Source organism: Hibiscus syriacus, unplaced genomic scaffold, assembly GCF_006381635.1.
Source record: "Hibiscus syriacus cultivar Baekdansim isolate YM2019G1 unplaced genomic scaffold, ASM638163v2 tig00111741_pilon, whole genome shotgun sequence".
NCBI lineage: Eukaryota > Viridiplantae > Streptophyta > Magnoliopsida > Malvales > Malvaceae > Hibiscus > Hibiscus syriacus.
Genome location: NW_024063166.1, coordinates 832,373 through 976,551, shown reverse-complemented (window position 1 = coordinate 976,551; position 144,179 = coordinate 832,373). Strand labels below are relative to the sequence as shown.

The 144,179-nt window shown below is 33.1% G+C and overlaps 2 protein-coding genes, 2 long non-coding RNA genes and 1 pseudogene across 4 annotated transcripts; 2 read left to right on the top strand and 3 right to left on the bottom strand.

Annotated features, from left to right (window-relative positions):
- Positions 1-67,158: 67,158 nt before the first annotated feature.
- Positions 67,159-70,049, bottom strand: LOC120168934 (F-box protein At3g07870-like). Its single transcript, XM_039177184.1, has 3 exons — positions 68,885-70,049; positions 67,701-67,762; positions 67,159-67,467 (listed from the first exon to the last, which is right to left on the bottom strand). Exons 1-3 carry the CDS (start codon positions 70,047-70,049, stop codon positions 67,159-67,161), a joined length of 1,536 nt encoding a protein of 511 aa, XP_039033115.1.
- A 5,622-nt stretch (positions 70,050-75,671) lies between these two features.
- On the bottom strand, positions 75,672-76,624 carry LOC120168959. The gene is made up of 3 exons (XR_005520625.1): positions 76,565-76,624; positions 76,360-76,438; positions 75,672-75,682 (listed from the first exon to the last, which is right to left on the bottom strand). It is a non-coding gene; the product is annotated as an uncharacterized LOC120168959 (long non-coding RNA).
- A 513-nt stretch (positions 76,625-77,137) lies between these two features.
- LOC120168932 lies at positions 77,138-79,495 on the top strand (annotated as a pseudogene).
- Positions 79,496-97,042: 17,547 nt separating this feature from the next.
- LOC120168958 lies at positions 97,043-116,335 on the top strand. The gene is made up of 3 exons (XR_005520624.1): positions 97,043-97,054; positions 98,480-98,487; positions 116,215-116,335. It is a non-coding gene; the product is annotated as an uncharacterized LOC120168958 (long non-coding RNA).
- Positions 116,336-119,500: 3,165 nt separating this feature from the next.
- LOC120168957 (extracellular ribonuclease LE-like) lies at positions 119,501-120,039 on the bottom strand. Its single transcript, XM_039177198.1, has 2 exons — positions 119,846-120,039; positions 119,501-119,763 (listed from the first exon to the last, which is right to left on the bottom strand). The coding sequence occupies exons 1-2, from the start codon at positions 119,990-119,992 to the stop codon at positions 119,614-119,616; spliced, it is 297 nt and encodes a 98-aa protein (XP_039033129.1). The 5' UTR covers positions 119,993-120,039; the 3' UTR covers positions 119,501-119,613.
- Positions 120,040-144,179: the final 24,140 nt, after the last annotated feature.

The following is a 144,179-nucleotide window of genomic DNA, read 5'->3' as shown; positions in this document are numbered from 1 at the left end:
ATATTTAATAATACTAATTTATTAACCTTTTGAGTATTTAGATTTATAATTTCCTAATCTCATCGAGAAGAGCCTGTTATAGTCTATGTGTCCTAAACGGTAAAAAAAATCCCATATTCAGAGTTTAGTTCCCAAACAACTGACATATACAAAATTCATCCACTCCACCATTCCATTTGTAAAGATTAGGATCATCATTGGACATCCTCAATAAAAGTGTAGTATAGTCAGTTTTGCAATATCATACACAAGAGATGCCCCCATGTTGTCCGATTACCTGAATACCAAACCCATTGATTATTTCCTCACAAAATGAGAAGGTTGTATTGGTCTTTACAAGAGAGGGGTATAGTATTTGAGTGTGTCTTATGGGGTAAGGTTAAGGGTCCTTGTTCTATTTAGGTTTAGTCTTGTCACTTTGTCAGAGATCCATAACTTTAATCATTTAAAGTTTTTTTAATTTAGTTGATATTCAAATAACTGCAAGATTGCAAATTTGATTCAATGCTCACCACCTTTAAAGCATCAAGTTCATTTAAATATCCTTACAAAAAAGCTGAGAAAGGACAAAAACAAGTTCAAACAAGATATTGCAAATAAAATAAAGCTTCATGATGGATGAAATGATCTCTGCATAATTAGGATGCCCATTCGAGTTCGTCATCCATTCTTCAACCAACCCTTGAGTTAATGTTCTATTATTGATGAGTATCTCTATTTCTTTCATCAATGGACCGCAGCTCACTGTAGAATGCCCAGGTGCTTCCGTGTGAAAATCACAGACATTGTCTTTGTCAAAGCTATTACCATAAGGGCTTGGCATTACTTTCATTGGTCTTAAAGTGATATGTTGACCTTTAACAAGATGAGGGAATAATTCTGATATGGGTGTTTGGAACACCTCTAAAGCTTTTATAACTCTAGGAATCTTATTTGGTCGATCCGAACGACTAGCTATCCTCCCTCTTTTCTGACTGTAAGGGCTCTGGACGTGACATTCATTCACCTCATTATCTTTTGATTTTTGAACGGATGATCCTTTAAAAATACAGTCTTCAAATTCCCATGGTGATTACATATTCTATTTATTCCTCACTTGATATGATATTTTTAAAATCATTTGTTGAATATACAATTAGCAACTCGAAGAAGGGGTCCGGAAGGGTACAATAAAACATGCGTGACATTTCCTTTTATAGCATCAAAGGTTGAACTTGAGCTGCCATGCTTCTCCATCTCAAAGAGTATTTTCTAAAGCTTTCAGTAGCTTTCATCTTTAATTTCTGGAAATCTTGAAGATTTGGAGACAAGTCTTTGACATATTTGTATTGCTCTATGAAGGCATTGGCCAAATCAATCAATGACTTAATTTGCTCTTTGTTCAAGTGGTTATACCATACCATAGCTAGTCTAGTAAGACTGTCGTGGAAGCAATGAATCAATAAATCATCATCATTCAAGTACCCCTCCATCTTTCTGCAGATCATCTTCAAATGGATTAAAGGGTACCTAGTACCATTACACTTTTAAAACTCAGTTACCCCAAACTCATGGGGAATGACAAAGGTAGGGACTAAGCTTAGCTCTATGACGTCTAAGTTTTCATAGGATGCCTTACCAACCTTTATTTCCTCAATCGACCCTTCTAACTGCTTAATTTTTCCTTTGAAATGCTTGATGACTATGAGATTCCTCCCCCTTATTTAAATAGGATGCCCCAGGGTGGTCACCCAATCTTAATGTGTCAATTTATTAACTTTTTTAGCTGACGCTCTTTCTCGATTGACAAAAATTGTAGCCAATATTCCATTCAAATAACCTAACACTTCTTTTTGAGAAACTAGTGTTTGATTTCTCATACTCTATTATAGCGTGGCCATCTGATCTAGTATTTGATCTCTTTAATCTCCTTGAGACTGCTCTATTGCTTCTAACCTCTTATCCATCGATATTGGAGGAGTATGTGAATGGCTGATCTTGGTATTTCTGTCATGTAACCTTCCATAAATTATTTTGATTTTTTTTATAAGAAATGCATAAAAATTAAAATAAATGCAATGCAATGCAAAAAAGTGTCAATTTAAAGAAACAACCTTAAATGATTTTCATTGATCATAAAAGGTTTCAATACATCGAATAACCAAACTACATATAATGAATAGCTTTAGCTCCTAGCTTTTCTATCTCATTCAGGAACTAGGTTATACTCCAGGCATGGTTTGGTGATGAGTCATCAACCTGCTTCAAATATCTTACGAATACAGTTAATTCGACCAACGTGTGAGCCACGTTGCTTGCTTGAGTAACAACCTCATTCATCTTGTTATCTTTTTTCTCCACTCTATATTTCAATCTTTGAAGGTGTAAGTAATATTGATCATTCTCTCTCGTAACAGACTCGATACAGTCATGAAGTTCTCGTGCAAGATTTCTATAGTCATTGTATCAGCTCTGTCATTATTTTATTGTCGGCTCTATTAGCTTTTAGTTCAACATTTTTCTCATGATTATGGTTTTGAAACGAGGCTTTTCCATCGGTAAAGGTTGTTCTCAACATTTCATTCTTTGTTTTCCATAGCCATAATTCTGGTATGGTTGTTTTATGTACACTTTTTGTAGTCCGTAGATCTCGAGCACCTATTAGCTCGTCCTTCGTGCATTTTGCAATTCATTTTCCCTTTTTCAACGTCACTCTTCAATTTAAAGGCTTCTTTTTCCCAATCTTATGGTGTATTGCCTAAACCCACACTTTTGAAGACTTGAATGATTCTTTGAAAACTATCTTGCATGACTTTCAATTCTTTGTTCAGAATTTCCTTTTCGCTCCATAATTGATGTGTTTGAGCTTCATATTACAACAGACGTTCTTTGTTTTGGGTGATCGCAAAGATGCCTTTGTTTTTGGATTCTCTAGGCTTCACCTCGACCAAATATTTAGTTATAGAACCATGTTGACCCTCATTCTCGAATTCCAATACTCCATGCTCTAGCAAGCAATAAAATTCGATGATTGAAGGCAACACAAGTATCGATATAATGTCCTTGAGCTCTTGCGTGATATTCATAGTTGTCATTGTGTTGAGTTAATCGATTGACGGAATCGGCCAATAGGGGGTGAATTGGCAATTAAAATTTTGGTGGAAGCTTTTGCAGAAAATTGAAAGTAATTGCACAGTGATTTAGAGTGGTTCGACTTTATCAACCAAAGTCTACGTCCACTACCTTAGCTATCCACACTAAGGATTTTCCACAAATTCACTAATTTGTCTTTCTTTTGAGGACAAAGAGTAACCTTACAAACCCTCAAGAATTATACCTCAAATTCTTGAGAACACTCTCTCCCAAAGAGAATAATACAAATTTTGCAAACTTACAAGGAAATCCTCACAAGGTAGATTGTTTGCACAATTCTAGAATAAAGAAAAGAACACTCAAAAATGAATACAATTGAGCACAATAAGTGTTCTTGAAAGCAAAATGAATATTGAATGAAAAATAGGCTTGAAATGCTCAAACTTGAGGTTTGATGCTTTCTCTAATTCAAATATTTTGACCGTTGGACCCTTAGTGCATCGGTGCACTAAGAGTGCATCGATGCATCAAGTGCATTCGATGTTTCAAAATAGCCAGAGTGCATCGATGCATGGTTGGTGCATCGATGCATCAAATGCATTCGATGTTCTTATAAAATCCTTAGTGCATCGGTGCATGATGTGCATCGATGCATGGAATGCATTCGATGTTCAATTTAATTCATGGTGCATCGATGCATGGATTGGTGCATCGGTGCATCACTCTCAAAAATTTGATCTTGGGCTTATTTTTTGTTCAAAATACTTTGTGAAAAATTATTTCAAAAATAGTTTAAGTACAAATCACAATTTTACACATTTAGTAAGAATTAAAATTGATCTTGAAATGTTTGGAGTAATAATTTTCATATTCGATTAATTCAATCGAATATACTTAGAAAATCATTTGTAAAATCTTAAAATTCATTTAAACTTAATTTTTTATATCGAAATATCAAAATATTTTCAACAATCTCCCCCTTTTTGATATAACAAAACATTTGTGTTATTTTAAGATTTTTTAAAATTTGAAATCAATTTTGAAAAGATTACTCCCCCTTACTAAAACACTTTTCCCCTTTTAAAACATTTTAACACTTAACATTTCTCCCCCTTTTTGTTAAATAAAAAAGATTCAAAAATGTTTTAAACCAAGTTAGTGAAAAACATAGCCAATTGATATTATATTTATATTAGGCTGCTAAGATCACAATCAAAAGAGAGATTAGCTATTAGTTTCATAATCAATATTCATAATCATAAATGGATAATTGGTCATAATACTACTATGATGATGCAAAAAATTAATAACCATTAAGCTCAAAAAGAAAATTCAAACCAAACTAATATATATTAAGTAAAATTCATAAAACAACCAAATCAGATATCTAAACAAAGTCAAGCAAGTTAAACAATAATCCCCAAAATATTCAAAATGGTTTAACAATAAAACGTTCAAGACAATCCTAAAATAATATCTACTCATCCATAGAAAGATCGGGAGGAGGCGGAGGAAAACGGGCTTGCATCTCAAGCGAGAGATTATCCATGCGTGCAAGCATCTCCCGTTGAAACTCCATCTGTCGAGCTTCCAAAGTGTCTAAACGTTGATTTACTGCTTCGTGAGTAGCAGTCAAGTGTGATTCAATGGAAGCATATCGTAAATCAAATGTCTCCAAGAACGATCAAAAATATGGAGGCATTTGATCCTCTTGTGGAGCTGGTTCTGGTGCATGCTCGTCATCGGGTACGTGATCATCGATGTCTTGCATAAGCTGTTGGAATTTAGGATCATCGTCATCAGTCGGAGTCGAAGGAGGAGGAGGCGCACGAGAGGAGCTAGGAGCAGCTCGTGAGGAACTAGCTCCCGAAGTCAATGTTAACCATGGCTTGAAGCGAAGGAATACGTTCTTCACGAATTCTATAAGTTTGGAAAGAATTTATGTACCTAGAGTACAGTTTGTCTCTACGACGCTCAGGCATGTTAAAACAAGAACCTAATAGACTAGTGGGTGGTGGAGGAACGGGATTTGGCGGTTGGTTTGAACGAGAACGACTAGACGAAGTTCTAGGACGTTTGGGATTAGACATGATTAAATAAAACGGAATAAGGAATATCACCTGCAATTAGAAACACATGTATGCACAATCAATCCCAAAACTCAAATGAGTCCTCAATAATTCAAGGTTCTCTAAACTATATCCTAATGGCCATGTTTTGAAAACTATTAAAATATTTTATAATCATAATAATATAGTTTTCATGAAAACAAAAACAATTAAATAAAAAAGAAATCTTACTAATTTTCATTTTTTTTAAGTTTCGAAATTCAAATAAATTTTTAAAAAAATTGTTTGTTTTTGACGAAATTGGTAGTAAAATCTAGTTTAGAACTAACAAACAATCAATGCCCGATATAATGCACTTTCTAGAACTAATTAAAACTAGTTCTAAAATCATAAATTTGTAAAATAGAGGTTTTTAGAAAAATACCTTGAAAATTCGAATTGAGAGGGACGAGGAGTTGTTTTGCATGATTTAAAGATTGAAGCAGGTTTAAGAGTTGAAAAGCTTGAAGATTCTGACGAAAAATCATTGATTTTGAGCAAGAATGGAGATTTGAGAGACAGAGGGACGAACGGCTTGTAGAAAGAAGTTTTTAGGTTTTGAGAAAATGAAGAAAATGAGGCATTTTAACCCAAAACCCGACGGATGCATCGATGCATGACCCCGTGCATCGATGCACATTCAAGGCGTACATCGGTGCATCAACATGATGAATCGATGCACATTCAAAGGGATGCATCGATGCATTGTTAAGTGCATCGGTGCATAAAGCACAGAAATGTCCAAAAATCTGTTTTAAAGACTCAAAATGCTAAAATAATTAGCTCTAGTGGTCTTGGCAACTCATATATTGAAAATTAATCATGTTCAATCAATCAAGTTAATCTTGTAAATAATATTTGAACATTAATTTTCACCAAATAACATAAACTCCCCCTAATAGCAAAGAATGCAATAAAAAATTATCATTTATAAGCATTTTTCATTTATTCTTAAAAGTGCTAAAATTATTTTTTTTAAACACTAAGTAAAGATAGCTTGGTCAAACCTAATTCTCTCCTAAGTGTCCAAAATCTCTCCTTGTCTAAAGGTTTTGTAAAGATATCCACTAATTGGTGCAAAGTAGCAACAAATTCTAGAACTACATCTTCCTTAGCGACATGGTCTCTAATGAAGTGATGTCTTATTTCAATGTGCTTAGCTCTGGAGTGTTGGATGGGATTTTTAGTGAGACAAATAGCACTAGTATTGTCACACTTGATAGGAATAGTACCTACTTCAATTCCATAATCAAAAGGTTTTTGTTTCATCCATAAAACTTGTGCACAACAACTACCGGTTGAAATGTATTCCGCTTCAGTGGTAGATAATGCAACACAATTTTGTTTCTTTGAAAACCAAGAAATCAGCATATTTCCAAGGAATTGGCAAGTACCAGAGGTGTTTTTCCTATCTAATTTGCATCCTCCATAATCCGCATCATAAAAGGCATGCAAGCTAAAGCTAGAGTCTCTAGGATACCAAAGTCCTAAACTAGGAGTGTCTTTAAGGTATCTAAAGATTCTCTTAACAACTAGTAAATGTGATTCCTTAGGACATGATTGAAATCTAGCACATAAGCAAACACTAAACATAATGTCCGGTCTACTTGCAGTTAGATAAAGCAAACAACCAACCATTGACCTATATAATTTAACATCTACACATTTACCTCCTTCATCTAAGTCAAGCTTTGTTGAAGAGCTCATTGAAGTGTCATGAGGTTTTCCATTTTCCAGTCCAAACTTCTTGAGCATATCTTTGACGTATTTAGCTTGATTGATGAAGATGCCATCTTTTCTTTGCTTGATTTGGAGTCCCAAGAAAAATGAGAGTTCCCCCATCATGCTCATCTCAAACTCACTTTGCATTAGCTTAGAAAATTCTTGGCAAAGAACATCATTAGTAGAACCAAATATTATATCATCAACATAAATTTGAACTACTAATAAATCTTTACCTTTATGCTTTAAAAACAATGTAGTGTCAACCTTCCCTTTTGAAAAACCTTTTTCAATTAAAAAATTTGACAATCTTTCACACCAAGCTTTAGGAGCTTGTTTTAAACCATAAAGAGTTTTTGTCAATTTAAGAACATGATCCGGAAATTTTGAATCTTCAAAACCTGGAGGTTGTTCCACATACACTTCTTCCTTTATAAAACCATTTAAAAATGCACTTTTAACATCCATTTGATATAATTTAAATTCATGAAAACATGTAAACGCTAATAACATTCTAATTGCTTCCATCCTAGCTACGGGAGCGTATGTTTCATCATAGTCTATGCCTTCTTCTTGAGTATACCCTTGAGCAACAAGTCTAGCCTTGTTTATCACTATATCACTACTCTCATCAAGCTTATTCCTAAATACCCATCTAGTACCTACAGTAGATTTATTACTAGGCCTTTCAACTAATGTCCATACTTTACTTCTCTCAAATTGATTTAATTCTTCTTGCATAACCATAATCCAATGGTCATCATTTAATTCTTCTTTAATATTCTTAGGCTCTATGCATGAAATAAATGCAACATAATTACAAATATTTCTAAGAAAAGATCGAGTTGTTACCCCTTTGGATGGATCACCTATAATCTCACCATCCTTGACATAGTTGTACTCTCTTATATAAGATACTTCCCTTTCTTCAATGGTTGGATTCTCAAGAGGATCATGATTTTCCTCATTTTTTGTTTATTCCTTTAATGATGGTTCTCCAACGTCATGTCTAACGTCATTTGTATTTATAACACCTACATCATCATTCACACAAGAATCCTTCCTCGTAAGGGGATTATCATCGAAAATAACATGTATAGACTCTTATACAACTAAAGTTCTTTTATTAAATACTCATTAAGCTTTGGAATTTAAGGAATAACCCAGAAAAATTCCTTCATCACTTTTAGCATCAAATCTGCCAAGATTTTCTTTACCGTTGTTTAAAACAAAACATTTACATCCAAAAGGATGAAAATAGCTAATGTTAGGCTTTTTATTTTTGAAAATTTTATATGGAGTTTTCTTTAAAATTGGCCTAATCATTACTCGATTAACAACATAACAAGCGGTATTTGTGGCTTCCGTCCAAAAATATTTTGGCAAATTATTTTAACAAAGCATGGTTCTAGCCATTTCTTCTAAAGTTTGATTTTTCCTCTCAACAACTCCATTTTGTTGAGGAGTTCTAGGTGCTGAAAATTATGGCTAATACCATTAGAATTACAAAACTCAATAAATCCAAGATTTTCAAATTCAGTGCCATGATCACTCCTAACACTAGTTATAGAGTAACCTTTTTCATTTTGGATTATTTTTGAAAATGTGATGAAATGTTCTAATGCTTCATCTTTAGTACTTAAAAATAGAACCCAAGTATATCTAGAATAGTCATCTACCAAGACAAATGCATATTGTTTTCCACCCAAGCTAGTAGTCCTAGTTGGCCCAAAAAGATCTATATGGATCAATTGTAATACTCTACTAGTTGATACGTCATTAATGGATTTAAAAGAAACTCGCTTTTGTTTTCCTTTAGCACAAGCATCACAAATTTTATCATTATCAAATTTAAGCTTAGGCAACCCTCAAACTAAATCACCTTGAATTAGCCGTTGCAAAACACTTATACTAGCATGTCCTAGTCTTCTATGCCATAACCAACTATCATGTTCATCCTTAGCAACTAGGCACAAATTAGTCATATCAATAGAATCTAAATGCACCATGTATATGTTTCCTATTCTATGACCAACAAGCATAATCTGATTAGATGCAATGTCAATGACTTTTCAACCATTAATATCAAACATGACATTGAATCCCTTATCATAAAATTGACTAATACTTAATAGATTATGCTTTAATCCATTCATATATAAAACATTTTTAATTTGTATGGAAGAGGTATTACCAATAGTACCAATACCTTCAATGTGACCTTTTGAATCATCACCAAAAGTCACTTCTCCTCCATTTTTGGCGTTTAGCTTAATGAATCAGCTTTTGTTTCCGGTCATGTGTCTTGAGCATCCACTATCAAGGTACCATGAGTTTGAATTTGTTTCTCGTGCCTTGTAGCAATGCTCATTTTCCTATAAACATAGATTAATTTCTAATTTTTGGTACCTAAATTCTTTTAGGTCCATATTCATTAGTTTCCAAAATTCTAGTCCCTTTAGGTATCCATTTGTGTAGGATATCCTTTTCTTTAGTAGTAGTGAGCTCTTTAGGAACCCATATACTTCTAACGATTTTCCATTAGAGGCTCTTTGGGGACCTCTATGATTGTAGTTTTTAAAACTTTTTCTAACAAAGTTGTATTTCAAATTTTCTCCACTTTCAAAACGTTTTGTTCCAACTTTATCACAAGAAGCTTTAAGATCATCAATTTTCTTTTGATGATCATCATTGACCTTTGAAAGTAAATTTTGCAAATCTAAATTTTTCTTTTCAAACTCTTCTAGTTTGATTTGCAAATATTTGATTTTACTTTCAAGGTCGTTGTTGGTTTTGGATATGAGTTTATTTTCATTTTTCAATTTTGAAACATCATTTTTATATTTTAAAAACAATTTCTCATAATCCGAAGCCAACCCATTATATTCCTCTAATAGTTCATCATAAGATAAATCATCAAAATCAGATGAGTTAGAGGTTACCTTAGAATCTTCCCCGAATTCCATCAAGAACAAGTTTGCTACTTCTTGTTCCTCTTCATCAGAACCTTCTTCATCGCTCCATGTAGCCACATGAGCCTTGTGCTTATTCTTTGATTGACCCTTCCTCTTCAATTGTGGACAATCATATTTGACATGCCCTGGCTTTTTACATTCATAGCAAATGATCGGGTCTTTCTCTTTTGGTTCATTTTTGAGGCCTTCATTTCGTTTGAATTTTCTTCCTCGGTAAGGTCTCATCATTTTTCTGAACCGTTTGGCAAACAATGTCATTTCCTCGTCATCTTCATCCGAATCACTCTCATCTTTTATGGATTTGAGAGAAACTCCAATATTTTTTCTCCTTCTCCTTCTCCTTTGGTGTCTCTTCAATTTTATCAAGCTCCACCTCATCATCAAGCATCATTTCATGAGTGAGGAGTGAACCGATTAGCTCTTCAAGAGTTAAGGACGTTAGGTCCTTAGACTCGATGATTGCCGTCTTCTTTGATTGCCACGATTTTGGGAGGGAGTAGACTAACTTCCTCACAAGTTTTTCATTTGAAATGATCTCTCCATATGATTTGAGACCATTGACAATCGTTGAAAATCTATCTGTCATAGATTTGATATCTTTATTTGGTTTTATCCTGAAATTTTCATAGCTATGCGTTAGAATACTAATTTTAGATTTCTTTACCTCATCGGTACCTTCATGAGTGACTTGAAGTTTGTCCCATATTTCTTTGGTGGTTGTACAAGATGAAACTCTTCCGTATTCATCTGGTCCAAGAGCACAAAATATGATATGGATGGCTTTGGAGTTGAGCTGGAATATTTTTGTCTCTCCTTCACTCCACAATCTTGGATGAGTAAGAGGCTTGATGTATCCTTCTACTACGACATTCCATGCTCCTATGTCACTTGCTTGAATGAAGTACATCATTCTATTCTTCCAATAGGCATAGTTAGCCCCATTGAAGAAAGGAGGCTTGTTGGCGGGCATCGAATCGAAGTTTAAAGCGGAGGCCATTGATGACTTTGATTATCGATATAACTCTTCCCGAATCAACTCAATAGGTGATTAAACCTTCAAATGAGTTAGGCTCTGATACCAATTGTTGAGTTAATCGATTGACAGAATCGGCCAAGAGGGGGGTGAATTGGCAATTAAAATTTTGGTGAAAGCTTTTGCAGAAAATTGAAAGTAATTGCGCAGCGATTTAGAGTGGTTTGACTTTATCAACCAAAGTCTACGTCCACTACCTTAGCTATCCACACTAAGGATTTTCCACAAATTCACTAATTTATCTTTCTTTTGAGGACAAAGAGTAACCTTACAAACCCTCAAGAATTATACCCCAAATTCTTGAGAACAATCTCTCCCAAAGAGAATAATACAAATTTTGCAAACTTACAAGGAAATCCTCACAAGGTAGATTGTTTGCACAATTCTAGAAAAAAGAAAAGAACACTCAAAAATGAATACAATTGAGCACAATAAGTGTTCTTGAAAGCAAAATGAATATTGAATGAAAAATAGGCTTGAAATGTTCAAACTTGAGGTTTGATGCTTTCTTTTTTATTCTCTCTTGATTCTAGTTGCTTGATGTTTCTTATTATTGATCAATGGCTTCTAAGCTTGTTTAAATACACCTTGAATCACTTATGAACGTCGGAGAAGACTAGTGGAGTCAATAGAGCCGTTTAAATGTGAAAACAATTAATTAATACAGTTGGGAGCGTCAGTGCATCGATGCATACCCATGGTGCATCGGTACATCAGTGTAAAACTCAAATATTTTAACCGTTGGACCCTTAGTGCATCGGTGCACTAAGAGTGCATCGATGCATCAAGTGCATTTGATGTTTCAAAATAGCCAGAGTGCATCGATGCATGGCTGGTGCATCGATGCATGGCTGGTGCATCGATGCATCAAATGCATTCGATGTTCTTATAAAATCCTTAATGCATTGGTGCATGATGTGCATCGATGCATGGAATGCATTCTATGTTCAATTTAATTCATGGTGCATCGATGCATGGATTGGTGTATCGGTGCATCACTCTGAAAAAATTGACTTAGGCTTATTTTTGGTTCAAAATACTTTGTGAAAAATTGTTTCAAAAATAGTTTAAGTACAAATCACAATTTTACACATTTAGTAAGAATTAAAATTGATCTTGAAATGTTTGGAGTAATAATTTTGATATTCGATTAATTCAATCGAATATACTTAGAAAATCATTTGTAAAATCTTAAAACTCATATAAACTTAATTTGTTATATCAAAATATCAAAATGTTTTCAACACATTGGCATCATACCACTCGAGATATGGAGGTTGCAAAGGCTTCACATAATGTGGGGTCACTTCTCTTACTTCTAACAACTTATTGTATAAAACTCCATATGCGATATGAACAAGATTAAATTTAGGTTCACTACCTCCTAACTTTTGGTCATCCATGAGTTGTGTCTCTATTGAGCGAAACATTAACTTTCAAACCTGGCGTCAAACACCGAGCCGTTGTAGTTGAATTCATGTTATCCTTTATTTTCATATTCTTAGGTATCTTTGTGGCATATGGATCTTTAGAGAACACGAATTTACCCCATTTGAAATGATCATGTGGCTTTTCTTCATCCATCTTTACGTGACATTTATCGTTATCACTGTTCTTTTTTACTTCCTGACAACTTTTTGATACGGACAATGATTGAGCGTGATTCCTCAAGTTTTACTGGATCACCTTGTTCAAAAGTAGACTCTTGTGTTACGGAATTATTTTTGTCAAGTTCTCTTCCCCTTTGCGTAGAAGCCTCTTTTCGTTTGTCCAACATAGTTATTTTATCCATCAACTTGGACATTTTCTCACCTATTTGTTGCAGTTCACTTTTTTCTTCATCAGACATGCAATCTTTGGACGTACGACTCTCTATTCTTCTCGAAACTTATTTCAAATGCCATTTCTTAGTTGTATCATAGTCTACATGATCATGAAACCCCTTTTCTATTACGAAAACCTTTTAATTGAAGACTACTCGGAATCGACACACTCTTATGTATGTCATGACTATATGATGCAAGAAATAAAAGGCAGAAAGAAAACAAGTTAGGACATATAACAACAGGTAAAATGTAAATGTAAATGCTAATGCAAAAAATAAATATGCAAATGCAACGAAATGATTGATCCCAAAATAATTGTTCCTTGAACAATTCTTGAAAAACTGACAATATCTCGGTACAATAAGGAAGAGAAAATCAAAGATTACAATTTGTGCGAGTAATTAGATAATAAGTCATTTTTTGTCAGACTCTGGCACTGTAAAATCTTTAGTTTCTTCTTCTTCTCCATCGTTTAGGTTCACAACATTTTGTTATTATCTTCAATGTTGATCCTTCTTGGGTCCTGCTTGTCTCTTTAGTAGATAGAATGTCTTTAAATCCTTGTAACTTCCGCTTCGCCCTCAGAAGAAATTTTGAAATTCTATCTAACCCATTGAAAAGATTGCTATGGGTGTTGCTTTTCAAGAACCTTCTAAATGAGCAGTAATTTCAGGGATCAATATCTTTGCACGATGTGTTATGCTCATGCAAAAATACAAAAAGGAAGTCAAGTTAATGAGAAAAAAATAATCAAGTTAATTAAAATAATTATCCATAGAAATATAAGCTTAGAAAAAATACGAATCAAATCTGAGTTTGAAAAATAAATTATACAAAAGAAATTAAGAGTCCTAACCACATGTGTTCTAGTTCTTCTAGGTTATCCACATGGCTTTAATGGGTAGGTTTACTAAATTCTCTACATGAGGTTGGGTCCTAGCAAAGGGTTCCCAAGCCATCTTTTCAACCTGTTAAGTTTCACTCTGATTATGACCCAAATACAGACTTGCGAAAAGGATTCTGCTTAAAGGATCACACCGCTAAAAGCATGCCTCAGAACGGATATCCGGACGGGCAACCTAGGATGCTTTCCAGAGATACTGTATTAGACCCACACAAGGAAGCCCAATGCTCCTCATGAGGTGTGACGTTTCTCCCTACTTGGATAAATCAGGATTGAGCTCGGGTTTAGAGCTATGATATGCAACATTCCTATATAATTTCATAGAAGTATAAGTATTAACCAGAGAGAAAATCTTCTTCTTTTATCTTTTGAAATAACATAATGAAACATAAAATTAAAATAAGATCGAACTCATAATTTTTCCAAAATCCTAAATATAGGGTAACCAACTCATGGCTCGACTCTCAAGTTGTTTTAAAAACAAAACCTCTCAAACATAATTTTTCAAAATTGAAATAACCACTTTTTCGCCCGGGCGGGAAAATGACTAGTACAAATTTTGGGGTTTTTCTTTGAAAAGAATTTTAAAATGTGAGGAGTCATCACCAATCTTTTAAAGTGCGATTGGGACACCATAAAAAACGTGTGATTTTAATATAAAATTTTATTTTTTTATCAAAATATCAAATTTTAGGGTCTGCGAAAATCCATAAATCAGGTTCGAGATTCAGTTACGAGAGGCGAAGGATTAGCACCCCACGTACGCCAAAAATTGGTACCTAGTCGATAACCCTATATTTAGAAATAAAAACTTTGAGTTCAAACTTTATTTAATTTTAAAATCATTACAGATTTCAAAGTTGAAAAGGATATTCGTTTATTAAGGCCGATAGCATTCGTCCCTAGAATAAATTCGGGAGATCAGATATTGCCTAATAAACGGATAATGCCTTAATTTTAGAAATCATGATGCGGTTTTGAAAAAGATATCGACCTATTTCGGGAATCACCAGTAGTCACCCCCTGAGCATACTTGCGGGAGATATATCATTAATTCCCTAATAAGTGAAACATTGTCTTAGTCTTGAAAATAAAATGCAATCAAACAAACTCTTATTCATCCTAATTAAGCTAAGGGTAAATTAAGGACTTTTCTAACTTAAAGTGTCGAAATATGAAAATTAAAGAACCTAAAGGAAAAAGCCTTCAAATGTGGGTTCTATTATTAACGTTATTTGATTTTAGCCAATTATTTAGTTGAATAATCGATATGGTCACTTAAGCATTTAGGCAAGGTCCAACTCAGATTACTCCCTAAATTAAAAAGACTAGTTTGAAATCTAATCTAAAATGAAGGCTCTAATATTAATTTAAACTAATTTTGTGACTCGAATAATTAAATTGGAACCTCGAGCAAAAGCGATAACCAAATTAAGAATTCTCTTAAATACAAAATTAGAGACTTGAACTAATAGAAAATTGAAGCAAATGGTTTTAATCTAAAATTGAGATATGTATTCCAAGACTAAATTAACAAGCATAAAATTATATATTACAATTGAATAAATAAATAAAATTCAAAATTCGAAGTTGCAAATCAAGATAGATAAATGAATCGATATAAACGCATATAATAAAAACTAATCAATTAAAAAAGTTATGAGAATAAAATAAATAAAACAAGGAAAGAAAATTAAAAGGCATGCATTAAGTTGATTTCAAACAAACATGAATAAAAAAGAAGAAAGATAAAATTAAAAGGGACAAATAAAAGAAAAATCAACGAAAATTATGGATAATAAAATATTAAATATATGAAACCAAATTCTAATGACATAGCTAATTTTACGTAATAAATTATAGGAAAGTATTACATTATATTTAATACAGGAATATCAATACAGAGATCAAAGCGAACATAATATATATATATATATATATATATATATATATATATATATATATATATATATAACATATGCACATTATAAAAATGGAATAAAAGACACTTGTTATATATATATATATATATATATATATATATATATATATATATATATATATATATATTACTTAAATATTGTAACATATATTTATAATAGAACGTATATGCACGTATATATACGTACATAAGGTATACCTATAAAAGTCCTCGATGTAACAAGTGCAAACATAGCCACTAAAATGTAAATTGCAACAAATAAAGGGACACAATGTGAAAAATTAAAGTACATTAAATTGAAGGACTAAAACAAAATAAAACAGTAAATAAGTTGCATATATAAAACATAAGGGAAATTAAATTTTAGAATTTTAAAGATTAAAAGACCAAAATAAAATAAAACAAAATTGATATGCGGAATTCAAAATAAAAATAGAAAATTAGTGAACAAACAAAAAATGAGCGGCAAAGATAGGGAGATCAAAGAGGAAATAACCTTTAATCAAAAATGGCAAAATTACAAACTCAGTCCACAAGAATTAAAATAAAATTTAAAAAATCTTTACACATGACTAAAGTGTAAAAACACGCTAAACTTAGAAGGACCAAAGAGTACAATTTACCAAAAAAATATACAACATGCAAAGAAAGGGGAAAATAACAATTTTGGTCACCTCATGTGACCAAAATGTAAAAACATGCTAAAATTAGAGGGACTAAAACACAAATAACTAAAAAATTACAAAACAACACGGAAAAGGGAAAATAGATGTTTTGGTCCCTATATGTGACCAAATTGAAAAAACACGCTAAACCTAGGGGGACCTAAGCGTGATTTTACCCTAAACTTTCTCTATAAATAATATTTTTTTCTTTCTTTTATTTGAAACCAAAAAAAACAGAGAGAGAGCTCTCCCCTCTCTCCTCGACCGGCCCACTGTCGGCCGCCCCGAACCCACTCCGACTGCCGCACACGATGGTCGAAAAACCCAAAACACCAAAAAATCATAGATCTACTAGTTTATGTTCTTTTTAGGGGCTAAAACAACTAAAAGCGCTTTAAAATCGCTCGAAACTCCCTTAAACCTTTCGGTTCCCCTAGATTTCGACAACCTCCGACGAAGCCTCCCTGACTCAGGTAACACCTGATTTATTATTCCTTTTATTTATTAGTGTTGTTACTACTGAAAATGGTTGGTTGTTAATATTTGAAGGTTATGCATAACATCACTTTATAATTTATAGTGAAAATAACCTCAGTGACCAAAAATGTCTTATAATATACGATTTTAACCAACTTTTTTTTGGATTTGCCAAAATGACCAACTAAATCGCAATGCGATCGATAATTCGCAACGCGATCTCCGGTATCGCAAATCAGTTTCCAGATTCGCAACGCGATTCTGACTATCGTATTGCGATTTCTTAAATTCGCGTTGCGATTTTCCTAAATCCCAACGCGATTACGTAAATCGCAACGAGATTCTGACTATCGCAATACTGAATTTCAAATTCGCAACTCGATTTCTGAATTCGCAACAGGTTTTAATTTCGCAACACAAATGTTTTGGGTATATAACTACGCAGCAGCAGCAACTCATAACCTAAATCCCTAAATCGCAACTCATTCCATCTCCATCTATCACTCTCTCCGGCGACATCCGTTCCTATATCCAATGACATCCTTCCCCATCCGGCAACAGGTTTTAGTTTCCCATCTCGTTTGTTTAGTAAATTAATTTACAATAATGAAATCATCTAATGTTGATCATGTTTGGATAGATTTGTGTTTTGGAGGGTCATGGGAGAATGTTCATGGTGTTTTACAATATATGCCTTTACCCATGAATCTTCAACTAAAACTGTCATTAAAAAAGTTAACTTATGAAACTCTAATGTTACGTGTTGCAAATAAATTGAATTTAGAGCCCCTAAGTGGATTTAGGCTATCTTATCAGAGAAATGGTAAAGTTTATTTGTTAACCGACAATGAAGATGTTGAACGATTCATTTCTTACATTAGTGTTTCAAGTGATGATGTTATATTGTATGTTGTTGAACCTAGAAGTAGAGAAGTTGGGTCAGTAGCGGGTAGTAATCAACTAAGTTTTTTCAACCCCAGTTTATGGTGCTCAAAATTTAATGGTTCCACCACAATTTCATCACCAAGCAAATATTGTTTCACCACATTTCCAATACCAAACACAATCTCAAAACCCACAACCTTTCCCTAATCCAAATCCCAATCAACTTTCAGCACCAAATTCTGGTTTTCGTATTGACCAGTTAGACGATGATGAGCCAACAGAAAAAATTATGAGTACTAGTCAGTATTCAAAATTTGATCTTGGTCAATACCCGAACTTTGATCTTGGTCAATACTCGGATTTTGATGATTTTTCAGAAGAAGAAACAGACCCTGCGTGTAATGATTTTGATATTGGTCAATACCCGAATTTTGATGATGAAACAGCCGTTGCCGAGGAAGATGTTGATGATAATGAGGAGGAAGTTACGACTGTAAATGAACATGTTGAACATCCATTCTGTAATTCATATAACACTGAAGAAGAAAAAGAAGAAGAAGAAATCCCCAAAGAAAAGTCCTCAAAGAAAATGCCACGGGAGTATAACTGGAATATGCCAGAATTACTTAAGATACCGGAAGAAGAGTTGGTAAAGATAGCAGTTGATTGTTACACAAAAATTATTCGTATCAAGAAAGATGATTGTTTTGATACAAAGGAAGACTTGAAGATAGCTTTGTATACGAAATGTGTGAAAGATGGCTATCAACTAAAAGTTAACAAATCAAGCAAAGATCGTTTCGAAACAAGGTGTATGATTGACAAAAATTGTATGTGGCGTATGATTGCAAAGAGGATAAAAGATTGTGAAATGTTTCAAGTTAGGACTTTTATTGATAAACATACATGTTCAAGAACCCAAGTTTTTCCTCACCATAAACAGGCAAACAAAAAGGTGTTGGGTGGTTTTCTGGCTGAGTTAATGTTTTTGAATGGTAGGGTATATCGGGGACATGAAATTATGGCTGACATGAATGCTCGGTTCAAGATTAGTATCTCATATTCTCAAGCTTGGAGAGCCAAATGTTATGCCTTGGAATTGTTAAGGGGGTCGCCAGAAGCATGGTTTGCCCAACTGTCGGCTTATTGTCACAATTTAAAGCTTAAAAATCCTGGGTCGGTAACTCATATCAAAACAGATAGAGATGGACGCTTTGAGTTGCTGTTTATCGCCATTGGTGCTGCAGTTAGTAAATCAATATAATTTTGTTGACTCATTTTTTTTAGTTACATGCATTTCACATTTAAATGATTATATTTCTTGTGTATATGATTTTGTAGATTCGTTCGTTTATTAATTGCATGCGCCCAGTTATTATAGTTGACGGAGCACATTTAAAAGGTCGATACCTTGGAGTAAACTTATTAGCAGTAGCCATAGATGCTAACAATGGGATACTGCCAATAGCTTACGGGGTTGGCAAATCTGAAACCTCTGATTCATGGACATGGTTTATGGGGCATCTTAGGGATTACATAGGTCCTATTAGCAATCTGACAATCATATCCGATAGGGCAAACTTAATTGACAACGCTGTTAAAAGGTGTTTCCCAGATGCTTTTCATGGACTTTGTGGTGTTCATTTTGTATAGAAATCTAAAATCAAGGTCTACTGGTATAAAAAATCACAAATGGACATATTGGAAGGCTGTAAAGCTTATCGGGAAGTGGATTTTAATAAGCATATAAACTGTTTAAGACGTGTTTTGCCTCAGTGTGCTCAAACACTAGAAGATGTCGGGTTTGAAAGATGGTCAAGAGTACATCAACTTGGAGCAAGATATGGTTTCATGACGTCTAATAGTGCAGAATCAATCAACGTTCTAAGTCGTCATTCCCAGAAATTACCCATTACTATGTTAATGGAGTTTTTTCGAGCCTCTATTCAACAGTGGTACTACAAGAAAAGAAACCATGCAGGTATTATTTCTTTAAATTCGTAACTTATCATATATTTTACTAAGTATTATTTATTTAAATTTACAGGAACATTGGAACATCGTGTTACACCATGGACAAAAAAAAAGATAACGAAAAGTGTTGTGAAGTCAACGTCATGGAGAGTTGAACCATGATCAAACACTTTGTTTGAAGTACTGGATAATAACTTAAATGGGCTTGTCGATCTAAATGCAAAGACGTGTAGTTGTATGAAATGGCAAACATCTGGTTATCCGTGTGGCCATGTTATAAAAGTTTCTCTTCATCTAAACCAAGATGATTCAAGCGCATACGCTATGGATTGCTACACTACAGAAGTATATCAACAGACTTATGGTGAGATTGTCTACCCTATTCCACATCCTTCTGAGTGGGACATACCATATGACTTACAAACAGTTTTGCCACCAGCCATGGACAGAAGGCTACCCTGGCAAACCAAAAAGTCACGATCGTATACTGTCTAAGGGTGAAGAGAAGAAGAGATCGACATGTAGTCGGTGCAAGGAAAGTGGTCATACAAGGTTGACATGTGGATCACCAGTGCCATCACAATCATCTTTTCCTCTACCAAAATATGGATCCTCATCAAAATCCAAAGCTCATATGGTGTCAAGCAAAAGGCAATCAAAATCGCAATCAAAATCGCAATCATCTTTAAAATCCCAATCACAACCGGCTTCACCTTTTGGAACTGTTAACTTAGGTGATTTTTAAATGCAAACGTTGTATTATGTGGATTTTATGTGTGAACTTTTAACATATTCAGTTAGGCATATATTAGTAACTTGAGTTTGAAAATTGCTATGATATGTTCAGTTGTTATCACTTATTAGGCATTCATTTGACTATCGCAACACAGAAATGACGTTCGCAATCATCTTAATGTCTATCGCAATGCGGAAATGACTATCGCAATGTGAAATAAAAATCGCAACGAGAGAATCGCAATGCGAAATGAAAATCGCAACGAGGGAATCGCAAAGCGAAATAAAAATCGCAACGCGAATTTAGTTTCGCGTTGCGATTTTTTCGTTGCAGTTTTCATTTCGCGTTGCGATTTTCATTTCGCATTGTGATAGTCATTTTTGCCTTCAACATAATGCAGATTGAAATCAACAAAATCAACCATTACATTTCAATCAATTAAACAAGCACAAATAAGAATTATGTTCACTTCAATTAAACAAATCAACTTTTACAAATCATCTTTTACAAATCAATTAAACAATCAAAAAATAAGTAATAATTCTTATTTCCTCATCTACTATTGAATCAACTTTTGCAGCCATACATCATTTTCACACAGCTCACTTCTGAGATTAACCTGCAGAAACCAAACATTTGCTCAAACAACACTTTCTACACATCTAAAACCTACAAACAGCAAATTATTGAATTCTAGGTACTTAACCAAACATTTTCAAACCAAAAGCCTATAAACTTACCAATTGTTTATGGACATTTTTATAACGTGGATGCAGGTAGGCAGCGTCTCGTATATATCGATCTAGCCATATAATGCCGAAACCACAAGCCTACTACAGCTCTATCTCTATCGGTGGGAGGTAGATACTTTATACTTCTTGTGATCAAATGCTCCAACGCCAAGCATACGAGACAACCACAATCCCCTCTGGGTCCTTTCGTTTGTTATGGTGCGGTCTCGTCTCTGCTAACTGTAATATAGAGCTTCTTTGGCTTCTTGTTTCCAGAACGAGTCCAATAATTTATCGCATCCAAGAATTTAGCCAAATGAGAGCTCCATCCCTTAATAATATCTCTTAAATCAGCCAATGATATGTAATTTATCATGCTGTCATATACTATTACCTTAAGGGATGGGAGCTGAAGCTTGACGAGAAGCCAATGTTTACGTTCCAAAACAGGGATAAACACCTGCAATCATAAGTAATAATTCATTCATTTGCGCACTTATTTATGAATACCTTTAAACTCAATCTAAAATAAATACTAACTTTATCAACCTCCCACCATGCAGGATAAAGTTTAACTTGTCCATTGCCCAACGCAAATGATTCATCTCGTTGATTCTTCAAGTGAACGCCGTTAAAAGACGTCGGCATAATTGTATATCGTGTATTTCTTTTATTTTCCTTAAGTTTCCTAATTATTAGAAGACGTGACACCCACGCATCGATATGCTATTTTACAAAAAAATACATATATTAGTGACTTACATAAATTTAAAAAAAATAATCAAATTGAAATATAAGACTTACCACTCCATCGAAATAGCCATTGTCTTCGACCCCTAATAATACGCCCCACCAAGACCGATCAAGCAACAAATAGATATCATCGTTGAGCTTGCATATGTCAGTGAAACACCCCTGGCTCCGCTCATGTAGATAAAAATCAACTGCGGTCTTAGCCCAAAGGGTGTTATCCAGAATTGTGTCTGGTAGTTGTCTCCTCTCCACTTCAGATAACGGAATGGTACTGGCCGGTAACTCATACGAGAGCCAACTCTCATCCATCATGTCCGACACGTCAGAGGGTTTCTCAAGAATCTTACATATGACGCCATGTGAATCGGGCTCTTGAATGGTGGGAGGGACCTCTTCAACGATGACAGTGGCCTCTTGAACGGTGGGAGGGGACTCTCGAGGAATGATAGGGGCCTCTTCAACAATAGGAGTGGACTCTTGAGGGATGAAAGGTGAGTCAGGCTTCTTCTTGCGGTGACTTCGCACTATTGGGGTGTACGGAGACTTAATAGCACGTGCACGCCGTCTGATGCGTGAACTCTGTTGTGCAAGAAAAACCCGACGTAAAGCATCCACCTTATCGGGCCGCTAAATAATTAAATACAAAATTCAGTAAATAAACAGACATGATATTTAAACAGTGAAAACAAAGACAAATATGTTTCAAACTTGCATTGAATTCACCCAAGTAATTATTCTATCATAGTTCACAAAATGCATCAAATAACAAAGACAAACATGTTTCAAACTTACAACACTGTCAACTTAGTATTTGTCTTTGTCTATTGGTTGAAGTAATGCAATTCATTCAAGTTTCAATTAGCAGAAGAAGAATAGTTTCTGGAACTTAAAATCGCAACGTGAAAAATGACTATCGCAACGCGAAATGAATCGTAACGAGAGAATCGCAACGCGAAATGAAAATCGCAACGAAAGAATCGCAACGCGAAATAAAAATCGCAACGAGAGAATCGCAATGCGAAATGAAAATCGCAACGCGATTATAGTTTCGCGTTGCGATTTTTGGTTTCGCGTTGCGATTTTCTCGTTGCAGTTTTCATTTCGCATTGCGATTCTCTCGTTGCAATTTTCATTTCGCGTTGCAATAGTCATTTTTCACGTTGCGATTTTAAGTTTCGTGTTGCGAAAGTAAACTATTTCTTCTTCTTCTGTAAATTGAAACTTGAATGGATTGCATTACTTCAACCAAAAGACAAAACAAAGACAAATACTAACTTCAGAGTATTAAAGAATACACAGTTTAGCAGAATTGGCAGCAACCGAACAAATTTACTTTCAACCAAAAGACAAAACAAAGACAAATACTAACTTCACAGTGTTAAAGAATACACAGTTTAGCAGAATTGGCAGCAACCGAATAAATTTACTTCAACCAAAAGACAAAACAAAAGACAAATACTAACTTCACAATGTTAAAGAATAAACAGTTTAGCAGTATTGGCAGCAACCGAATAAATTTACTAAGCAATCTAAGTGAAATGGTTAATCTAAGTGAAATTACGAGTAAATTTATCATCAAGTTAAATATGGAAAATCTTAAACTTACCTTGTTGCGTAGAGTATGAACCTCATTCTACAACGATACTACCATCTCACGTAGAGCGGCAACCTCACCATGTAATGTAGACACCTCCACACACCATGCACCATCGTTATCGCGTAGAGTATCGATCTCCTCACGCAAGGCATTGACCTCATCACGTAACTCCCTTGACTCATCCCGTGGAGGTGGAGGTGGAGAAAAGGGAGATAGAAGTCGTGGCATCTTTGTCGGTCGCCTATCATGAGGTGATGGTGGAGAAGAGGCTCGATGATGTGACGGGATAGGTGATGGCTCTCGTTGTAGAGGTGTATAGTCGGGTCGATCAGGTGATGGCTCTGGGTGAGGTGATGGCTCTCGAAGTAGAGGAAGTGGAGGCTGCTCATCATTTGTGCCATCAAGAAAACGCTGACTAGCTTGCCACCAATCAATGGCAAGCTCAGCCTCCGTGGGTGTCAGTCTCTGTAATGGAGTGTTGGCCTCCTAAAAATATAAAAACTCAAACAAAGTTAAACGTCTACTATTAATAACTTGTTTATATATGATAGTATTTGTGTTAACTTACATTATTTATTGTCGCATATGGTATTAAGTCTTCCCAATCCAACAGACGTTTCCTCTTCCAGGAAATAGCCCTAGGAATATCATTTGAAGTTTTTAATGCATATGTCCGCATGCTGGGGAAAGCCTCGAATATCCAAATCTACAAACAATATAATAACAAACATTAGTAATTGTTAAATAATTAATTATAATTTTGAAAACATTATATAGAAATTCTTACCTTAAAGGCCCAAACAAAGCCTGACAAAGTGTATTTCGAACCATCGCCACGCAAACTTTTGCGGTCATCAAAGGCAGACGACAACTTAGTCCAGGTAGCTTTCCATATATATGAACCCCACGGAAATAGATTCCATGCATTTAGGTCCTCTACCAATAATATTAGCTCCTGAGGAATAGGTTGTCTTGCCTCTCTACCTAAAAAACCGGCATACAAAAGTACTAGAAGGCATACTCGGACAACATCGACGTCATTCATCCGAGTAAAACCATCTTTCTTATTAAACAATTTCTTCAGGTTGTCGACATGTAAGTTCGGCTTCTCTATTGACTCATCAGGAAAAACCCTAGATAACCATGATGGGAGGGTGATATGACGAGTGTACCGGCCTACATCATCGTGTCCGAATCGTAGACCAGTGATTAAGCAGAACTCCTTCCGCCCAAAACAAGTATACGCCGGTGGAAAATGAAATAGTATCTCTTCCTCACCACGTTGTATACTGTCGGGTAGATCGCTAGTCATGGTCTGAAGCCACAAATGGGTCAAATTAGCATCTCCACCCGGATGTTGTACTCTCAGCCATGGCCCGAAGCAGGTTTCCTCAAACAATTTTCTTTGTGCAGGTGAAAGCTTCGAAGCAATTGTAGTGGCTAGGCTAACTTTATTCCTTAATGTCAATGAAGCCGAAAAAAATTTCTACAAAAATAATAAACATAACAAGTTAGATATACCAAAAACTACACTGTGAAGATATACCAAAAACAATAAACATAAAGAGTAGTAGTTTATTCTTGAAACTAAAATTTGCAACACTGTTTTGTCTTTTGGTTGAAATGAAAATCACAACGAGAGAATGAAAATCGCAACGCGGAAATGACTATCGCAACGAGAGAATCGCAACGCGAAATGAAAATCGCAACGAGAGAATCGCAACGCGAAATGAAAATCGCAACGAGAGAATCACAACGTGAAATGAAAATCGCAATGCGATTTTGGTTTCGCGTTGCGATTATCTCGTTGCGATTTTCATTTCGCGTTGCGATTCTCTCGTTGCGATTTTCATTTCTCTCGTTGCGATAGTCATTTTCGTGTTGCGATTTTCATTTTCATGTTGCGATTTTAAGTTTAGAAATTATTCTTCTTCTGCATTACTTCAACCAAAAGACAAAACAAAGACAAATACTAACTTCACAGGGTTAAAGACTAAACAGTTTAGCAGTATTGACAGTAATCGAATGAATTTAATAAGAAATCTAAGTGAAATGGTTAATCTATTATTGAAATTACCAGTAAACTTATCATCAATTTCAATATGAAAAACCTAAAATAATGCAAAATTTTCAAAATAAAAATAATTAAAAAAACTAACCCTCAGAGGTTGATATTCCATTTCTGAATGATTGTGAGGGATTTCTGACCGTGAATGGTTGTGAGGGATTTCGCCGGCGATGGGGACGGAAATCTTCGGAGATGGGGACGGATTTCGCCGTAGAGAGTGAGAGATGGAGTTGTGATTTTAGGTTTTAGGTTATGAGTTGCGATTACGGGATATACTATGGACGGTTTAGTTTCCGATATATTAATATATTCGTGTTTGGAATTTGAAAAAAAATGCGCGTTAATACGAATGGCGCTATGTAAATCGCATTGCGATAGTCAGATTTGCATTGCGATTTACGTATTCGCATTGCGATTTTCCTAATTCACGTTGCGATTTACGTAATCGCGTTGCGATTTAGGAAAATTGCAACGCGAATTTGGGAAATCGCAATGCGATAGTCAGAATCGAGTTGCGAATCTGGAAACTGATTTGCGTTACCGAAGATCGCGTTGCGAATTATCGATCGCATTGCGATTTAGTTGGTCATTTTGGCAAATCCAAAAAAAGTTGGTTAAAATCGTATATTATAAGGCATTTTTGGTCACTGAGGTTATTTTCTCTAATTTATATTCTATGATAGTTGGTTACATCACTAAATTAAATAATATTTTGTTATTGATAATTTATATTGTCAAAAATAATGCATTAAAATCGACTTATATACGACGAAATATATATTGTAACAAAACACAAATAATTTATATTCTATGACATTTTTAATGACAATATATATTAAAATAAAATTATTTATACAAATCTAAATAAAAAATAAAATAGTTCACTTATTGCAATATAATAAGATTTAAACAAATATTTCACTAAACACATAATAATTTCATTTCTGTAAATATAAAAATGTTTAAATGTTTACATAAAAAAATAATATGATAATAATATGACTTGTAAAATATTTCGTTGTAACAATCTCAATCCAAACCTTGAGTCGGTTGTGATTCTGTTGATATTGAGTTTGTGGTGTCATTTGAAGCTAAAAATTAAAATAATCAACATTAGTTACTACAAGTAATATTATATAATAATTTTTATTTGATTAACTATATTGTTTACCTGAAAATTAAAGTGATGGCACTTGAATTTTCAATTGTTGCATCTGGATCAATTTCTTAATGTGTTTGATTTGGAGCATCAATAACTTATTGAGGTTCATATTATGGGGTTCGATTTAGTTTACCAGAGACTTTTTGAGTTTCATTTTCTTGTGCTCCAATCCTTTTACGAGATACTTTACCTGGTGTCATCCTAAAACATATAGAAAAACTATTATAAATACTTTCACCAGCAAAATATTAAAAAATTAGTATGACAAAATATTAATGCGGGCAACACAAACAACTCACAATCTCAAAATGAAGACCCCAAAACAGTATATAGATCAAGCAAATGCTTTGAACTAAGCTACCAAATCCAGGAATGGCGATAGGTCCCCTAACAAATAATGTGATCCAAAATTTACAACTTAAAAATCAGTCTAAGCTCAAATTTTTCGACAAATAAAGTTGTCATAAAACCAATCTAAACAAAGAGAACAAAAATTGAGCGTCCAAAATAAGTAAAAACAAAGTACAACTAATAACAACGCCAATTCCAAATATTTCACAGATGAAAGTACCAAACAGATTATCCCGTAAAACAAAAAGAAGGATCCAAACTCTTACTCGATACAGTAAATCAAGAATAGTTAGAAAAATTATAATATCCTCATCTCTGAATCGGTAACGAATCCTTTCATAGGTAAAAATAACAAGATTATCCTATAAAGAAAAAATGCAAAAATTAAAATTACCTCATCTCTGAATCTCAGTTCTTGTAACCCCCAGACCTGGTCTGTAAGTTAGACCCAAACCTAAGTGGTCACATATCTCATTCAGAGATTTTTTTTAAACAACTTATAATACATTAGATATAATACATAACAAAATATAAATAATACAGATATATCCAAAACGATAGCAAATACATGTCACCAAACACAACTGAAAAACATATAGAGATATATGTTCGTACAAAATAAGTAGTTGATCTCCCCTGATGCCAAATCTGCTAGCTTACGGTCTGCTGTTATCCGAAAAAGGTAAAAACTATAGAATGAGCTAAAAAGCCCAGTGTGCTCCAAACAGTGTATAAAAACATACGAATAAAATATTCCAGTAAAATCAGTTATCAAACATGTTTTAAAATATGAACACTACCCCCATCCGTCAAGTCCAAAATGTGTAGGTTCCCCAGAACCATACACCCACCGTCAAGTCCAGTAAGGCCCTGAGCACACAACCGAGGAGCCAGTAAGTAAGGCCCTGAGCACACAGCAGAGGAGCCTCTAGGTATACTTCCTCCAACATTATCCCCTAAATAAATCATGTTCCGCTCATAACGGATATATATATATAAATTAAAACATAATTCAGGTCAAGTAGCAGATCAGAATCCATGTCAAGTATCATATAAAAATCCAGGTCAAGTATCGTATAAAAATCCAGGTCAAATATCATATAAAAATCTAGGTCAAGTATCATATCAAGATCCATGTCAAAAACCAGATAAAATATTCATATGATAGTTTTAAACAGTAAGATAACACCGTCAGGAAACACACCTGTAACAGTCTGAGAAATCAGATAGGGAAGCCTACTACTGGGTTTGTCAATCACGCTCTGCTGCAGCACTAGATCCTACGAATTGGAAAATCAATATTGGAATAAATAATCTTAATCTTTATTTAAATAATATACGGAAACCTACGGGTAATTCTTGTAGTACGCGGTTCGGGCTGATCTGACGAACGAACAACTTCGGACCTAACTGATCCTCGCTCAGGTAAAATACGAGTACCTTCATAAAATATTTTATTGAATCAATTTATTAACCAAATTTCAAATAAATAATCAAAAATGCTAAAATACTAAGCTTGTTGGGTTTACAAGCTCGATTCGGGAATTTCAGGTCAAAATTTTGTAAAACAAACTTCAGAATCGGATTCAGAAAGTCGAAAAACATAAAATATGACATTCCGAAAATTTGAATTCTTGGTCAAAATCAAAGCCAACGGGTTTGACTGACAATTTGGAGACTTTCGGGTTCGAATTTGGTGAAACGGATCCCAAAAACGGATTCGGGACGTCGAAAAATGTCAGTATAGGTATTCTCGGAAAAGATTCACGGCTGTTTAATGGCCAGTCAAAGTTCTGGTCAAAAGTGGTCAACAGATGCTAAACCATTTTACACAATTATCTTCATTTTTAAAATAATTTCCAAAATATCATTATTTTAAAAATAATTACCAAAATATCACCTTTTACAAAATAATTACCAAAATATCACCTTTTTAATAAAATTACAAAAATATCACTTTTTAAAAAAAATTACGAAAATAGTACCATTTTCAAAATAATTACCAGAATACCACCATTTTCAAAATAATTACCATAATACCACCATTTTCAAAATAATTACTAAAATATCACCCGGTCAACGGTCAACGGTCGGGTCGGGTCGGGTTGAAATCGGTCAAACCGGTTTTCAGACCTTCCCCACGTGCAGTGGCGGTGCGTGGAACCTCTTCTGGCAGCGTAAAATTCACAAAAAAAAATTCTAAAAATTATTTTGAACGATTTCGAGGTACTTACAAAGCTCGATTCAAATTTTTGAACGGCGGAGAGCTCGATTTCAACAAATCGGAAACTTTGACCGTCTCATCTCCTCAGTCGACAGAGAACAAGGATGACACCGGCGGACTCGAAACGGCACAAGGAACACGATGGTGCCGGAGGTGTCGAAAATGGAGCAACGATCGGCGATGAATTTAAGATTTTCTCGACGATGGTGCTAAAAAAACGTCGAGGCTTTGACTTGAAATTCACTGCGTTTGACAGTGTTTCACTTCAATTAATTTAAGGGATTTGTTCCTCGCTCGATGATGAACACGATGGTGTTTTCAAAACAACGATCGGAGGTCGGACAACGTCGGAATCGTTGTTGGAAGTTGGGGCTTTGAGGGAGGAATTTGATGAAATTCATTCTAAATTTGATGAAATTCATTCTGAATTTCAGAATGAATTTCACGCTTATAATGAGTGTCTGCCAACACTCTAAGGGTAAATTCAAGGCTTGGTCCCTGAATTTCCTTTAACTCTAAAACATGCTACAAATTTTAAAAACTTTCAACTTAGTCCCCAAATTTCACCAATTTACATAATTAAAACCTCAAATTCCAATTAAATATTTTTTTCAAATTTCCGGGTTATTACGATTCTCCCCCTCTACAAGAAATTTCGTCCTCGAAATTTACCTTATGAAAATAGATGAGGAAATTTAGCTTCCATTGACTCCAAAGTCCCCCAAGTAGCTTCTGAGGGACTACGATTACTCCACTGAACTTTGACCATTGGAATACGCCTATTCCGAAGAACTCGTTCATCCCTCTCTAAAACCTGAACAGACTCCTCCTCATATGACAAATTAGGTCTCAGCTCTACCTCGTCAACTTGAATGATGTGTTCCAGATCTGGACGGTATCGCCTCAACATAGACATATGAAAAACATCATGAATACGACTGAGCTAGGGAGCCAACTCAAGCTGATAATCAACAAGTCCAACTTTCTTCAAAATACGATACGGCCCAATAAATCGCGGACTCAGTTTACCCTTACGTCCAAATCTCAATACCTTCTTCCATTGAGATACCTTGAGAAAAACCTGATCTCCAACCTCAAATTTGATATCCTTACGTCGCTTATCTGAGTATGATTTCTGCCTATCAAATGCCTTTTTTAAGCGATCACAGATCAATCTGACAATATCTTCTGTATCTCGAATCAAGTCTGGACCAAAAGTTTTTCTATCATGCAACTCAGTCCAACATATAGGAGTACGGCATCTATGTCCATACAGAGCCTTGTACGGTGCCATGCGAATACTCGCCTGATAACTATTATTGTAAGCGAACTTAACTAATGCAAGAAATCTTCCCAACTACCATGAAAATCAATCACACAACCCCGAAACATATCCTCCAACATCTAAAAAACTCGCTCAGACTATCCATCAGTCTAAGGATGAAAAGCTATACTGAAATTCAAACGAGTACCAAGAGCCTCGTGTAAAGCTTTCCAGAACCTAGAAGTGAACCTTGGATCTCGATCAGATATGATAAACAACTGTACACCATGAAGTCTAACAATCTCAGAAATGTACAATTTAGCCAGTTTGTCTAGAGAATAATTAATCCGGATATGAATAATGTGTGCTGACTTGGTGAGTTGATCAACAATCACCCAAATAGAATCCTTTTTGAAAGGAGCCAGAGGAAGACCAGTAACAAAGTCCATCGTAATGCGCTCCCATTTCCACTCAGGAATCTTAATTGACTGTAACAATCCAGATGGATGCTGGTGTTCTGCCTTAACCTGCTGACAAGTCAGACACCTCGCCACAAAATCTGAAATATTCTTTTTCATACCAGTCCAAAAGTAACGCTCCTTGAGATTATTGTACATTTTATCCCCGTCAGGGTGCATAGCATAAGGACTACTATGAGCCTCCTGAAGAATAACTCATCTCAACTCATCATCTTTAGGGATACAGTAACGATCGTGAAAACACAAAATACCATCCTGATCTACAGTATACTCTGAACTCAATCCCTGCTTAACTTGTTCAATAATGGGGAGCAATGAGCTATCCAGAAGTTGTTTGGCCTTAATCTCTTTGGCCAAAGTGGGTTTAACCTGCAACTCTGCTAATAGACTGTTATCATCAAATAAACTCAAGTTGGCGAATAAGGCTTTGATATCTAATATCATCTTACGGCTCAAGGCGTCTGCCATTACATTAGCTTTCCCTGGATGATATTCTATCTCTAAATTATAGTCCTTTAGAAGCTCCAACCAGTGACGCTGTCTCAAATTCAATTCTTTCTGAGTAAGCAGGTACTTCAGACTCTTATGATCAATATAAATATAACACTTTTCTCCGTATAGGTAATGTCTTCAGATCTTTAAAGCAAAAACCTTAGCAGCTAACTCCAGATTGTGAATAGGATAGTTACGTTCATGCGGCTTTAACTGACGTGAAGCATAAGCGACAACCTTCCCATCTTGCATCAAAACACATCCTAATCCAGAGTGAGAAGCATCACTGTAGACAGAAAAATCTTTCCCAGATTCAGGATGAATCAGTACTGGGGCTTGAGTTAGAACAATCTTCAATTTCTCAATGCTAGCTTGTTGGTTCTCAGACCAGACAAATGAAACATCTTTCCTCAATAGTTTCGTCAGAGGAGCTGTAATAAGGGATAACCCCTCAAAGAAACGATGGTAGTAACAAGCTAAACCCAAGAAACTACGAATCTCAGAAACATTCCTGGGTTGCTTCCAGTTCAGAATAGCCTACAATTTGCTTGGATCCACCCGAATACCATCAGCAGAAACGATATGTCCAAGAAAAGTCACTTCGCTGAGCCAGAACTCACACTTTCTCAACTTAGCGTATAACTTATTTTCCCTTAGAGTCTGTAGAACAATCTTCAAATGCTCATCATTTTCTGCTTCAGTTCGAGAATACACCAATATGTCATCGATGAACACAACTACAAACTAGTCCAAATAAGGTCGAAACACTCTATGCACCAGATCCATAAAAGCAGCAGGGGCATTTGTTAACCCGAACGACATCACTAAAAACTCATAATGCCCATACCGAGTTCGAAAAGTAGTCTTCAGAATATCTGAATCTTTCACTTTGAGTTGATAATACCCAGACTTCAAGTCTATTTTTGAAAAGATAGAAGCCCCTCCAAATTGGTCAAATAGATCATCGATCCTGGGCAGAGGATATGTTTTTTAACCGTGAGCATGTTCAGTTTTCTATAATCGATACAAAGTCTCAATGTCCCATCTTTCTTCTTGACAAAGAGAACTGGGGCTCCCCACGGTGATACGCTGGGTCAGATAAATCCCCTATCCAACAATTCATGGAGTTGGATTTTTAGTTCCTTAAGCTACTTTGGGGTCATACGATAAGGAGCCATTGAAACCAGAGTGGAACCAGAATAGACTTCAATCTTAAACTCAATCTCTCTATCAGACGATAATCCAGGCAACTCCTCGGGAAAAACATCGGGAAATTCCTTGACATCCGGATGCCTTCAATATCAGATTGAGAACTCCTAGTATCCAATATATAAGCAAGAAACGCCTCGGAACCTTTCCTGATCATCTTAACAGCTACCAAAGCAGATACAACATTCGTTAGAAATCCACGGCGTTCCCCAATCATTACAATCTTTCGATTATCTGGGGTCTTCAGAACAACTCTCTTAGTCTCAAAATCAATATTTACTCGATGTTTGTCCAACCAATCTACGCCGAGAATCAAATCAAACTCTTCCAAAGGTAACTCTATAAGGTCGGCCAGAAAAATCTCCCCATTGATCTCTATATAACACTTTCTAAAAATACGATCCAACACAATTGACTTGCCTAAGGGACTTTGAACTATCACCGAATGCTCAGTATTCTCAACAGGAATATTTAGACCCTCGGAAATGGAATGCGATACATAGGAATTAGTGGAACCACTATCAAACAATGCAAAGTAGGGAACTGAATGAATAGTAACAGTACCTGCAGTCACATTAGGCCCATCACAATCTTGTCGAAGTCTGGCAGTGTAAACCAATGTAGGTTGTCTGGCCTCAGATCTGACTGAACCCCTACTCTGAGATGCTCAACCTCTACTAGCCGATCCAGGTGCTCTCTCCTGAGTACTACCCCGTGCTGGAGTCTGAACTGTACTATGAGAACTAGCGGGAGTACGAGTTGGCGTTTGAAATAAACGATCTCGCTCTGGACAATCCTTCAAAAAATGGACACCAGAACCACATTTATAACATGTACCCAATTTCATCCTGCATTCTCCAAGATGATGTTTTCCACAGTAATCACATGTCTTCAAAGGTTGCAGCCCAGAAGATCCACCAGGTCTAGAAGAATGTAAAGCTGAAGAACCGGATGCCACAGGCCTGAAACTCGTACCACCTCTCTGAAAGGATTCACCCCTGCCTCTCTTGCTGTGGTGTGCAGAAGAATCTATAGAACCAGAAGGCCTCCTGAATCGGGTTTGAGTTCGATCACTATATCTCTTGTGCTCCATACCCAAACGCTCTATTTTATCAGTAGTCTTGGCTATCTCAACCAATGCATCAAAATTCCTCTCTCGGTGGGTAGCAACTCGACTCCTGATCTCATACCTGAGTCCATTCTCGAAACTCAAGCATTGATCTGTCTCAGTGTCCACAAGTCCAGGAGCATAGCGGCTCAATCGGATGAACTCAACCTCGTAATCCATAACAGACATGCTACCCTGCTCCAGATTCTGAAACTCCTGACGTCGCTCCTGCAGGTATCTCTCTCCGATGTAGCGACTCCGGAAATGCGTCTTGAAAAGATCCCATGTTAACTGATTTCTCGAAATACTACTAGAAATTGATTGCCACCATCTGAAGCCCTTTTTCTTTAACATAGTTAGGGCCCCCTTCAACTTCTGTTCAGATCTGAGTTCCATATCATCCATAATCCTCTCTGTGTCCTCCAGTCAATACTCCGCGTCTGTCGGAGGTCCACCAGTAATACCCTCGAATGGAACTACACCAGCAGCAACCAGAGAATTTGAAATCTCAACCGCAATCATATTACTAGGGGCTCTGGCAGCTCTCTGAAATATGCGGAATATAGTTCTATTAATGGCATCTTTGTTCATGTCAGTATCCTCATCTCCAGTGATGGGAGGATCTCTCACAGGAGTAAACTGTTCATCATGAGAAAGGGTCGGATCTACTTGTGGAACAGGAAGATCACGTGGTGACATCAGATCGTCTATCGTAATAGAAAGTCGAGCAACTCGCCCTCGACCATGGTCACGTCCTGTCCTACGACCTCTATAAACACTCATCGTTGTATCTATAAGGCTCTACAGAAAGAATTTGAAACATATGTCAGATTATCATCAGAGATCTCGAGAAACATTTAAATCATAAAATAAGGTGACATTTTTTTCATTCAAAATTTCTTAAAAATCCAAAATTTAGGACTCATATACAGTTCGAGTGTTTTAAACCGCAAGCTCTGATACCACCAAATGTAACCCCTCGACCTGGTCTGTAAGTTAGACCCAAACCTAAGTGGTCATATATCACATTCAGAGATTTTTTTAAACAACTTATAATACATTAGATATAATACAGAACAAAATATAAATAATACAGATATATCCAAAATGATAGCAAATACATGTCACCAAACACAACTGAAAAATATATAGAGATATATGTTCGTACAAAATAAGCAGTTTATCTCCCCTGATGCCAAATCTGCTAGCTTACGGTCTGTTGTTATCTGAAAAAGGTAAAATCTATAGAATGAGCTATAAAGCCCAGTGTGCTCCAAACAGTGTATAAAAACATACGAATAAAATATTCTAGTAAAATCAGTTATCAAACATGTTTTAAAATATGAACACTACCCTCATCCGTTAAGTCCAAAATGTGTAGGTTCCCCAGAACCGTACACCCACCGTCAAGTCTAGTAAGGCCCTGAGCACACAACCGAGGAGCCGGTAAGTAAGGCCCTGAGCACACAACAGATGAGCCTCCAAGTATACTTCCTCCAACATTATCCCCCTTAATAAATCATGTTCCACTCATAACGGATATATATATATATATAAATTAAAACATAATTCAGGTCAAGCAGCAGATCAGAATCTATGTCAAGTATCATATAAATATTCAGGTCAAGTATCGTATAAAAATCTAGGTCAAGTATCATATAAAAATCCAAGTCAAGTATCATATCAAGATCCAAGTCAAAAACCATATAAACTATTCATATGATAGTTTTAAACAGTAAGATAACACCGTCAGGAAACACACCTGTAACAGTCTGAGAAACCAGATAGGGAAGCCTACTACTGGTTTGTCGATCAGGCTCTACTGTAGCACTAGATCCTACGAATTGGAAAAATCAATATTGGAATCCTAATATAAATAATCTTAATCTTTATTTAAATAATATACGAAAACATACGGGTAATTCTTGTAGTACGCGGTTCGAGCTGATCTGACGAACGGACAACTCTGGACCTAAATGATCCTCGCTCAGGTGAAATACGAGTACCTTCATAAAATATTTTATTGAATCAATTTCTTAACCAAATTTCAAATAAAAAATAAAAAATGCTAAAATACTAAGCTTGTTGGGTTTACAAGCTTAATTCGGTAATTTCGGGTCAGAATTTTGCAAAACGGACTTCGGAATCGGATTTAGAACGTCGAAAATCATAAAATATGACCTTCTGAAAATTTGAATTCTTGGTCAAAATCAAAGTCAACGGGTTTGACTGACGATTTGGAGACTTTCGGGTTCAAATTTGGTGAAACATATCCCAAAAACGGATTCAGAACGTCGAAAAATGTTAATATAAGTATTCTCGAAAAAGATTAACGGCTGTTTAATGGCCTGTCAAAGTTCTGGTCAAAAGTGGTCAATAGATGCTCAACCATTTTACACAATTATCACCATTTTCAAAATAATTTCTAAAATATCATCATTTTAAAAATAATTACCAAAATATCACCTTTTACAAAATAATTACCAAAATATCATCCTTTTAAAAAATTACAAAATACCACTTTTTTTAAAAACAATTACAAAAATAGCACCATTTTCAAAATAATTACCAGAATACCACCATTTTCAAAATAATTACTAAAATATCACCCGGACAACGGTCGGGTCGGGTCAACGGGTCGGGTCGGGTCAACGGGTCGGGTCGGGTTGGAACTGGTCAAACCGGTTTTCGGACCTTCCCCACGCCTAGTGGTGGCGCGTGGGGGTGCGTGGGACCTTCTTCTGGCAGCGTAAAATTCATAGAAAAATTTCTAAAAATTATTTTGAACGATTTCGAGGTACTTACAAAGCTCGGTTCAAATTTTTGAACGGCGGAGAGCTCGATTTCAACAAATCGAAAACTTTGATCATCTCACCTCCCTACGCGCCGCCGTCGACGGAGAACAAGGATGATATCGGCGGACTCGAAACGGCACAAGGAACACGATGGTGCGGGAGGTGTCAAAAACAGAGCAACGATCGGCGATGAATTTAAGATTTTCTCGACGGTGGTGCTAAAAAAAATATCGAGGCTTTGACTTGAAAATCACGGCGTTTGACAGCGTTTCACTTCAATTAATTTAAGTGATTTGTTCCTCGCTCGACGATGAACACGATGGTGTTTTCAAAACTACGATCGGAGGTCGGACGGCGTCGGAATTCGTTGTTGGAAGTTGGGGCTTTGAGGGAGGAATTTGATGAAATTCATTCTGAATTTCAGAATGAATTTCACGCTTATAATGCGTGTCTGTCGATACTTCAGGGGTAAATTCAGGGCTTGGTCCTTGAATTTTCTTTAATTCTAAAACATGCTATAAATTTTAAAAAAATTTCAATTTAATCCCCAAATTTCACCAATTTACACAATTAAAACTTCAAATTTCAATTAAATATTTTTTTCAAATTTCTGGATTGTTACAGTTCTTTCCACGAACAGAACTACGAAATTTTACCTGCAAAATAACGTCAGAAGTTATCGAAATGTTAGATCCACAAGTGAATGGCAGTCAAAATAAGCGAGGGTTTAGCGGAAAAGAGGAGTGAATAGCTATCGCCTCCCAGAGACTTTTGGGGATGTATATAGGAGTAATACAAAATAATAGCCAGTGGCAGTCTAGCCCAACTTTATTTGGGCTCTGTCTTGGTTTCCATGAGTTGAACCCGGCTTAGATTAGTAATAGCTTGTTTCAGCCCAAACATGTATTTTTATGACTGGTCTTTTACGATTAACATGCACGTTCCTTGGATTAAGAGCCTCATATTTACTTAGTACATTTGTTAAAGAGCCTTGCGTATACATATAGCCACAACCTAGGTATTTATTAATTGTTTTAAATATGTATAATACTTTCACGTGCATAACACGACCTATATCACATAAATTGATAAAGAATAATACCCTTTTAATTTAAAATTATTTTGAGTGACTTGTCTTAACTCATTAGAGAGCCGCTTTTGACGATTTTGAATTAAAAGTATATTCCATCAGTGACACCTAAAAAATTTGATTCGTCACTTTAAAATTTGGGAATAAAAGAAAAAAGAAATGTTTGGTTATTTTATTTTTTCGAGAAAAGATTGTTAGAACTTATCTTAGATCGGTCCTAAATATTTTTAAATAATCGAATATTCTTCATCTTTCTAACAAGGCTTGGTAATTTTAATTTAATCTATTTTGGTGCATTTGAATATTATAATGAAATTATAATATTTCTTTATTTCGATTGGAGTAAGAATTGATTGTCTAAGGGTATGAGATGTTTATTTCTTCTTGATAGGAAATAATTTAATATTATTATATTTCATTGTAAAATTCACATTTTTTTTTGTTTTAAAGGATCATAAATCAAATTAAAACTCGAATTTGTAAATCTCATTGCAAAGACATTGATTAATCGACTAAGTACCAATTTAAGGCGCTGTGGGGAGTGCTAATCATTCCCTACACATAACTGACTCCCGAACTCATTTTCTGGTAACGCATACCTCAATATTTTGTTTTAATTAAAATTAATTTTTATTTAAAATGACAATATTTTTGGGTGCCCAATCACACCCTAATCAAAGATTGGTGGCGACTCCTCGAACTGTATTTTTCTATTGTAAAGGAAATCCCAAATTTTCAGAACGAGAGGTTTTTTTCCTCACATTGTTTTTTAATACAAAAACTAATCAATTAAGGGAAATGCGTGGTTTTTAAAATTTCACTTTTTAAGGAAAAAATTATTTCGACATATAGAAAATAATTTTCTTATTTAACCTACTTGTTTATGATAGTATTCTTAACCCTAAAGGAAATCAAATACACATATCCTTTTATAAAACGAAAATCAATGAATAAGGAAAACAATAATGATTCATTATGAATGAGAAAAAATCCTGCTATGAATAGGAATATTTAATTTTATTAGAGGGAAGGTAAATTATATTTGGATGGAAGATAAAAAAATTACCTCCATAATATCTAAACATAATTATTAAAAATAAAAAAATTAGATAAATTAAAAATCCACACTGTAAAGTAGGGGGCAGAGACTAGTCAACACTGAAAATTAAAAGCGGTAGAAATTAGCGGGGGAATTTTCAGGATCACTTCACTATGCGTCTATACCGTACAAACTATTATCAACTCCTCAACAAACAAATATTTTATTTATTATTATTCATAAATCTTCCTTTTAGTGACATTTTTTAATATTAAGTGACATATTTTCATGACATCTTTTAAAATCGTCATATAAAAATAAGAATAAAAACAAGTGATAAATAATTGATTTCGTTGTGCTAAAACAATTTTTTCTGACAATATAAAATGTCACTTTTAGTGTCTTATAAAATATGACAAATTAAATTGTCACGAATAAAACTTATCAGTGACAAATGTGCAACGCCAATAATTCAAATTGAATCGTCATTATAATAAATCGTCATTAACACCTGCTTTTCATTGGAGATGATTTAACGTCATTATTTTATTTAAATTTCATTAAAAGGTTTCCCACCAAAAAATTTGGTGGGAAGATTTTGGCACCAAACATATAGTGACAAAAATCAATGACCATTTTAAAATTTTCATAAAAGATATACCATTAATCAAATAAATATGACGAAAATAAAAAAAAACGTCACATTACAGTATGTTTTGTGACGATATACGTAACGTCATATATAAATTTTGTTATAAATTGATAAATTTATTGTAGTGGTTAAATAAAAAAACCCCTTTTACAGAGATTCAGGAACAGAAGCAGCAAAAAAAAACTATTCGAATATTTAAAAAATGAAAATAAATAACCTTGAAGGGTTCGTTTTATTGCTTATAGAAAATGAAAATCACGAGAGAGATTTACATCACTTTTGTTTGGTTTTTATACCCATTTATAAGGAAATGAAAATAATTTTGTTTTATTGTCTTCTTTGTTGTTTTCTGCAGATAGCGTGGAGTATTAGAGTGACCAACCTTTGGTTGGTGCAGAGATTCGCGACAACTGATAGGGGATTGAGGGAGGCTACCCTAAGATTTAGGTTTAGGTTAGGGTTATGCTTGGTTTACACCCCGAGTCGGGTATCGATTTGGGTTCCGGGTCAAGTTCGGTTTGGGCTTCGTTTTTTTCAGGTCTGGGTATTATTTTTTAAAGGGGTTGATTTGGGTTGGGCTTGAGGCCCGTTTGTAAATGATTTATTGGTTTAATAATACTTATAATATAATATATTAATAATAATATAGGTAGAAAAATGGTGTTTACGTTCATGGTTCGGAAGAGGCCTATAATATCACCATTTTTCACTAACAATATGGATAGTTTTGAATCACCTGAACCTGATTCGGAGGCGTTGGTCTAGCATAACGTAAACAAATCTCCCACATTTACATTGATCCATTGCTGTTATTTATGTTGCAAGCAATCTCATGTAAAGCTTGGGCAAGGTTTTGAACTTTACTTATAACCTGTAGAACCGTATAACTATTTCCTGGAATATGTCTCATAATTGAATTAATCAATGAAAATTAAGGATTGTGTTAAAAAATGAATAATCAATTATATTATGACATGTATAACAATATTCAAACCCAACTATTAAAGGCTAATTATACCAAACAACTCAAAATTATATTTAAAATTTAAATTGAACCCTAAATCATAAAATATTTTAATCAATTCCTTAGATTATCAGTTTCATTTTGATCATGTCCTACTACCAGTCTAGTGATATGTTTGAATGTTAAATGTCTACTCATATTTAAAATACATGGGTTGTGTAATACCCTAATTTTGTCCTAAAATAAAATAAGGAATAAAATGCAGCGACCAACCATTTAATATTACCCATTTGTAATTTTAGGGCTTTAAAAGCCAATCAAAAACCAGAATCCCCCAGTTTTGTAAGCTGAACAAGAAAATAAAAAGGAACTTTTCTTCTTTTTCTTTCTACTTTCGTGTAACTTGGTGTATGGGGAAGGGTGAGTTCTTGCGAGTTGGTCGAGTGACCACCACCGATTTGTCATCATTGAGGCTAGGAGGTCGGAGAGGTCGAAGCTTAAGGCTAGAAGTTTTTGTAAGACCGTTTTGTGATTTAGCTTGGTTTTTTTAAGTAGAAGACGGTGGGTTTTACTCCCTTTAGGTTCGGTCTTGGATTGTCCAACCATTGTTGGTGGTAGTCGAGGCTCGTGTGGGATCTAGTGTACGAGATCCGATGCGAGAAACGCCATCGTTGAGCAGTGACCGGGCCTATTTTGGAGCTTTGGAGAGTTCTGTGTGATGCAAATGAGATGAACAAGTTTGATCTCATTTTTGGGTAAATCAACCTTAGGTCCTCAGTCTTTTAGTTTGTTTTTGTATTTCAGTCACGTATTTCATGGATTAATCATGCAGAAGCCCCCTCTTTCAGCATGTTTTATATTCTGGTCACTGTCCATGAAAAAATCACCCTCTAGTCCTCCAATTTAGCTTTGTTTTTACATTATGGTCACCATGCATTCTTTTGTTTTATTTATTCTGATTTTAGCAACTCTGTTTTGCTTTATTTTAATTTGGTCACTATTCTGTTATGTTATTTATTTCAAGTTAACTACCAACATTTATTTTATTTCACTTTAACCATTGTTATTTATTTATTCTAATATTTGATTCGAACTTGTAGTGATTAGATCCGAGGTATGATCCACATTATTATGGTTTGGACTCTGCTAACTACTGACTTTATTTATTTGCACTATAAACATTGTTTATGTATTTATTTATTTATTGTTTCTAATATTTGAATCGACCTTTTGGTGACTCGATCCAGGGTATAATCTACATTATTATGGTTCAGACTCTACTAACAATTAACTTTTTATATTTATTTATTTTATTTTATTTATATATATTTGTTTAAATTATTCGATTCGACCTTGTGGTGACCTGATAATGACCCGCACTATTATGGTTCGGACTATGCTAACCGCTAACTTTTCAACCGCTAACTTTTCTAACAACTAGCCTTTCTAACTGTTAATTACAATTGCTAACCTTTTATTTATTTGTTTGTTTTATTTTATGTTCAAACCATGTACGACCTTGCAACGATCTGCACCAAGGTATAACTCTCATTATTTATGGTACTTGATAAATAATAAAATTCGATATTAACTTTTTATTTTTATTGCATTTTATTTCATTATTTAACTTTATGTACTTTTAAATTTATGCCTTTTATTTTTTTATTTAATTTCAGTCTTTACGCTTTACTTGTTTTAATATTATAATCGTTTATTTCTATCTCTTTATTTTTTAGTACTTTAATTTTATTCGTTTAATTATTGTGTTTTATTATATGTTTATTTTACTTCTATAATTAATTTTTTTGCATAGTTAGATTTTGTTTCCTTACATTTTACCATGTATGGGTATTATATATTTGTTAGTATTATTTATGTATGTATATATTCTTTTCTTTTGGGAATTGGTTTCGAATGATTATATAAAATGTTTGTTTCATTCATTTTTAGCTTTTTTATTTTAATATTTTCGAGAGCACTTATTTTTAGAATGGGCGTGGAAAGCATTACTTTATTGAAGTAGTGCGATCTCATACGACATTCGAACTTGAAATAAATTGAATTTATATTTTAAAGTGATAATTAAGTCGTTTTTATTCAAATGATGTAATGCATGTTTTTTTAATTTATGTCATGCAATTATCGATAGTCGATTTATATTCAATTTGTGCTTTTTGATAACGTTGGGGATGTGACATTTTTCGTATAAAGGAGAAATAAATGGGATAGCCTTCCCATTGGAGGATGTGCAAATCCCGTGATTTCTTCTCAAATTAAGAAATGTTCCCTAATAAACAATTTGAAGCAAATTAATTAAACTTTAATAAATGGATCATATTTTAACTTTATATTCGATTTATAATTTTCTCCATTTGCGACAATATATAAGCGATTTGCGACAATATATAAGCGACTAAGTAGCAATTTGGGCGTTGTGGGGGTGTTAATCCTTCCCCACACGTAATCGATTCTCGGACGTATTAAATCATATTTTTTGTTATCGCAGACCAATTTTTGTCTTAAAAATGATTTTTTCTTAAAAAATATTTAAAAGACGTTTTTAGGTATTCGACCTACCTAGCTCAAAGGTCGATGGCGAATCTCATTAAATTTAATTCAAATTAATTAAATATCTCCAATTTTTCAAATAAAGTCATAATTGTTTTTTAAACATAATTGTTTTTTCAAAAAAATGGTTTTGATAGTTTGGCCGTTGTGGTAAAAATTATGGGTTTGAGTTTATAATTAACTTATGATCCATTTATTGAAGTTTTTAATTTCTTCATTTTTAATTGTGATACTAATATTTTAATATTTTGTTTTCAGCAATGTTTAAGTTTCTATCGAGAGTTTTCTTTTTTATTCAGAGTCAAAGGTTTATATGTTCCTCCTCGCACACCTCACGTATATTTGCATGACATAAGCTCTAGACCCAAGCTTCATTCCAAGTAAGTGGGAGTGAACGCTTTACTCTCATAAAAATTTATTCTTTGTATGAGTTTTAGTAAATAATATTTGGGTTACACATGCCTTATACCTTCATAGGGATTTATTCATCGTATGGTATAAGGAGGTGAACCCCCTCGAAATTAACTTGTTCCGTTCGAAACCTGTAATGGGTCAGGAATGAGGGTTTAACAGCCCAAGGGGGCACCGACATCAAGGACAATTCGAGTACATTTTCCTCATAGTGAATCGTAGAACCCTAGGTATAGCTATACTGAACCTCTGTTCGTCAGTAGGTGCCAGAAATAGGTGTACACGAAGGATGAACGATTCTAAACCTTTACATGTTGCTTTAAGTTAGTAGAATATATTTATTGTTTTCGAATAAAAGCAAGAGAACTAGATACCATGCGTTAAGATCAATTTCTTAAAAATAAATCATTTTGGGTAGAAAGCATGCCCAGGTAGGATTGCTATCTAATGAAAACATGATCGGGTAGATACCATGATTGGGTATGTGTGTTATATTTAAATAACATCTTTTAATTCTATTGACTATTTTACCAATACTAACTCATTTATTTTCTTTTTGTGTCATTTTTCATCTTGTTTTTGCATTGCATCGTCATGACATAATGCGAAAGTGTTGATCCGGCAAGGGGATATTCAAGTGAAAATTTTTATAATGAGATATAAAGTTTTCAATCAAGCAGTCGCGTACACAGACATTCGAAGGCTAAAATAAATTCATAGAGTATAAGAAGGAAACTTGCTCGAAGATCATGTAATATTCTAGAATAGAAGGATGATCCATTTATACGAGGAGTAATCCAGTAGAAGAGTTTTTGTCTATGATAATTTCATCGCAAGTCATCAAGGAGAGACGCACTAACTTCAACATCGCACTTGGCATTAATAGAGTTAGGTTACAGAGTGCTTGAGGGGCATCATTTTCAAGGATGAAGATCCAAGATTAAGCAGTGACCCACTTCAGACTCAACATCTAAGAGAAATCATGTCTGTAAAATGGACTATCTTGTAATGTGAATATTTTTATCTCTAGCAAAAATTGTTATGTGATATTCATCGTTGGGATCAACACTTTTTGCATTTGCATATTTACATTCTACATTGAATTTATTTAAACATTTTCATATGTATCATTCATGAAAATATGAGGGTTAATTTATGGAGAATACGATGGAAGTGGTCCTAATCACGTGACACCACATTGAGAATGGAAGTAAGATTCGAACAATTAAAGGAATAAGCTGAAATCAATACAGTGGGAGCCTACTTAGCCAGTCGTAGGACTAAGCCTTATTCAATTTGATCTAATTCCAGTGACCTTTGAGGAATTACTTCCAACGTAGGTTGAGAAGAATCTTGTAACTCCCATTCAGTCTAAGCCAAAAGAGTCTCCATATCCTGAGGGCTACGATGTTGATGCCATATTCAACTACCACATAAGAAACTCCATACATTCCACAGAGAATTGTGGGACATTGAAGTAAAGTCCAGAATCTAATTGATTCAGGGGCATGGACATTCTAAAAAAAACGGGGCATTTTAATGCTTATAAAAAATATTTGCATATACCATGAATCTTTCTTGCAATTGCATTAAGAGCATTGTTTTGTTTGAACTCTTTTTTATTATTTCTTTAGTATTTTCTTAAATATTTCTTAAATATTTTAAAGAATGAATTTATGATACTTTCTAAGGTTGAATAATTGACCCAGTTTTAATCTTGTAGTTCTTCGAATATTGAATGAATTACAAATTATTTTAGTTCTTCAAGAATTATAGATTTCTGACTTATGGTGAGATTAGACCTTTTTATCCCAACCAAAACCAAAAAAAAATAAACCCCCGATTCTTTACCCAAAATAATTCATGGTCACTACCATAGGACCAAAAAATAATTGACCCTTACCATTCGCCGAACCAATAAACTCACACAATCGTCTTCTTAGACACAGAACCAACATATTTCTACTAATAAAACCTAAAGGCATTGAGTACAAGATGTTCACTTGAACGTGAACCTTCCTACAAGAAGAAACAACGTGGAGCATCTCGAATCAATTTTCTAAAGATGGGCCTGAACAATTGAGATATGCAAGAAGCATGAAGTAGAAAAAAGGAAATTAATTCAAAATAATTCTATCATGCATTAATTATATTGATTTCAAGTGAATAAAATTAATCCTGAAAATCTATTCCCCTAGGAATACCTATTCTGCAAGGACTTCTGTGAATGAAATGATGAACGACTTTCTTTCATTATATCTTCATAAAAGGAGAAAATATATATCCCTTGTATCCTCATTTGAGCGGATCATCCTTTACATTGGGGGGCAAGTTGAAGAAAATATGCTTGCATGAGTTAAAACCATCAATCTAGATGAGATACCGAAAGGTGAATCAAATGCAAAGTGCAAAGATTAAATCAAAATAGAGAGAAGAGCAAAGAAAATAGAAAAGAGAAAAAACAAAGAAAAAAAAAGAAAAAAAGCAAAGAATTTTGAGCCTGAATTATATTTTCTTCTAATTCAACCCTAACCAAGGATCACCTTCTACACTGGGGGTAAGGTGAAGGAAATATGATTGCATGAGTGAAGACCATCAATCCAGATAAGATAACGAAAGGCGAATCAAATGCAAGGTGCAAATATTAAATCAAAGCAGAGATAAGAGCAAAGAAAAAATTAAAGAAAAAAAAAGCAAAGAGAAAAAGCAAAGAGAAGAAAAAGTAAAAAAGAAAAGAAGAAAGATAACATATTGAATATTTCAAGATGAATGGCTCATTAAGCCTCAAGCCATAAGGTTGATCAGGCATAATAATTTCGAAGATACAATTCACCAGAAGATCATGAAACATCAGGAAAATAAAAGACATACGAGCAGATTCAAATCGAACAAGACACGATTGAAGGCATCAGAATAAATTGATCCTTGGTTCAATTACCCTTAAACACTTGTTTGGGCCAATTTATTATTTTCTTTCGTAACCATGAACCATAGCCTATATTACGTACCTTAAAAGTCCTTTCTAATCATACATGGATTTCTAAACAGAAGAGACTATCTTCAGTTTTCATCCAGCCCATCAGGGTTAATCTTTTATCCACAAAAGGTTTTCTAAAATCTTAAATGTATGATAGAAAAAATGATAAAGGGGGGTTTAAGATGTAAAATTTTGAATAAAGTCTAGAAACCAAAGGAGGATTTGAGTTGAAAACCTGAAAAGGCAGCTCGAATATAAAGATTGTGTAGTTGTTGCACATGAGGCGATCTCACAAATCCTTTGATAAGGCATCGCACAACCCCGAATGTGTTCATGAGAGCTGAGAACCGGAGAACACTTCTAGTAGATGAGCATAGAAACTTCTCCATCAAATCAGTGAAAATTAAAGAAACAGGAATGCCAGAATTTGACAAAAGACAACATCCCGAGACACCTTATTCTTTCCTTACTTAACCCTACCTCAAGGATAGTATTAATCTTGACACTTTTCAAATAGCTATAATTTTTTGAATGATTAAAAATGAATTTAATTCTTTGATATCCAATGAGCTATTATTTTATGATTTGTTTCAATTGTGAAACCTAAAAATGGGCAATATAATTTTTGAATTTTTTGATTAAACATTTTTCAAAATTATTTAAATTGATATTTTTCAAAAATTTGAAAATAAAAAGAAGAAGAAAAACATTTTCAAACAAGATAATCTCTCTGGAGTAGATCTTGGTAGTTGACACGTGTCTCCCTAATACATAAGCTTATGCTTAGAATCAGTTCTTGAGCAAGAAATGATAAATGTTGGGACATTTTTGGAGGCTCATAACATCCAGGAGTACAACATCATTGAAACATTTACTTTCAATAAGACAGTGGATCCTACCATATATGTTTGTTTTGTCTATTATCACAACATACAGTTTGATTGTTATGGTGAATGCCCATGCATTAATGTTGGAAAGCCAAAGTGCCCCACTTACATTCCAACTGAGCTTTACTCTTTGGTGTCCTTGCAATGCTATACAAGAGCTTTGAACACCATGCAAAGAGCTTCCCTGGTGGAAAATCTAGATTGAAGCCATAGGAAATGATGAATAAGTTATCAAATGTTTGAGGACATTCAAACTTCATGGTGCTCCACAATTTATCCTTTGTGTTTTACCTGATAAGAAAATTCTAATATCTATGGGTCTTGTCGAGTTTGGCATAGTAACACATTGTATGGTTCCAACTAGGATCAATGATCAACACCTTACAAATTTGCTTCTAAGGATCAATGTAAAGCTTGGATGACTAAATTTGATGTTAGCAATTAAGCAAACACCTTCAATTCTAGTTGTTTCTAAGGGTCCAACTATTATCCATGGTATACATGTGTGTCATGGTTCTCTGGGGAAGTCTGATATTATATCAATTGCTATGGTGGCCAGCTCCATATAGTGGTCATTGATTTCATGTTATAGGACAACTATGGTACACAATCTCTGAAGCTTTAGATGAAAGATTCTCTTTTCAAAACCATCTAACAAGGATGATGATGGTATCATGAGGGAAGTTGTGATGGATTTCTATACAAGACCAGACAATGGAAACCAAATTCATCAAGGAAAAATTTTATGGGACAAGAAAAAATTATCACGAGTCCAGATTTTCCAGGATGCACGCTGGTGTAAAAAAAGAATGAAGATTGTCCATGCAATCATTCCACCATTGATCTAAAAAACATACATCAACACATACATACATGTTACATGAAATTTCCATCTTTGCATCAAACATTCATCATCATGTGCAATAACGACTTTGATTTTCCCTCTCATGAGGATACTTTTAAAAATTTCACTAGAAATCTTGTCTTTGTTAAAGAAAATTTTCTCCTCACAAGAGGAAAAATTCAAAAATTCATCAAATCAAACACATAAAATAAACTTCATCTTGGCATTCATCATAACATCCAAGATAATCATTCATAAAAGCATCATTTTTCAGGAAATCAATGTTTGGTGATGACTAAATGTCTTCAACCTGAAAGAACAATGTCATCCACAGATTTGACTTCATGAAGTGAACAATCAGATCTTCTAATGGAAACAATCTTCAACACGCAGAAGCAGACTGTATGTCGCCTTTGAGATTGTTTCTCTCGAAATAAAGTTTCGTCTCACTTGAGACAATTTTCTCTAAAAATTTTTTTGTCTCGCTTGAGACAATTTCTCTCAAAACAAATTTCTTCTTGCTTGAGACAATTTTACCTTGAGATGAAAATTTTGATTTTGTTTCACTTGAAAAAAGTTGGTCTTACCTGAGATTATTTTTCTCAAAACAAACTTTGTCTCATTTGTGATAATCTTCCTTAAGACATGAACGTTTGATATTGTTTTTCCTCAAAACAAATTTCATCTCACTTAAGATAATGCCATCGGAACACAAGTTTCAAAGATACTTTATTTGAAACAAAATTGATCTCACTTGAGATTGTTTTCTTAAAAACAAATTTTGTCTCGCTTGAGACAGTTCTCTTAAAACTAAATTTCGTCTCACTTGAGACAGTCTTCCTTAAGACAAAAACATTGAGATTGTCTCTCTTTAAACAAATTTTGTCTCACTTGAGACAGTTTCTCTTTAAACATAAAAACATTGAGATTGTTTCCCTTGAAACAAATTTTGTCTCGCTTGAGACAATTTCTCTTACTTGAGACAATTTCTCTTAAAACAAATTATCCCTAAAGATAGTTAGACGTTCTTATCACGTAGGAATAATGTCATCCACCAACCAGATCTCCTCATCACATAGGAGCAACTCATCCTTAAATAACCTGACTTCCTCATCACATAGGAACCGTGTTGTCTCCATTTATCCCTAAAGATGGCTAGACATCCTCATCATGTAGGAACAATGTCATCCACCGACCCGATCTCCTCATCACGTAGGATCAATGTTATCCTTAGATAACCAGACTTCCTCATCACGTAGGAATCGTTTCGTCTCCCAAATTATCCTTAAAGATGGCTAGATATCTTCATCACGTAGGAAAAATGTCATTCACCGAACCCGATCTCTAGGAGCAGTGTCATCCTTAGATAATCAAACTTCCCCCTCACGTAGGAACCGTGTTGTCTCCCAAATTATCCCTAAAGATGGCTAGACATCCTCATCATGTAGGAACAATGTCATCCACTGACCCGATCTCCTTATCACGTAGGAGCAACGTCATCCTTAGATAACCAGACTTCCTCATCATGTAGGAACCATGTTGTCTCCAAATTTACCTAAAAACGACCAGAAACTTTCATCACGGATAAGCAGTGTCGTCTTCAACACCAAATTATCTCTAAATCATCTCCAAATTGACCCGACTTCCTCAACGAGAAGGAATAGCCCATATAAAAGAGGCCAAAACTATTCAACATGGATGAACAATGTCGTCTTCAACACCAAATTATCTCTTGATTGACCCGATGTCCTCAACATAAAGGAACACTGTTATTTTTAAATCCTCTATTTTCATATTAAGAATTGGAGCTCCAGATGCAAAGCAAACATCGTAGCTAGACAAAATTAGGCCATTATTTGTCTTTGTTTTATCGTTGTTTACACAACAGACGAGAAAAGAGGAGTAGTTGTAATATCATAATTTTGTCCTAAAATAAAAGAAGGAACAAAATGCCGGGACCAAGCTTGTAATATTACCCATTTTTAATTTTGAGGCTTTAAAAGCCAATCAAAAAGCAAACTCCCCATTCTGATTTTGTAAGTTGAAAAAGCAAATAAAAAGAAACTTTTTTCCTTTTTCTTTCTACTTTTATGTAACTTGGTGTATAGGGAAGGGTGGGTTCTTGCTGGTCAGTCGACTGACCACCATCAGAGTTGTCTTCATTAAGGCTAGGAGGTCGGAGAGGTCAAAGCTTTAGCCTAGAAGTTTTTGTATAAGAGTTTGTGATTTAGATTGGTTTTTTAAGTAGAAGATGGTGGGTTTACTCCCTTTAGGATTGGTCTTGGGTTGTCCGACCACCGTTGGTGGCGGTCGAGGCTTGTGTGAGGTTAGTGTACGAGACTCGATGCTAGAAACACCACCGTTGGGCGGTGATCAGGCCTATTTTGGAGATTTAGAGAGTTCTTTGCGTGATGCAAAGGAGATGAACAACTTTTATCTCATTTTTGGGTAAATCAAGCTTAGGTCCTCTGTCTTTTAGCTTGATTTTGTATTTCAGTCACCTATTTCATGGATTAATCATGCAGAAGCCCTCTCTTTCAGCATGTTTTATATTATGGTCACTGTCCATGGGAAAATCACCATATAGTTTTCCAATTTTAGCCTTGTTTTTACATTATAGTCACCATGCATCCTTTTGTTTTATTTATTCTGATTTTAGCAACTCCGTTTTGCTTTATTTTAATTTAGTCACTATTTTGTTATGTTATTTATTTCAAGCCAACTACTAACTTTTATTTTATTGCACTTTAACCATTGTTATTTATTTATTTATTCTAATATTTGATTCGACCTTGTGGTGACCATATCCGGGGTATGATCCACATTATTATGGTTCGGACTCTGCTAACTATTGACTTTATTTTATTGCACTCTACCCATTATTTATTTATTTGTTAATTGTTTCTAATATTTGAATCGACCTTGTGGTGACCTGATCCGGGGTATGATCCACATTATTATGGTTCAGACTCTGCTAACCACTAACTTTTTTTATATTTATTTATTTATTTATTTTATAAATTTGTTTGAATTATTCGATTCGACGTTGTGGTGACCCGATCCGGGGTATGACTTGTGTTATTATGGTTCGAACTCTGCTAACCGCTAACTTTTCTAATAGCTAACCTTTCTAACCTTTAATTACTAATTGCTAACCTTTTATTTATTTGTTTGTTTTATTTTATGTTCGAACCATATACGACCTTGCAATGATCCGCTCCGGGGTATGGCTCGTATTATTTATGGTACGAGATAAATAATAAAATTTGATATTAACATTTTATTTTTATTGCATTTTATTTCTGTTATTTAACTTTATGCACTTTTAAATTTATACCTTTTTTTTATTTATTTAATTTCAGTCTTTACGCTCTATTTGCTTTAATATTCTAATTGTTTATTTTTGTCTCTTTATTTTTCAATACTTTAATTTTATTCATTTAATTACTGTGTTTTATTATCTGTTTATTTTACTTCTATAATTTAATTTTTGCATAGTTAGATTTTATTTCCTTACATTTTACCATGTATGGAGATTATATATTTTTTTCGTATTATTTATGTATGTGTATATTCTTTGCTTTTGGGAATTGGTTGCGAATGATTGTACAAAATGATTGTTTTATTCGTTTTTAGCATTTTTTATTCTAATATTTTCGAGAGCACTTATTTGTAGAATGGGCGTGGAAAGAATTGATTGGTTGAAGTAGTACGATCCGAGACGACATTCGATCGAAATGTGAACTCGAAATAAATCGAATTTATTTTCCTAAAGTGATAATTAATCCGTTTTTATTCAAATTATAGAATGCATGCTTTTTTTTAATTTATGTTATGCAATTATCGATAGTCAATTTATATTCAATTTGTGCTTTTTGATAATGTTGGGGAGGGGACATTTTTCGTATAAAGGAGAAATAAATGGGATAGCCTTCCCATTGGAGGATGTGCAAATCTCGTGATTTCTTCTCAAATTAAGGAATGTTCCCTAATAAATAATTCGAAGCAAATTAATTAAACTTTAATAAATGAATCATATTTTAACTTTATATTCTACTTATAATTTTCACCATTTGTGATAATATATAAGCGACTAAGTACCAATTTTGGGCGTTGTGGGGTGCTAATCCTTCCCTACACATAATTAACTCCAAGACTTATTAAATCAGATTTTTGGTTAACACAGAACAATTTTTGTCTTAAAAAAATGATTTTTCCTTAAAATTATTTTAAAATACATTTTTAGGTATTCGACCTAACTAGCTCAAATGTCGATGGCGAATCTCATTCAATTTAATTCAAAATCTCCAATTTTTCAAATAAAGTCATAATTGTTTTTCAAAAAATGGTTATGACAGGTGGAATCATAAATATGTATACACATGATTCATGGATATTGATCGAATTTAACCATATCAAAAGATAGAAAGTTTCATTAAAATTTGATAGGGTAATTTCTTTTACAATCTATACTTATTTTCAAATTCTAACATTTTATGCTATTGACTCAGTGACTGACGTAGAATTTTATACTAGAAGAGTGAATTTATAAAATTTCAGAGAAAAACAAACTTATAAAAATTCAGGAGGACAAAAAATATCAATAGAAAAATATACATAAAAATCTAAAATATAGGAGAATTTGAAAATTTCAGGAGAACGATTATCGCACCCGCCCTCCTCGTTTTATCCCTAACTATTGCATGCTTTCATATATATTTACATAAAACAGTTAAATTTATAAGGATATTGTTTACAATGTACCATATTATTAATGAATAAATTAATATGAACCTGCAAATCATAATATGCAGGTCAATAGAACTGCAGATAAGAGTTAACAACTAAGCAAAAAGAAAGATAAACAATTCAACATTATTTGAGAACATCATTATTGAATATGGTTGACATGAAGTGCATAGGAAATAATATGGTTGACATCGGTTCAAGATTAGAGCTCTCAAGAAACAATTCTTCATTTTTAAAAATCACCAAAGGACATCAGAATCTAGGAACAAATTCAACACTAAATTGTTTAATCCATGAACTATTCATAACCCATAAATCAAAAGAATTATCAGGTCCTTCCCTCAGGTAAAAAATAGGACCAAGCAATCCATTGACATTTGGAAATAATTTTGTTCTAAAGTTCCACCAAATTCAGGATGTGGTAAAGTTGAAAATTTTTCATTAGCCATATCAAAGGAAAGAACAAGGTGATCTAATCTGCATACTGCCTCCCAATAATAAAACCCATTGACATAAGTATTATTAAACAAAGGATCAAAATCATAAGCATGAACCCCAGGAAATGGAATTTCCTTCCATGAATTGCTTTTAAGGGAATATAATTCCACTTGTTGGTTCCTATATGCCATCAATCCTTCATCTAGTTTTTCTTTAAAGTCATTAGTAAAAAATCTTACAAATTTGTAGTCAACATTTTGAGAATCATACTTAAAACCAAGGCAAACAAAGTTAGTGGAATATACTGCAGGAAGGCGCTGGACTGTGGATTGAGAAAGGATTTTGAACTCTCTGGTTGATGGGTTCCAAAGGACAACCTTACCGACATCATGTAAACAAAAGATCCCATTATAAGGACCATTAACTAAAGGTGCATACCAACAATTCTAAAAAAAAGGGTAAGTGAAAATTGCGTTTTACTCTAAAGTTTTGGCCTTTCTCGCTCGAAAGTTGAGAGAAATAATTGATGATGGCATCAAGAATGTAGTGACAACATTTGAGGAGGAGATTAAGGTTGTTTTTCTGATGTTTGGAAATGAAATGAGGGGTTTGAAAAGATGAAGACCAAGCCTTACAAACGCACCTGAAACATGTCAAGGATTTAACGGAAAGATAAACGAGAACTTTGTCGACATTCATTTTCCTCGGAAAAAGTTATTATTATTATTATTATTTATATTTATATATTTTATTTTATTTTATTTCTTTTGCAATCCCAAAATTACAACAGGCCCAATCGGGTCCCAAAATACATCTCAAGGGCAAAAGGCCCAAAACCTATTACAACCGGCCTAACCGGCCTAAAACCCTAGCCTAAAAGAAATATTTAGGGTTTGAAATTCTAGCATTTTCATCAGCTCCAGCCCCCGTAGCCTGTCACTCCCGACGTTCACATTTCCCACTACCGAAAGCCACCCTACCGTCATCAGCTCTATTTGCATGCCACCAACAAATCTCCTGTCAATAAATCCAACCAAATATCAACAAAATAAAAAAAATCAAATAAAAAAGGGATGATCCCGAAAAGTCTGGGATCTCCACCAACCGAGTCGTGCCCTTCTACCTAGCCCCATAACCCTAATATGGTTTTCTCATCAAACAAGAAAGCAACAAGGATAAAAGAAACCGAAAAGAAAAAAGTGGGGAAAAGATTAAGTTTTTGGGAGGGGAGAAAGAAAAGATTAATGGGGAGTTTTGATTTGAACCAGATCTAAAAAATGGACGAGATCTAGGGGCAGATGGAAAAAAGATAAAGACACTCAAAGAGTTCGAAGAAAGAAGAAAAAACGAATAAGGGAGAGAAAAGTGACTTACTGGAGAAAGAAAGAGGCTCGATGGAGTGAAAAACCTAAGACTTCAACTCTAGATTTGCGCTGATCTATCCCTTTTCAAGGTAATCAGACTCTGGATTCATGTAGAGGGAGTTGGGATGAATTATTTTGGGTAACTTTCTCTCTCCACCACCGTCGTCAGGCAGGAACAGAAGTCGATTAGCAGTGGCCGACATGATGGAACCTTGCCTGGTTCTGGAAAATTAGGATGAGATGAGAGGATTTTTTTCATCACGTCTCTTCTTTTTTTGGATTGAAATAAAAAAATAGGGGCTTTGGTTTTCCCTGAAACCTATAATAGGGTATTTAAGTGCCACCTAAAATAGTGTCGTTTTAAGGTTTTCAGAAACTGAAACATGGATTATTTACGCGAGAAGGGTCTTGGGTCTTGTAATGTTTTATTTTAGTCACTAAATGCAACTTACACTATTTGATTTTGAGCTCCTTATTTTTCTTATGTTTCATTTTAGCCTTATTTCGTGATTTTTGAAGTTTATGAGTTTGTCTTCAAATTTTGCGCGTGTTGTATTTTCCTTCTTAGGCTTAGTTATTTCGAGTTTATGCTTGTTTGTACATTGGACATGTTACTTTCAGATTTTTCATTTTAATCCTTGCTTATTTCATATACTGTTATGAATGATATGGTTTTTTAGCATGCTGAGTCCTTAATTTTTTGTCATGTTGTGATTTAATCCTTGTTTCAAATGGTTGAAATGCATTTTAATCCTTATATTTTTCATATTTTTACTTTATTCTTTCATATATATATATATATATATATATATATATATATATATATATATATATGTTTCATTTATTGTTAACTTTAACTTCTACATATATACATACATATACATGTGTTTTCCATTTTATAGATATATGGAGATAGATATGAAAACGTATAATTTTTTATATGTGTTACTTTTTTTATAAATTTTTAAATTAATACATATATGTTATATTATTAATATTTGCTTACTAAGTGAAGTATACTTTAATAAATATATATTATATATATATATATATATATATATATATATATATATATATATATATTAATTTTGTATGCATGCTATGTATGTAAATGTATTATTTGGTGCATATTGGTCTAGGTTCTATTTTAATTATTTTGCATGGAAACCTCATAAGCATTACTTGACTCAAATCAAAATAATTTGATTAAGGGTAATATCTGTTTATTTTAAGATTGTTGTGAAGTGACTGTCTTAACGTATAAGAAAGTTACTTTCGATAATTTTAAAATAAAAGTTTATCCCATTAATGACACGAATAAAATTGATTACATTTAAAATTTGGGGCTGAGAAAAAGATTATGTTCTTGTAATTAAATTCTCTGAGAAAAGACTGTTAGATTGAATTTAAGGTCATGTCTCAATGTATTTAAATAATTGAACATCCTTATTCTCATTAAAGGTTGGTAAAATAATTAATTAATCGTATTCGTTTGATGTATGTATTTAACTTTCATTTTATTTTTTATATGTTTTAATATGATTTCAAAAAAAATAACACTCGAATTAATATTAAATTTTAGGATGAAATAGTAATATTTCTTTATTTCAATTGGAGTAAGAATAGACTGCTTTAAGGCATGAGAGGTCGATTCTTCTCGATAGGAAATAATTAAATATTATTTTGTTTTGTCCTAAAATTCAAAGAATATTATTTGTATGGGATCTTGAATTAAATTAAAATCGAATTTATAAATTTCATTGCAAAGACAACTAATTAATCGACTAGGTACCGATTTAGGGCATTGTGGGGGTGCTAATCCTTCCTCACGCGTAACCGACTCCCAAACTCAAATTTTTTGGTAATGCATGTCAAAAATATGTTGTTTGAATTAAAATTACTTTTTTTTATTAAAATGAAAAATATGTTTTTGGGTGCCCAATCACACCCTAATTAAAGATTGATGGCGACTCCTCAAACCATGTTTTATTATTAAAAAGAAACACCAAATTATTCAAGATGAGATCTTTTAAAAAATCACTTTTAAATATTAAATTTGGGTTTTTAAGAAAAATTATTTCAACAAACTTAAATGAAAGAAATCAAAGAAGACGACAAACAAAAACAATAACAGATAACATTACACATTTTTATTTAGGGTTCAACAAAACCATTAAACCAATGTAAGAATGAGCACCAATCTGTCCAGGCTACTCATAAACGTACGTATCCCATGGGATATATGTACGAGCATACGATCCTCTAAGGGCCCTCCAACTACATTAAAAAATTATCAGAATACCTATATTCAACATGTTTGACACTCGCATACGAGCTTGAACAACCTAAAACAAGACCTCTACGAGGATGCAATCCATTTACATCTAAAAAATAATTGAGGCCTTGAATAAAAATCATCTCACACAAAAAGGTCTAGAATTCCGGCTCTTAAATCAGAAAAGCAAATATGCAAAACCAAGTAAACTCTCTATATGCACACATAGAATCTCATGTGAATTATTATATATACAGAAAAAAGAGAACAATTTCCATAAATATTCCACAAAGGAAACAAAACCAAATCATTGATGCTATTTCATTGGATCTAAAGTATGATAATGACACATGATCATAACAATTCCAAAAATAATAGTTCCTAGATTCAATTTCAAATGACATTCAATAATTGGGGACATTGACTTTTATGAAGAAAAGGAAAGTAGAAAAAGCACTCTGAGTCTAGCATATATACGCACCTGCAAATCATAATATGCAAATCAATAAAACTGGAGATAAGAGTTAACAACTAAGCAAATATGTAGGGAGTAATTTTGTGCATCCACTGAAAAAAAAAAAAAAAAAAAAACAAACAGAAACCTAAACAGGTGAACATTATTATAGTTGAGAATAAGTGCATATAAAGAGACCAAATCCTATTAAATCTTTATGTTTTGTTGTAGCTCCCTATCCATCGTAATGCTCAATATCAATTTGATGCATCTCCGGCTGGCTGACATGTAATATGTTCCTCATGCTCTTGTCTTCCATTTATCGGAACCAAGTTCTCAACATAAGCAATAATCTGCATTGTTTCCCGATAACCATGTATAACGAGATTTTTAAGCTCTCATGTGGACGGGTCAAACAACACCAATTCATGATCAGAGTTCTCAAGAAATAATTCACCATTTTTCCAAAACCCCAAAGGCCTATGAACTCCTAGAACATATTCAACACCGAATTGTTTAGTCCATGATCTATTCATAACCCATAAATCAAAAGACTTATTAGTTCCTTCAATTGGATAAAAATAACACCAAGCAATCCATTGAAGTCCAAAAGTTGCAAATAGTATTGTGCTAAAGTCTCACGAAATTCAGGCAGTACTAAAGTTGAAAACTTTTCATTGACCAAACCAATCGAAAGAATAAGGTCATCACTCATCAGAATCCCCAACTGCCTCCCTATAACTCAACTTGAATCACTTTTAAGGGAATATAACTCAACTTGGTTGTTCCAATCTACCATAAACCCTTCAAATAGATTCTCTTCAAAGTAATTAGTAACAAATCTTACAACTTTGAAGTCACCAGTTTGAGAATCATACCCAAAACAAAGGAAGCCAAATCTAGTAGAATCTACTACAGGAGGTTCTACAACTGCTCTTTCAATCCATATATTTTGCTTTGAGATAATAGTTTTCCACTTTGTTTTATGTTTTCCCATTAAATATTCTTCAAGAAATATAAATAAACACACATGCAATGAGATTATAAGTAACATAAATATTGGATATGAATATTTTTAGAGAAATAAAAATCTAGGTAACATGCCAAACCTTCTTTTATTTTACAGTCATATGATGTATGATACAAGGCGTATCTCTTTTAGCAAAACTATCAAACCAATGAGCACCAATCTGTCCAAAATCTCAACAGGTATTCTGTAAGAGCAATTTGATTCAGCAGGTATCTCGTATCCTATGTTCGTACATTTTGGGATATAGGTACGAGAATATGATCCTCTAAGGACCCTCTAACGACATGAAAAAACTATCAAAATATTCATATTTGACACTCAAATCCAAGCACAAACAACCTAAAACAAGATCTCTTCAAGATTGCAATCCATTCACCTATAAAACAAATAACTAAGGTCAAGAATGAAAATCATCACATACAAAAAGGTCTGGAAAAACAAACTTGCAAAACCAAGCTAACTCTTTATAAGCACACACAGAAGCTAATATGAATTATCATATATATGCAGAAAAAAAACAACAATTTCCAGAAATATTCCACAAAGAAACGCTTTCAAGAAACTACTGTTAACCCATTTACCCCTGCAAATACCCTTAACAATGGCTTCACACAAAACAAGACCAAACCATTGAAATTGTTTCATTGGATCTAACGTACATATAATAATAACAATAGTTCATATGTTCAACTTCAAATTACATTCAACTATTAGGGACATTGAGCTCTCAGAAGCAAATTCAAGTATGAAAAGAACTCCGTGTGTGGCATATATATATGTACCTACAATCATGATATGCAGGTCAACAGAACTGCAGATCAGAGTTAACAAGTAAGAAAATCTGATGCATGGATGAGATCATCAAGAATTGGATTCAAATGGTCTCGTATTGCTCATGGTCTTGCAACTTGAAGATTAATTGTTGCATCAGGATCTACCATGTTGTTGCCTTGTAATTTTAGTTGGTTTATATACTCTATGGTTTGTTGGTTACGTCGCCTCTGTCTTAATGACTTGTCAATTTTAGGTTCCAATGGTTTATCTGCAGATCTCAGGGTCATGCAATAATAAAACCTACAAAAGAAAATAAAATACGTCAGACTGAGTAAATATAAGGTGACAAAAAAAGCTTTTTATGGCGAAAAATAAAAATTTCGTCAGTTGTCAATCCCCAGCAACAACGCCAAAACCTTTATCGCTTGTAAATGTATATGCCAAGATAAGCAATTATGTGCAAGTATACACAATCGAATCAAGTAATATAGGGCAAGTATATGCTAGAACAAGTTATCACGAGCTAATTCCTATTATCTTGTCAAACTAGAAAACTATTATTAATATAATAAGAAAATATTGTAAAGTATGATTACAGAAATGTTTGGTCGAGACAAAATAAATATGCAAACTATAGAAATAAACAAAACAAAGACAAGCGATGATGCAAATATATTCAAAATAACCTAATATTTCAGACTTATGACAGAGTACTCATGCTAATCTTTTGTATTGATAAACAATTATTCTAAGTCCATAATGAATTGTTATGGCTTGCTTAAATTGCCTGGCAGGATTACTAAGTATTCTTAAACGGATGCTATGGCAATACTCCTCAGCGTTAACTACAACCCTTGGTTTGTCAGACAATTATTGTAGCAATACCTCTCAGAATAAACTATAGTCGTTGTCTATCCTATTTTAGCGTCTATCCCTTTTAATCAATTGAAACCCGCTTCTTATCTCTAAGGTAGACAAGTTAGAACATCACCATCCCGGATCCATTCCATTGTTCACATAGATCTATCTTAATTCTCTGGAATATAAGAATCAATATCTAGACAAAAGATAATCTCTCGATGCTCTTACATTTTTAAGACATGTTTCACCAAGACCCTAGGCAATCTCTCGAAGCTCTTACAGTGTCAAGGTAAAATATTAAAACAATGAACAAAACAACCATGAGTAGAATCATAATTCATCATTCATAAAGCATAAAATAATTGTTTAGGCAAAACAAAGATTAACACCGAGTAATACAATTCATGGTGCTATCAAAAAGTCATCCAAGTATCATTGTTTTAATACAACCCCAATACGTAAAAATTAAGAGCAAATGAAGAACGACTCCCAAAACTGAGGGTTTTGTTGTGACAATTTTGATCAGCACCGTACCTGCCTTGGCGATCAGCTGTCTCGAGACTTGACCACCGCTCTGCTACAATCTGGCTATGCAGGACACCAAGAAAGGTTGGTGGGTAGTCAGTGGGGAAGCACTGTAGTTGCTTGCTCACACTTTTAGTAATGCTCTTCTAACTTCCTTGCCTCTTTTTTTCTTTGACAACTATGGTTGGATATTTATTGAGGGAAATCTCCTAGGGTTTTGCATAAGTGAAGATTCCCTAGATACCCGTTATGTCTTGTCTAGGCTAAAAAAAAGAAAGGCGGCTGGCGATTGTTAGAATCTTGAGGGCTTACTTGCACATGAAGGAAGTCATACAACTGGCATGTGACATAGGCGATTTCATCATATCCGCTTCAGACTTTTCTAGATAAACCTTTCCTTGGCGAAGTAAATCTTCTCCTCACGTTCTTTAACTTCTCTATTCCATTGGCCCTTACAAATTACGTTGTCACGACTGAAATGTTCTTTCTTAGTAAATTTCCTGCACATACACAATCCACACAAACTCTTTCTCCTCAGCAGCATCAGTCAAACCAAATAAATTTTACCGAAGCAAAACTTATCAACAACAAACAAATATAACCCAAATGCAACTAAACACAACTAAAATATTGTCCATACTTTGTTTAAACGAGCAATAACTTAAGTGAAAAGACTAGAAATTGAGTCTTTTTATGGAGTTATCAGTAATACCCCAAAAAATTGGTTAGTGACCAAAATTAATAAATTGAAAGTTTGTTGGCTGAAGTTTAAACTTTAGAAAGTTTAGAGACTAAAGTATGGTTTTAAAAAGTGGTATAGCATGGTCCCGTAAGTGAATAGTTTACCCCCAAAAAATTATGTTTTCATGATTTTTATATTTTTCGTACGGAGTTTGTGCTAAAAGCTATAAAGTGCGAAAGTTCAAGAAAAAATGGGATAATCAGATCTAATCGAAAATTCAGGAAATTTTGCTAGATGATAAAGAAAGGAAAAAATGTATTTTCCATGCTTTAAAATGATATGATTTAATGTGGACCATTGGATTTAAGTTGATTTCCATGTTAAATCTTAGCCATTAGATTAAAAATGGACAAGGTTGTAATTTTGGAACTTTACAAGGGCAAAGTTGTAAACTACTAACTTCATGGATTAATTTCAGCCCTTAGATGATAAATTTGATATGTGGCATGGTTAAGATCATTGGATTTTAAGGTTATAATAATCATTTTGAAAAAGCAAACATGCAAAACCATGTAAATTCTCTATATGCGCACACAGAAGCTCGTGTGCATTATTATATATCTGCAGAAAAAAGAGAACTATTTCCAAAAAAATTACACAAAGGAAACAAAACCAAATCATTGATGATATTTAACTGGATCTGAATTACAGACAATAACACATGATCATAACAATACCAACAATTATAGTTCCTATATTCAACTTCAAATGACATTCAACTATTGGGGACATTGACTTCTATGATGCAAAGTAAAGTAGGAAAAGCACTCCAACACTAGCATATACGCACATGTAAATCATAATATGTAGGATAATAGAACTGTAGATAGGAGTTAAGAGCTAAGCAAATCTGTAGGGAGTAATTTTGCGCATCCACTGAAACAACAAAAAGAAAACGAAAACCTAAACAATTCAACATTATTTGAGAACATGACAAGACAATATAGTTGAGGTAAAGTGCATATCAAGAGACTAATCCCATTAGATATTTCCTTTTTTCTTTATAGTTCCCTATCCATCTTTGTCTTCAATATAGATTTGGCGTGCCTCCGTACTGTAGAGGTCATCGTATTAAACGTTCCTCATGCTCTAATCTTCCATTCGATGGAACCAAGCTCTCAACATAAGAAATAATGTGCAATGTTTCCTTATAAGCCTAAATACCAAGAATTCTAAGCTCTAGTATGGAGGGATCAAATAACATCAGTTCATGATTAGAGCTCTCAAGAAACAATTTGCCATTTTTCCAAAACCTCAAAGGCTTCTCAACTCTAAGAACAAATTCAACACTAAATTGTTTAGTCCATGACCCTTTCATAATATAAATCAAAATACTTGTCAGTTTCTTCCCTTGGGTAAAAAAAATAGCACCAAGCAATTCATTGAAGTCCAAAAGTTGCAAATAGTATTGTGCTAAAGTCCAACCAAATTTAGCCAATGGTAAAGTTGAAAACTTTTCACTAACCATATCAAATGAAAGAATAAGTTTACTCCCAAAATCCCCTATGCCTGCCAATGATAAAACCCATTGACATAATTATTAAACAAAGTAAAACCATAAGCATGAACCCTAGGAAATGAAATTTCCTTCATGAATTAGTTTTAAGCGAATATAAATCAACTTGATTGATCGAATGACTATAAATGCTCCTGAATTCTTCATTTTCCCATGTAAAACAATTAGTAATGAATATTACAACTTTGAAGTCATCAGTTTGAGAATAATACCCAAAACCAATGTAATAAAAACTAGTGTAATATAGTCCAGGAGGGCGATAAACTGTGGATTAGGGAATAATTTTAAACTCTTTGGTAGATGGGTTCCAAAGGGCAACATTATGTCCAATATATGGCTCTGCTAAACACAATATTCCATTACAAGGACCATCAATTTTAGGTGCATATTTAAAATTCTCGATAAAGGGTAAGCGAATATTGTGTTTTACTCTAAAGTTTTGGCCTTTCTCATTTGAAAGTTGAGAGAAATAATGGATGTTATCATGGATGTCACCTTGACAACGTTTGAGGAGATTAAGGTTGTTGTTTTTGAGGTTGTTCTTATGATGTTTGGTAATGAAAAGAGGGGTTTCAAAAGATGAAGACCAGGGCTTACAAACACACCTGAAACGTGTCAAGGATTTAACAGAAAGCTTTAAGATAATCTCCAACACCAACATCTCTGTTAATTTGGTTCAATTTTTTATCAGCCCTTGCATCTTATTCTTCCCCTATTTGTCTTCTCTATTTCCTCTACTATCACTTTGACAAAACAATCGACTTATTTTTTTGAAACTGTCTGAACCTCATATAGGATATTCCATACTCCTTTTCCTTGATTAAGCTCACATATTTTTTACCCTTTAAATGAAACCAATTTCATCCGCCCAATGAGTGAACCACTTGAAAGGTGTATGTACTTTTTTCATAATTTCTTCCTTCAACACCACTGGTTTGTGATCAGACAGGCTTCTAGGCAACGTGGTCCTGAATATTTGGGGAAACTTATTTAAAACTTCTGTGGATACAAGAATTCTATCCAATCTTCTTGCATTAGCATCATCTCTTCCTCTAAACAATGTGAATTGGTTCAAATTAGTGGTAGATTAACTAGATTGTTGTTCAAAATAAACTCCCCAAAGCTTCTCATTACATTATTATGGAAGCTTACCCCGATTATTGTTTAATCTAATTTAACTGTGTTGAAATTCCCTCCGTCGATAACGTGGCCATTAACCTCAGCAATTAACTCAATAACGTTCAAAACGAAGAACACCCTCTCCCATGGATCGTTCGGCGCATATACAATAACCACTTCAACTTCTAAATTAACCTGAGGAAATAAATCCACTACGACCACCGTCCTGTTCAGCAAAATTTAGCAAAAAAAAAAAACAAAGTTTGTTTCCCATAATGAGATTAGCCACCCGAAGCCCCAATAGATAGTGTGTAGACTAACTCTCCAAAAAATCTTCCCATCAAACGTCTTCATGTCCAAGGATTAACGACTGACAATTTCGTTTATTGAAGTGAAGTCGATCAGACTAAAAAATCACTTTTTCAACTAGGCTCAACTTAAAAAAAAATTGACTCGAATTGATTTCGAGTTGTGGTTTCATAAACTCGACTAAAAAAAAATTTAAGTTTAAATCGAGTAGTAAAATACAATTCGAATAACTCAAAATTTTTAGTAATTAATAAATTAATTTTCAAGTTTGAGTCGAAGTTTGAGCCGACTCCATCGACTTTGTTTGGTATATGTAAATTACATATGAAAAAAAAACAAAAAAATATGAAAAAATATATATGTATTATATATAGTTAAAAAATAAAAAATAAATTGGAATAAAGTAATGGCATGATATTGTAAATATTTACAATTAAATTTAAATAAAAACATGAAAAGTTGACTATACTAGACTCGACTCGAAACAAATTTCAAGTCAATTCCGACTTATAAAAGAAGACTCTTCAACTCGAATAACTCGAAATATTTTGACTCGACTCGATAGAACGCTCACCCCTACTTGCAAAAACACAAATCGTGCTTTACACTGAAATTTCACGAGTTATAACCCTTACTTTTTTATTTTTACCCATCCCTCTTACATTCCATGATAAAAGTGAAAAAATCATATCAAATATTTAGAAAAAAACACACATACAAGGAATCAAAACTAACCACTATAATTACATTCTTTCAGCATCCTCAATTTCCTTGAATCTTTTGATCACCTCACTCCTAGGCGCTTTGAATTAAAGCCTTAGTTAGAAGCCTCATTAAAAACCTCCCTAAACCTAAATGGAGGAAAAGAGCACTCCTACAAAGAACAAGACAACACTACAAATTAATCTCCATAGATAATACAACCGTCACAACACTAATTCTCCAACAAGAGACCTAACCCGACTATTGAGGGCATAATACTCACCATAGAAGTACCACCAAACAACATATTAACCCCGAAATTATGAGAAATAATTGCCCTAGAGATGCTTGACTATAACCACTAGTAGGATAAAACACATAAACTGAAGATTACTTCCCGTCAGTGGGGTTGAATTTGTTAGAATAGAAGAGGAAATTTTGTGAGAGAAAACTTTGAGATTAAAAAAATGGAATCATGACAGTTATCCGTTTGATCTTAACAATAAGTTATTTTTATTAGGTGATTTTAGTTTCAACTAGTTTGTTTATTCATCATCTGATTATCAGGAGATGGATATTACGTCAATTATTTTCAAGTTTTGATCGGAAAGAAAAATCTGACTCCAATTGAGAATTTGGTGATTTCAGACTATCAAACTCTCTAATCATCAAAAGAAGTTGTAAAAGAAATTTGAAATAAATTGTCTAAGACCTCAAGAAGTTGTTGAAAGAAATTTTAAACAACTATAAAACCTTATCACTTTGACGCAACAATTGACTTATTCAAAGAGCTATAAAAAGAACAGAAAAATTGGTGCCTAAACGTAAAGAAAAAATATATATGGAGGCACCATCATATTATCAAATGAGTCAAAGGATAAATAAAAAGAAAAATAAAAAAATAGCCATTAAGTTTATTTTCTTTATAATTTTTTTTTATATTTTATTTTTTAAAAAATTAAGGTGAACCCGACATTCCAATATGACAAGTTCCTCTGCATAGCCATTGAGATGACCATTTAAAAATTTAATTTTTTAAATTAAGGGGAAGTCATCATTCTAGCAGGACGAAATCCCCCTGATATAGTAGTTGGGTTTAATTATCTTTTTCTCTTTATAATGGAGCTCCTGAATTATAAACCTCTTTCAAATATTGTATGATACTCGATGGATTTGTAAACTATTCAGTTGGAAGAAAAATTAATATATTAGTTGTTTCGATGGACAAGTACAAATTTTTTGATGCTACATTAATTCAATCATCACTGTAAACATATTTTTATTGGTAATAAATTTTAAATAACAAAAAATAGATTATATATGTGCCAAACCAAATAGACATAAATATTAGATATGAATATTTATTGGGATATACAGATGCGAAACCATTTGTTTATTTTTTTTTTTTATAGTCATGTGATGAATGATACAAGGCCTTTACCCATAGTATCTCATTTCAAAAAAACCATTAAACCAATGTAACGATGAGCACCAATTTGTATAGGCTACTTATAAACGTACTTATCCCTTCGGATATACGTACGAGTATACGATCCTCTGAGGACCCTTCAACTACATTAAAAACTATCAGAATACCCATATCTGACATGTTTGACACTCACATACGAGCACGAATAACCTAAAATAAGACATCAACAAGAATGCAATCCATTTACGAATGAAAATCATCTCACACAAAAAGGTCTGGAATTTCGGCTCTTAAATCGAAAAAGCAAACATGCAAAACCAAGTAAACTCCCTTTATGCACACACATAAGCTCATTTAAATTATTATATATATGCAGAAAAAGAGAACAATTTCCAGAAATATTCCACAAAGGAAACAAAACCAAACCATTAACGTTATTTCATTGGATCTAAAGTACGGACAATACCACATGATCATAACAATTCCAACAATCATAGTTCCTAGATTCAACTTCAAATAACATTCAACTATTTGGGAGATTGACTTCTATGAAGCACAGTCAAGTAAGAAAAGCATCTGAGTCTAGCATATATACGCACCTGCAAATCATAATATGCAAGTCAATATAACTGCAAATAAAAGTTAACAACTAAGCAAATATGTAGGGAATAATTTTGCGCCAGTAAAAGAACAAAAAGAAAACAAAAACCTAAACAGGAAAACATTATTTGAGAACATCACAAGACAATATAGTTGAGATAAAGTGAATATCAAGAGACCAAATCCCATTAAATATTTCCTCTTTTGTTGTAGTTTCCCATCCATTATAGTGTTCAATATCAATTTTATGCACCTCCAATTGGTCGATATATAATATGTTCCTCGTGCTATTGTCTTCCGTTTATAGGAACCAAGCTCTCAATATAAGCAAAAATCTGCGTTGTTTCCCGATAACCATGTATATCGAGATTTTTAAATTCTCGTGTAGAGGGGTCAAACAACAACAATTCATGATCAGAGCTCTCAAGAAACAATTCACTGTTTTTCCGAAACCCCAAAGGCCTATAAAATACAGGAACATATTCAACACTGAATTGTTTAGTCGATGATTCATTCATAACCCATAAATCAAAAGACTTATCAGTTCCTTCCCTTGGATAAAAAATAGCAGCAAGCAATCCATTGCAGTCCAAAACCTGCAAATAATATTGTGCTAAAGTATTACCAAATTCAGGCAATGGTTAAGTTGAAAACTTTTCATTGACCATATCAACCAAAAGAATAAGGTCATCCCTCATCAGAATCCCCAACTGCCTCCCTATAACTCAACTTGAATCACTTTTAAAGAATATAACTCGACTTGGTTGTTCCAATTTTCCATCAACCCTTCAACTAGATTCTCTCAAAAGTAAATAGTAACTAATCTTACAACTTTGAAGTCACCAGTCTGAGAATCATACCGAAAACCAAGGAAGCCAAATCTAGTAGAATCTAATGCAAGAGGTTCTACAAGTTCTCTTTCAATCCATATATTTTGCTTCGAGATAATAGTTTTCAACTTTGTATTATGTCTTCACATTAAAGATTCATCATGAAGTATAAAGTAACGAACCTAAAATGAGATTCTAAGTAACATAAATATGAGATATGAATATTTTTTAGAGAAATACAGATCTAGGTAACATGCCAATCCTTCTTTTATTCTGAAGTCATGTGATGTATGATGCAAGGCGTATATCGTTTCAGCAAAACTATCAAACCAATGAGTACCAATCGGTACAAAATCTCAACAGGTATCCTGTAAGGGCTATTCGATTTTGTAGGTATCCTATATCCTGTGTTGTGATCCTCTAAGGACCCTCTAATGACATGAAAAAACTATCAAAATACTTATATTTGACACTCACATCCAAGCATGAACAACCTAAAACAAGGCCTCTACACGACTACAATCCATTTACTTCTAAAACAAATAACTGAGGTTAAGAATGAAAATCATCACACACAAAAAGTTCTGGAAAAATAAAATTACAAAACCAAGCTAACTCTTTATAAGCACACGCAGAAGCTCGTGTGAATTATCATATATATGCAGAAAAATGAAAATAATTTCCAGAAATATTCCACAAAGAAACGCTTTCAATAAACTAGAGTTAACCCATTTTCCCTTACAAATACCCTTAATAATGACTTCACACAAAACAATACCAAACATTGACACTGTTTCATTAGATCTAAAGTAAAGATAATCATAAGAATAGTTCCTATGTTTAACTTCAAATTACATTCAACTATTAGGGACGTTGAGCTCTCAAAAGCAAATTCAAGTACGAAAAGCAATTCGTGTGTGGCATATATATGCATCTGTAATCATGATATGCAGGTCAATAGAATTGCAGATCAGAGTTATTAACTAATAAAATCTGTAGGACATAATTTCGTGCATCCACTAAGACAAACAAAAGTAAATAGAAACCTAAAAAAGCCAATATCTATGGCATGTATATACAATTCAAACAATAATAACAATATTTGAGACCAAATCCCATTAAATATTACCTCTTTTATTGTAGCTCCTCATCCGTCTTAGTATTCAACATCAATTTGATTCACCTTCGGCTGGCCGTCGTATTATACATTCCTCATTCTCTGATCTTCCATTCAATGGATCCAAGCTCTCAACATAAGCAGTAATGTGCATTGTTTCCTTATAAGCGTGAATACCAAGATTTCTAAGCTCTTGTATGGAGGGATCAAATAAAACTAGTTCTTGATTAGAGCTCTCGAGAAATAACTCGCCATTTTTCCAAAACCCCAAAGGCCTCTCAACTCCAAGAATAGATTCAACACTTAATTGTTTAGTCCATGACCCATTCATAACCCATAAATCAAAAGACTTGTCAGTTCCTTCCCTTGGGTAAAAAATAGCACCAAGCAATCCATTGAAGTCCAAAAGTTCCAGATAATATTGTTCTAATGTCCCACCAAATTCAGGCAGTTGTGAAGTTAAAAACTTTTCATTAACCATATCAAACGAAAGAATATGGTGAACAACTGCAACTGCATGGCAATAAATAAACCCATTGACATAATTATTAAACAAAGTAGAAGCAAAAGCATGAACCCCAGGAAATGGTATTTCCTTCCATGAATCATTTTTAAGCGAATATAACTCAACTTGTGTTGTCCAATCTGCCAACAACCCTTCATCTAGATTCTCTTCAAAGTAATAAGTAACAAATCTTACAACTTTGAAGTCATCGGTTTGAGAAGCATACCCAAAACCAAGGCAATTAATACTAGTGAACTCCAATAGTCCAGGAGGGCGTTGAACTTTGGATTGAGGTAGGATTTTAAACTCTCTGTTAGAAGGGTTCCAAAGGGCAACATTATTTCCAATACCACCTAGATCTCCTAAACACAATATTCCTTTACAAGGGCCATAAATTGAAGGTGCATGCACAAGATTCTCGAAAACGGGTAAGTGAATAGTTTGTTTTACTCTAAAGTTTTGGTCTTTATCAGTTGAAAGTTGAGAGAAATAATGAATGTCATCACGAGTGTCACCATGACAACGTTTGAAAAGGAGATTAAGGTTACTGTTTTTGAGGTTGTTCTGATAATGTTTGGTAATGAAATGATGGGTTTCAAAAGATGAATACCATGGCTTACAAACGCACCTGAAACGAGTCAAGGATTTAACATGAAGCTTTAAGAGAATCTCCAACACCAACATCTCTGGTAATTCGATTCTAGTTTTGATCAACTCTGGCATCATCCCTCTTTATCTTCTCTATTTCCTTTGTGTTTTTCAATAGATGATTTTGTTTTGGGAAAGACGATGAGAACTAATATGAAAGAAAAATGAAGACATACAAAACTTATAACAGGTAACATCAAACATTTTTCTGTAACAAGAAAACTACAATGGAAACTGATCATTGGTTAGACTACTTTGATGGGCCTGGTCGAGCCCTTTTAAAATCCATTATCTTATCATAGAAAGGGTTTGCTCAATATTGACTATATACAATAAGAGATTACTTTTCTTAGTAAGAATAAGATGGTCATGGGTTGAATTGGTCGGTTTTTGGTAGTTCTGATCCTGATTTGAAAAATATATTATTTATATTTGATCTTATGTCGCTCGTATGATTGTTAATTTTTTTCTTGTCACAAATCTGTCATAGTTTTTAGATTAGAATACTAACCTCCACTTGATCCAATCTAAAATAGTAATCTAACACTTAAACTCTAGACAAAATATTAATTGACCCTGAAATTAAGTAAAAGTGAATGTCTTTACTCGCCACTCATCGTCGTCGGCAGCCAACGTCAGTTTTTATCACCAGTCATCCTCTTCAGTTGCCATGTCAGCATGTGATGCCATGTAAGCTTGATATTGCATCTTCATACGTTGATTGTTTGTTGACTAATGATTTTCTTCCACTTAGGAACTCTTTTTTCCTAAATGAAATGTTAGAGGTTAAAGTGCTTGTATATATATATATATATATATATATATATATATATATATATATATATATATATATATATAGGTCCAATTACATAGTGTAATACTTGTTAGTTTTACATAGATTTAGTACTGCTAGATGACTGGAAATAGAAGACTAATATTAACAATAGAAAATGAGAAGATATTCAATGAAAAAATAAAGAATTAATCTCGTTCAACTATCTATACTCATATAATAGTCCTAAATCTGTATATAACTAAAAATGTTTTATATTGTATAAATGGATCTTCATATACATACATACATACATACATACACACACACACACATATATATATATATGAATCTTCATATATGTTCTGTTAATGTTCAAGTTGATGAATATGATGATGGAAGGACTTAATTGAAACGATATTAGTACTTTGAGAAGTAAATTAGAATAATTAAAATTTGGGGACCAATTCAAAATATGATACATAATTTAGGGATGTTTAATGTAAATAACATAAGTATTAACTTTACAATCTCTTCTCATTCTCAATTTCTAACATTGAGGTTTTTTTCATGATCTTTATTTTTATCTTTATAATCGAGAGTCCCAATTTAGGTTATTTTTGTATATAATTATTAAAGTAATAAATTTCTTTCATTTTATAGAGTCTAAATTAAATATGTTATTTAATCAAAACAATATTTTATTCAAAGATTTATTTAATTACCTTCTAATTTGATACAATAAATTTATTATAAAAGCCTTGATTATTTTTAGAAAATACTTTATAAAGTAAGTCTCCTAATTTCAGGTTGATCAAGATTAAATTAACATAAGAAAGCATATGTCATTATAAACAAGTAGTTTAATCACATTATTTTTTATTTTACTTCTTATTCTTTGAGGTTAATGTTTTTTTTCATTAGTGCATGCCGATGAAGATACACGAAGAAAATTAAATAAAATATCAAGGAATGGGCTTGATTTAAATCAATATATTATTTTATTATTTATTATTTTTATAATTTAAATACTTTTATATTTTTAAAGTTAATTTTCTTATTTATTACAAATATCATAACTTTGAAGGTTTACTGCAACCTTTATTCAAAGTTTTTATATATGAAAAACTACAAAATCTTTCAACAATTTGCAGGTGCCTCTAGTTTTACCATTTTTAAATGGCAGTTTATGTGGGTAATTTTGAATCTTCGTAATCATTTGGGAAGACGAAGTCGGTCGAACGTAACACAAACGAATCTCCCATAGTTGTAGTCCTCCAGTTTTATTTCTGTTACAAGCAATTTTAGGTGCAGCTTTTGTAAGGCCCTGAATTATTTTTATAACATCTTGAACCATATAAATGTTTCCTGGTGTAAGTCCCGTAGCTGAATCAAGTTAGAAATTGTGTTAGGAAGATGAATTATCAACTATTTAATCTTAAAAATTGTTGTATATAATAATAATAATAATAATGAAACCCATAAATATTGCATCATTCCAACTTTTCGACCATCTTATACATAAACTCTATAACAGAAGATATAAAAGCAAGTATAAAGGAAACACACTCACCTGGATTTGTTAAGCCCTGTCTAAGCGCTAAGGCGGATTTGAAGTGATTGAGAGGGTTATTAGGGTAATCAGAACATGTTCCATGATTTAACCATTCATGCTTCCAAAAGCCAGTACTCGATTAGTAGGGTTCTTCAAGTCTGGCAATAATGATATTAAGTTGCTTTGAATTAGAGTTAATGTTTTCTAAATTAGAGAAATATAAGTTAGATCATACATATAAATTTAAATACAAATAAAAAAGTAACTTGAAAAGTTGATGAGATGCTTACCTGAAGAACTATTGAGTCAGTAATGGGTGCCTTGGAGTAACAGGGATTAGTGGATGCGTTGTAAGGAGGAATTGGAATGTCGTTGGCATATTGAGGCCATATACCATAGATGGTTAACACAGACGGGATGGGAATACCACATGTCATGCCACCGGAATTAGACACAGAATGAGGCCATTGGGGACTGAGTTTATAAAAAAATATGGGGGGTTGAGCTGTAACTAGAAGAAAGAAAAAAAATCAGCAAAACAACCACCAACTTATAATTCAACAACATTGTTACAATCAATACTCTCACAATCAACATTCACTATGTGTATAATATTTACAATGGTTAGTTCCTTTTTATATTGCAAATGTAGCATCAAACTTGTTTCTGTTTTTGTTTCTATTTCAGTCTGTTATATTGAAAATGTTAGATCAAACGTGTTTCTGTTTCAGTCTGTTTTATGTGGGATACGACTGTGTTTCAGTATATTCAGTCTGTTTGTAGTGGTGGCACATGGTTTTTAGTTCGGAAGTTAGGCAACAATAACTTCCAGCCCTTAAAACCCAAACATCACATGTAATCTAATAAAATATAAGATTTAATTATCACATGTTATGCAGTTTGGAAGCAGCTGTGATTAATCACACATTTTTAATCCATTTGATCAAAATAAAGTCCATTTACAAGAACCAAATATTACAAAACTAAAAACCTATTTACAAATCTAAACCCAAACATAATAAACCCATCAGTCAGGCCCACGCATGAAGACCCATTAAATTAGGGTTTCCTCATATTCCAACAGACGCCTCAACCGTTGGATCTACGGTTGATCCAACAACCTACATTGAAAACAAAACTAGAGTTTTATTACTAACCCTAATTGCTTTCAGCCATCGTAAGCTTCTTTACCGTTGGATCAAATCTGGTCCAATGGCCCTGGATGTGCCCTCGCCGTTTACCCATGCAACCCCACCATCTTCATCGTCACTGTGCCACATCCCTCGCCGGTCACTGCAGAATAAAATATGAACGCCTCAGGGTAAAAATTTTTTACCTCGTCCTTTGATACCATTACAATCGCTGAACCCAAGTGTTGTCCCCGTCGATATCCCCCTCGTCAGGTCAAAGAGCCCCAAAATGTGGAAAAAGAGGTCTTTTCTCCATATATAACATGCAAGAAGATTTGAAGAGGGGATGAATTTTGGGGAGCAATAAAAAATGAAAAAAGAAATGCAACCCAATCATAATCTTCGAACAAGGAAGAAAAATCGAAAGGAGAAACACCATTTTCGAAGCTAATACAAAACCCAAAAAAAAGAAAAGGAAACCCATAAAATGATACCTTTGAGGGAGACCTGCCGTTGCTTCTTCGTTCTTCCCATGGGTAAAACCTCACTTTTAGGATATTGAGGCTTGTGTGGGTAGTTTAGGAGTCTCAAAAAGGGGGTGTTTTTTTATGTTGTGGGTCTTTGAAAATTTGTTTTAGGCTTCGAATCTTTAACTTTTTGGTTCAAAGAAAGGCTCGGTGAGATTTGGGTTTTAAAAGGGGTCATTTTAGGGAAGTTTTCCACTAACGGCTTATTCTCGATGGATGAGAAGATGAGATGGAGAGAGCATGGGATTTCTGCTTTTAGGAAAAGATATAAGAGATACAAAGGGTTTCTTAGCAATTTAGGGCATAAGTTTGGGTTACATTTAAGAAATCAAACGGCGCCGTCATTAAAGGTAGAGACCATGCGTTTAGAGCATTGTCTATTCACGCAGAAAGGGTCTCCACATTTACAATCTTCCATTTTAGTTACTAAATGAAGCTTTAATCTTTCTATTTCGAACCTTTTATTTATTATACATTTTATTTTAGTCCCTTGTATATGGTTTCAGAGTGTCGAATTTCAACCAGTCGAACTCACTAAGTTGCTGGAGCTGATAACACAACCAAACAATCCAGTATTATGCTATAAATTTAATATAACATAACATGAAGACATTGCACGTTTATTACGGGTACAATATTGTATGTTATTCTATATTTGAAATGGAATTCGGAAACATATGAGGAGATAAATAGTGCAAAAATTGAATTAATTACCTTTAGTCGATGGTTCATCCTGAGGTTTCATTGTTGGGAAGAGAAAAACCTCCTGTTGAAACGTAGCATGCAACGGGTTATGAGTGATTTATATGAAGATTCACAAACATATTAGAGAGAACCTTGATATGTTGTGAATGCATTAATAACATAGCTAGCTGAGTGATACCCAATCCCCAACCACCTATTAGTGGCAATCCATACTCAAGTGCAGTACAAAATGTTTCATCCAAAGCCAATACTTCATCATCACCTGATTTTCGATCTTGACATTTGAAAATCTTCACCTGTTTGCTTCATCACCACGCTTCATAGTGGAATGGAATTTAGCGAATTCAGGTTCATCCAAGCCTGACTTTGAATGTCCCATAAACTGGCATTACCTTGAATGTCCCATAAGCATTCACATAACACGAGAAATTTGGAGGACATAAATAAGAAAACACATTTTATTATGAAAATGGTCATTTACCTCGTATCAGCCATAACTTGCACTTTGGCACCGCCACCATGCAAGTCATAGAAGAAAATCTTCGAGTTGGATGCTCTTTTGCTCATAATTTACCCTAGCATAAAATAAATACAATAAAGTCATTTCAAAATAAATAAATGAACACAACCATGATATATTGGATAGTATATGATGGGAGTAGGAGGGCCTCGTTAAATACCAACCAAAGACACTACAACATCCTCAATATATTTTCCATTGTCTGAGCTTCAATATTCATCTATATATTCAACCATAGACATTGATGTGAAGAATTTATGAGGATATGGATTTTTTTCCTTCTCCCTTTTGAGCTGCAAGAAATTTTAGCCTATTCTCATTGAATTGCTAATAAGAAAAGATTATGTTTAACATTTTAGAGCTAACTTAAATATTTATGAATTTTGTATTGTGATTTGTGAAAAGCATCACTATAGCAAACATTAAACTATACCATGGGATCCATATCTTCATGATCAACGACTGCAGATTTCTGACTTTGTGATCTTGCCTTGGCTGCTGCCTGAAGAAAAATATAATTTAGTCATCAAAGATATCATAATCAAATCGTAGGATTTGTGCAGTCACATATAACGCAATGAGAAAGATAATACTGGTTATGCACTTCCAATATTTAAAATTAATTAAAACACCATGATTATTATGGATTCCATTTTTCTTCTACCAATTTAGTGATCAGTACAATCTACAACCACGGATGTTTTTCTTTGTGTATAGAACACTGTATTTAAAAGCATTAATATATCAGAACATACACATTGCATTAGATGCATTTAACTTCCTCTTACCATCATAACAATGCTTGTATTTTGAACCCTTTTCCTTTTATTTCATAAAATATGGATAAAAGAAAAAAAGAAGTGAAAATCAAAAATATAACTTTAGGGAAGAACACATTTGCTTTTTTATTGAAATACTTGTTATATTTTTACAATTTGTTAAAACATTATACTTATAGTGATTTTGCTAAATATTGTGTTAGAAAGCAATAGCTAGAAGTAGCTTGAAATTAAATAATTGATTAATTATAAAAAATAAAACCATATTTGTATATTCAAAAGGAAAATATTTTTCATTAATTTCTAGCATTCAAATATCTACTTTGTTTTCGTATCGAAGTTCACATTTCGCTTAATGAATAGGATAAAGATAAGATCTACAAAATAAAATGTAGTACACTTGTTTGGCTGCCTTTTCCTCCTCCTTATGGCGACGCTCCTCTTCCCTCGGCTTATTTTTAAGTTCCATTTTATGAGCACTGGGAACACATTCAATGTAAGTAAAAAGAAGTTATATTGATAATCAAATTAATTCTCTTTCGATTTCCAAGTTTATTTTCCTATGAAACAAACATGTAGAGATGGAGAAAGGAAATGAAATGTACTTTTTGCTCTGAGCTTCATCGGGAGCAGACGAATCCAATGCTAAATCGGAAACAACTTTCCACATTTCTAATAAATTAAGCACAATTCAAGTATGGGACTCATGAGTCCGTCGTATTATACGTTCCTCATGCTCTGATCTTATATTCAATGAAACCAAGCTCTCAATACAAGCAGTAATGTGCATTGTTTCCTGATAAGCGTGAATACACACTACAAGAAAATATACCTTTAATGACACACGAACGATGACACACGCTAATTTATGACTTGCAAAAAATGTGTGTCATAAAAAACTGTCATGTTCTTAAAATCTGAATGATTTATGACTTACAATAACGTGTGTCATATTTAATAGTCATAATCGAAAAATTTTGCAAAAACACGAAGTACACTTTTAATTGTGTGTCATATGTAACAGTCGTCTTTTAATTTCCCCCCATTATTTTCATCCTTTCCCGCTTATTTTTCCCCTTTTGCCTTTGACTTGGAAGCATCTCCATAATCGAAATTTCACATTTCCCCCTCATTTTTTACGTTTCATTTCTATTTGAAATTGTTTCAGGTTCTAAAAAATGACTCAAGATGTGGAGATGAAAGAACAACCAGCTCCTTCCAATTCCGTTACTTCCTCTTCTCCATCCACTTTGCAATGTAAGCTCACTCCATCTATGCATCTATAACACCAATTCCCCCTCTCGCACGCATATTTTTTACGCCTGGTGGTAGAATTTGATTTGTTATTTTTTAATGTTTCTGAAATGGGAGCTTGTGGGATTTCTCCGATTTGAATAAATTCTTCTGGGTTTATGTTAGATTTGAAGGAAATTGTGTCTCTAATAGAGATCGGTGCATATAACCGTGAACCTCACCGTATTTTGCGGGATATAAGACTTACTATGGGTTTAAGAAGGAAGTTGAAGCCATCTCTGTTGTCCTCATTCCTCACTTTCACCCTGGATCTGAGGGCCTTACTCTTCTTTCTTCAGACCTTCCTAAGGTAGACCTTTGATGGGGCATTGTAATATTCATCTATCATGTGGAATAACTTCTTTTTGTTTTTAGTTTCCTCTTATTCTAGACTAGATGTATTGGTTAATTAGAAGAATAGAAAATGAGACTTGACTAGCTCGTCACCTTCACCAGTTTAGTAGGAAATGGTTGCTAGTCAAGTTCCTCTCGTCTACCTTCATGTTCACCTTAGAAATATTTTTGTGTACTAAGATAGTAAAATGATCTTAACGTATTTAGTCTTGCGTTGATTGTTCTTTTAATAATCCAATTGTTGAATCTGTTTCAGGAAGATGAGCATGAGATGGAAGTTGATATTGTAACCTCAGTTGTTCAACTTCCTGCTAAGCATTCCCTGCCAGAGCTAGAAATCTACTGCTACTTGCTTGTCCTGATATTTCTGATTGAGCAACAAAAATACGATGAGGTACATTAGCAAATGACTTCATCAGGATGTTTCCTATTTCTTTGTACATAATGTTATCTTGTTTCAGGCAAAGGCGTGCTCCTCTGCAAGCATTGCTCGACTGAAGAATCTGAATAGGAGGACCCTCGATGTCCTAGCTGCAAAGTTGTACTTTTATTATTCTCTTTGCTATGAACTCACGGGTAGCCTTGCTGAAATTAGAAGGTAAGCTATATCTTATTCAAATTTGACTTATATTGTATGTTGTTTTTAGTATATATTTTGATGCGTGTTTTCTTTTATGGAAATCTCAGTTTGTATGTTTCTAGAATACATGATCAAAAGTACTGTGTGATATTCTAGGTCTAATTAGCATATCTTTAATTGACAGTAATCTTCTAGCCCTGCACCGGATTGCAACATTGCGCCATGACGAGCTGGGTCAGGTAAATTTTCAAATATTTGAGCAATTATATCTCTGATGTGTTAGGGTGTTATATATAATTATTTTTATCATGTAGGAAATGCTTCTTAACCTGCTACTTCGCAATTTCCTTCATTACAATTTATATGACCAAGCTAAGAAACTGAGATCAAAGGCACCCAAATTTGAAGATTATTCAAACCAACAGGCAAGTCATAATCTTAGTTAACTTTTTGTCTTTTAACTATAAATAATAAAGTAACCCATGGGCTGAGAATAGTGCTCACTTCATTTCATCCAATTGAGCTGCATTTTTATGGTTATTAATTGGTTTCCTGGAGGTTTGGCATGGTTACCTTTATGGTTGTAGCTTTAGAAACTTACAGTTAGCTTTTGCTCATATTAGAAAGGTTATCCTCTGCAGTTTTGTTGGTACCTCATTTACTTGGGAAATATTAGGACAATCCAATTAGAGTACACAGATGCCAAAGAGTGTCTCCTCCAAGCTGCTAGGAAAGCTCCTGTCGTAGTACTTGGTTTTTGGGTTCAATGCAACAAATGGGCCGTTATTGTTTGATTACTACTAGGAGAAATCCCGAGAGGATTGTTTTTATAAAGAAAGGCATGGAGAAGGCATTGAGGCCTTACATTGAATTGAAAAATGTGAGTAAAAAGAGTTTTTTATACTTAAATTTTCTTTTCTTTATACATGTAGAAAACCGAGTCTGATATTGGAAGCATGTCTTTCCTGGAAAGAAGACGGAGAGAATCGTGTGTGTATATCTTCATGTTATTATTCAAATATTGGATTGTTGTTATTTAAATATGGTTTTAGCACAAAAAAAGGGTTATTCAAATATGATTTTAAATATGTTATCATTCAAATTTTTGAAGTGTTGCAGATCAATTGTCTCTAAGAAAGGACAATGACATCGTCCTAGTGCCATATAATCCCGAGTTTGTTTTTTCATTAGTTTTTTTTCATTTGATTATCAATATATTTTAGTAACTTAATTTGGTTTTTGGTTTTTATAGAAGACATTGGGTGTTGGCGGTGATAGATATGAAAGTAACAAGTTGTTATTATCTTGATTCCTTGGGGCCCACCAATTTTCATAAGCAGTTGAAGCAGATTATTGATGCGTAAGTAACATAAATTATTGAAACATTATAGTATATTCTTTGATATATTTCATCATTTTTATAGGGTAATGATATTATACACTGCTCAAAGTGGATCTAACAAAAGGGTTAGCCTCAATTGGATCAATGTTTTGGTGAGTAATTCGATCGATCATTCCTTGTTTAAATTGTAGCTTTCATTTTGACTAATCGTTTATTGTAAATTGTTTGTAGTGTCCCCGTCAGTCGGGAGGTACCGAGTGTGGATATTATGTTTGTAAGTTCATGAAAATAGATAGTCGAGAACGGACTTGAAGTGCTGGTCAATAAGAATGTAAGCAAACTTTTCTGATACACATCTGTCATATCATACATACACATTAGTCATACAACTATCATATGGACTTGAAGTAGGTGCTATTCTAAACAAATTAATGCAAGTACTTGTTAGCAAGAGTGAAAACAGTGAATTCATGCCGTGATAATGCATATAATTTATATGGGAAGTTTTACTAATTAAATGTGTAAAATTTATTTTTACATATGCTTCAAAGAATGCATATGTAAAATTGGTCATTTTAGTACTCTTTGATAGTTATATACTTCACTTTAAATAAGTATAAATTATATACTTATTTCATATTTTTTACTTAGGTTGGCGATGGGAAGGAAGAATGCACAGATGATGACATTGATGACATTCGCAAAGAATGGGTATCTTATGTGGCAAACTTTATTATGTCGTGATATTTTGTATCGACATATGATTACAATATTTTTGATAACTTAATGTTAATATATTGTATGCAAATGGATTGTTTATATATAATATGATATATATATTTAGTATTATGAGGCATTAAATGTGATTTAGTTTGATTATTTGTCAATCTACAATATATATACATAATTTACGACATACAATCACGACACACGAATGTGTGTCATCTTTTTTAATGACGTGTGCTTTAACGACACGCAATGTAAGTCATAAATGCGTGTCATAAATTTATGACACATAATGTATCATCTTCATTTATGACGGGGGCTTCAATGATGTGCAATACGCATCATAAATGAGTGTCATAAATTTGTGTCATAAATGCGCGTCATAGATTTATGACACACAATTGCGCGTCATTTGATATTTATGTCGGTGGCTTCAATGACGCGCAATTGTGTGTCATATGCACCCATAGATGACGCGCAATGCACGTCATTAAAGGGGTTTTTCTAGTAGTGAAAAAGATTTCTAAGCTCTTATATGGAGGGATCAAATAAAACTAGTTCCTTCCCATAAATCAAAAGACTTTATTAGTCCATGATCCATTCAAAAAACTTAAATCAAAAGAATTATTAGTTCCTTCCATTGGATAAAAAATAACACCATGTAATCCATTGAAGTCCAAAAGCTGGAATTAGTATTTTGCTAAAGTCTCAAAAAATTCAGGCAGTGGTAAAGTAGAATACTTTTCTAAGGCTATCATGTAATACCCAAAAAAATTTAGATAATGACCAAAATGTAAATTTTGAAAGTTTGATGGTCAAAGTAGAAAATTTGGGAAAAGTTTAAGGAATTAAGTAAAAATTTTCTCAAAAAGAATGTTATTCCATAAACAGATTTATTTAGTGATCAATTTATATATTTGGTAAAGTTTGGTGACCAAAGTATAAACTTTTAAAAGTTTAGGGACCAAAATGTAATTTTAGAAAAATTACAAATGGGTCACGAAAATAAGAAATAAAAATATTATTTTCACATTTTTAAAATGCTGGGAAATAATATTTTATGTTTAATTACATGTTTAAGTTGAACTGTTTGATTAAAGTGACTAAATTGTAAATTTTGGAAATTACAAGGGCAAAATGGTAAGTGGAAAACTAATTTGTTCATCTTTGACTATTAAAAGATGACAAGGCTAATATTTAATTGATTTTGAAGATGATAAGGATATGTATCTTGGTTAAATGGTGATTATAAAGTTTTATTAAGGGTAATTTGGTATTTTCCAAGTTAATGATTTAAATAATTCTTTTTAAAGGATGATAAGCATGATATCAATCAAACATATCATGCCAAAGTGTTCTTCTCTTCTCCATGGACGTGAGAAAGCTTTCAAGGTAAGAAAATATTTCATTTTCAATTTTTGAGCTAATTCCTTTGGAATTGGAGTAATGTTGTGAGATAGGAAAGTGATCTAAGTGAAAAACGCTATCATTTGGTACCAATATTGCTTTCTAATCATGTTGAATTTCAAAGATCCCAAATCTAAGGGTTTATGTTCATGATAGGATTCATGAAATTGATGATAAATCTTGATGATTTATATGTTGTAGATTCATATTCAAGTATTCTACAAGCTTTAAAAATATTTGGTGACTATTTCGTAATTTTTGAAGAGTTGGAGATTAATTCGTAAATTATGGAAAATTGAGGGGTTGTTGTATAAGTGTTGTATGATTGACGTACTATGATGGAAATTGTTGATTGGGAATTTAAATGATTGTATGTGATAAAATGGTGAAGGACCATTTTATGTAATTGGAAAGGTTAGTGGAAATGTTAAGAGGAATTATTAAGTGTTAAATACTTGGTAGAAAATGAGTTCCAAGTATACTATGGAATTGTTATGGGATGTGTTTATGTTAGTATAATACTAACATAAGTATTGTTATGAATTTGTGATTTTATACAGATTTTGATTTAAGTGTGATTGAAGCAAATCAAGTATAAAAGAGATATTGTGGACAATTAGTGAGGATCATATTGTGGACTATATAAAGTGTCAAGGTGAGTACAATACATGCATGCAATTATACATGGATGTTGTATACATCATTAGGAAGACTTGCGATAAGTCGACCTTGTTTATACCGGCATGATTTTATATCATTTTTATAAATTGACATTTATATTTCAGAGTATGAAATTAAAATGCATTGATCATGAAAAATATGATATTTTACCATGAATGTTTTCGGGTTTGAACTGTTCAATGTTAAATTGGATAATATACTTTTCCATGGTTGGCTCAAATAAAATAGACTATATGCCCAAGTAAGTCATTGAGGGACAGGGTATAGTTGGCATGCCATAGAGTATAACAGCTTCAGGTTTAATATTACACTATAGTGTGTAAGGATAATAAGCGTACATGGTGGGCACGACCTTATGTGTAATACAGTTCTGTGTATACGGTGGGAACGACCTTATGTGCAGCACTACGGTGTAAATATTACTCGAATACCTAGGGTCCTCAGGGTTATATATTGGGTTATTGTCTATGGTTTAAGGTTTATTGGTTAAAAAATGGTAAGTTATACAAAAAAGCTTACGAGTTATTGGAATGAATGGCAAGTATTTTGGAAAGAATATTTTTATATTTGGTTATGATATTTTGATCATGGTAAAATATTGAATATGATATTAGCATGATTTTATGGCATTTGATTTGGAATTTAAATTCATGCATGAATTGTATTGCACTGTTTATTGTTATAATTGTTTCACTAAGTATATACTTAGCGTGTGATGATTTTCACGCGTAGGTAAAAAGCCAGTAGTGGAATAAGGAGTGCAAAGTGATCTCAAGCATCAAGAAGTATATTTCTATTTCAGTAAGACATCCTAAGATGTAATGTTGACTTTATTAGTGGCATGTAACTATTAATGTTTTAATTACTTTGTTGAACAAATTTGGAAAAAACATGGTAATTTTATGGTTTTTGTAAAATGCTGAAATTACTGTAGCGTATCGATGCATTGTTTTAAGGTTCGGTGTGTTATGTATCGATGCACTGTTCACGTACTATAGCAGTGCATCGGTACAGTCACTGTTCACGGGTATTCATTAAAAAAATCTTTTGCATTAAATTTGTTATTGCGAAAACTAAATTATGTTATGACATTTTTATAATATCAATTATTATTTAAGAAAACAAATTTTAAATAGCTTTTCAATTTTAAAATGGTTTTAGTAATTCGGGTGACATCTATAATCTGTATAGGTATAATTATACTGGTTATGGGTGTTACATATCACTCATTAGAATCCCCAACTACATCCTTATAACTTAACTTGAATCACTTTTAAGGGAATATAACTTGACTTGATTGTTCCAATCTGCCATCAACCCTTCAACTTGATTATCTTCAAAGTAATTAGTAAGAAATCTTACAACTTCGAAGTCATCACTTTGAGAATCATACCTAAAACATTGAAAGACAAATCTAGTGGAATCTACTGTATGAGGTTCTACAAGTACTCTTTCAATACATATATATTTCTTTGAGACAATAGTTTTCAACTTTGTTTTATATTTTCCTATTAATGATTCATCAAGAAGTATAAATTAACGCACCTGCAATGAGATTCTAAGTAACATAAATATAGGATATGAATATTTTTACAGAAATACAGATCTGAGTAACATGCCAAACCTTCTTTTATTATGTAGTAATGTGATGTATGATACAAGGTTTATCTCATTTTAGCAAAACTATCAAACCAATGAGCACCAATATGTCCAAAATCTCAACATGTATCCAATAAGGGCTATTCAATTCTGCGGGTATCTCGTATCATGTGTTCGTACATTTTAGGATATAGGTACAAGAATATGATCCTATAAGGACCCTCTAACGACATGAAAAACCTATCAAAATACTAATATTTGACACTCACATCCAAGCACGAACAACCTAAAACAAGACTACAATCCATTTACCTTTTAAACAAATAACTAAGGTTAGGAATGAAAATCATCACACACAAAAAAGTTTGGAATTCAAATTCTTAAATTGGAAAAAAATATGCAAAACCAAGTTAGCTATTTATATGCAAAAACATAAGTTCGTGTGAATTATCATATATATGCAAAAAAAGACAATAATTTCCAGAAATATTCCATAAAGGAAACACTTTCGAGAAAGTAGTTCTAACCCATTTACCCCTGCAAATATCGTTAATAATGGCTTTACAAAAAACAAGACCAAACCATTGACACTGTTTCATTAGATCTAAAGTACTGATAATAACAATAGTTTCTATGTTCAACTTCAAATTATATTAAACTATTGGGGACGTTGAGCTCTCAAAAGAAAATTCAAGTACGAAAAGAACTCTGTGTGTGGCATATATATGTACATGCAATCATGATATGCAGGTCAATAGAACTGCAGATTAGAGTTAACAACTAAGAAAATTTATAGGATGTAATTTCATGGATCCACTAAAACAACCAAAAGCAAACAGAAACCTAAACAAGTCAATATCTATGGCATGTATATACTATAAACACATGTTTTTGTCAGGTCAGAATTTATTATTATTATATTATCATTATTATAATTATTTATTAATATTATTTTATTTACAGGGGACAAATGGCCCAACCAACAACCAAACCTGACCCATATTACAAATTAAGACCTTAAGGCCCAACTGAAGTAACCAAGGCCCAAACATCCAAAACCATCAACCCGTAACCAGCCTGGTAAAAAACCCTAGTTGTACCAAGCCTCCAGCCGTCACTCGATCTGAACTGTCAGATTTGAACCCATCCAATGGTCCAAATCTGAATCAAGTAGGGTTTTATCATTAAGTGCTTCAACCGCCATGCGCTCCCCGCATGAGATGCTTGCGCCCGTGTTTCTCCATTACCCAAGGACTGCCACCTCTTCCAGAGTTCACGCCAGGCACCAAAAGGAGACAAAGAGCCTTAGATCAATCCTATGTTTAACCCATGTCAAGCCTGCATAATATCATCCTCACTGGATTTCAATCTTTTAGGTCAATACCCCTATCACGAGAATGGAAAAGCAAGTAAAATCAGAGGGTTCAAACCCTTACCAAATATGCAATATCAAATGTGAAAAATTAAAGAAAGAGGAAAAATTATTCACTCTTTTCGGTGATATAAATAACACATCAACAACACCAAGAACAAATCATTAACAGGAGAACAAGAAGCACAAAAAAGAAAAATCAGAGAAAAAAACCAAAGAGAAAGCTTTCGAGTAAGAAAAAAAATAGGGAAAACCAAAAAAGAAGAGAAATAGAGAATTAACTGAAGAGAATAAGCTTACCTCACAGTCACCGAAGCCTTCAAGCGTCTTCGGAGAGCCGTTTGTTCGAAGATATATCCTTAGATCTAGGGCGTTTGGAGGGTATTTGGGATTAGGGGTGTTTAGATTTGGGTTTAGAGTAGAGAGGGGATTTTTTAGGTAACATTTTAGGTCGCCAGCCACTGTGTGCGGTGGTGTAGCGCTCTGGCATGCTGTGGCCGGAGGCTACCGACCTCCCCCTATAAAGGAGGGAAGAGATAAGCCAGAGAAAAAAATGCTTTCTCTCCTTTTAGAGAGAGAAAGAAGAATGAAAAATGAGGGTGTTGGTTATTTTCAACCGATTTTTGGGTTTTTATACCTACACTGGGAGGACGTCATTTTAGGGGAAGGGTTTGTGTGTTTTGGGTGCATAAGAAAGTCATTCCCGCAGCCCTTGTGTATTGTAAACTTATGATTTGGTCACTGAAATGAATGTTAATTTATTTTAATTTGGATCTAAAGTTTTACTCTATTTCTATTTTAGTCATTATCCATGTTTGTATGTGTTTTGGGTAAATATTTGATTCAATCCCTAGATCTTAATGATGTCTATTTTAATCCTGAAGTTTGGGTGGTAGTTAAATAATGATTCTAGTACCTAGCTTGCGTGATGTTCTTATTTATGGCCATGATTTTTCTTCTTTTATAGTTTAATATAAAAATATTAATACCTTTTTTATTTTAAATTCTAAATAGTGATTGTTAATTTATTTACAATTATGGTGCCTAATCTATTCACAATGGTTACCCTAGTCTTTATTGGCTTTGTAGTTTGGTCTTTAAAGTTTATGTTTTTCAGTCACACCTTAATGTGGTCTATTCTACTTGTGTTGTGTTGTGCTTTAACCTCTCTTGTTTGTTGCATGTTATTAGGTAGCCATTAAATGTCAAAAAAACTATGTATGTTAAATATTATTTTGTGCGAATAATTTATAGAAATGCGCCTTAACTGACAAGGAGAGTGTTTCCAAGAATTTTTAAAACAAAATTATACCTTTTGTTTTCGAATGAACTCTTTAAATGTTTAACATGTGTATTTTATCTCTGAGCTAAGACAATATTATTTTGTATGGGGAATTTATGGAAATGTGTCTTAACTAACAAGGGTCACGTTCCCAATGATTTTTCATACAAATTAATACTTTTTTATGTTCGAGTTGTTTTAAAAATTATTATGGATATATGATTTATATAAATTAGGGCAATATTATTTCGCATGTAGAATCCATGGAGATGCCCCCTTAACTAACAAAAAAGGTATTTTCGAGAATTATTCGTACACAATTATACCCCTTTTAATTTTTATAAAAATGATCACAATTTAAATGTATATTAAAGTTTGCCAATTTCAACATTCAGATGATGTATAATCGCTTTGGTCTCGATTTTGGATGTTGTTGGGGTACTAATCCTTCCCCACGTGTAATCAACTCCCAAATCCTGTTTAAAAGGAGTTTCTGGTTAAGCGTGTACAACTTTTTATCTTTTAAAATTAGTTTTCTTAAAATTATTGTAAAGGATGTTTTTAGGTATTCGACCTACCTAACTCAAAGGTCGTTGGAGACTCCAAATTTGTTTATTTGTGCATTTATTTTAAAACTTAACCTTTTCCAAGTTTAAGTTGGATCGCTCCCCGAAGTAGCCCCAAAAAATTTAAGGACAGTATTGACAGCTTTGCGACTTCACTGGGGACATTAGAGAGTGAGGTCGTAATCGATTATACTTCATATTTTTAGTTGAAAATTGTAAATTTGAATGATATTTAAATTTTGATCTTCATGTTTTGTTTCCATTACATTGTACATGTAAGACTCCAAATATCAGGTCAACGACTTTATTGAAAATATTTCAAACTGGAGGATTAATTTGAATAAATGATAAGGATAAGAAATAATTTGGAAATAGTGGTTAAGACCAATTAGTAACAATGGATGAATAAAGAGAGCATTTTGGTCGTTTAAGGTGAAATAAATTTAAAATTCATTTGTATTAGGGATTTAAAAGGGGAAAAATAATTTAAGAAAATAAGTTTTTGAACGTTATGTCGAAATATGAGTTTTTATTGAGGTTTACAAGTATATTTGACTTGTCAAATAAGTAAATAAGAGATTAGTATCATTGGATGTGATTAAAAAAATGTATGAAAAAGTAGTATGATTCTTGGTTCTAGATGTTCTTTGGAGAAATTAGATGTTATGAGAAGCTAAATGGAGGAAAATTAGTTGGGTTAAGTGATATTAAGTTTGAGGGTATTGTTTAAGGTAAAAGTAAAGGAATTTGATGAAATTTGGATAAAAATTGAGATAAAAAAATATCTAGGTTAGGGTATCAGTACTGGAAGAACAATACTGATAAGGTTAAAATTTGATGAATTACAATGAATAGTATCAATATTGATGCAATTAGTATCGATACTACGAGAAAGCTATCAATACCATGGATTTCAGAATACATAAATGGTATCTGTACTGAAAGGGAGTATCGGTACCATAGTATAGAAGTATCGATACCATGATAGGGGTACCGATACTATTGAGCCTCAAATTGTAAAATAGCCTGAAATTGTAATAGAAATTGAAATAATAGTACTTTTAATTAATATTAAAGATTAAATGTTAGTAAATATACTAACATTGGTATGGTATGTGTCCTTAATGGATGCTTGTGTAAATCATAACCAAGCTCTTCAGTCTAGCAAGAAAAAGGGAAAAGATAAAGTTGTCGAATAGTCAGACATCATTACAGCTTATTAGCTATGCTTATCAGGTGAGTAAATTTATTGTGTTTATATGAGATGAGAAAGACTCACAATGAGTCAACTTAGAATGTTTTGGTTTTAATGTATGTTTTACCGTATTTAATATACTTTCATTATGTGTATGGAAAGGATAATATGAATAAGTTTTAGAGTATGAACTGTTCTAAAATGAATGAATAAATGAAAATGCATAACAATGCATTAAAGGCATGAAGGATACCATAAATGAAAATGCATAACGGTGCATTAAAGGCATGAAATGATGCCATAAATGAAAATGCATAACGGTGCATTAAAGACATGAAAGGATGCAACTATCATCAATCTAAGGTTAACTCTCATCAGTAACAGTAGGATAATCGTAATTATTTTGAAAAATTACTGGCATGTAAGTGAATTTAAGAAAAATGCTATGTAATGTATTTTAAGTGAAAATTTTTATTAATATGTTTAACCAATGTTTTATTATTGTACTAAATATTTGGTTTTATTTTCGAAACAAAAATTTATAAGTTGATAAATGAGTGAATGTTTCTAAATTTCGTGTGATACCCATGACTTATGTACGGACACACATATAGGATATGGGTGTTACATTTATTTGTATCAGAGCTACAGGTTTAGCCGATTCTCAGCCGAAACCTATTTTATTTGAAAATAGAAAAAGGGATTACATACCATTAAGAATGTCAAGGTTACTCATATGGTGTCATTAGAGTGTAATTGATGATACACCTTACTAACTGTAGTGTTATTATTATTTATGTCATAATAGTTGTTGGAATCTTCAAACTCAAGAAGAACGGGGGAACAAGAAATTAGAGAATGATTTGGTAGGGAAAGTTATGAGGCTAATAGTGATTACCCGATTCCATTTGAAAATGCTAGTGCACCTTCACATCGGGGGATGTTGGTTCCTGAGTTTAGAGCTTTTATGCAAGCTCTTGACGCCATATTGACCCAATTTTAACCTCCCCTTGCACCTTCTGCACTGAGGATGTTGATCCCAAAATAGATGAAGAGTTTGGGAGCTCCAGAGTTTCGAGGAGAAGAGGATGAGGGTCTTATAGAGGTTGACTTATGGATAAGTGATGTTATGATAATGCTTGAAAGCCATCACTTCTCGGATTTGGAAAACTAGGTGGAGCTGTATCTTTACTTAGAGGATCAACTCGAGTATGGTGGTTAAATACTACGATGTATGCACCACCGGAGCAAGTGACTTGAGAATTCTTCCTGGAGAAATTCAAGAACAAGTATATGGGTGAGCAATTTAGACGAGAAATGCTGTTAAAGTTCATTAATTTGAAACAAAGTGATCGAGCCGTACATGACTTCGAGGCTGAGTATAATAGGTTGAGTCATTTTTCTACTGAAATAGTTCAAAAGGACAAGGCTCGACGTGATTGGTCCATAGGAGGTTTGAGGCCAAAGTTAAAAGAGATGGTGGTGGCTTTGTACTTGCCTAGTTTACATAAAGTCATAAACCGAGCCAAGGCTATTGAAATAGTTCAAGACGAGACCATAGCAACAGAGCTGAGTTTACAGACGGGGAAAAGAGTTCAAATGCCTTCAACTCCCCATCATGCTAAGAGAGGCAAGGGCTCAAGTTCTAGATATACTGATCGAGATGGTTCTACTGCATCTTTATAGAAAATAAAACAATCCGAATCTTTTACTGCTAGATTGGGTAGATCATCTGGGGAAAGGGTTCTATGTCAAACATTTGGTGAATTGCAGGGTGGAGTATGCAGAATTCTCAGTAGATCTTGTTTCCAATGTGGCAAAACTTATCACTTTGCTCGAAACTGTCCAAAAAAATATGGGTATAATTCGATGTAATCTGAAAGATCGATGGAATCTGAAAGATTGATGGAATCCTCTAATTGAAAGAGAGGAATGGGTAGATCCATGAGACAATCTGAATCAATGTAGTGATAAGAGACTTGGGGAGTTGCCAGAATTTACAACATTAAGACTAATGAGGATCGAGACAACTCATAACAGGTACATTCAATCTTTTTGATGAGCCTTTATTTGTTTTAGTTGACTCTGGTTCTACACACTCATACATTAGTACAAAGCTGGTTATAGCTAGAGGAATTCCTTTAGAACCAATTATAAGTGAGATGATAGCGGTAAACCTGATGGGTCACAGTGCTATAGTAACTCAGGTATTTAGAAAATGCCTGATAAAGATTCAAGGGGTTATGTTCCCGTTAAACTTGATGGAGTTGCCCTTCGATAAGTTTGAAATCATTTTGGACATGGATTGGTTGTCTCCACATCATGAATGGGTTGATTATCACAAGAATCGATTATTCTTGAAGGATGCGAAAGTCTCCGAAATAGTAGTGATTCACGAAAAAGAGAAATCACCATCCAATATGATATCGGCCATGACTGCAAAAAAAATGATGTCAAAGGGATGCATAACTTTTCTAGCTAATGTGATAGACACTTGAGTGTCGGAAGTGAGATTAAATGATATCCCAATAATTAAGGGGTTTCCAGAGGTTTTTCAGGAGGAATTACCAGGTTTACCTCCAGATCGTGAGGTTGAATCTAGGTTTGAGGTTTACCTAGGAACCAAACATGTTTCTATGCCTTCATATCGAATGGCTCCAAAGGAGTTAAGAGAATTAAAAGCCCTATTTCTAGAGCTACTTGATAAGGTATTTATCAGATCCAGTGTTTCTCTTTGGGGAGCACCTGTGCTATTTGTGAAAAAGAAGGACGAGTTTATGCGATTATGTATTGACTATCGTTAGTTAAATAAAGTAACGATAAAGAAAAAGTATCCCCTTCTGAGGATTGATGATCTGTTTGATCAACTGAAAGGTGCACAGTGTTTTATAAGATAGACTTGAGGTTGGGTACCACCAATTAAAGATAAAAGAAGATGATATTTGAAAGGCATCTTTTCGGACTCGGTATGGACACAACGAATTCATGGTAATGCCATTTGAATTAACTAATGCTCTTGCAACATTTATGGAGTTGATGAACCGATTATTCTAGACTTACTTGGATCAATTCGTGGTGATATTTATAGATGATATTTTGGTATATTCCAAGTCAAGAGAGGAACATGATGTTCATCTTCGAGTGGTTCTTCAGGTCTTTATGAAAAGAAATTATATGTGAAATTGTCCAAATGCAAATTTTGGTTAGCTGAGATTACTTTCCTTGGTCATATAGTCTCTGAGAATGCATAAGACTGGATCCTAAAAAGATTCAAGCTATAGTGGATTGGCAACCCCCAAAGAATGTTTTTGAAGTTCAAAGTTTCTTGGGACTTACTGGTTATTAGACACGGTTTGTGAAGAACTTCTCAATGTTAGTTTTGCCTCTAACTAAGTTGTTACGAAAGAATGTGCCTTTTGTTTGGAAGGAGAAATGCCAAGAAAGTTTTGAAAATGCTAAAGAGAATAGTAACAGAGGCCCTAGTGATCGTAAAACCCGAGTTGAGTAAAGATTATGTAGTCTATAGTGATGCTTCTCATAATGGGTTGGGATGTGTACTCATGCAAGATGGAAAATGAAAGAATGAATCAACTTTTAAATCTCTTACATTAGCATGGAGGGTCACGGGGAAGAGGAGAAGAGAAGAGAAAGCTTCCAGAGTTTTCCTTTCTTTCTCCCTTGATCGCATGTTAAATAACCCTTAAAATGTTTTTTAATTTATTTCTGATCAAAAGACCAATTTACCCTTCAATCCTTCAATCTTTGATAACAAGTCTTAAACAATAATTCCCAAAATTATTTCTTGAACTTTTTAGTTTATCAAAAGGTAACCACTAACTTTTAAATCCTTACACTTTAGACACTGACTAGATGTTTAGGGTATTACAATTCTCCCCTTAATAAAATTTGTCTTCGAATTTTCACTATACAAAAAGACGAGGAACTTTTCTCTTTACATCCTTTACACGCTTCCACGCCACCTCTTCCTATACTATTTATTCTTCATAGTCAATTAAATTGAACTTTTATTTCTTTCGGTGCTATGATGAGAAAAAATATCGGATCGATATCTCTTAGCATCGAAGCGTGAAAGACATTTGTGAATCTTTTCCATTCTGGTGGGAATACTCGCTGATAGGCTACTGGTCCAACTCCTTTAAAATCTCATAAGATCCAATGAATCTTAGAGTGATCTTTCTATTCTATACAAAATAAATAATCTTCTTCCAAGGCAAGACTTTGAGAAACACTTTATCACTTACTTAGAATTCAATTTCCATTATCTTCAAATCCGTATAGGACTTTTGTTGATCAACAACTATATTAAAATTATCTTAAATAATCTTCACTTTTTTTCTTCAACTTCTTTGATCAAATTTGGCTTCACTAAGTCTCGATCTTTCAATTTGAACCTACTTAATGGTGTCTTATATTTTATTATAAGCAAAACTTCACTTACATCTATCTTGATAAATTTCTTAAACTTGCTGACATACCAATCACTTAAAAACAACTCGATGATAACTTTTTCCATGGCATATAAACATTCATCAGACTTTAGTTCTCCTTTTTCTTACTTATTATGTACTTAACAAGTATGAAAATTTCATATTTATCTTAAAATACTTAAATCGATCCAACATCAAAGGCTTTAATTTAATTATACAATCAAAACATTATCTATCTTAAAAAGAATTCGTATTCAGAACCCTTAAAATGAAAGTGTCTCTTGACCCTATCGTATTAGTATCGTACAAACCTTTCATGATTATAGTTGATAAAAATGCCCTCATTCTTTAAAAATTTAAATACATTTCCTGTCTTTACACTCCTTCGATTCAACACATATATTTAACTTTTGAGATCCTTATAAATATAACATCATTTACCTAGAAGTTAGTAGTTTCCTATCAATAAAGTATATCCCATTAATGCTAACTGGATATTGTGAATAGGTTGATTTCTTTCATACTTCTGTAGTAGCTTAAAATGTAATACCTCAAACATCGGGATAGTGACTAAAATGTAAGAATTTAGTATTTGGTGGTTTAATTTTATTAAATTGGAAAGTTTAAGGACTAATTTTGGAAATTTTATTTAGGAATTGATATCAAAGATGGAAGAGTAGAAGGGCATTATGGTCTTTTAGTATGTTATGAATTTAAAAATTATTTTCTTAAAAGATAATTAAGCATATGATGAAAAATAAATGGGAAAGAATTGTTTGGAAGCTTGACTCACTTTTCTTCTTCTTCTTCTCTTCTTGCGACTCCATTGATAAGGTGAGTTTGTCACAATTTGGTTATTATTTTCAGTTGTGGGTTGGTTTTGAAGCATTGGGTAGTATAGAAGATTGAAGAAACTTTAATATGAATAGAAACTAAGAGATTAGTGAATTATTAATAAATTAGTAAAATGGGGTTTTAAGGGATTTGATGTTATGGTTTAGTATTTGGATTTCTAATGATAAATTTGACTTTTCATATGTCTAATTAAGAAGTTAGAAGTATTAGAAAGGATTAAAATCATGTTTGAATATTTGGTATGATTATTAGGTTTAAGTGTTATAAGGAGAAAGTTAGGTATTATAAGGTGAATTATGGTGGTAAGTTAGTTGGGGTAAGCGATAATAAGTTTAAGGGTATGAATGGGGGAAAAAGCTTAAGATTTAGGTAAAGAGTGGGAAAATTTTAAAGTGAAAATAAGTAAAATCTTGGTTTGGGTATTGGTACTGAAAGAATAATATCGATACTATAGGGTTAAATTAAAAGAAATGATTTGAATCGGATGAACAATATCAATATTGATTGAAGTAGTATCCATCCTGAAGTGTGTATTGATACCAAAGGTAAGGTGTCGATACTGTAAGTAGAGATGAAATTCTAGAATGATAAAATGGTATAGATGCCGAAGTGGGTATCAGTACCCCAAAAGAGAAGTATCAGTACTGTATGAAGGGTACCAATACTATCCAGTCTGAAATGTTGAATTAGGTGTTTCATTTTGTTTTTGTAAGTGCAAATTGGTTATTTATTAATGGAAAGTTAGTATTGATCTTAGACATATTATTGTATAGATTGGGAACAACATCGTACTGATCGAATCGATATAGCAAAGATTCAGAAGAAATTTAAAAAGGATTTTGTTTAGGAATTATGTGAGGCACACGTGAGTGCAACTCTTTTGTTTTATATTACCTTTGAGGGTGGCTTGCGATAAACCAACCTTAGAGTTTTTGATCGAAAACCATTTTATTTATTTTATGTAATATTTTTATAATGCTCTATTCAAGTTATATTTCTAAAGCTATGTTTTGATTGTTATATGTACATGAATGTGAACATGCGATATTTGAATATGCTTATACAAAAATGGTCTATGTGAAAGTACCCTATGAGAATGTACTTTATAAGAATAAGACATACTTTAAATAATGAAATGATAAATAATTATGTGGTTAAATCCCAAGGTATATATATGAGAATTAGTGTTATAGTTGGCATGCGAAGAGTTGAGGGTCCTATGTGGTCCTTCGGGACAAACCTATGTGGTCCTTGGGGACAAACCTATGTGGTCCTTCGGGTGAAAACTATATAGCCCTTCGGGACAAATATGTTGCACTTCGGTGTAAATTATATGAGCAGTGGTGACTGCATTAGTGAACAACCTCAATGTACTCAAATATCTAGAGTTCTCAGTAGTATGCATTGGGCTATTAAAGACAAAGTGATATAAACAAAGCAAAGTGTAAAAGTATACATTCTTGTCAGGAAATGTAAATTGAAATTCCTTATGAAACGTTTTCTATGAGATGAACATGAAAATATTTTACAATGTTTTATTATACTCGCAATTGACTCACTAAGTCAACGACTTAGCGTGTGATTTTTTCAGACATAGGTTCGAAGAGATCATAAGGGTAAAGCTAGGAAGGGACAGAATACAAGGAAGGAAGATCAGATCAGAACAATTTAATCTGAAGGTTTTTGAATTATGTAATTTGTTGGCATGTATTAAAATGATTTAAATTAAAATGCTCTGATCCATTTTGTAATCATACTATTTTATAGTTATGTAAATTATTAAGTACTTACTTTCAATGTGAGTTTGAATTTTAATAGCAATTTGATTTAAGGGTTTCACCACCTGAAAATAAAAAAAGTTAAAATTTTCAATAAGTTTTCAACAAGTAAAAGTTTTGAAAAGTCAATGTGATGCCTCAGATTCGTATCCAGGTCGGGTACGAGTTAGAGGTGTTACATTTATTAGTATCAGAGCTATGGTTTAACTAATTTTAAGTTCGAAATGAAGAAGTTTTTTTAAAAGTGTACATGCCAACTAAAAGTTAAAATCTCTGATCTGATAAGGTAATTAGTATGTCGTCTTTACTAATAGAATAGTGATGTTATCTTAATAGATGTCGAATGAAGAGGGTTCTCGAAGTGAAATGAGGGATGCTCATGAGGGTAATAGTAATTCACTTCCCCAAGTAGACAAGCTAAAGAACAAATGCTTCAAGGAGTGACTGTACAAGATCAAGGGCCTTTTTTCGGATGTTGGACGCGATTCTGACGCATTTCTAACCATCTTCTCCCTTAGCTCCTATGATGATTTTAGGAGCACCTAAATTTAGGGGAGAATCTGAGGAATGTCGTGTTTTTGCGGACCATTGGTTAAATGATGTGAAGATAATGTTAGACGACCTCCATTGTTTAAAAATTAAGAAATTGAGTGTAGTAATCTCCTTGTTATGAGGACAAGCACGGATATGGTAGACTAACATGACGGTGAGTGCTACTAGGGACCATGTGACATGGTCATTCTTTCTTGAAGATTTCAAGAACAAGTATATCAGGGATCAGTTCATCATACAAATGAAACAATAATTCATGAATTCGAAGGAAGGGAATCGCACTATGTATGAGTATGAGTTTTAATTTCGTAAGTTGAGAAGATTTGTAATTGAATTGGTCCCAACAAAAAAAAAGAACTCCTGTGATTGGTTTGTAGAGAGTTTACGCCCCAGTTTGAAGGAACTATTGTTAGCGCTAAATCGTTCCACGTGTCAAGAGGTGGTGAATAGAGCTAAAGCCTTAGAGTGAGCTCATAATGAAAGATTTGGGGAACAAAAGACCCAGTGGAACAAGAGAGTAAATATCTCATCAAGTGCATCATAATCAGAGAAAATATGAGGTTCAAGTTTTAGACCTCAGTTTAGATCGGAGTCAACTGTATCCTTAGGTAAAGGATCCAATCCTGGAAGAGCTAGCAGACTCAATCTGTGGAATCGGGTGTGAGAAAGTCAACTCAATGTTAACATTGTGGTAAACAACATACTGTCATATGTCGAAGGGTATCCGGAGCATGCTTTAAGTGTGAAGAGATAGGATATTTCATTCGAGATTACCCATTGATGACTAGGCCGAGGAAAGAATCAGTCTGAGTCGACCACTCAACCTGAAGTGTATTCAACTGTTCGAGTGTACAACCTTAAGACTAGTGATGATCCTGATATCATTGTAGGTACTTTCAAGTTAACTGATAATCCTATTTTAGTTTTGATTGACATGGGATCAACTTCTTATATTAGTAGTAAATTGGTGAGACAATTGAAAATTCAGTTAGAAGCTATAAGTAATTATGTGATCGTAAATAATCCATTAGGGTATAGTGATAGGGTGAATCAGTTGTGTCGAGGGTGTCCCATAAGGATTCAAGGAATTAAATTCCCTACTAATCTTTTGAAGTTATTCTGGGAATAGAGTGGCTATATTGTTATCATGACAATATCGATTGAAGCTAGTAGCTTTGATAAGTCCTGAAGGATTAGAAATAATTGTGATTAGTGAAAGATTTAATCCATTAGCTAGCATGATATCAGTAATATCAACCAAGAAGTTAATGTTACAAGGATGTCTAGCTTTTATCGCCAATGTGATCGATACTAAAGTCAAGGAGAGAGGACTATAGGACATTTCGACGGTCTGGGAATTTTCAGATGTATTTCCAGAAGAATTTTCAGGATTACCTCTTAATATAGAAGTTGATTTTCAAATTGAGGTTATGCCGGGAGCAACATCGATTTCAATGGCTCTTTACCAAATGGCACCGAAGGAACTGAGTGAGCTAAAGGATCAGTTGCAATAGCTATTGGATAAAGGATTTATCAGACCCAATGTATCGCCTTGGGATGTACCAGTATTTTTTGTAAGGAGAAAGATGGTTCGATACGTCTCTACATTGATTATCAACAACTCAATAAGGTGACCATAAAGAATAAGTATCCTCTCCCAAGAATCGATGATTTATTTGATTAACTCATGGAAACTGTGGTGTTTTCCAAAATCGATTTACGCTCTGGTTATGATCAATTAAAGATACAAGAAAAATATGTTCCAAAAATGGTGTTTAGGACTGTGTATGACCATTATGAAATCGTAGTAATGTCATTTGGATTAACTAATGCACCTGCAACATTTATGGACCTAATGAATAGAGTATTCCAACTGTACCTTGATTAGCTTGTGGGCGTCTTCATTGATGACATCTTAGTGTATTCAAAGACAATGGAGGAGCATGATGCCCATCTTCGGTTGATTCTTCAAAACATTAATAGGCAATAAGCTTTATGCTAAGTTTTCTAAGTTCGAGTTTTAGTTAACTGAAGTGGTATTCCTTGGATACGTGGTTTCTACAGAGGGGATTCAGGTAGATCATCAGAAAATAAAAGCTATATTATATTAGGATGTCTCAAGAAATGTTTCTGAAGTACCAAGTTTCTTAGGTTTGGCGGTATATTATCGAAGGTTCATAAAGGATTTTTCAATGATTTCATCCCCTTTGACCAAGCTGTTAAAAAAATATGTGTCTTTCACATGGATGGATAAATGTCAAAAGAGTTTTGAATCTTTAAAGGAAGTTCTTACAGAGTCTTTGATGCTAGTGCAATCTCCGATGCTAGTGCAACCAGAATCAGATAAAGATTATACAATTTAAAGTGACACTTCCCATAATGGGTTGGGATGTGTTTTAATGCAAGAAGGAAAAGTAGTGGCATATGCTTCGAGACATCTTAAGCCATATGAGAAGAATTATTCGACGCACGATCTTGAGTTAACAACAGTGGTGTTTGTATTGAAGATTTGGCGTCACTATTTATTTGGTGAGTGTTGTTATATCTACACAAATCATAAAAGTTTGAAGTATTTGCTAACTCAAAAGAAGCTTAAATTAAGACAAAGAAGATAGATTGAGCTACTTATAGATTATGATGTAATCATAGATTATTACCCTGAGAAAGCAAACGTAGTAGCTGATATACTTAGCCGAAAGACTTTCACAGCTTTACATATGTTAGATGCTCGACTTGTATTAAAGAACAATTATGATTTGATGGCTGAATTGAAATTAAGACCGTTATTGCTGGAATGAATAAAGGAGTCACAAAGGAAGTATGATAAATGTTTAGTAAGGATAGAACAAGTGGACTAAAGTAAAATTAAGAACTTTGAGGTGAAGTTAGATGGAGGGAACAAGATGTATCAATATTTAAAAGGAAGATTTTGGTGGCCAGGAATGAAATGGGCTATTACAGAGTTTGTTTCAAAGTGTCTAACTTGTCAAATAATGAAAGCTGAACATCAAGTTCCTTTAGGACTTTTACAACTGATTTCCATTCCTTAGTGGAAGTTGGAAATAATTTCGATGGATTTTGTAACAGGACTACCTTTGACACCAAATAAGAAATATTCTATTTGGGTAATTATGGATCACTTAACAAAGACTGCGCACTTCATTCCCGATCGAACTAATTGTTGAATGGATAAGTATGTTGATCTATACATCAAGGAGATAGTTCGACTTCAATGAGTACCAGTTTCTATAGTTTCTGATAGAGATCCAAGATTCACTTCGAGGTTTTGGAAGTCTTTACATAAAGCATTGGGTACCCTATTGAACTTTAAAATGACTTTTCACCTTCAGACCAATGATAAATTGGAGCAGACGATCCAGGTTATGGAAGATATCCTGAGAACGTGTGTGATTGATTTCCATGGATCTTAGGAAAAGTATTTACCGCTTGTAGAATTTACGTACAATAACAGTTATCAATCGAGTATTAAAATTACACCATATGAAGAATTGTATGGAAGGAAATGGAGGACACCGCTTAATTAGTATGAATTAAAAGATCGAGATGTTCATGGTCCTTACTTGATTAAAGAAGTAGAAGAAAAGGTTCAGGTGATCCAGCATATCCTTGAAGTGGCATCAGACAGACAAAAGTCCTACTCGGATTTGAAGAGAAAGGAAATTGAAATCCAATTAGGCGACAAAGTTTTCCTCAAAGTATCACCTTGAAAGAAAGTACTCCGTTTTGGACGCAAAGGAAAGCTCAGTCCTAGATTCATTAGACCTTATGAGATCTTAAAAAGAGCTGGAGCAGTGGCATATCAGTTAGAATTGCCACTAAAAATAGAAAATATTCATAATGTATTCCACGTGTCTATGCTCAGGAGATATCGATCAGATCCTTCACAAGTCATAACATTAAAAGAAATAAAAGTCTAACCTAACCTGACCTATGAGGAAAAACCAATGCAGATTTTGGCAAATGAAGTCAAACAACTGAGGAACAATATGATTGCATTGGTTAAAGTTCTCTGGAGAAATCACAAAGTAGAAGAGGCGACATGGGAACATGTAGAGGACATGAAACGAAAATTTCCTTATCTCTTTGTGTAGTGAAAATTCGAGGAAAATTTTTCTAATGGGGGAGAATTGTAATACCCCAAACATCGGGTCAATGACTGAAGTGTAATAATTTAATATTTGGTGGTTTTATTTTAATAAATTAAAAAGTGCAAGGACTAATTTTTGAAATTTTGTTTAGGACATGATATCAAATATGGAGCAGTGTAAGGGCATTATGGTCTTTTAGCATGTTATGAATTTAAAAATTCATCTTAAAAGATATTTAAGCATTTGAAGAAAAATAAAGGGGAAAGAATTGTCTGGAAGCTTGGCTCACTTTTCTTATTTGTCCCTTCCCGTGACTCCATTGATAAGGTTAGTTTTTCTCAAGCTGGTTATTATTTTCAGGTGTGGATTGCTTTTGAAGCATTGAGTAGTATATAAGCTTGTGGAAACTTTAATATGCATAGAAACTAAGAGATTGGTGAATTATTGATGAATTAGTAAAATGTGTCTTAAGAGATTTGTTGATATGGTTTAGTATTTGGATTTCTAATGATAAATTTACTTTTCAAGGGTTTAATTAAGAAGTTAAAAGTATTAGAAATGATTAAGAACATGTTTGAATATTTGGTATGATTTTTAGTTCTAAGTGCTCTAAGTAGAAATTTAGGTGTTATAAGGGGAATTATGGAGGTAAGTTAGTTAGGGTAAGTGATAATAAGTTTGAGGGTATGAATGGGTCTAAAAGCTTAAAATTTAGGTAAAGAGTGGGAAAAATTTGAAGTGAAATGAGGTAAAATCTAGGTTTGGGTATCGGTACTGAAAGAACAGTACCAATACTATAGGATTAAATTGAAAGAAATAGTTTGAATTGGAAGAACAGTATCGATACTAATTGAAGTAGTATAGATACTGAAGTGGGTATCGATACTGTAAGTAGAGTTGAAATTCCTGAATACAAAATGGTATCGATACCGAAGTGGGTATCGGTACCCAGAAGAGAAGTATTGATACTATTGGAGGGGTACCGATACTATTCAGTCTGAAATACTGAATTAGGTGTTTCATTTCGTTTTTGGAAGTGCAAATTGGTTATTCGTTAATGGAAAGTTAGTATTGATCTTAGAAATATTGTTGTGTAGATTAGGAATGACATCGTACTGATCGAAGCGATATAGTAAAGAGACGGAACGAAAGTTAAAAAAGATTTCATTTAGGAATTACATGAGGCAAATGCGAGTGTAACTAATTTTTTATATTAGATTTGAGGGAGGCTTGCGATAAACCAACCTTAGAGTTTTCAATTGAAAAACATTTTATTTCTTTTACGCAATATTTTTATAATACTTTATTCAAGTTATATTTCTAAAGATATGTTTTGATTCTTATATACACATGAATATCAACATGCGATATGGGAATATGATTATACAAAAATGGTCTATGTGAAAGTACCCTATGAGAATGTACTTTATGAGAATAAGACATACTTTGAATAATGAAATTATAAATAATTATGTGGTTAAAGCCCAAGGTATATGTATGAGAATTAGAGGTATAATTGGCATGCCATGAGTCGGGTCCTATGTAATTCTTCGGGTTAAAACTATATGGTCCTTCGAGACAAAACTATGTGGTCCTTCGTGACAAGCCTATGTGGTCCTTCGTGACAAGCATATGTGGTCCTTCGGGATAAACCTATGCGGTCCTTCGAGACAAAACTATATGGTCATTTGGGACAAATATGTGGCACTTTGGTACAAATTATGTGAGCAGTGGTTACTATATTTATGCACAACCTCAATGCACTCAAATACCTTGAGTTCTCAGTAGTATACATTGGGATATTAAAAAAAAAGTGATATATACCAAGCAATGTGTAAAAGTATACGTTCTTATCAGGAAATGTAAATCGAATTCCTTATGAAACGTTTTCTATGAGATGAACATGAAAATATTTTACAATGTTTTATTATACTTGTAATTGCCTTACTAAGTCAATGACTTAGCGTGTGATCTTTTCAGACGTAAGTTCGAAGAGATCAGAAGGGTAAGGCTAGAAAGGGATAGCATACAAGGAAGGAAGATCATATCATAACAATTACAGCTGTAGGTTTCTTCTATTATGTAAATTGTTGGAATGTATTAAAATGTTTTAAACTGAAATGCTCTGATCCAATTTGTAATCATACTATTTTATAGTTATGTAAATTATTAAGTGCTTACTTTCAATGTGAGTTTGAATTTCAATAGCAATTTGATTTAAGGGTTTCACCACTTGAAATAAAATAAAAAAGTTAAAATTTTCAATAAGTTTTCAACAAGTCAAAGTTTTGAAAAGTCAATGTGACACCTCATATTCGTATCCGGGTCGGGTACGGGTTGGGGGTGTTATATAACAGCATAACTAAAACTTTTTCTTCTTATGCAAACACACATCTTATAATTATAATACACCTTGCTATGACTAACATAATGTTTTCCAAATTCTAATCATACTAACCTTGGAATTTATGTCAATAATCATTGTAAGCTCTTAACATTTTCTTGACACTTACCAATCTAATTAAATAATATGTATATCCTCAATAACTTAGTCAGAGAAAATACAATCATTCACTATATTCTTATCAATACTAGTAATTTCATTCAACTATATCTCAAATTTCCTTAATATACATATCCTTATCCTCTTACTTGAGTCTACATGGATAAGGAATATAACCATAGAAAATACACACTTATGTTTTGTCAACTTATCATACAAATTTTCTCCTGATCCTTTAAACTCAATCACACATGTCTTAACATAACTTTAAAAATCTGAATAACCTGATCGGACCAACCATATATCTGTGGATGGAATTTAATGCTAAAGTTAAATCGAGTTTTGAAGGCCTTGCTCAAATAATTCCAAAACCATGAAGTAAACCTTATGTCTCATCAGATAAATTAAAACTGACACTCCATATACTCTAATATCTTCTTAATGTATAGTTATGCATGCTTATCCTTTGAAAAATCCTTTTGAATAGGAATGAAATACGTGGGCTTTGCTAAATGATCCACCAATACTCCAAATTGAGTCCTTTTTATTCCATGTCAATGGCAACCCAATTACGAAATCCATGGTAACCTTTTTCTCATTTCTACTGAGAACTGAAAAATTGTTTTCTTTCATTCCAAATTTATGTAATACCTTATTTTCAACATTTCAAACTTATAAGCTAAACCTCTTTAAAAATCCTTGTCATACTTAGTGCTCCAAACCGTTCACTTTAATTTCTCATATCTTTATTACCTTAATATATCCTATGCTCCTTACTTTCCTTTATATCATGTTCTATCCTGAACATGTACTTATATATATTCATCCTTTATTTTTAACAAAATAAATTGGAACATTATCTTAGCATTCCTTGCGTTATCTTCTTATTCCAACAACCAAGGGACATAGCATATGAATTTCTATAACCTTCTTAAAATACTTAGAAAGTTCTATCATTTCTCTTTGTTTTACTTTCAACTTGGTAATTTGACCAACACTTCAAGTTTCTCCTCTTTATCACCAATACTGTTGATCCAATACTTTGCCATCATATTTAAACAAGTATAATATTTATTAACTTTTACTCATAACTCCAAAATTTTTTTCCTTCTTAATTCAAAATTTCCTTATAACATAGGTCATTTTTTTGCATACTTCAACTTCCTTCTCTTAGCAATACTAAAAACATCTTCATACAACTTATAATCAGTACTGATTGCTAATTTTATTGAACCTTCTTAACTTTGGTAATCTATAATCATTTGTAAGGAATCTTATTCTTTATTATTCCTTATACTCATAATTTCTCTACTTGATCAATCAGAACTAAATTCAAATACATATCTAACCATGTAAAACACTTCTTCCACTTCAACTTATACAATTTCTGTCGAATTTTCAAATCCAGTTTACAAAATTTACACTTAGACCAGACTTGCTATTCTAATTCTTGGCTTCTTATAAACTAAAAAATTATAAATCTTTATTCATATTTCGAAACAAATTTCTCTATTTCAAACGAAACCCATTTTTTTTATTTTCGATACTACTTAGAATCATTTTCAAATATTATCTTCTACAATGCATTTATTTCTCCAACTTATTTTTCAAAACTATAAATTTTCATCTGATCTTATTATTACATTCCTTGCATTTCGTTGTTTCCTATAAAATCTTTCCTTCCGAACCTTTCTAAATCATTAACCTTGAACAACCATCTATTAGGGCTTAATAAATTATTATCCTGAATTCACAGTAGACTTATATACTATTCAACATTTCTTTTGTGACCAAAAACATTTAACCATCACTTTATATTATGAAATAAATTTTAAATCCAACATTTCTCAACTTCTTCCTTACACTCGAATGTTTTTTACCTTCATATCATGTTTTACCACGGGAGCCCTTGTAGTCTGACATATATTAATATTTAATTACTTAACTATAGTAGCAAGGACAACCTACTAATTACACCATTAGATCAGAGATACTTGTTATTTTGTTGGCATGTACAAACGAAACATTTTTTATAGTCGACCGCTGGTCTGTTTCAAAAACTTGACTAAACCTAAGCTCTGATACCAATAATGTAACACCCCAACTCGTACCCCGATCTAGATACGAATCTGAGGTATCATATTGATTTTTAAACTCTTTGACTTTTTGAAAATTTGACTATTATTATAAAAATGGAAAACACATTTACAAAACATATCAGAACATCTACAATTTTAAACATAATTAGCACATGCCAGCAACATTTCAAATCAAAACTTATACAATTCAAATTTCTAATTCTCACCAGTACGTTATCTTGCTCTTGCTTATTCAACTTACTCCTCGAAGCTTGTGATCATATGTGTAAAAACAATCACACGCTAAGTCTATGACTTAGTGAGGCATTATGATCTTTATAAAATCATAAAAAAAATTTATTTAAACATTTCATAGAAAATACTTGATATGAAAATCAATTCACGTTTCATATAAATGTTATAAACTTTTAGACCCTGCTTAATTCATAATTACATTTACGTTTTAAAAACTACATATACGATTATACACTTTTCATTCTATATCAATTTGTTTAATTCATATTCATTGATTTATTTAGCCCATTGTATACCACTGAGAACTCAAGGTATGCGAGTACAATGAGGTTGTGCACTAATGTAGTCACCACTGCTCATATAAATTGCAACAAAGGGCCATGTAGAATTTGTCATGAAGAATGCGTAGAATTTGTCCCGAAGGACCACATAGATTTATCCTGAAGGACCACGTAGATTCTCCCGAAGGACCACATAGATATGTCCCAAAGGACCACGTTGAACCCTCGACTCTTGGCATGCCAACTGTACTTATAATTCTCATAAATATACTTCGGCCTTATTCCATATAATTATTTTTTATTTAATTATTCAAAGTGTGTCTTATTCATGTAGATCACATTCAAATAGGTATTTTCACGTGGAACATTTTCACTTTGAACATTTCCATATAAACATATTCCCATATCATTTTCACGTAGAAAACCTTTACATAGTATATCAGATTGTATTATATTTAACTCCATATATCATTTCATGTCAAATTTCATAAACAAAAATATATTAAAAATATCAGAAAAGATCTTGTCATAATTCAAATCATTTACATTAACATACTTTCAAGATTTAGCTCTTCACAAAACAAATTATTCACAATTTATTTATCAAAGCATGATAAAAGTGTTTCATAGTAAAATTTAAAACATTTTCTTTCAAAATATTCGAGGTTGACTTATCGCAAGTCTTCCACCTATTATATTTAAAAGTATAGTAAAATGCACTCACCTTTGCCTCACATATGTCCTAAGCAGACATCCTTTCACTGTAGCTTACTAACTTTACACGTCCATTCGTTCAACACTTGCTTTCAATCAAATCTACACATTTAATATGACCCCGGAATATCGGAACTCAATTACATTGACGCAATTAAATTTTACTTAAACAAAATGAAACACCAAATTTAACATTTCAGACTCTGTAGTATCGATATTATTCTTGCTGTACCGATACTTTTCTTTTATGGTACTGATACCCACTTTAGTATCGAAACCATTCTGGCCTTCTGGAAATCAGATTTCAATTATAGTATCGATACCTTCCTATTGGTATCGATACCTTCACATCACTATCGATACTACTTCAATTAGTAACGATATTGTTCATCGTATTCCTACTATTTCCTTCAATTTAACCATATAGTATCGATATTGATCTTCTAATACCGATACCCTTACCCCGAATTCATCTTTTTTACTTCGAAAATTTACCCAACTTTACTAAAATCTATTACTTAGACTCCATTCATGCCTTTAATTTCATTTACATTTATTCCCACTAACTTATATCCATTAAAAACCCCTTAACACCTTAATTTCTCCATAAAACCGTTTAAACTAAAAATCATATCAATTCTTCAAATATGTTTTTAATCCTTTCTAACACTTTTAACCTCTTAATTAAACCATTGACAAGTCAAATGTATCTTTAAAAATCTAAAAAATAATTAATTTAAATCAATTCTCTTAAAAACCCATTTTATTAAATCACCATTAAATCTTGAATATATTAGTTTCAACTCATATTTAGGCTTTATTAAGCTTCTATATCACTCAAAGAACTAAAACCAAATCAGAAAAGAAAAAATCAATCAACTTTGAAATCTCTTACCTTAGTATGGAGGTTTACGAGGAAGGGGAGAAGAGAAGAGCAAGCTTCCAAATTTTTCCTTTCGTTCTTTCTCCCTTTATCACAAGTTAAATAACCCTTAAAATGAATTTTTAATTCATTTCTTATCAAAAGACCATTTTACCCTTAAATCCTTCAATCTTTGATAATAAGTCCTAAACAATAATTCATAAAATTAATCCTTAAACTTTTCAGTTTATCAAAAGATAACCACTAACTTTTAGATCCTTATACTTTAGTTACTAACCTGATGTTTGGGGTATTACACTTCGAGTGAAAATTTAAATGTTTGTGGTGCAGACAATGTGATGATAGTAGATGATCAAGAACCTGTTGGGGAGTATGGTAATCCAAGTCAACTCCAACAATCAGGTATGATTCCATAAATTGTAACAGAGATCATGCTAGAAAAAGAAAAAATCGAGGTTGAAAATTCTGACACGAAAGTTGAGTCTGACTCAAAGAAGATAGGCATAGAGGAAGATCAAATGCCAGTAAAAAAGGCTTAAAAGAACAAGAAGAAAAAGAAGATGATGCCTTTCGTTCTAATTCCAGGGTCATATTCGGACTTATTACCATTTCTCTTCGAAAATGACCTTCCAACACTTATTCCTCCAAGGTATAATACTTACATGTTTCCATATTGGCAAGGTGCCAAACAATCATGCATCTACCATGTTGTAGATTTTAGTCACTCTACGGAAATTTGTATGATTATGAGAATATAGGTTCAAAATCTCATCACGGAAGGGTTGTTATGCTTTGAAGATGGAAAACCTAAGCTCCCTGGAAGCTCAGAACTTATTGTTAAGGGGCGATTGCAAGCCAGTGTCTGCCACAAGACGTTAGTCAAAAGCTTAACTTTTAAAACTAATATCTCAACAATCATTCACTAGGTCTTCAAGATGATCACAATGGTGGCAAAGAGAAAATGAAGTCAATGGAGATTATACTCAATTTTTCTTCATTTTTGTACATCATATTATATCCCAAATTGATCGAAGCTCAACTAATTACTGCACGTCTGGATAAGCCTCTGTTACCCCTTATCCGAGTTGGTATAATGAGAAAATTTCTTGTGAATATCACGCTAGAGCCCAAGGACACTCCATCGATAATTGTAGTAACTTCAAATGAAAAGTTCAAGATCTTTTTGCTCGTTGAGTTATAGAGGTGGATGTTAACAATCAGTTTATTTCAGTCAAAAAGTTGGGAGTCAGCCCCCATAATAGAGTTGATGGCGTCAAAAGAAATAAAGTGCATACGGAAAAAGAGTGGAGAAAGAAAATAGAAAAATCAAGGAAAGTAAGGTATGTGAGATAAGGTTAAAGGATTCAACTCTTACTACTTCTCTAATGCTGAAAAAGGAGAAAGAAATGGGAAACGACGAGAGGGAAATTAGAAGATAGGTAATCCAAGACTGGCTGTAAAAGATGCATTGAAAAAATACGACCATCAAGGTTTTTCAGGTGCACATTTATGACTTATTATCCCCTTTAATCAAGAGTCAGTACCTCACCCTAAGGCCCTTGAGAACGAGGACTAGCCCATCTGCTTATGGCTATGACCCAAATAGTGTTTACGATTTTCATCTGGGGGGCATTAGGCCATCCCACTGACAAATGCATACCATTGATGGGAGATATAGAAAATCTCGTCGACAGTGGAGTCCTGACATGATAAATGATCAAGATATGAGGAGAAAATGAGGATAAATACCCTAATCCAATTAGACACCCAACATTGAAATGGTAATGGGGCAATCTAGATGAACAAGTGAAGGTTGTTATCCACCACAGTTGCACCTTACATTGAAGGCATCATGTCTTAATTTTTTTATCCTTTCTTAGCTTTGTTGTAAGGATATTTAAATGAACTTATTCTATTTTAAAGTTTATGAGCATTGAATCAAATTTGTAATATTGAAATTCTCTAAAAAATTAATCAGATTAAGGGTTCTTTAAATAATTAGGGTTATAAATCTTTGACAAAGTGACAATAATAAACTCGTATAAAACAAGAGCCTTGATTTTACTCTAGAAGATACACCATAATACTATACCCTTCTTTTGTAGGGACCAACATAGCCTTCTCCTCACATGAAAAGACAATCGAAAGGCTTGGCATACAGGTATGCATAGGGACATATGAAATGGGGCATATTGCATACGATGTTGCAAAGCTGGTTGGGTTATACTTCAATTAATAACGTTTGATGGTGATTCTAATCTATTCAGATGGAATAGTCGAGTAGATGAATTTAGTTCAGGTCAGCTGTTTGGGAATTGAACTCTAAAGATGAGATTTTTTTACCTTTAACAACACCCAAACTATAACATCTTCTCCTCGATGAGCTTAAGAAATTGATTTGACATACTCGTGAACGTAATTATAATATGCATAAAATAAAGCTTGAGTTGTTCCTCTAAAGCAATTGGTTAAATGCCATGTCTTTATAAATAGATTCAACTAGCCATATAAAGGCAATTATAATATATATAAAAGATAAAGTTGAATTCAGCTAGCCAAATAATGGCAAATTAAATCTAATGTACTAAATAAGGGGTTTCAGTAAAATGGACTAAGGGAGTAGAGGAACACCTGTTATAGTCGACCTCACACAAGCACCCATGAATTTTATAGTTAGATTGATATTTTCGACAGTGCCTCTACTAAAGGTGTTTGTAAAACTTGAACAGATGAGAGATTTCATAGAACTAAAATGGAAGTGTTCGAAAAAAGTCTAGTAATTGAGTGTGCTAGTTGATTTATTTTGTCTACATCCACTTAATATGACGAGCCTAGAAAAAGGGCATGTCCTAAGGTTCACATGGGCATATAAACAAATAAGGATATCGCGATGGCTGAAAACTTAGAAAATATGAAACCAACCTGAAGTAACCCACCAGCCCTGACACTTGTCAAAGGAGTATAATTGAAAATTTAAATAATAATTTATTCTTTTGATATTCTATGAACTCATGTATATGATTTGCTTCAATTGTGAGCCTGAAATAAAGGGCAGTACTTTACAAAATTCTTTCATTCTTTGATTTCTAAAATAAAATAAAGGAGAAAAATATTTTCAAACAGAACAATCTCAAATGAACAAGGTCCTTCAAGCTAGTGAGACTCATTCTGCATCTATTGGAGAAATAATAAAGAATGCCAGAATAATGAAGCATTCCACAATCCAAAACAAATAGTCTAAGATATCATAATGACTGAAGGATAGAAATTGTAACACTTCCTTGTGACATTGACAGTAACCCGTCAATAAGCATATGATCGCCTTATTCAAAATGAGCACATATGCCAACTCATAGAAAAAATGTAAGACATTTTGTTACCAAAATTCATCACTTCTTAAGTGTCTTTGGCATCATAACATTGTTGTTTAGTGATGTAAGAGTGAGACCAGTCAAGAATGAAATTTTGGCACACAAATAGTGTGAGTCGTGAAAGTACCCACATTGGAGCATGACCAAAAACCCATGTCATGTTGAGATAACAAGGTTCAGACTGAAAAGATGTTGAGAATGAGCCTCACAACTTAGAGTGTAAGGGGCATACCATGAATTTGAGCAGAGCTTACATTGTAGAGAAAACCTACCGAGCATTAATTAACTGTAGAGTTTAAGAAGTTCAAGAACGTATTTCTAACCGCAGCAAGAGTTCAATAAGCGAAATGTTTATTCTAAGAATTTAATACAGATAAAAGGCAAAGAAGACAGAAAGACACAAGATGATCAAATGGCTCTTAAAAATACAAGCTTGAAATTTTAAGTTGCTATACTGATATACGAGTAAACACTAAAGATGAGTGATCAAGTGGATGAAGACAGATTTCTCCACTTTGGAGTCCAAGAAAAATTGAATCAACATTTATGCTTTCATGAGAACATAATTTGCATAAAAGAAAATGCATTAAATTGAAAATTTTATTTGCATTCATGTTTCTCACATAAATGCATGTTTTCACAAATCATTCAGTGAAAAAAGAATATACATGATGTCAAAATCTCAATTGATTAAAGCTAAAATTCAAACCTCAAATACAAATAATCATGTTTAGAGAGTCATAACCTGAAGAACGGGGGGGGGGGGCAATCTATAGAAGAAGCGTTACTTTGAAGTGGGGCATGTTTCCCGACCATTAACTCATTTTATAAATTAAAAAATGATAAATGTTTCTCATTTAAATCTAAAAATTGAAATAATTGAAAAGTAAGAAAAGTTTATTACCTAGTAAACTATTTCCAAAATTGGTAAGTCCTTCGAGAAATCAGTAAGTATTTCGAGCACGATGCTTAAATCTTTCAGGTCATCTATAAGTCTTTCGAGCAAGATGATAAGTCCTTCGTGCAACCCGTAAGACCTTCAGCCAGGATGTTTTCACATGTCTCTCAAATGAGAAAAGTTTCTCATTTAAATCTTAAAATTGAATTTTTTGAAAACTAAGGAAATTTTCTTACCTAGTAAACTATTCCCAAATTTGGTAAGTCCTTCAGGCCATTAGTAAGTCTTTCAAGTTTGATGCTTAAATCCTTTAGGTCATCTATAATCCTTTCGAGCAACATGATAAGTCATTTGGGCCATCCACAAGTCCTTCGGGTAGGATGTTTTTACATGATTTTCCAAAACAAAAATGAGAAAACAATTTCCAAAGTTTTTTTTATTTTTTATTTCCCTAAAATTGATTTTTTTAGAAAAGTAACCAATTCAAAGTCCTAGAAAGGAAGAGGTTCAAATGACACTCAAGTCGAGGCAGGTTCTCATATTTGGTAGCTGCGAGAAAAGTTCCCACAAGAAAAATTAGTTTTCAAAGATTATCTTGAAATCTCAAGACTTTCAAGTATGATTGTTTTCAAATTCTCAAACATGTACTAACAAGTGGTAAAGTTTAATTTTTATATTTGATATCCTCGAAGACAAGAGAAGCGAATTAAACTCGATTAAATTTTCCTGAAGAATAGTAGAATGAATCAACATACCCATAACTGATTTTTCCCTTAAGAAGAAACGAAATATATCCCTCTTTTCAAGATTTGATATTCCCTGAGTAACAGTGGAACAAGTCTACATCGATTCAATCTTCCCTGAAGAACAGTGGAATGAATCAACATCCCTAGATCTGATTTTTCCTCAAGAAGAAGCGAAATAGATCCCTCTTTTCAAGGTTTGATATTCCTTGAGTAACACTTGACAAGTCTACCTTGATTCAATCTTCCCTAAAGAAAAGTGGAGTTAATCAAAGTCCCTAGATCTAATTTTCCCTCAATAAGAAGCAGAACATATCCGTCTCTTTTAAGATTTGATATTCCCTGAGTGATAGTGGAACAGACTACCTTGATCCAATCTTCCCTGAGGAACAGTAGAATCAGTCAACGTTTCTCGATCTAATCTACCCTGGAGAAACAGTGGAACAAATCTCTCAAGAGACTTTAGAGCATAGATTGGATCGAACTAAAACTCATTGTCTCTTTGACTTTTCCCTATTCTTGTTAACATAAGAATGTATAAAGAGGGGCAACTATAGACACCCGTTTTTGTGTGGGTCATAATTTATTATTATTATATTATCATTATTATTACTATTTATTAATATTAATATTATTATTTTATTTTCTGGGTACAAATTTCCCAACTTGCAACCAAACCAGGCCTAGATTACAAATTAAGACCCTAAGTCCCAACCGAATCAACCAAGGCCCAAACGTTCCAAACCTTCAACCCGTGAGCCCAGTCTATTAAAAAACCCTAGTTGCACCAAGCCTCCACCACCTCTCAATTTAAAGCATTAGATTTGGACCCATCAAACAGTATAGATCTGAATCAACTAGAGTTTTACCCTAAAGTGCTTTAATCACCACACGCTCCCTGTATGAAATGCACGCGCTCGTGCTTCTCCACTGCTTGAGGACTGCCACCGTCGCCAGATTTCATGTCGGCCACCAAAAGAAGACAAAGAGCCTCGGGTCAACCCCTAGTTTAACCCACGTCATACCTGCAGAATATCATCCTCGTCAGATTTCACTCTTTTCGGTCAACACCCCTGTCAGGAGAATGAAAAAGAAAGTAAAATAAAATAGAGGGTTCAAACCCTTACAAAAAACGTAACATTAAAAGTGGAAAAAAAAAGAAAAAGGAAAAATCATCCCTCTTTTAGGTGATATAAACAACACATCAACAACACCAAGAACATATCATCAACAAGAGAGCAAGAACCATAAAAAAGGAAAATTAGAGAACAAAAAAACCAAAAGCTTTCGAGTAAAAAAAAGTAGGGAAAATCGAGAAAAAAGAAATGGAGAAGGGACCAAGAAGAAGAAGCTTACCTCGCGGTCCCCGAAGCCTTCAAGCATCGTCAGAGAGCTGTTTGTTCGAAGGTATATCCCTAGATCTAGGGCGTTTGGAGGGTATTTAGGCTTAGGGTTTTTTATATTTAGGTTTAGGGTAGAGAGGGGATTATTTTAGATAACTTTTTAGGTCACCAGACACCGTGTACGGCAGCAAAGCACTCTTGAGAGTGGTGGCCAGAGGATGTCGACCTCCCAATGCGAGGGAGGGAAGACAGAAGCCAGAGAAAAAAAGGTTTTCTCTCCTTTTAGAGAGAGAAAGCAAAATGAAAAATGAGGATTGGCAATTTTTGACTAATTTTTGGGTATTTATACCTACCCCGAGATGACGTCGTTTTAGGGGAAGGGTTTATGCATTTTGGGGATATGAGAAAATCATTCTTGCATCCCTTGTGTATTGTAATCTTACAATTTGGTCACTGAAATGAATGTTCATTTATTTTAATTTAGATCTAAATTTTAATTTCATTTTTATTTTAGTCATTGTCCATGTTTGTACGTGTTTTGGGTAAATATTTGATTCAGTCCCTATATTTTATTGATGTCCATTTTAATCTTGAATTTTAGGTTGTGGTTAAATTACGATTCTAGTACCTAGCTTGTGTGATGTTCTTGTTTATGGCCATGTTATTGCTTGTTTTACTGTTTAATCCTCAAATATTAATAACTTTTTTATTTCAAGTTATGAATAGTGATTATTGGTTTATTTACGATTCTGATGCCTAATCTATACAATATTTGCAATGGTTACCCTAGTCTTGTTGGTTTTGTAGTTTGGTATTTAAAGTTTCTATTTTTCAGTCATACCTTAATGTGGTCTATTCTACTTGTGTTGTGTTGTGCTTTAACCTCTCTTTTTTGTTGCATGTTATTAGGTAGCGATTAAATGTGCATCGGTTCGATCAATATATGTATATTAGTATTTTTAAAAAATATATGTATGTTAAATATTATTTTGTACAAATAATTTATAGAAACGAGTCTTAGCTTACAAGGAGTGTGTTTCCAAGAAATGTTTGAACAAAATAATACCTTTTATTTTTGAATGAACACTTTAAAATTTAACATGTGTATTTTATCTATGAGCTAAGACAATATTATTTTGTATGGAGATCTATGGAAATGTGCCTTAGCTGACAAGGGTCATTTCCCTATGATTTTTCATACAAAGTAATAATTTTTATGCTATAGTTGTTTTAAAAATTATTATGTATATATGATTTATATAAATTAGGGTAATATTATTTCGTATGTTGAATCCATGGAAATTCCCCCTTAACTACAAGGAATGTATTTTCGAGAATTGTTCGTACAAAATAATACTCCTTTTATTTTTTTTAAAAGGATTACAATTTAAATGTATATTCAAGATTTTCAATTTCAACATTTAGATGACGTATAATTGCTTTGGTACCGATTTTGGGCATTACAGGGTGTTAATTCTTCCCCACACATATTCGACTCCCTAACCCTTTTCAAAATGAGTTTCTGGTTAAACGCATACCACTTTTTATCTTTTAAAATTAGTTTTCTTAAAATTATTTTAAAGGATATTTTTTGGTATTTGACCTACCTAACCCAAAGGTCGATGACGACTCCAAATTTGTTTATTTGTACATTTATTTTAAAACCCAACTTTTCCACTGTCAACTTTAAATTACATTCAACTATTTGGGACGTTAAGCTCTCAGAAGCAAATTCAAGTACGAAAAACACTCCCTGTGTGGTATATATATGCACCTACAATCATGATATGCAGATCAATAGAATTGCATATCAAAGTTAACAACTAAGAAAATCTTTAGTCTGTAATTTCGTGGATCCACTAAAACAACCAAAAGCAAATAGAAACCTAAACAAGTCAATATCTAGGGTATGTATATACAATTCAAACAATAAAAACAATATTGGAGAACATCACTAGATAATATAGCTGACATAAAGTGCATAGGAAGAGACCAAATCCCATTAAATCTTACCTCTTTTGTTGTAGCTCCCCATCCGTCTTAGTGTTCAACATCAATTTGATTCTCCTCCGGCTGACCGTCATATTATACATTCATCATGCTCTGATCTTCCATTCAATGGAGCCAAGCTCTGAATATATGCAGTAATGTGCATTGTTTCTTGATAAGCGTGAATACCAAGATTTCTAGCTCTTGTACGGAGGGATCAAATAAAACTAGTTCTAGATCCGAGTTCTCGAGAAACAACTTGCCATTTTTTCAAAACCCAAAGGCCTCTCAACTCCAAGAACAAATTCAACACTGAATTGTTTAGTCCATGAACCATTCATAACCCATAAATCAAAAGACTTTTCAATTCACAAATAAATCCATTGAAGTCCAAAAGGTCCAAATAATATTTTTCTAAACTCCCACCAAATTCAGGCAGTGGTGAAGTTAAAAATTTTTCATTAACCATATCAAACGAAAGAATGAGGTGATCAATTCCTAATGTCTTCCAATAAATAAACCCATTGACATAATTATTAAACAAAGAAAAAGCAAAAAGCATCAACCCCAGTATTTGAAATTTCCTTACAGGAATCGCTTTGAAGTGAATATAACTCAACTTGATCTATCGAATGACTATAAATGCTCATGCCTTCTTCATTTTCCCATGTAAAACAATTAGAAAAAATATTATGGCTTTAAATTCATCAATTTGAGAATCATACCCAAAACCAAGGCGATCAAAACTAGTGTATTCTAATCCATGAGTGCACTGGACTGTGGAGTGAGGAAGGATTTTAAACTCTCTGGTAGATGGGTTCTAAAGGGAAACATTTTGTCCAACTACTGGCTCTGCTAAACACAATATTACATTACAAGGGCCATTAACTAAAGGTGGATGCATAAAATTTGAAAAAGGGTAAGTGAATATTGTGTTTTACTCTAAAGTTTTGGTCTTTCTCGGTCGAAAGTTGAGAGAAATAATGGATGTCATCACAGATGTCACCATGACAACGTTTGAGGAAGAGATTAAGGTTATTATTTTTTAGATTGTTCAGATGATGTTTTGTAATGAAATGAGGGGTTTCAAAAGATGAAGACCAGGGCTTACAAACGCACCTGAAACGGGTCAAGGATTTAACAGGAAGCTTTGAGAGAATCTCCAACACCAACATCTCTACTAATTCGGTTCTAGTTTTGATCAACCCTTGCATCTTCCCTCTTTATCTTCTATATTTCCTTTGTGTTTTTCAATATATGATTTTGTTTGGGGAAAGACGATGAGAACTAATATAAAAGAAAACGAAGATAAACAAAACTTATAATAGGTAACATCAAACATTTTTCTGTAACAAGAAAACTACAATGGAAACTGATCATTGGTTACACTACTTTGATAGGCCTCATCGAGCCCTTTTAAAACCCATTAGCTTATCATAGACAGGGTTTGCACAATATTGACTATATACAATATAATAGTATTTTAAAATATTTAATGTAATGTATTTAATAGTAATATATCAATAATTATTTATTATATTTTAAATTATTAAAATAATAAATTTTATAATAATTTGTTACATTTTTTACTATTAAAGAATATATTTTAACATTATAAAAATAAAAAACCTCTAAAACATTAAATATATAATAAATATAAATGAGAAAATTAAAAATTTATATATGGTCAGGTTGGATCATTGATTTTTTACCTGAAATATAGTCTCGCCCCAACTCGAAGTTATCTATTACATAACTCGTCATGCCCCGAACTCGAAATTAAAAAAAAAGTTTTTTTTCTTAACAAGAAAATAATCATAGGTGACACTACATTGATGTGCCTGGCCGAACCTTTGGTAACTTCAAAAATTCATGAGTTTAATATAGGTAGGGTCAGCACAATATCATTTCGTAAACCATTGAAATATCAAATATTATTATGAATTTTATTAAGGGTAAATTATACTAGTGATATCTTACATTTTTTATCCGTTTAGTTTTTGTCAACAGTTTAAAAAGTTTTGGTTTTGGTCACTTTTATCTTTGGTCTTTATTGTTAGTAAAAATAGTTAAATTTTAATTTGACCTCTGAATTTTGGAAAAACAAATAAATTTTACCTTAAAATTTACATAAAATAGCAATCTAACTCTTAAACTTTTATATAAAATATGAATTGAGCCCTAAATTCAGTCAAAGTTACCGTCTCTACTCGCCACTCATCGTCGTCATTGCCTACCGTCAGTTTTCATCTCCAATCATCGTCGTTGGTTGTCATGTCAACATGTGATACCATGTAAGCTTGATACCTCATCTTTATACGTTGACTATTTTTTGACTAATGATTTTCATCCACATAGGAACTCTTTTTTCCCAAATGAAATGTTAGAGGTTAAAGTGATTGTTTATATATAGATAGGGTCCAAATACACAATGTCATATTTGTTAGGTTTACAGAGATTTAGTAATTTTAGATGAGTGAAAATAGAAGACTGAGATTAACAATAGAAGTGAGAATATATTCAATAAAAAAATAAAGAATTAACCTCATTCACCTATCTTTACTCATCCAATAGTCCTAAATCTCTATATAACAAAAAACATTTTACACTATATAAATGGATCATAATATATATATACTTCAAACCCTAAATTATGATTTCAAGATTAATCGGGATATAGAAGGATAACTAAATTATCACAAATTCAATAATCTACAACCTCTAGCCTCATGCTTTTTTTCTTTTCTTTTCAAAATCCCTTTAGCTTAATATTGAAATCAATAACAATACTAGTCAACAATTTAATTCTCAATCCTAGTCAACAAATTAATAAAACAACACCAATCATCACCAATTTCAGTTTAAGATTCATATTAGATGTGACAATCATGCATATTTGAGTGAGTTCAAATTTTATTTTATTAGAATTAAATAAGTATGTAAATGAACTAAATGAACATGAACAAAAATATGTTCATGTTTGTTCGTTTAAATTTAACTGAACATGAACAACTAAATAAATATTTTTTTTATTAAATCTCATATTCAAATTTGATATGACCTATTAACATTTATGAATGATAAATTTTATTAAATCTATAAATGTATCTATAAGACAAAAGCCCATTATTGCATCATTTACCTCTTTCCAAACCTTTTATGGTCATGTTGATCCACGTGAATTGATTTGTCACCAAGATCCACGTATTTTCATATATGTTCTGTTAATGTTCAAGTTGATGACTAGGTTATGTAAGGACTTAATTGAAACGATGTTAGTACTTTGAGAAGTAAATTAGAAGATTTAAAATATGGGGACTAATTCAAAATATGATACATAATTTAGGGATGTCTAATACAAATAACATAAGTATTAATTTTAATATCTCTGCTCATCCTCAGTTTCTAACATTGAGGTTTTGTAATGATCTCTATTTTTTTACATTTATAATCGAGAGTTCCTGATTTAGGTTATTTTTATATAATCATTAATGTAATAAATTTTACTTTCATTTTATAGAGTCTAAATTAAATATTTTATTTAATCAAAACAATATTTTATTCAAATATTTATTTAATTATCGTCTAATTTGATAAGATAAATTTATTATAAAAGCTTTGATTATTTTTAGAAAATACTTTATAAAAGTAGGTCTCCTAGTTTCGGGCTGAGTAAGATTAAATTAACATAAGTAAGTATATGTCATTATCAACATTATTTTTCATTTACTTCCTATTCATTGAGGTTAATGTTTTTTTCATTTGTGCATGTTGATGAAGATACTCGACGAAAATTAGATAAAACTATCAAGGAATGGGTTTAATTTAATTCTATATATTATTTTATTATTTATTATTTTTATAATTTAAACACTTTTATATTTCTAAAGTTAATTTTATTATTAATTACAAACATCATAACTTTGAAGGTTTACTGCAGCCTTTATTCAAAGTTTTTATATTGGAAAAACTACAAAATCTGTTAGCAATTTGCAGGGCCTGTAGTTTTACCATTTTTAAATGGCAATTTATGTGGACAATTTTGAGTCTTCGTAATCATTTGGGAAGACGAAGTCGATCGAGCGTAACACAAACGAATCTCCCATAATTGCAGTCCTCTAGTTTTGTTTCTGTTACAAGCACTTTCAGGTGCAGCTTTTATAAGGGCCTGAATTATTTTTATAACATATTGAAACATATAAATGTTTCCTGGTGTAAGTCCCATTGCTAAATCAAAGTAAGTTAGAAACTATGTTAGGAAGATGAATTATCAACTATTTAATCTTAAAAATTGTTGTATATATATATAATAATAATAATAATATGATAATGAAACCCATAGATATTACATCATTCCAACTTTTCAACCATCTTATGCATAAACGCATTAACAGAATATATAAAAGCAAGTACAAAGGAAACATACTCACCTGGATTTTTTAAGCCTTGTCTAAGCGTTAAGGAAGATTTGAAGTAATATAGTAATCAGAACATGTTCCATGATTTAACCATTCACGCTTCCAAAAGCCAGTACCTGGTTGAGTAGGGTTCTTCAAGTCCAGCCATAATGATATTAAGTTGCTTTCAATTGGAGTAAATGTAGTTTTCTAAATTAGAGAAATTTACATTAGATCATATATATAAATTTAATTATAAAAAGTAAATTAAAAAAGTTGATGAGATGCTTACTTGAAGAACTGCTACGGAAGTAATGGGTGCCATGGAGTAACAAGGATTAGTGGATGCGTTGTTAGGAGGAATGGGAACATCGTTGGCATCTTGAGGCCATATACCATGGATGGTTAACACAGTCGAGATGGGAGTACCACAAGCCATGCTTCCGGAATTACACACAACAAGATGCCATTGGAGACTGAGTTTATAAAAATGTATGGGGGGTTGAGCTGTAACTAGAACTAAGAATCAAATCACCAAAACAACCACCAACTTATAATTCAACAACATTGTTACAATCAATACTCTCACAATCAACATTCACTATGTGTATAATATTTACAATGGTCAGTTCCTTTTTATATTTCAAATGTAGCATCAAACTTGTATCAGTTTCAGTTTCTATTTCAGTGTGTTATATTGAAAATGTTGCATCAAACGTGTTTATGTTTCTGTTTCTGTTTTAAGTGGGATACACCTGTGTTTCATTTTATTCAGTCTGTTTGTAGTGATGGCATACACATGGTTTTCAGTTCGGAAGTTAGGCAGTAATAATTTCTAGCCTTTAAAACCCAAACATCACATGAAATTTAATAAAATATAAGATTTGATTATCAAATGTTCTGCAGTTTGGCAGCAGCTGTGATTTGTTTCTGTGTTGGACCGTCAGCGCACCCCACGGCACAACGGAAACAAAATTCGACAGTCTTACCAGCGATCCAAGTATGTAAAACCGAAATCGGGAGGAAATGATACAAATACTTATAATGGGTTCCTTTAAAAATAGCAAAGACAGCAGCGGGAAATGGTGATCACAAACGGTTCGAATCGTAAGCCTCCACGAAAACACGTCTCGGCCTCTACTTAGTTCACTCGATTGAGAGCAAAATTTTCTTTTCCCAAAAATGGTTTTAAGAAAAACGGCTGAAGTAAAAAAAGGTTGCTAGACCTTACCTCCTTAAATATATCAATTACCCTAACATCTTAGGGTTTTTAAAGTTGTTTCGAATTAATAAATAAAATATTATTTAATTAATTCATATTAAATATACATTAAAGACTTATAATCATAATTACAATCTTTAATGTTTATTTAAAAACTTATTTAATTATTCCGAATTATATATATCAATTAAAAGAGTTGTAATCTAAATTACATTCTTTTAATGCTTACTTACTATATTCGGGATAATTAAATTCATATGTATATGAAATATACATATCTTAACTCTAGATATATTTTAGTAACGTACAACAAATTATACATCTTTGCTCATTTCAATCCTAAGATGTGACCCTGTACGTTCTTGTAACGTTAGTAGTAATTATTAGAACAATTCTAATCTTACATACAATGAGTAACATCTAGCAATATATCATTGTCACCTAAGTTACAAGAAATTATGATTCGACATATCATCTTTGTGATTAACTCTTTTATGTATTACATACTTTTGTCCTTTATATATAAAATAGGCACAAGTTTTAGAATAGTCACACTTGTATAGCCCATCTATTGTTTCTTGATATCTAGAGTAGACTATAATTAACGAATAATTTGTGATATCATATATCAACTTATTCGAGCATGGCCATGCATTTATACTCTCACTCAATGAAGCGGCCTGTGATATATTTTCTATTATGTAGGAATGACAAATCTTATCTTAAAAATATACACCCACTACATATATCGAGATATCTTCAATAACAGTCTTTATAGTACAACCAGTTATGGAGCATGTTTAATTGTATCAAAACATACAACAATATATGTTGAGATGAATTTGATCTCAAGTCTGAGGATCATACATATAGTTATCACCATGAGCAATGTTATGACCGTTACATAATAATCCAAGACATATGCCCATGATGAGTTAATCCAATATATTGTTCTCTAACAAATCATTTATCAATTCTGACATCTCTATGTCAATGACAACTCCTTTTCATCAATCAATAACATGTTAGTCTAAAGCGTATTATTATTGTCCATGCCCATAATAATACTTTACTATGGATCTTTTAATAATGTTATTATATGGACTTTATTATCTTTCAATTTATGTTAAACACATATATATTACTGAAAATAATATTGGCAATGCCTTTTTTCAATAAAATCGGTAAGAAAATGTATTATTACAATCACATATGATTGGTCTTTGGGCATACTCTAACACAGCTGTGATTAATCACACATTTTTCACCATTGGATCAAATTAAAGTCCATTTACAATAACCAAATATTACAAAACTAAAAACCCATTTACAAATCTAAGCCCAAACATATTAAACCCATCAGTTAGGCCCACTCGTGAAGGCCCATCAAATGTGAAAAAGGTCTTTCCTCCTTATATAAAATGCAAGAAGATTCGAAGAAGTGATGAGTTTTTAAGAGAAAGAAAAATCGAAAAATGAAATGCAACCCAATCACCATCTTCGATCAAGGGAGAAAAATCGAAATGAGAAACACCATTTTTGAACCAGATACAAAACCAAAAAAAGGATAAGGAAACCTATAAAACGACACCTTTGAGGGAGGGTTGCCTTCACTTTTTCGTTATTCCAAAGGGTAAAACCTCACTTTTAGGATATTGAGGCTTGTGTGGGTAGTTTAGGGGTCTTGAAAAGGGGCTATTTTTAGGGTTTTGGGTATTTGAAAATTTATTTTAGGCTTCGAATCTTTGACTTTTTGGTTCAAACAGAGGCTCGGTGAGATTTGGGTTTCAATTTTTAGGGAAGTGTTCCACTGTCGGCACTGATTTACAGCATTGTCCCGGTGGTCGACTTCTTCTCGATGGAATATAATATGAGATGGAGAGAGTATGGGATTTCTTCTTTTAGGAAAAAGATGAAAGAGATACAAAGTTTCTTTTAAGACATTTAGGGCATAAGTTTAGTTTACATTTAAGAAACCAAATGAAGTCGTCTTGAGAGGTAGAGACCATGCATTTAGAGCATGGGTTATTCATGCGGGAAGGCTCTCTACATTTGCAATCTTCCATTTTAGTTACTAAATGAAGCTTTAATCTTTGTATTTTGAACCTGATATTTATTCTTCATTTTCTTTCAGTCCCTTTTATATGGCTTCAGATTGTCAGATTTCAGCAGGTCGAACTCACTATGTTGCTCGAGCTACTAACATAACCAAACAATCCAGTGTTATACTATAAATACAATATAACATAACATAAAGAGATTACACATTTAGTATGGATACAATATTGTATGCTATTTTACATTCGAAATGGAATTCAAAAATAAACGAGGATCTAAACAATGCTAAAATTGAATTAATTACCTTTAGCTAATGGTAGAGGTGCACAAAAAATCTGAATATCCGATTTTGCGTAAAAAATATCCGAAATCGGATTTGGGAAAAACTGTTTTTTTTAAACCAGATCGGATATTTAAAAACCGGATAGTATAACCGGTTTGGGAAAAAATTGAACGACTTTTTTTACCGGATTAAAAACAGGTTTTTTTTCAAACTGGATAAAAAACTAGTTTTTTATCCGAAAAAAATCCTTTTTTTTTTAAAACTAGTTTTTTATCCAAAAAATCTGGTTTTTTTAAAAACCGATTTTTTTCAAACCAAAACATTTACAGCGGTTACACCATCCGGCCCTCCAAACCGATTAGGATCCGAACCGATTTTTTTAAAATCCGGTTTTTGGGTTGGGGGGAAAAATCGGATCGGATTTAAATCCGACTTTGTGCATGTCTAACTGATGGTTCATCCTGAGGTTTCATTGTTGGGAAGAGAAGAACTTATGTTCAAACATAGCATGCAACAGGTTATGAGTGCTGACAAAAAGTCGACTGAATCTCATTTATGAGTAATTTATTTATGGATAAACAGATTAGAGAGAACCTTGATATTCTTTGAATCCATTAATAACATAGCTAGCCGACCGATACCCAATCCCCAACCACCTATTGGTGGCAATCCATACTCAAGTGCAATATAGAATGTTTCATCCAATCCATTTCTTCATCATCACCTGATTTTCGATCCTGACATTCCAAAATCTTCACCTGATTCCTTCATCACCACGCTTCACAGTGGAATAGAATTTAGAGAATTCATCTTCATCCAAGCCTAACTTTGAATGTCCCATAAACATGCATTACCTTGAATGTCCCAACAAGAGATATTTGGAGGACATAAATAAGAAAACACATCTTATGATGAAAATGGTCATATACCTCGCACCAGCCATAACTTGTAGTTTGGCACCGCCACCAAGCAAGTCATAGAAGAAAAGCTTTGAGATGGATACGCTTTTGCTCATAATTCGCCCTAGCATAAAATAAACACAATAGAGTAATTACAAAATAAATAAATGAACACAACCATCATACATTGGATGGTATATGATGGCAGTATGACGGCCTCGTTAAATACCAGCCAAAGATACTGCAACATCCTCAATATGTTCCCCATTGCCTGAGCTTCCATATTCATCTATATATTCGACTATAGACATTGATGCAAAGAATTTTTGAGGATATGGATTTTTTTCCTTCTGCCTTTTGAGCTACAAGAAATTTCAGCCTATTCTCATGGAATTATTCATATGAAAAGGTTAAGTTTCACATTTCACCAAGAGCTCACTTAAATCTTTATGAATTTTGCATTGTGAAAAGAATCAGTATAGGAAACATTAAACTATATCGTGGGATCCAAATCTCCATCATCAGCGGTTGCAGATTTCTGACTTTGTGAGCTTGCCTTGTCTACTGCCTGAAGAAAAATATTATTTAGTCATCAAAGATATCATAATGAAATCGTAGGATTTGAGCAATCACATATAACACAATGAGAAAGATAATAATGGTTATGCAACTCCAACATTTAAAATTAATTAAAATACCACGATTATTATGGATTCCATTTTGCATCTGCCAATTTAGTGATCAGTACAATGTACAACCATAGATGTTTTGCTTTGTGTATTGAACACTGCATTTGAATGCAATAATATATCAGTACATATACACTGCATTGGATTCATTTAACTTCCTCATACCATCATAACAAAGAAGAAAAACGCAGAGATGTGTTTTCTTTTCTACAAATTTATCATGTAAAATTGTTCACAAAACATTTCCTCCCATAACCAGACTACAATCTTTCATATCCAATATAATAAATCATTCATTTCTTAGTAAAAATATAGCTTTTGAATTATTTTCCTTTTATTTCCTAAAATATGGATAAAAGAAAAAACAGTAAAAATCTAAAATATAACTTTAGGGAACAACAAATTTGTTTTTTTTTATCGAAATACTTGTTATACTTTTACAAATTTTTAAAAAAATTATGCTTATCATGATTTTGCTAAATATGAAAGCACATTATTGTGTTAGAAAGAATTAGCTAGAAGTAACTTGAAATTAAATAATTGATCAATTATCAAAACTAAAACCGTATTTGTATATTCAAAAGGAAAACATTTTTCATTAATTTCTAGCATTCAAATATCTACTTCGCTTTTGTATCGAAGTTCACATTTCTCTTAAAGAATAGAATGAAGATAAGATCTAAAAGAAAAAAAAGTAGTACACCTGCTTGGCTGCCTTTTCCTCCTCCTTATGACGACACTCCTCTTCCCTCTGCTTATTTTTATGTTCCTTTGTACGAGCACTGACAACACATTCAATGTAAACAAAAATAAGTTAGATTGATAATCAAATTACCTGATGCTTTATTCTTTTTCGATTTCCAAATTTATTCTCATGAAACAAAAAAGTAGAGACGGAGAGAGGAAAGGAAATGTACTTTTTGCTCTGAGTTTCACCGGGAGAAGACGAATCCAATGCTAAATAGGAAATAATTTTTACCGTTTCCTCGACGGAGCCTTCCATGTCGACAATATGCGACAAAGAGAGTGTGGCGTTTAGATAAAGCAAAATGTTAAAAAAAGACGACCTGAGCTAGGGTTTTAAAACAAACTGTTAATCTTTTTTTTTTGTAAAATATACAAATGGTCCCTCAATTATAGGTTGTTACTTCGTTGAGTCCCTTGTTTATTAAAAGTTATAAAGTGGTCCTTCAACTATAGGGTGTTGTTTTGTTTAGTCTCCCAACTATTAAAGTTACAAAATAATCATTTGATTGTTCATATGTTCGAAACTCGTCATTTTTCGTTAAAAATTAAAGGTCGTCTAATCTAGACGTTAGCTTGTTGATTAAGGGTTAAAATCAGTTAACACAACAATAACAAATGCTGAAAATGTTGTTTTAATGGCATTTCCAACAACAATTATGGGAACCATAAACTCTTTCTAGAGTTTCTAAACTGTAACTCATGTATGAATTTCATGTATGGGTAAGTAAAACTCAATTCAAACTCGAAAAATTGATCTTTTTTATTCGAAAAAATTTCAAATTCGAGTCAAATTATAAAATAGAACTCAAATAAATCAAATAATAATTTGAAACAAAGGCTGAAAATGTTATATTAATGTCATTTCCAACTACAATTTTGGGAACCATAAATTTCCAAAAGCTTTCCATCAATGAAAAGAATTGAATTATTATGTGTGTGTAACCCTTAACAGTAGGGTTCATAACAATGGCTTAACATATAATAAGACATGGCCATTTAGACACCAATTTTGTCCGAAACTTGTTATTATTAGTTATATTATTATTATTTATTATTGATAATATTAATAAATATTAATTATTATTATTCATTATTATCAGCATTTATTATTATTATTATTATTATTAATTATTATTATTATTACTTATTGTTATTAATTGTTAGTAGTGCTTATTATTATTATTATTATTATTGAAATACTAATATATAATGTTTATACATTTTGCAGCCCATTTTAAGAATCAAACCCATCCAATTCGAAGCTTAAGGATGAAAAAACCAATTAGGGTTTTATCAAATGATGAGGGAGCCTCCATAACAATGGCTTCACATATAATAAGACATGGCCATTGTAGCAATATTTTTGGGGATGTTTTTGGAGAAAAACACAAAAAAAATTAAAAAAAGAACAAATAAAAACAGAAGGAAATGATATATTCAAACCGAAAATGACTCACCTTTGCATCGGCAACCACTGTCATGCTATCATCAAAGTAGAAAAGGCCACCACGCCGGAGGTAAATACCTCTCTTATTCGAGTTTTTGGCATAAAATAGTCAAAATTGAGTTCGTTTTAGGCTTCAAGGTTCTAAAAATAGGGTATTGGTTTCGTTCCATCACTGTGGCCACTGATTTATAGTAGTCAGAGAGGTGTTTTGTTAGGCAATCTTCCTCGGCGACGGGTACATGATGGATTAATGGAGAGAGAGCTTTAGGTTTTTTTAGTTTAGAAAGAGGGAAATATGGCATCTGAGGGGGGGCTAGCTAGTTTTTGCTTTGGATTTTAGTTATATATCTGGCACTTGAAACGAAACCGTATAAAGGGGTTAGGGTTCTATACATTAGATGCATGGGATAATATGCTCCAGGTCCCTCAAATTGTGTAACAATCATAATCTGGTCACCTTAATGAAAGTTTTTCCTTCCGTTTCATCTCTTCATTTGTTTTATGTTTTATTTTAGTCCTCATAAGTTTGTTTAAACTCTTGGCTGTTGATTTGGCATAGTTTTTGTTTTGGTCCTTCATATTTATTGATATATCAAAATTGTGCAATTTATGCTTCGAATATTGTGTTTATACTTGATTCATTTTAGTCTATTTTGATTAGTTGCTTAATGCTTGGGGTTTATTACCCATTTAATTCTCAATATCATGGTTATTTTATTTTTTTAAAATTATTGAAATCCTCTCATGATATGTTTAGTGTTTCATTGAAATTGGCACTATATATATCATTATTATGTATATGTATATGTATATGTATATGTATATTATTTATTTATTTGTTTATGCTTTTTGTATTCGAATGTCTGGAATCTTAAAACTAGTAGTTTCATTTTATTAGATATTGAGACTATAGTATATTACTATATATGTATTCAGTTATTATCATATGTCCCATATATATATATATATACACGTTTGGTTTTAGTCGGTTTTTTCAAATGACTAGAAAAATGTTAAATTCACTAATTTTTAACGTCTTTTGTACCTGAAATTATTTTCAAGGACACTCGATGTAGAATGAGTGTGTAAAACACAACTTATAGATGTAGTGCGATTCAATACAATATTCGAACGAGTGGTGAACTTGAAAAAAATCGAATATTTTTATTTATTAAATGATAGTAATATTTTATTCTATTTTTATGTTATTTTATTTAAATTTTATTATGTTTTACTTAAATTTAAGTATTGACAATTTATGTTTTCAGATAATTTCATGTAAAATTTTGATATTGATTTCTTATTCGATTTAATATTTTCAAGCAATTCGAGGGGAGAATATTCCTTTATATATAAGAAATAGATGGGATAGTTTTCCCAGTGGAGGATTGCGAATCTCGAAATTTCTTTTCATGTTAAAGAATTTTCTCTAATAATTAATTCAAAACAAATTATTTTATGTTCAATAAAAGGATCATACTCTAAATATTGATACGAATTTACAATGTCTTCCATTTATGACAACGTGTAAGCGAATAAGTACCAATTTTGAGCGTTGTGGGGGTGTTTATCCTTCCACACGCGTAATTGATTCCCAAATCCCTAAAAATAAATTTTTGGCAATGCAAATCAGTTTTTGTCTTTAAAATAATTTTTTAAAATTGTTTTAAAAAGACATTTTTTAGGTATTCGATCAACATAACCCAAAGGTCGATGTCGGCTCCAATTCAAAATAACTCAAACTAATTCAAGATCTTAAAATTTTTGTAATAAAGTCATAATTGTTTTTAAAATAAAAATATTCTAAAAAATTGTTATGACAGCTTAGTGACTCCACTGGGACTTTAGAGAGTCAGTTTGTCAGTCACATATACATTGTTGTTGTGGTGGAAATTATGAGTTTGAGTATATAGTTAAATTATGATCCATTTATTGAAATTTGTCTAATTTCTTTTTTTTATAAATTATCATACTAACATTTTAATTTTTGTTTTCAGATGTGTCAAAATTCTATTGGGAGTTTTTCTTTCCATTTTTTAGTCAAAGGTTTGTATGTTTCTCCACACACACATCATGTGCATTTAAATGAAATAAACTCTACATCCGAGCTTCATTCCAAGTAAGTGGGGTGAAAGCTATATTCTCGTAAGAATTTATTCTTCGTATAAGTCTTAGCAAATAACCCCTAGGGTACGCATGCCTTATATCTTCGTAGGAATTTATTCCTTATATGGGTATAAGGAAGTAAACCCCCTCGAATTGAACTCGATTCGTTTATGCCTATAATGGGTTAAGATTGAGGGTTTGGTAGCCCAAGGGGGCACCAACATCAAACACAATTCGAGTACCTTTTCCACTAAAGCAAAAAACATGCATTTAGTGAACTGTAGAACGATCACCCTAGGTATAGCCATACCAAACCTCTATCCGTCAGCAAGTTCAAAAATAGGTGTACACAAAGGAGAAACTTATTCTAAACTTATTTATTTATTTATTTATTTATTTTCAAATGTGTTGACTACATTTATTCTTTTCAAATAAAAGCATGTGAATTATAAATTATATGCAGTTAGGTTTTAATTGCCAAATAAATATATGACGGTAGAAAGCATGTCTGGGTAGGATCCATTTTTGATAAATCTTTTTGGGTAGATACCATGGAGATAGGTCTAGTTTATTTATGATCCTATATTTTTTGTTAATTTCATGCAACTGTTTTGACTAATTATTTTTTTGCTTTGTTTTTGTCGTTGCTTTACATGATGCATATACATAACAATATAGAAAAGACGATTGATCCGTAAATTTAAAAGACTTTCACGATAGAGAAATGTTTCCTAAACAAAGAAGAGAATCTTGCAGATGTGCAAGGTTGGTCTTAAGCAAAGCAAATAAAGTAGGGGATAGTCTGCAGGGGCACTACGTGTCAGAGTTATCTAACTATATCCAAGCTTCCTTAAAATAAAACGATCATCAGAAGTTGAAAATAGTCTGGGAAAGTTGGAATTTCCCTGAAAAGAAGGCATTTCAACAAATTTATGGAGATATATTCCATCTGAGGAATATCATTGTTGACCCGATCCTAATTTGAAGCATGATGCAATTCTAGAATTCGACATATAGTTGCTTCACTTTCAACCGGGATGACATGACTTCGACCCTAGAAGAATACCATTTTTTTTATTGAATTTATCAAATGTTAAAGTGAACAAGATTTATTATTGATCAATAAAAGGGTCATCCTTCAAATCAAAACTCGCAAAGGTCCCAAGCATGAGTGAAAATGGGTGACTGATCGCGTACATCAAAAGGGAGAAAGTGAAGGAGTATCGTGGTCCTACATGCAAAAGATAGTTGAGGCACACATGGATGAAAATGTAAGAAGAGACGTGTTTAACTTATGGATTTATGGTTTAGTGATTTTTCCTAAGTGTTTGGGTCTCATTGAGTTATATATGGTTGACTTGGTTGAAAAATTAAAAACAGAGTTGAATCCAGTTCCTACAATATTAGCTAAGATATTCAGATCTTTGAACGTCTGTAGGAAACTGAGAAGAGGGCGCTTTATGGTTTACGTTCAGCTGCTTATTGTCTAGATCAGAAGTCATTTATGGAAAGAAGAAAAAGTAAACTATAATCACTTCTTGAAGGATTATTCTCTCATTGCTGAGTATCTCACAAAAGAATTGTCTGATGCGTCACATAAAGACAAATAGATCGACTTCTTCAGGAACCTGTATGATCAAAGTATAGAATGGTGAACCCCATGGTTGATGTACACTCAAATTTTATTCAAATGTGGAGACTTGGATTAGATTGTGCTTCTGGGACTGTGGGGAGGAGTCAAGTATGCTCATTTGTTAGTCCTGAGACAATACGGTGCTTGACAGTTCGTTCAAATAACTTACGAGCTAGCTAGTTCTAAATTCGATTACAAAGAAATCAATTATAAGAAGAAGGCCAAAGATATGGTTGATTCATGGAGGTTGACTTTCAGGACCAAGGTAGGTGGAGCTGATGGCATGCTAACACCTGATTATAAAGCCTGGAGAATTCAAAGAGTGAATGACAAGATTCCTTTAGCTTCTGGGAAGGATCCATGTTAATGGAAGAACAATATATAAAGGTTCATTCAAGCTTGGAAATCAGTTTGAAGAAATTAGAAGAAGAAAATAATTAAGTCTAGGGGTTGGAAATGAGATGAATAGTATAATTAAAGATTTTGAAGATAGAGATCAAAGAGTTCTAGAACTCGAAGAAGAGAGAGAGCAAAAGAATGATGAAATATGGTCTGAAAGGAAAGGTTGGAATCGTATCCTTGATAGTAAACAGGAAGAAATCAGGTCCTGGATGCAAAGATTCTCCGCAAATAATTGACAAGTGTAGAAGCTCACTGGGGAAATGGGAGAATTATATATAAGGTTTGAAGAAGAATTGAATTAGTCTCAGGCCATTAATGACGAGCTAAAGAGTCATATCTCACATCTTGAACAAGCTTTTCTTCAAGTACAAGTTTTGTCTACATCAATGGAATTAATAGTTTCTCTTGAAGAAAATAAAACTTTACAAAAATAAATCATAGAGCTAAAGGACGAACTCAAACAATGTCAGAATCAAATTACTGGCCTGGAAAGAGAGATCAACCATATAAAATTTTGGGTGGCATAACACATGAATATTACCACTCTTTGGTAGGAGAACGAGAACGAATGATGGGTGAAGCTATGTCAGGTTAGTGACCAATTTGTAAGAATTCTTAAAATTAATGGTTTAATTAGATTAATTTGATAAATTCAAGGATTTATGGAGGAATTTTGTGTTGGGTATTATAACAAATATGGATTGTTAACAAGGGTAAAATGGTAATTTGTAGGGGAATGATATATTTACTTGCTTTATTAATAGATAAGTTTGGGGTAAAAGAGAGAAGTGTTGAACTCTTTCCTTCTATTCTTGTTCTTACCGTAGACCTCATTGGCAAGGTAAGCTTATGCAAATTTGTTGGGTTCTTTAATTTTTTGTTTGATTTTGAAAGTGGGAAGGTAGTATAAGATTAAGGAAAGCTTACATTGGATTAAAAAATCAAGAGGGGTGATTTAGGTATGGATTTGTAAAATGGGTTTTGAAATGAAATTTTGATATTAAGTAGTTTTTGAAGTTTTGTTGAGATATTTGAATTGTCAATGAGTTAATTAAAGGTTTAGGAGTATTAGAAATGCATAATAACTTGGTTGAAAACATGGTATGATTTTTATAGATAAGTTTTTTAATAAAATTTGGGATGTTTGGGAGTAGTAAATGGGTACAAGTTGGTTCGAAAGTATCAAAGTGAGTTCAAAGGCGTAAGGTATGTGTATATAATAGATTTGGGAGGATTTTTGGGTGATTCTCGGGGTGAAAATGGCAATTATGGACTTTGAGTATCGGTACCGTTAGAACAATACCGATACTTCAATGGTAAAATCTGTGAAATTATTAAGGGTAGTATCTATACCTATTGAATAGGTATCGATACTGTAAGGGTAGTATCGATACCTGAAGGATGGTATCGATACCCTTAAAACATCGAATGCTAGATTGGTATCGGTACCTTGAGGAGGTATCGATACCCTTGAAACATCGAATGCTATATTGGTATCGGTACCATGAGGAGGTATCGATACCCTTGAAGGGGAAGTATCGATACTCTTAGGGTAGTATTGATACTTTTAAACATGAAATAAAAATTTAGGGTTTCTTGTATTCTAAGTTACTATGATTTGATATAATCGATTCGAAGAATGATATTGATATTTGATTGTTTTGTATAGTGATTGATCTTATTCAATTTCCGACGACTCGACATATTAAGTATCAAATCGAATTATGTTAAAGATTTGGACTAGAACTTCTGTGAGGCAAAGGTGAGTGCAACTTCTCGATTTTGTAGCAATATTGAGGAAGGCTTGCGATAAGCCAACCTCCGTGTTTTCGATCGAAAACTTTATATTTACTTTATGTTATATTTCAACTTTTTATTCCATTTATATTATACTAGTTATGTTTTATGATCATATGAATATAGAAATGTGAATTTTGAATCAATGAATGTGAGCAAACTCTATGAGAGAAAAACTATATGAATAAGAAACACTTTGAATAATGATTAAACAATATTATGTGATTAATAGCACAAAGTATATGTATGAGGACTAAGGTATAGTTGGCATGCCAAGAGTCAAGGGTTTTATGTGGTCATTCGGGATAATTATGTGGTCCATCGGGACAAATATGTGGCACTTTGTTGTAAACCTATGTGGCACTTTGGTGCAAACCTATATGGTCATTCGGGATAATTATGTGGCACTTCGGTGCAAATTATGAGCTGTGGTGACAACATTAGTGCACAACCTCATAGTACTCAAATACCTAAAGTTCTCAGTAGTATACCTTGGGCACTTGGAACAAATATATACAAAGTGTAATTATCTATAAGTATATATTTGATATTAAAATAAAGAAAGTTCTCTGTAAAGTAGTTTGAATAAAACAAATAATATTTCTGTCAATAAGTTAGCACTATTAGTATTGACTCACTAAGTCATGGACTTAGCATGTGTTTTTTCACACGTAGGTTTGAAGAAAGCTGATGATTGATTTGGGCTGAGATCAGAATGACTTAAATGAAGGTGTTTTGTAATATTACAACTGTTGGCATGTATTAAGCATTTAATTTGCAAATGCTCTAATCGATTTTGTAAACTCTTACATTTTGGTATTTATGTAAATTATTGATTTTTTTGTAAAAATGTATATTAAATGATTATCTTATTAAAGAGGTTTATGCTGTTTTATTTTGATACAACACCTTAAATTTGTTCTTAATTATGAATTTTATATGTTTTGAAAAGTTAAATGTGACACTTCAGATTCGTATCCGGGTTAGATACAGGTTAGGGGTGTTACATTTAATGGTATCAGAGCTATGATTTAAGTGGTTTTAAGTTTGATATAGAGTCATTTTTGGTTTTAAAAAATGTACATGCCAATTTTTAATAAAGTCTTCCTGATCTGATAAGGGATCAATATGCTATCCTTGCTAATACGTTTTGTAAATTGATCTTAATAGATGTCAAACTTTGAAGGCTCTCAAAGTGATGCAGGAGATAGGATGAAGGAAAGTAGTAACTCATTTGCCCCGAGCAGGCATAACCTGGAGTACCTGTTCAAGATCAGGGGACTTTCTTTCAGACGTTAGATGCGATTCTGACATGTTTCCAACCGTCTATCTCCTCAGCCCTTAAGATGAATGTCCCTAAAGAGCTGAGAAGGTTAGTAGCACTTGAATTTAGGGTATAAGCTAAAAAAAGGTCTGGTGGCTACTGATATGTGGCTTAACGATTTGAAAATTATGCTAGAGAATTTCCATTGTTCTGAAATGGAGAAATTGGGTGGTGATGTTTCATTATTAAGAGGTCAAGCCAGAATTTTGTGGTCGAATGTGACGATGAGAGCCTCAAGGTATCAGGTCACTTGGCATTTCTTCTTGGAGGAGTTTAAAAATAAATTCTTAAGGGATCAGTTCATCCAGAAGATGAATCAGGAATTCATGAATTTAAAGCAAGATAATCGCACGGTGTATGAGTTTAAGTGTGAATTTTACAAATTGAGCCGATTGATGTCGAGTTAGTTCCTACAGAGAAAGACTCTTGTGACTAGTTTGTGGAAGGGTTACGACCCTGACTGAAAGAATTATTATTGGCACTTAACCTATCTTCCTTCCAAGAGGTAGTGAATCGAGCTAAAGCTTTGGAGAGAGCTCAGAATGAAAGATTTGTAGAGAAAATGATGTAATGGAATAAAAGATCTGGTGTGTCGTTCGATTCTTTGCAATCCAAGTAAAGTATAGGTTTAAGTACTCGACCTCAGACCAGAACAAAATCCGTAGCATCCTCTGATAGAGGATCAAATTCGGGAAGAGAAAGACAAGTTTATTCAGTGGAATCTAGAGTGGACAAGACGAAACAATGTCAGCACTATGGGAAAAACATAGTGGAGTTTACAGAAGAGTCTCCGGAGCTTGTTTTAAATGTAGTGAGGCAGGGCATTTTATTTGAGACCGCCCTATGATGACAACAGAGCATGTCCAAATAGAGAGATCCATGGCTGCACCAATGAGAGTTAGAGGTCAGAGAAGAGGAATGAATCAATCTGAGTCGACTGCTCAACCTAAAGTACGCTCTACCACTCGGGTGTACAACCTGAAGACCAGTGAAGATTGTGATGATCTAGAAATCATTGCAGGTACTTTTCTGATAGCTAGTAAATATGTTTTAGTTTTAATTGATTCGGATCGAATTATTCTTATATCAGTAGTAAACTAGTTAAAGAGTTGAGCCTTCCGTGAGAGCTTATTCGTGGTGAGATGATCGTAACGAATCTATTAGGAAATAATGCTCAGGTGAGACAAGTCTATAAATGGTGTCCTATAAAGATTCAGGGAATTGAATTTCCTGCTAATCGAATGGAATTACCCTTTGATGAATTTGAGGTTATTTTTAGGATGGGTTGGCTTTATCATTATTATGCCAACGTGGATTGTCAACTTAAGGGAGTTCAGTTAACAAGTCTTGAGGGATTGGAAATTAGTGTGGTTAGCGAAAGAATCCATCCTTTAGCTAATGTGATATATGTGACATCAGCTTGGAAATTAATGTTGCAAGGATGTCAAGCGTACATTGCTAATATAATGGATACAAGAGTTAAAGAAAAGATGCTTGAAGATATTCTGACAGTCAGAGAGTTTCCAGAAGTATTTTCGGATTATTTGCCTGGGTTACTTCCAGCTAGAGAGGTTGAGTTTTTGATTGAGGTGATGTCTGAATCAGCACCGATTTCAATGGCTTCTTACAGGATGCCCCTAAGGAATTGAAAGAGTTAAAGGCACAGTTACAGGAGCTTTTAGATAAAAGATTTATTAGACCTAGTGTGTCACCTTGGGGTGCTCCAGTGTTATTTGTTAAGATGAAAGATGGTTCGATGTGCCTTTGCATAGATTATCGTCAGCTTAATAAGGTGACCATAAAGAAAAAATATCCTCTTCCAAAGATTGATGATTTATTTGATCAACTCAAGGGAGCGGCAATGTTTTCAATGATTGATCTACGTTCAGGGTATCATCAACTGAAAATTCAAGAAAAAGATGTTCCAAAAATAGTGTTTAAGACTCGGTATGGTCATTATGAATTTGTAGTAATGCCATTCGGGTTAACTAACGCATAGTAGCATTTATGGACTTGATGAATAGAATATTTCAACCTTACCTTGTTCAGTTTGTGGTCGTCTTTATTGATGACATTTTAGTGTATTCAAAGTCGAAGAATGAGCATGTTGTCCATCTTTGTGTGGTTCTCCAAATATTACGAGACAATAAATTTTTTTTAACGCTCTCTAAGTGTGAGTTTTGGTTGTCGGAAGTGACATTCCTTAAACATGTAGTTTCTATAGAGGGTATTTAGGTAGATCCTCATAAAGTTAAAGAGGTTCTAGAATGGGATATTCCGAAGAATATGTCCAAAGTTTGAAGTTTCTTGGGTTTAACAGGTTATTATCGAAGGTTTATTAAAAACTATTCGATGATATCTCTGCCTTTAACCAAATTATTAAGAAAGGATGCGCGTTTTGAATGGACTCTTGATTAGCAGAATAGCTTTGAAACATTGAAGAAAGTTCTGGCCAAAGCTTTGGTGTTGGTACAACTGGAATCAAACAAGGATTTCATAATTTTCAGCGACGCTTCCCATAATGGTTTAGGATGTGTTTTAATGCAAGATGGGAAGGTAATTGCTTATGCTTCGAGACAACTACAACAACATGAAAGGAATTATCTGACGCGTGATCTAGAGTTACCAGCTGTGGTCTTTGCATTGAAAATTTGGCGACATTATTTGTATGGTGAACGTTGCTACATCTTCACCGATCATAAGAGTTTGACGTACTTGCTGACGTAAAAAGAGTTAAATTTGAGATAAAGAAGGTGGATGAAATTGCTAAAATATTATGATACAATCATTGATTATTATCCCGGGAAAGCCAACGTTGTAGCGGACGCTCTTAGTCGGAAGACTTTTACCACTTTCTGTAGTTTGAACGCTAGAATTATGCTAGAGAAAGATGGTGCATTGATGGCCGAGTTAGTTTTGAAGCCATTATTGTTAGAGAAGATTAAAGAATTGCAAGGGAATGATGATAAGCGTTTAACTTGGTTTAATCGAGTAGAGAAAGGTGGACTTAAGGACTTTGAGGTTAAGTCGAATGAGTGCTTATAATTTAAAATTTGAGTTTGTGTTCCCAATAGTGTTGAGTTGAAAATAGATATATTGTAAGCTCATTGTAGTCCTTTAACGACGCACCCAAGAGGAAACAAAATGTATCAAGATTTGAAAGAGCATTTTTGGTGGCCAGAAATAAAAAGAGACATTGAAATTTGTATCAAAGTGCCTAAATTGTCAACAAGTAAAAGCTAAGCATCAGGTGCCTTCTGGTTTGTTGCAACCCATTTCAATTTCGCCGTGGAAATGGGAAAATATTATGATGGATTTCGTAATGGGTTTGCCTTTATCACCGGGTAAAAAGGATTCTATTTGGGTTATTATGGATCGCCTTACAAAGATAGTGCATTTTATCCTTCTGCGAATAGATTTTTCTATAGAAAAATATATTGAATTGTATATCAAGCAGATAGTGCGACTGCATGGTGTTCCAATCTCAATAGTTTTTGATAGAGATTTCAGATTCACTTCAAGTTGGAAGTATTTACAAGGAGCTTTGGGTACCCAATTGAATTTTAGCACTGCTTTTAATCCTCAGAATGATAATCAATCAGAGTGAACAATTCAAATTCTAGAAGATATGTTGAGAGCTTATGTGATTAATTTTAGTGGATCGGGGGAAAAGTATTTACCGGTTGTTGAATTTTCTTTTAATAACAACTACCGATCCAACATCAAGATGGCACCTTATGAATCGTTGTATGGGAGGAAGTGTAGAACACCACTCAATTGGTATGAATTAAGGGATTGAGTAGTTCATGGTCCGGATTAGATTAAAGAAGTGGAAGAAAAGTTCCAGGTGATTCAGCACAATCTGAAAGTGGCTTCAGACAGACAAAAGTCATACGCCGATTTGAAAAGAAAATAAATTGAATTTCAAGTAGGTGATAAGGTGTTTTACAAAGTATCACCATGGAAGAAAGTGTTTCGCTTTGGACGTAAAGGAAAACTGAGTCATAGGTTCATTGGACCTTATGAATTTTTAAAACATGTGGCTTATAAGTTAGCGTTGCCGCCAGAGATGGAAAAGATCCATAATGTCTTCCATGTGTCTATGCTTAGGTGATATCGATCAGATCTTGCTCACATCATAACTCCATATAAAATAGAAATTCATTCTGATTTAACATATGAGGAAGAGCCGGTTCATATTTTAGCTTTTGAAAATAAGCAATTACGGAATAAAATGATTCCACTAGTTAAGGTTCTTTGGAGGAATCATAAACTAGAATAAGCTGCGTGGGAGCGTGAAGAAGATATGAGGAAGCAATATCCCTAGCTTTTTTTGCAATGAAAGTTTGAGAACGAATTTTCTTAAAGATGGGAGATTTGTAACTTCCCAATCGTCAGGTCAGTAACCAAATTGTAAGAATTTTTAAACTTAATGGTTTAATTAGATTAATTTGATAAAATCAAGGATTTATGGAGGAATTTTGTGTTGGGTATTATAACAAATATGGATTGTTAACAAGGGAAAATGGTAATTTGCAGGGGAATGATAATTTTACTTGCTTTATTATTGGATAAGTATGGGGTAAAAGAGAGAAGTGTTGAACTATTTCCTTCTCTTCTTCTTCTTATAGTGGACCTCATTGGCAAAGGTAAGCTTATGCAAATTTGTTGGGTTCTTTAATTTTTGGTTTGATTTTGGAAATGTGAAGGTAGTATAAGATTAAGGAAAACTTATATTGGATTAAAACATCAACAGAAGTGATTTAGGTATGGATTTGTAAAATAGGTATTATAATGAAATTTTGCTATAGAGTAGTTTTCGAAGTTTTGTTCAGATATTTGACTTGGCAATGAGTTAATTAAAGGTTTAGTAGCATTAGAAATGCATAAGAACTTGGTTGAAAACATGTTATGATTTTTACAGATAAGTGTTTTAATGAAATTTGGGATGTTTGGGAGTAGTAAATGGGTACAAGTTGGTTTGGAAGTATCAAAGTGAGTTAAAAGGCTTAAGGTATGTGCATATGAGAGATTTGGGAGGATTTTTGGGTGATTTTCGGGGTGAAAATAACAATTATAGACTTTGAGTATCGGTACCGTTAGAACAACAAAACCTGGGAAATTATTTAGGGTAGTATTGATACCTGTTGAAGAGGTATCAATACTGTAAGGGTAGTATCGATACCTGAAGGATGATATCGATACCCTTAAAACATCGAATGCCAGATTGGTATTGGTACCTTGAGGAGGTATCGATACCCTTGAAACAATGAATGCTATACTGGTATCGGTACCATGATGAGGTATCGATACCCTTGAAGGGAAGTTTCGGTACTGTTAGGGTAGTACCGATACTTCTAAACATGAAATGGAAATGTAGGGTTTCTTGCATTCTAAGTTATTATGTTTTTATATAATAGATTGGAAGAATGATATTGATATTTGATTGTTTTGTATAGTGATTGATCGTATTCAATTTCAGACGACTCAACATATTAAGTATCAAATCGAAAGGTATTAAAGATTTGGATTATAACTTTTGTGAGGCAAAGGTGAGTGCAACTTCTCAGTTTAGTAACAGTATTGAGAAATTCTTGCGATAAAACAACCTAGGAGTTTTTGATCGAAAACATTATATTTACTTTCTGTTATATTTCAATGTTTTATTTCCATTTACATTATACTAGTTATGTTTTATGATCATATGAATATGAAAATATGAATTTTGAATCAGTGAATGTGAACAAACTCTATGAGATAAAAACTATGTGAATAAGAAACACTTTGAATAATGATTTAACAATATTATGTGATTAATAACCCAAAGTATATGTATGAGCATTAGAGGTATAGTTGGCATGCCAAGAGTCGAGGGTTTTATGTGGTCCTTTAGGACAATTATATGGTCTTTCGGGACAAATATGTGGCATTTTGGTACAAACCTATGTGGTCCTTTGGGATAATTATGTGGCACTGTTTAGTTAATCGATCGACGAAATTGGCCAAGAGAGGGGTGAATTGGCAATTAAAATTTTGGTGGAAGCTTTTGAAGAAAATTGAAAAGATTTGCACAGCGATTTAAAGTTGTTTGACTTTCTCAATCAAAGTCTACGTCCACTACGTTAGCTATCCACACTAAGGATTTTCCAACAAATTCACTAATTTGTTCTTTCTTTTGAGGCCAAAGAGATAACCTTACAACACCCTCAAGAATATACCCCAATTATTGAGAACACTCTTTCTCAAAGAGAAGATTAAAAATTTGCAAACTTACACGGAAATCCTCACAAGGTAAATTGTTTGCACAATTCTAGAACAAATAAAAGAACACTCAAGAATGAATACAATTGAGTACAATAAGTGTTCTTGAAAGCAAGAATGAATATTAAATGAAATAGGTTTGAACATGCTCAAACTTGAGGTTTTATGCTTTCTCTTTGATCCTCTCTTGATTCTAGTTGATTGTTGTTTCTTATTGTTGATCAATGGCTTCTAAGCTTGTTTAAATACACCTTCAGTTGATTCTAAACGTTGGGGATGATTAGTGGAGTCAATAGAGCCGTTTAAGTGTGAAAACAATTAATATTAGTGGTTGGGAGCGTCTCATGCATCGATGCATACCCTAGGTGCATCGGTGTATCAAGTGTAAAGTTCAAATATTTTGACCGTTGGACTCTCAGTGCATCGGTGCACTAAAAGTGCATCGATGAATAAAATGCATTCGATGTTTTGAAATAGCCTGAGTGCATCGATGCATGGTCTATGCATCGATGCATCAAATGCATTCGATGTTTTCATAAAACCCTGAATGCATCGATGCATCAAATGCATTCGATGTTCAATTAATTCATTGGTACACCGATGTATGGTTTGATGCATCGGTGCATGCCTTTGAATAATTTATTTTAAGGCTTGATTTTGGTTCAAAATACTTTGTGAAAAATTGTTTCAAAAATATATTAAGTATAAAACACAATTTTACACATTTAGTAAGGTTTGAATTTGATCTTGAAAAACTTGGAGTAATAATTTGATATTCGATTAATTCAATCGAATATACTTAGAAAATCATTTGAAAAATCTTAAAATTTATTTAACTTAATTTGTTATATCGAAACATCAAAAATGTTTTCAACAATCTCCCCTTTTTTGATATAACAAAACACTTGAGTAATTTTAAGATTTTATTTGAAAATAAGTTTTGAAATTAATTTTTAAATTACTCCCTCTTACTATAACACTTCTCCCTTTAAAACTTTTAACACACTTTTAACACACTTAACACTTCTCCCCCTTTTTGTTAAATCAAAAAGACTCAAAAACTAAGTGTTTAGAAGGCTTTGAAAAATATAGCCAATTGATTAAACATTTTAATTGAATATAGCTTAAGCTTCTAAGATCAAAAATCAAAAGAGAGGTTAGCCATTAGTTTCATAATCAATATTCATAATCATAAATGGATAATTTGTCATAATGCAACTAATATGATGCAAACTTAATAAACATTAAGCTCAAAAAAGAAAACTCATACCAAACCAATATATATTAAGTCTAAAATCCATAAATATCCAAATCATACCTCTCAAACAAATTCAAACAATCCAAACAATAAACCCAAAAGTAATCAAATGTTTGAACAATAAAAGTTCAAAGAAGATCAAAAACCAAAACAAGATCTACTCGTCCATAGAAGGATCGGGAGGTGGCGGAGGAAATCGAGCTTTCATCTCAAGCGAGAGAGCATCCATGCGTGCAAGCATCTCCCTTTGAAACTCCATCTGTCAAGCTTTTAAAGTGTCTAAGCTTTGATTTACTACTTCGTGAGTAGTAGTCAAGTGTGATTCGATGGAAGCTGTCCGTAGATCAAATGTCTCCAAGATATGGAGGCATTTGATCCTCTTGTGGAGCTGGTTTTGGTACAGGCTCGTCATCGGGTATGTGATCATCGATGTCTTACATAAGCTATTGAAATTCAGAATCATCTTCATCATCCAGAGCCGGAGGAGGAGGAGGAGCACGAGAGGAGCTAGGAGCAGCTCGTGAGAAACTAGCTCTCGGAGTTTGCTTACAGGGTTTAAAAACCCATTGACCAATTACCTCGTCTTGTTTCCAATCCGCATTCTTCAAGGATGTGAGATTGATTGGGTTTTGGAGAGGAATAAGATTGTCAAGAGAGACATCTAAACCGAGTTTGATAAAGAGATTGCTAAGAAGACAACCATAAACTAATGTTTCAACATGTTTGGACGGGATAATGTTTACGGTATCGACTAGCACACTAAAGATAATCTGTGGAAGATTTATTTTGATCTTTTTCTTAATACAATACATCCACCATAAATTCCTAGCTCAAAGAGTGGAGTACCTACCCGCGGATGGTCGAAACCACCACGAGATCATTAAATGAAGAAAACGATCGTGATGAGATCGAAGGGTACTAACAGTAACATTTGGGAGATATGGATATTCCACAGTTTCTTTTTCATCATATATACCATTGTCATCTAACCCAAATTTTAAAGCTATAGTTGTGGAATCAACAAGAATATATTGTCCTAAAAGGTAGGATCTAATTCCTATAGTTCCACATTGAGTTTCGTTTTGAATACAGACCGCATTAGAATAGAAAATGTGGACTAATTGATGAAAGATGACAGGTCCAAGAGAAAACAGTTTATCAAACTTCCATGTTCTAAGAATAGGGAGGTATTCAAATTTAAAGTCTATCATGGCTTGTACAGATATAATATGTTCTTCCCTAATTCTATAAGATTGGAAAGAATCCATGTACCTAGAGTACAATTCGTCTTTACGACGCTCAGGCATGTTAAAGCAAGATCCTAATAGACTATTTGGTGGAGGAGGAATAGGATTTGGAGGTTGGTTTGAACGAGAACGACTTGAAGTAGTTATAGGGCGTTTGGGATTTGACATGATTTAAAGATCGGAAAGAGAAAGATAACTTGCAAATTTAAAACACATGTATGCACAATAATCAATCCCAAAACTCAAATGAGTCCTCAATAATCAAGGTTCTCTAAAACAATCCTAATGGGCAAAGTTTTGAAAACTATTCTGAAAATAATGTTTGAGTATCATAACATGTATAGTTTTCATGAAAAACAACATAATTGACTCAAAAGCATCAATTAAATTAATGATTTTTGAAATATAATAATTTTTTTATTTCGAAATTCATGGAAAATTTTAAAAAATTATGTGTTTTTGATGAAATTTGTTGTAAAATCTAGTTTAGAATCATCATATAATCAATGCTCGATATAATGTTCATCCTAAAACTAATCAAAACTAGCCCTAAGATCAAAAATTGATAAAATAGAGTTTTTAGAAAAGTTTACCTTGAAATTTTGGATTGAGAGGGATGTATTTATTTTTTGCACGAATTAATGATTGAAGCATGATTAAGAGTTGAAAAGCTCGAAGATTTCGGGGAAAAAATTTGGAGCAATTTTGAGAGTAGGAGAGGAAGTTGAGGCATACGATTAAGAGAGAGTATGAGAGTGTTTTTGAGAAAATAAGGAAGAAATAGGGTTTTTATCCAAAAACCCGATGGATGCATCGATGCATGTCCTTGTGCATCGATGCATATTCAAGGCGTGCATTGGTGCATCAGCAAGATGAATCGATGCACATTCAAAGGGATGCATCGATGCACTGCTAAGTGTATCGATGCATGAAGCACAAAAATGTCAAAAATCTGTTTTAAACACTTAAAATGCTAAATTAATTAGCTCTAGTGGTATAGGTAACTCATATATTGAAAATTAATCATGTTCAATCAATCAAATTAATCTTTAAACATCATTTGAACATAAAATTGATTTTCATCAAGCAACATAAACTCCCCCTAACTAATAGCAATGAATGCAATAAAAAATTATTATAAGCATTTTTCATTTATTATTAAAAGTGCTAAAATTATTTTAAACACTAAGTGAAGATAGGTTGGTTAATCCTAATTCTCTCCTAAGTGTCCAAAATCTTTCCTTGTCTAAAGC

Excerpts from the sequence above, each read along its gene's own strand:
- LOC120168957 (XM_039177198.1), bottom strand. The coding sequence starts at position 119,992 with ATGGCTTGTGGTACTCCCATCTCGACTGTGTTAACCATCCATGGTATA. Across the intron at positions 119,764-119,845 it reads CTTCCGTAGCAGTTCTTCAA|AAAACTACATTTACTCCAAT; the intron begins GTAAGCATCTCA and ends TCTCTAATTTAG.
- LOC120168934 (XM_039177184.1), bottom strand. The coding sequence starts at position 70,049 with ATGATGCCAGAGTTGATCAAAACTAGAATCGAATTACCAGAGATGTTG. Across the intron at positions 67,763-68,884 it reads AATACGACGGCCAGCCGAAG|ATTCTACTAGATTTGGCTTC; the intron begins GTGAATCAAATT and ends CTCTTGCATTAG. Across the intron at positions 67,468-67,700 it reads AGACTGGTGACTTCAAAGTT|GTTTTGGACTGCAATGGATT; the intron begins GTAAGATTAGTT and ends TATTATTTGCAG.